The 121,896-nt window shown below is 50.8% G+C and overlaps 5 protein-coding genes across 9 annotated transcripts; 2 read left to right on the plus strand and 3 right to left on the minus strand.

Moving 5' to 3' along the window:
* Positions 1-29,095: 29,095 nt before the first annotated feature.
* SH2D6 (SH2 domain containing 6) lies at positions 29,096-35,111 on the minus strand (the record flags this gene model as incomplete). Its single annotated transcript, XM_079940117.1, is given in 12 exon segments — positions 29,096-29,625; positions 29,628-29,646; positions 30,278-30,436; positions 30,585-30,743; positions 31,542-31,572; positions 31,722-31,800; positions 32,026-32,257; positions 32,358-32,445; positions 33,186-33,241; positions 33,865-33,986; positions 34,589-34,721; positions 35,103-35,111. Coding segments are annotated over 12 exon segments (1,182 nt in total). The 3' UTR covers positions 29,096-29,530.
* A 17,526-nt stretch (positions 35,112-52,637) lies between these two features.
* On the plus strand, positions 52,638-67,646 carry CAPG (capping actin protein, gelsolin like). 3 transcript variants are annotated; one of them, XM_079941356.1, is made up of 11 exons: positions 52,638-52,696; positions 53,531-53,582; positions 60,610-60,645; positions 60,808-60,980; positions 61,088-61,242; positions 61,433-61,600; positions 63,598-63,747; positions 64,094-64,186; positions 64,638-64,770; positions 66,797-66,885; positions 67,471-67,646. In XM_079941356.1, the coding sequence occupies exons 3-11, from the start codon at positions 60,623-60,625 to the stop codon at positions 67,534-67,536; spliced, it is 1,050 nt and encodes a 349-aa protein (XP_079797482.1). In that variant the 5' UTR covers positions 52,638-52,696; positions 53,531-53,582; positions 60,610-60,622; the 3' UTR covers positions 67,537-67,646. The 3 variants fall into 3 exon arrangements, with proteins under 3 accessions (XP_079797482.1, XP_079797483.1, XP_079797484.1); XM_079941357.1 differs by lacking the exon at positions 53,531-53,582 and having other exon boundaries at positions 52,648-52,692; XM_079941358.1 differs by lacking the exons at positions 52,638-52,696; positions 53,531-53,582 and adding an exon at positions 54,017-54,158.
* A 2,147-nt stretch (positions 67,647-69,793) lies between these two features.
* ELMOD3 (ELMO domain containing 3) lies at positions 69,794-98,365 on the minus strand. Of its 2 annotated transcripts, none has more exons than XM_079941247.1 (13): positions 98,158-98,365; positions 96,995-97,162; positions 95,397-95,670; positions 91,480-91,557; positions 90,906-90,978; positions 87,193-87,261; positions 86,168-86,259; positions 84,676-84,799; positions 84,319-84,441; positions 81,517-81,647; positions 71,602-71,678; positions 71,205-71,332; positions 69,794-70,740 (listed from the first exon to the last, which is right to left on the minus strand). In XM_079941247.1, the coding sequence occupies exons 3-13, from the start codon at positions 95,448-95,450 to the stop codon at positions 70,538-70,540; spliced, it is 1,152 nt and encodes a 383-aa protein (XP_079797373.1). In that variant the 5' UTR covers positions 95,451-95,670; positions 96,995-97,162; positions 98,158-98,365; the 3' UTR covers positions 69,794-70,537. The 2 variants fall into 2 exon arrangements, with proteins under 2 accessions (XP_079797373.1, XP_079797374.1); XM_079941248.1 differs by having other exon boundaries at positions 96,983-97,162.
* Positions 98,366-98,444: 79 nt separating this feature from the next.
* Positions 98,445-113,373, plus strand: RETSAT (retinol saturase). Of its 2 annotated transcripts, XM_079940055.1 has the most exons (11): positions 98,445-98,790; positions 100,836-101,018; positions 101,345-101,586; positions 102,488-102,689; positions 103,275-103,472; positions 105,234-105,353; positions 108,933-109,071; positions 109,307-109,416; positions 109,492-109,658; positions 109,854-110,013; positions 110,278-113,373. In XM_079940055.1, exons 1-11 carry the CDS (start codon positions 98,619-98,621, stop codon positions 110,415-110,417), a joined length of 1,833 nt encoding a protein of 610 aa, XP_079796181.1. In that variant the 5' UTR covers positions 98,445-98,618; the 3' UTR covers positions 110,418-113,373. The 2 variants fall into 2 exon arrangements, with proteins under 2 accessions (XP_079796181.1, XP_079796180.1); XM_079940054.1 differs by having other exon boundaries at positions 109,854-113,373.
* Positions 113,374-113,436: 63 nt separating this feature from the next.
* On the minus strand, positions 113,437-120,896 carry TGOLN2 (trans-golgi network protein 2). The gene is made up of 4 exons (XM_079940219.1): positions 120,818-120,896; positions 119,895-120,562; positions 118,074-118,157; positions 113,437-116,818 (listed from the first exon to the last, which is right to left on the minus strand). The coding sequence occupies exons 1-4, from the start codon at positions 120,861-120,863 to the stop codon at positions 116,813-116,815; spliced, it is 804 nt and encodes a 267-aa protein (XP_079796345.1). The 5' UTR covers positions 120,864-120,896; the 3' UTR covers positions 113,437-116,812.
* Between the last annotated feature and the right edge of the window lie 1,000 nt (positions 120,897-121,896).

Raw genomic sequence — 121,896 nt, forward strand, 5'->3', positions numbered from 1 at the left:
TCATCTTTACTTCTACCTGGAAATGTGGTAGCTGTAGCTTGAACGGCCGTATTGAACAATAAGGGATCTTGGGCCCTTGATGACCAGAAAGGCGCCAGACTAACCCTGGTTTCCCAACTTCAGACTTCCTTTACCCTCAAAAAAAAAAAAAATACTGTTATTAGCTTTTTTTCTGTTATATGCAGCCAAATGTAATCCAGAATGATCAGTAGTGAATAAATATTTTTCGAATATGGAGTAACTCCAAAATTATGTGATTTCTATTTTGTCCCAACAAACTTGGAACAAAATTTAGCACTTCATTCCATCAATTTATCATCACAGGTCCTTTGTATTTCTGATGTATCTGTGCGGAGGAAGGTGATCTCCGCGTCTTACTCTTCCGCCATCTTGAAGCTCCTCCCATCATCACCGGTCCTTTGAAACAGTCATTTCTCTGACCTTTTTACTTGAGTTTTGGTCTGTAGTTTTTAATTGTCTTTGCCTATATTTTATTAATTTTGTAAATTTGATTCCAATTTGTCTAAGATGTAGGTGAGATAAAACTTATAAATAAATCAACTTGCAATTTGAAGTGTGGACAATTCAAGCTGAAAGTCCAAGATGGGGGAGCAGGGGAATTCCCTGGCGGTCCAGTGGTTAGGACTCCTCGCTTTCACTGCCGTGGCCTGGGTTCAATCCCTGGTCGGGGAACTAAGATCCCGCTAGGCATGTGGAACCACCAAAACAAAACAAACAAACAAAAAACAAGATCAGGGAGCAGTAGAATCACACCTAAATACAAGAAACTCCAAGTTCCTTTCTCCCCCAGCCCCTCCCCCAGGAATTTCCTGGCAGGTTCCCTCCATTCATTGTTTCCCAACATCTTTCACTGTGATACAATATAGACTAGGGCACTCACCCCCAAAGGAAATTTAGTTTTGGTAAATGGGTGTGACAGATACTGGTAGGAAGGCTGAGCAGGGGAGAGAGGACGTGAAGGAAGTTGACTGTTTGTTTGTTTTTAATATTTATTCATTTATTTAGGTTGCTCCGAGTCCTAGTTGTGGCACGCAGGATCTTTGTTGTGGCACACGAGACCTTTTAGTTGCGGCATGCGGGCTTCTTGGTTGTGGCATGCATGCAGGATCTGGTTCCCTGACCAGGGATCGAGCCCGGGCCCCTTGCATTGGGAGCTCAGAGTCTTACCCACTGGACCACCAGGGAAGTCCCTAAAGTTGACTGTTAAAAAGTGTACAAATCCAAGAAGAGGAGCTTGTTATAGGAATGGGGAGCTTGAGACCCAATGATGGGAAGTGACTAGCCAGAGGTCACATGGCTAACAGTTTAGCTATGATTTTTTCAGTTTCAAGCAATAGAAGAGAACTCTGACGACCTTAAGCAAAAGCAGAGAATTCAATAGAATCGATTGGTGTTGCTCTTGGAACCCATGAAAGAGTTCTAGGCACTGTGTATTGACTTCTCACTACGGAGGGTGAGAACTGACTGCCACCCTTCCCCCCTTCACCCTACCCTCTCAATAATCCCAACAGAATAGGTTCCCTTTACTGCACAATTCTATTATCCCCAGAGTTACTAAATGCCTTGTTTTTCATTTGCTTGGTTTTCAGTGTAGTTATTGCTAATTCAATCCCAAACTCCCGACTCCTACCAGCGTGGTATAAATCTCCCAGTGTGTCCATATGTAATGCGTGTTCCATCAGTTTCATCCTCTTGAAGAAATTTCTCCTAGTGCCTTTGACTTGATCCAGTCTGTATGGGCTGGCTGCTCTTTCAGCCTGCTGTATAGGATGGTCTTGGGGCCTCACTCGGCCATCATCCTGGGGATGTCTTGATTGCACACATATTTAAGAGTGGGGCACAGAGAAGCTAACTGGAAGCCTCATGTGCGTAATAGCGGGGACAGGTCAACTGGTGACTTCACTGTAGAGTGATCTGGTGAGGCCGATTCATTGGGAAACCTCTCACAGTACCCATAGGTCTTTCTTGACTTGCTCAGATTTCCCAGAAAAGTTTCTCCCAGTCTCTTGCCCAGAGGGAATAAGTCTGACTGCCAGCTCTCGTTGCAAAATTGGGGAGAGGGGCTTCTCTGGCGGTCCAGTGGTTAAGACTCTGCGCTTCCACTGCAGGGGACGTGGGTTCTATCCTGGTCAGGGAACTAAGATCCCACATGCTGCATGGCCAGGCCAAAAGAAAAAAGAAAAATGGTGGAAGAGAGATGGTCTCCTCATTTAGTATGTAGAATGTCCCTCCTTAAACCTCCTGTCTCCCATGTGACACCTATGTCCTCAACAGTGACTGAGGTCTCCCAGTCCAGAAAACCTGTTTTACCCTTTCCTAGTGGAAGTCTTAGTATCTTCTGCTGGGGTAGGAGGAGGGACGGGAACTCACTAAGGACTGTTGGGGGGGGGGAGTTGGTGGTCTGATTGCTTCTTCAATAGACATTTAATCAGCTCTCCCGTTTTTAAGACCACCTTACTTTGAGTGAGTGGTACCTGGCGCCTCCAATCTCAGGCTTTTTGGGGATTGTCTCTTGGCTTTTCCCACAGCCAGTTTGGGACTCAGCTTTCTCAGGTCTTCTGATTCAGTTATCATTCAACCATCTGCTCTCCAGCTTCCAAAATTCTGTTGCTATGTCTCCTTTCATGTTCCCTGTGTCCTTGTTCCTTCATACCATTTTACAAATTCCTCCACTGCCGTTTTAGTGGATTTCAGGAGGGAAATATTAATTGATTTCTGCAGACTTTTGGTTGTTTTAAATTTATGTAAAGAAATACATTTGATTCTCTCAAACCTTATCTCAAAAACCCTGGGGAACTAAGCATCAGTCAGGTGCCCCTTCTAGACCAACTAATTTTGCCAAGGAGAGCAGAGCACCACGATTGGCCTGGGAGTAGACCCTTGTCCCAACCAGGACCAATAATGTGGCAGGAGGCAGAGTCATGTTTTAGTAACATGGCAACTCCCACAGTTATGGAGATGGGCAAGGAGAGTCCCTAAGAAAGGGGCTCGAGACACATAGTTCTTTAGGCTCTACTTACAGATAGAAAATAATAGGTTGAAATCTGGGGATCTTTCTATTTCCCCCATCTTGTTGGTCAGTCATGAAGGCAGAAGTCAGAGGGAGAGGACAGGAGAGAAAAAGCCCCTCACATCTCCTGAGGTAGGAGCTGAGTGTCCACAGGAAACTTGTGATTCTCTGCTGCTGCTGGATTCGATGAGGGAGAAGTTAGTTTATGCACACAAGCTGCAGCAGGCAGAGGGACACTGGGGAGGTCTCTGAGAGGGCCCTGAAAAGGAAGGCCAAGGGAGAAACACTGACTTGAGTAAGAAGGCCAAGATGCATTATTTGTCCCCCACCCCTTGTGCCCGAACTTGGTTCTCTCTTACACACTAGCTGTGCAACACCAGTCCCTGCAAAGTGGTCATCAAGACTTTCCGGAAGTCTTTCCGGGTGGCTCACAAAGACTTGGGAATCCACGGGCTCCTCTCTGGCATGAGGACTGTCCTGAGTCCCCCACCAGGTATCTTCTGGGACCACTAGGCTCTGGGAGATGCTGGCGCTTTGTGATGCTAACACAGCAGAATGTTCTATTGCAGGATGAGGAAAAACCTAGTTCATCCCTACTGTGTGATGTTCACTGGAGGGCCCTAAAGCTACTTATGGCCACACAAATTTGAAAAATAAAAAGTTTTTTCTATTTTTGTATTTCTAGTCTGAGACACACTGTGCCCCTCTCCTCCCTTGACCAGAGTTTTTTTTTAGTGGGCCAAGATGGTCATGAGTTAGTAACTTAGTGGTATTTTGGGATGAGAGTTTTCCCAGAAGTCTGCTCAATCACTCAGGCAAATGAGCTGCCAGAGACACTCATGCATATCCCAGTCCCAGTTTATGCTCCAAATTATGTTATCCCGGTCTCAACATGTTCAATGTGTTTTTGGTGTGTGTTGATTAACGTTAGGGAAAACCAACTAAGGGGGAAACCAGCTCCGCATCTCTGACTCCTCTGTGATTAAAAGTGGACGAGGCTCACTACATGTGTGTTTAAGGACAGTCCTTTAAAAACTAGGGCTAGGGGGCTTCCCTGGTGGTGCAGTGGTTAAGAATCCGACAGCCAATGCAGGGGACACGGGGTCAAGCCCTGGTCTGGGAAGATCCCCCATGCCGAGGAGCAACTAAGCCCGTGCACCACAACTACTGAGCCTGCACTCTAGAACCCTTGAGCCGCAGCTACCGGAGCCCATGCTCCACAATAAGAGAAGCCACCGCAATGAGAAGCCCACACACCGCAAAGAAGAGTAGCCCCCGCTCGCCGCAACTAGAGAAAGCCCGTGGGCAGCAATGAAAACCCAACACAGCCAAAAATAAATTAAAAAAAAAAAACTAGGACTAGGACTGCTTTTAGTTGCAGTAACAGAATACCCAACTAGTGGGGCTTAACCCAGGGGTGAGCAAACTATGGTCTGCAGGCCAAATCTAGACTTCACCTATTTTTGTAGAGTGCAAGAGCTAAGAATGGTTTTTAAATTTTTAAATTATTGAGCAAAAGTCAAAAGAAGAGTAAGACTTTGTGACATGTTAAGATTTTATGAAATCCAAATTTCAGTGTCCCTAATAAAGTCTTATTGGAACACATCCATGCTCATTCCTTTACATGTTGTCTATCACCGTGTTCATGCTATAACAGTCAAGTTGAGTTGTTGTGAGAGACAATGTATGGGCTGCAAAGCTTAAAATACTTATTATCTGGCCCTCAAAGAGGATGCTTATTCCTGGCTTAACCAGAAAAAATATCTGTTATTTATACAAGAAATCTGAACATGGACATTTCCAAGATTTACTTCAGTAGTTCCACAAAGTCCAGGGGCTGAGTTGGTATCTCTAAAATTGTCATGGTCTTCTCCTCATAGTCACAACGGGGCTCCATTAGCTCCAAGCATCACATAAGATATCATATCCAAAGGCAGGAAACAAGGGAACAAAGGGGAGGCAGAGAAGGGCCTCATTAGCATGCTTCTTAAATTTATCAGAGAATTTTTCCCAAATTCCCCTAAAAAGGCTTCCTCTCAATCTCATTGGCCAGCACTAAGTCATTAGGTCACATGAACTCCCAGCTGCAATGAAAGTGGGTAAGGCCACTGTATAGCTATGAGTGACTCCCATGTACTCGAGCTATGGCTATGGCCAGGTGGTGGAGTAGTGGCAGTGGTGTGACAGCCAGTTGTGCATATCTCTTTCCTACTCTGCATTTTGAAGTTGGTTGAAATTGACCATGGTGGGAGTATTTATACCACAGAAATTGGCAAACACTGTAAATCAAGCAGTTTTATCAGCACATCACTGACTAGGGATGTTTTTTATTTTGCTTATGCTTTTCTAAGTTTTCTACAATGAACATGAAGTTTATAATCAGGAAAAAAAAGTTTGCTTTTAAAACAAAAGAGCCTTACCTTATATGATATTAAAAAAATTAACTGAAAATGGATGAAAGACCTAAATGTAAAAGCTGAAACTATAAGACTCTTAGAAGAAAACATAGGGTAAAAGCTTCATGGTGTTGGATTTGATAATGATTGCTTAGATGTAACAGCAAATACACAGACAACAAAAGTAAAGTATATATAAATTAGACTACACCAACATTTAAAATTTCTGTTTATTAAAGACACAGTCAACAGAATGAAAAAGCAACCCATGGAATGGGAGAAAATATTTGCAAATCAGATATCTGATAATGGGTTGATATCCAGTATATAAAGAACTACAGAGAAGCAAGAAGAACGATAATCTTGCGGTCTGTGGAACAAAAACCACATTCACAGAAAGACAGACAAGATGAAAAGGCAGAGGGCTATGTACCACATGAAGGAACAAGATAAAACCCCAGAAAAACAACTAAATGAAGTGGAGATAGGCAACCTTCCAGAAAAAGAATTCAGAATAATGATAGTGAAGATGATCCAGGACCTCGGAAAAAGAATGGAGGCAAAGATTGAGAAGATGCAAGAAATGTTTAACAAAGACCTAGAAAAATTAAAGAACAAACAAACAGAGATGAACAATACAATAACTGAAATGAAAACTACACTAGAAGGAATCAATAGCAGAATAACTGAGGCAGAATAACGGATAAATGACCTGGAAGGAATTCACTGCGGTGGAACAGAAAAAGAAAAAAGAATGAAAAGAATGAAGACAGGGCTTCCCTGGTGGCGCAGTGGTTGAGAGTTCGCCTGCCGATTCAGGGTACATGGGTTCGTGCCCCGGTCTGGGAGGATCCCACATGCTGCGGAGTGGTTGGACCCACGAGCCATGGCCGCTGGACCTGCGCATCCGGAGCCTGTGCTCTGCAGCGGGAGAGGCCACAGCAGTGAGAGGTCTGTGTACTGCAAAAAAAAAAGAATGAAGACAGTCTAAGAGACATCTGGGACAACATTAAACGCAACAACATTTGCATTATAGGGGTCCCAGAAGGAGAAGAGAGAGAGAAAGGACCTGAGAAAATATTTGAAGAGATTATAGTTGAAAACTTCCCTAACATGGGAAGAAAATAGCCATCCAAGTCCAGGAAGCACAGAGAGTCGCATACAGGATAAACCCAAGGAGAACCACGCCAAGACATGTTGTAATCAAATTGGCAAAAATTAAAGACAAAGAAAAATTATGAAAAGCAGCAAGGGAAAAACAACAAAGAGCATACAAGGGAACTCCCATAAGGTTAACAGCTGATTTCTCAGCAGAAACTCTACAAGCCAGAATGGAATGGCATGATATACTGAAAGTGATGAAAGGGAAGAATCTGCAACCAAGATTACTCTACCCAGCAAGGATCTCATTCAGATTCGATGGAGAAATCAAAAGCTTTACAGACAAGCAAAAGCTAAGAGAATTCAGCACCACCAAACCAGCTCTACAACAAATGCTAAAGGGACTTCTCTAAGTGGGAAACACAAGAGAAGAAAAGGACCTACGAAAACAAACCCCAAACAATTAAGAAAATGATCATAGGAACATACATACCAATAATTACCCTAAACGTGAATGGATTAAATGCTCCAACCAAAAGACACAGGCTTGCTGAATGGATACAAAAACAAGACCCATATATATGCTGTCTACAAGAGACCCACTTCAGACCTAGGGACACATTCAGACTGAAAGTGAGGGAATGGCAAAAGATATTCCATGCAAATGGAAATCAAAAGAAAGGTGGAGTTGCAATACTCATAGCAGATAAAATAGACTTTAAAACAAAGACTATTACAAGAGACAAAGAAGGACACTAATAATGATCAAGGAATCAATCCAAGAAGATACAACTGTAAATATTTATGCACCCAACATAGGAGCACCTCAATATATAAGGCAAATGCTAACAGCCATAAAAGGGGAAATGACAGTAACACAAACATAGTAGGGGACCTTAATACCCCACTTTCACCAATGGATAGATCATCCAAAATGAAAATAAATAAGAAAACACAAACTTTAAATGATACATAAAACAAGATGGACTTAATTGATATTTATAGGACATTCCATCCAAAAACAAAAGAATACACTTCCTTCTCAAGTGCTCATGGAACACTCTCCAGGACAGATCATATCTTGGATCACAAATCAAGCCTTGGTAACTTCAAGAAAATTAAAATCGTATCAAGTATCTTTTCCGACCACAATGCTATGAGACTAGATATCAATTACAGGAAAAAAATCTGTAAAAAATACAAACACATGGAGGCTAAACAATGCACTACTTAATAACCAAGAGATCACTGAGGAAATCAAAGAGGAAATTTAAAAATACCTAGATGTAAATGACAATGAACACACGATGACCCAAAACCTATGAGATGCAGCAAAAGCAGTTGTAAGAGGGAGGTTTACAGCAATACAATCCTACCTTAAGAAACAAGAAACATCTCAAATAAACAACCTAACCTTACACCTAAAGCAATCAGAGAAAGAAGAACAAAATAACCCCAAAGTTAGCAGAAGGAAAGAAATCATAAAGATCAGATCAGAAATAAATCAAAAAAAATAAAGGAAACGATAGCAAAGATGAATAAAACTAAAAGCTGTTTCTATGAGAAGATAAACAAAATTGATAAACCATTAGCCAGACTCATCAAGAAAAAGAGGGAGAGGACACAAATCGATAAAATTAGAAATGAAAAAGAAGTTACAACAGACACTGCAGAAATACAAAGCATCCTAAGAGACTACTACAACCAACTCTATGCCAATAAAATGGACAGCCTGGAAGAAATGGACAAATTCTTACAAAGGTATAACCTTCCAAGTCTGAACCAGGAAGAAATAGAAAATATGAACAGACCAATCACAGGTAATGAAATTGAAACTGTGATTAAAAATCTTCCAACAAGGGCTTCCCTGGTGGCGCAGTGGTTGAGAGTCCGCCTGCCAATGCAGGGGACACGGGTTCGTGCCCCAGTCTGGGAAGATCCCATGTGCCGCGGAGCGGCTGGGCCCGTGAGCCATGGCTGCTGAGCCTGTGCATCCGGAGCCTGTGCTCTGCAACGGGAGAGGCCACAACAGTGAGGGGCCTGCGTACTGCAAAAAAAAAAAAAAAAAACAACTTCCAACAAACAAAAGTCCAGGACCAGATGTCTTCACAGGTGAATTCTATCAAACATTTAGATAAGAGCTAACACCTATCCTTCTCAAACTCTTCCAAAAAATTGTGGAGGAAGGAACACTTCCAAACTCATTCTATGAGGCCACCATAACCCTGATACCAAAGCCAAAGACACTACAAAAAAAGAAAATTACAGACCAATACCACTGTTGAATATAGATGCAAAAATCCTCAACAAAATACCAGCAAACAGAGTCCAACAACACATTAAAAGGATCATACACCATGATCAGGTGGGATTTATCCCAGGGATGCAAGGATTCTTCAATATACACAAATCAATCCATGTGATACACCATATTAACAAATTGAAGAAAAACCATATGATCATCTCAATAGATGCAGAAAAAGCTTTTGACAAAATTCAACACCGATTTATGATAAAAACTCTCCGGAAAGTGGGCATAGAGGGAACCTACCTCAACATAATGAAGGTTTGTCATATATGACAAACCCACAGCAAACATCATTCTCAATGGTGAAAAACTGAAAGCATTTCCTCTAAGATCAGGAACAAGACAAGGATGTCCACTCTCGCCACTATTATTCAACATAGTTTTGGAAGTCCTAGCCACGGCAATCAGAGAAGAAAAAGAAATAAAAGGAATACAAATTGGAAAAGAAGAAGTAAAACTGTCATTGTTTGCAGATGACATGATACTATACATAGAGAATCCTAAAGATGCCACCAGAAAACTACTAGAGCTAGTCAATGAATTCGCTAAAGTTGCAGGATACAAAATGAATGCACAGAAATCTCTTGCATTCCTGTACACTAATGATGAGAAATCTGAAAGAGAAATTAAGGAAACACTCCCATTTACCATTGCAACAAAAAGAATAAAATACCTGGGAATAAACCTACCTAGGGAGACAAAAAGACCTGTATGCAGAAAACTATAAGACACTGATGAAAGAAATTATAGATAATACCAACAGATGGGGAGATATACCATGTTCTAGGATTGGAAGAATCGCTATTGTGAAAATGACTATGCTACCCAAAGCAATGTACAGATTCAGTGCAATCTCTATCAAATTACCAATGGCATTTTTTATGGAACTAGAACAAAAAAATCTTAAAATTTGTATGGAGACACAAAAGACCCCAAATAGCCAAAGCAGTCTTGAGGGAGAAAAACAGAGCTGGGGGAATCAGGCTCCCTGACTTCAGGCTATACTATAAAGCTACAGTAATCAAGACAATATGGTACTGGCACAAACACAGAAACATAAATCAATGGAACAAGATAGAAAGCCCAGAAATAAGCCCACGCACATATGGTCAAGTAATCTATGACAAAGGAGGCAAGGATATACAATGGAGAAAAGACAGTCTCTTCAATAAGTGGTGCTGGGAAAACTGGACAGCTACATGTAAAAGAATGAAATTAGAACACTCCCTAACACCATACACAAAAATAAACTGAAAATGGATTAGAGACCTAAATGTAAGACTGGACACTATAAAACTCTTAGAGGAAAACATAGGAAGAACACTCTCTGACATAAATCACAGCAAGATCTTTTTTGATCCACCTCCTAGAGTAATGGAAATAAAAACAAAAATAAACAAATGGGGCCTAATGAAACTTCAAAGCTTTTGCACAGCAAAGGAAACCATAAACAAGACGAAAAGACAACCCTCAGAATGGGAGAAAACATTTGCAAATGAATCAATGAACAAAGGATTAATCTCCAAAATATATAAACAGCTCATGCAGCTCAATATTAAAAAAACAAACAACCCAATCCAAAAATGGGCAGAAGACCCAAATAGATATTTCTCCAAAGAAGACATACAGATGGCCAAGAAGCACATGAAAAGCTGCTCAACATCACTATTAGAGAAATGCAAATCAAAACTACAATGAGATATCACCTCACACCAGTTAGAAAGGGCATCATCAGAAAATCTACACACAACAAATGCTGGAGAGGGTGTGGAGAAAAGGGAACCCTCTTTCACTATTGGTGGGAATGTAAATTGATACAACCACTATGGAGAACAGTATGGAGGTTCCTTAAAAAACTAAAAATAGAATTACCATATGATCCAGCAATCCCACTACTGGGCATATACCCAGAGAAAACCATAATTCAAAAAGACACATGCACCCCAATGTTCATTGCAGCACTATTTACAATAGCCGGGTCATGGAAGTAACCTAAGTGCCCATCGACAGACGAATGGATAAAGAAGTTGTGGTACATATGTACAATGGAATAGTAGTCATAAAAAGGAACAAAATTGGGTCGTTTGTAGAGACGTGGATGGATCTGGAGACTGTCATACAGAGTGAAGTAAGTCAGAAATAGAAAAACAAATACCGTTTATTAACGCATATATGTGGAACCTAGAAAAAGGGTACAGATGAACCAGTTTGCAGGGCTGAAAATGAGACACAGATGTAGAGAACAAACGTATGGACACCAAGCGGGGAAAGCAGCGGGGGGTGGGGTGGTGGTGTGATGAATTGGGAGATTGGGATTGACATGTATACTCTGATGTGTATAAAATTGATGACTAATAAGAACCTGCTGTATAAAAAAATAAAATTCAATTCAAAAATTAAAAAAAAAAACCTACAATTTGAGAAAAAAATAGAACCAACAACTCCATTAAAAAATGGACCTAGGGGGCTTCCCTGGTGGCGCAGTGGTTGAGAGTCCGCCTGCCGATGCAGCGGACGCGGGTTCGTGCCCCGGTCCGGGAAGATCCCACATGCCGCGGAGCGGCTGGGCCCGTGAGCCATGGCCGCTGAGCCTGCGCGTCCGGAGCCTGTGCTCCGCAACGGGAGAGGCCACAACAGTGAGAGGCCCGCATACCTCAAAAATAAATAAATAAATAAATAAAAATTTAAAAATGGACCTAAGACTTGAATAAACCATTTCTTCAAAGGCGATATACAAATGACCAATAAACACATGAAAAGATGCTCAATATCACTGGGGATGTGATTAGGGAAATGCAGACCAAAACCACAGTGAGATACCACTTCATAGCCATTAGGATGGCTACTATTAAAACAAAACAAAACAGGAATTCCCTGGTGGTCCAGTGGTTAGGGCTCCGCACTTTCACTGCCAAGATCTCTGGTCAGGGAACTAAGATCCCACATGCCTCGCAGTATGGCCAAAAATAAATAAATATTAAAATGAAATAAAACAAAACAAAGTAAGTGTCGTTGAGGGTGTGGAGAAATTGGAATCCCTGTACGCTGTTGATGGGAATATAAAATAGTGCATCCACTATAAAAAGCAGTATGTGGTTCCTCAAATTATTTAAAATAGAATTAGCATATGATACAGCAATTCCACTTCTGGGTATATATCCAAAAGAATTGAAAGCAGAGTCTTGAAAAGATATCTGTGCATCCATGTTCATAGCAGCATTGTTCACAAGAGTCAAAAGATGGAAGCAACCCAAGTGTCCGCTGATGGATAAACAAAATATGATGTGTTCATGCCTGCAATGGAATATTACTCAACCTTACAATGGAGGGAAATTCTGACACATGCTACAACATGGATGAATCCTGAAGACATTATGCTAAGTGATATAAGCCCGTTACACAAATGTATGATTCCATGTATATGAGGTTCCTGGAGTAGTCAAATTCATAGAGACAGAGAAGAATGGTGGTTGCCAGGGACTGGGGGGAGGGGAGAAAGGGGAGCTGTTGTTCAATGGGTACTGAATTTCAGTTTTGCAAGATGAAAAGAGTTCTGGAAATTAGTTGCATAACAATGTGAATGCACTTAACACTACGGAAGTGTACACTTTAAAAACGGCTAAGATGGTAAATTTTATGTTACATGTATTTCACCACAATTAAAAATAAATTTTTTTTTCTGGAGACAGTGTCTAGAGGCATTTAGAAGGATCTGGCATTTGACATATAGGCTATCCTACAAAACTATTACTCCTGGTAATAGAATTGTTTACCTTTATACCAAAAAGGTTAGGAAAGCACCAAATCTGCCAGTGACATGTGCCCAGGCTGACTTCGAGAAGTTCATGCTCTGAGACCTAAACTTCTTTTGAGGTTGCCTAAAATGAAAAAGTGTGTCAGCAGGGCTTACAGTGGTTTCAAGTCTGACAGTTTCAAGCGTGCTTTCCTTACCGAGGAGCAGAAAATTGGGGAAGTGTTGAAGGACAGAGCACAAGCACAGTTAGTAAGCTAAATTTTAAAAAGTAAAGCTCTTTTGAATATTTTTTTTTTAATTTAAGGGTAATTTAAGGTTGAGGTGGGAGGTGGAGTTAAAGGAAAAATATTCTGAGTCCGGGTGAATCCGGACTCTAAGACAGATTGACTTGAGAAGCAGCTGAAGACATCAGCTGGTAACTCAGGCTGGACAGTAAAGCCCCTGCAGGCCAGGAGCTGGATTTCTGGCTCTTCGGGTTAGAAACAGCAGCAAAGACAGTCCTGCCTGCTTCGAATTAGGGAGATCCTTTATCACACAATAAAGCATGCCAGGTTAGAGTGACCAAATTATGGTGCATTTTAAATGTTCACCTGTAACTAGTACTTTAACATAAGAGATACAATCAAATATAATTGTATGGTTCACAGAATTTTAATGAAATATGAATCCGTTGTGCAGCAAGTCCAGTCAGTAAGCCACACATTTAAATCTGATAAATGTCTTTTTTTTCATTTCTCTCAGCGCTTCTCTGTGACTGTATATATAATCCTATTTGGAAATAACATCAAGAGTCTAAATTTGAGACCCATTATGAAAGTGAGGCCCAGACTAGCTGCCCTCCTGGCCGGGCGCCCTACACCCCACCCCATGATAGGCCAGCAGGGAAGCCACTGGGGATCTGAGGATCTGGCTAGAGTGATTCCTTCTCCTGGAAATTATTATTTGGCCATGCCACGAGGCTTGTGGGATCTCAGTTCCCTGACCAGGGAGCGAATCCATGCCCGCTATACTGGGAGCATGGAATCCTAACCACTGGACCGCCAGGGAATTCCCTCCTGAGAATTATTTTTGCTTCATGGGTGGACAGAGATGTTTCCAGATGTCTAATCCTCAGTCTTCTGCTCTTTTCTCTCTACACAGATTCAGCCATTACATCCATGTGGTTGGCTCCAAAGCCCCCCGCCCCGCCTGACCTTTCTGGTGACTCTAGACCCACACATCCACCTGCTTGAGGGAAAGTTCCACGTTGCTGTCAGACCAATGCTGGCCCCAGAGTTCAACGCTCCAAACTGACCTCATCGTTCTTCCAGGCTTGAAACCTAGGATCTATTTTCCACTCCTGCCTCTCCCTTGGCACAGTTAATCCCCACAGCGGAGTCACCCGCTGCTGCTAGTGGCTTTCACACTCGTCACATTGTAAATAGCTGTGAGACGCAGTGGGTATGTGACCTGTCACACAGACCAGGCAGAATGGGTCCCCACCTGGAAGAGGCTGGCGTCGGTATAGAAGTCCATTACAAACATCAAAAGTGGTGTGTGGGGCTTCCCTGGTGGCACAGTGGTTGAGAGTCCGCCTGCCGATGCAGGGGACACGGGTTCGTGCCCCGGTCTGGGAGGATCCCACGTGCCTCGGAGCGGCTAGGCCCGTGGGCCATGGCTGCTGGGCCTGCGCGTCTGGAGCCTGTGCTCCGCGATGGGAGAGGCCGCAACAGTGAGAGGTCCGCGTACCGCTAAAAAAAAAAAAAAATGGTGTGTGGTGCTTCCCTGGTGGCGCAGTGGTTAAGAACCTGCCTGCCAATGCAGGGGACACGGGTTCGATCCCTGGTCCGGGAAGATCCCACATGCTGCGGAGCAACTAAGCCCATGCACCACAACTACTGAGCCTGCGCTCTAGAGCCCACGAGCCACAACTGCTGGAGCCCGTGCGCCTAGAACCTGCGCTCTGCACCAAGAGAAGCCACCGCAATGAGAAGTCCATGCACCACAACGAAGAGTAGCTCCCGCTCGCCACAACTAGAGAAAGCCTGTGCGCAGCAACGAAGACCCAACACAGCCAAAAAATAATAATAAATAAATAAAAGTGGTGTGTGACGGGGCGGGGGACAAGGGGGTGAGGGCAGGGGAGATGGGAGGAGGCAGAGATATGGTCAAGGTCTATGTAAGATCACCAGGGTAAGAGGGGTCAACAAGCAGGGCAAGCATAAGAATTGATGTCGTGAGCCAGGAGCAGACCTGGGGCTCATAGGACAGAGCATGGGAGCTCTCACTGGTTTATAGGGATGGAGTTTGCTTTGGGGGGTCAGAGGTGGGTTCCCCTTGGAGAGGCCCAGGCCTGCATTTTCTCAGCTGTGTTGTAGCCCTGGGCTCGTGGAACCATGTACACCTATCAATTCCCTCCTTTCCATCCTCCTGACCACACCCCAGCCCAGAGGGATTCCTTACTTGCCTGAAAGTTGGGAACGATCTGGTCTCTCTGCCTGGCATCAGACCATTATGCAATGCAGCCTCTGGAGAAGGAGCAACCAACATCCACTGCACACCCGCTGAGGCCTTTTGTGTGTTTTATCACATTCATCCCGGCAGCAAGACATGATGGTGACATCTGACATTTGTTCCCTACCTCTGGTTTGTGTTTTATTTTCACAAACACGAACTCATTTGACCCTGTGGCAACCCAGTGAAGTGGTCAGAGCCCTATTTGGTGGATGAGAAAACTGGAGCCAGAGGGATTAAACTGACCACCCAAAGGCACCCAGGTCCTTGTTACTCAAAGTATAGTCCATCAGTATCACCTGGGGGCTTGTTAGAAACACAGGATCTTGGGCCCACCCAGGCCACAAAACCAGAATCAGCATTTTAACAGGAGCCACCCCCCGCCCGACCCGCCAGGGATTCGCTGGCCTGAGCAGTTGCTGGAGGAGAAACCAGCCTTACACAGCTAAGTCCACTCCAGTCCACAATGTTTGACACAAATACCCGAAGGTTACATGCAACTCTCTGGGTCAAACTTGGCCACCAGCTGGGAGTGAAATTGACCAAGTCAGGGATTGGATGGTGGGAGAAGAGGGGAAGAGGGAAGTCAAGCTGAGGGGCGTTTGTGGAGGTTCTGCTGGGTTCCTGTGGCTATGGTTCCAGGCACACATGGCAAGGAGGCCCCGGAGCTGAGTGCAGCTGGGGAGCGAGACACAGGAGCCCATCAGAGAAGATTGCAACCCAGCACACAGGGGTGAGCTAAGTGGTGCGGCCGCATGGTTAGTGCTGGAGAAAGTGCCGGTCCATCGGGAGTGGAGGGTCTTCCTGAGCAGAGGCAGAAGGAAGGCAGGAGGAGGCAAGTAGGCCTGGAGTGTGGTGGGCCCTTCAGACCAGGTGAGGGAGTGCAAGTTCGGTCTGGTGGGCAGTGTCTTTGGAGGGTCTTGGCCTGAGAGTGTCTTACTCACTTCTGTACCTTCTGTTACCCTTGCCAGTCTCCCCTTCTCAGGGAAACTTCTGTGTTTACCATCCCTCTTAGGACCTTGCAGCTGGTAGAACTGCTCCCTGCCAATTCTCAGCATCCGAATTTACATCCACCAGGTCCCCTTCCCTCTTTCTGAGTCTCGAGAAGACCACCACTTGTTACCCAGTCACTCAGCCACTCACCTTGGGAGTGATCCCTGACTCCTCCCTTTCTTATGACGTCCACATTCAGTTTGATTGCCTCTGCTCTGAATTATCTCTGATAAGAACCCTTTATCCAAGAAGATGTGACACATATATACAATGGAATATTACGCAGCCATAAAAAGAAACAAAATTGAGTTATTTGTAGTGAGGTGGATGGACCTAGAGTCTGTCATACAGAGTGAAGTAAATCAGAAAGAGAAAAACAAATACCGTACGCTAATGCATATATATGGAATCTAAAAAAAAAAAAAAGGTTCTGATGAACCTAGGGACAGGACAGGAATAAAGACGCAGACATAGGGAAAGAACTTGAGGACACGGGGAGGGGGAAGGGTAAGATGGGATAAGTGAGAGAGTGGCATGGACCTATATACACTACCAAATGTAAAATAGATAGCTAGTGGGAAACAGCCGCATAGCACAGGAGATCAGCTCGGTGCTTTGTGTCCACCTCGAGGGGTGGGATAGGGAGGGTGGGAGGGAGACGCAAGAGGGAGGGATATAGGGATATATGTATACGTATAGCTGATTCACTTTGTTATATAGCAGCAACTAACACACCATTGTAAAGCAATTATACTCCAATAAAGGTGTTTAAAAAAAAAAAAAAGAACCCTTTATCCATAAAGGGTTTCCTTACCTCCAGTATCCTCACTCCACACACAGGAGTCTTGGAGGTTTCCTTTGATGAGCCCAAATTCTGCAGCCTCAGCTATTGTTCATAGCTCTCCACACCTTCCTCCCACCTGACTCTACCTCTCACTTTCCCCAGGGTTCCTGTTGAGACAGCCACCGGCCTGGGGAGACCTCCTGTCTTTGTGTCTTCTATCCAAAGCCTGCCTCTCTTTCTATGCCTATTACATGCCTTCACTTCTTTTATGTTGGGCTTAGAACCAGGGATTTGTGGTGAGTGGCCTCAATGTTCATGATGATTTCTGTTATGCACAAATGTCCTAGAAAAGACTGGAATGAAGTAGCAACATGGCAACCACATGGTCTCTGGATTCTGGACAATTGGTACCTTTTTTTTTCTACTTTTAAAAAATATTTTCTAGGCTGGGCATGTATTATGCCATAAATATACAAAGAACATAAACTTTATTACGTTTTCGAAAGAATGGATTGCAGCTAGGGAAAGGCTGAAGGGCAGGATACGGTTCAGGAAGGTGGTGGTTGGACGAATCCGGGTGATTGGCTTTGGTAGAAAGTTCAGTAGTTACATTTGTGGTTAATTCAGACTTGGACTCCAGACCCAGCCTTGCCCCAACCCCTACTCTGTGACCTTGGGCAAATGATTTAACCCTCTGAGTCTGTACATTTGCTAGTTGACCTTGGGCAACTAATTTACCCTCTCTAAGCCTGACTCATTCAACAGCTTTAATAACTGTGGAACTCTTGTGCCAGGCGCTGTTCTAGATGCTGGAGTCACAGTACACAGTGCAAATTCTCCTCCTTCATGGAGTTTTATATTCTAGAGGAGAGAGGCGGGTAATAAACAACCAAGAAATACGTAATATTTTATTTTTATATGTGTACACACACACACACACACACACACACGATATGCCAGGTGGTGATAAGTGCTATAAAAAAAAAAATACAGGGGCTTCCCTGGTGGCACAGTGGTTGAGAATCTGCCTGCTAATGCAGGGGACACGGGTTCGAGCCCTGGTCTGGGAAAATCCCACATGCCGCGGAACAGCTAGGCCCGTGTACCACAACTACTGAGCCTGCGCGTCTGGAGCCTGTGCTCCGCAACAAGAGAGGCCGCGACAGTGAGAGGCCCGCACATCGTGATGAAGAGTGGCCCCCGCTTGCCACAACTAGAGAAAGCCCTCGCACAGAAATGAAGACCCAACACAGCAAAAATAAATTAATTAATTTTAAAAAATATACAAAAAGGAGGGATCTAAAATGTGGACTGTGGGAGAGTTGGCCATCTTAATTCAGGTGGTCTGGGAGGGCTCACTGAGGAGGTGACATCTGAGCGGAGACCAGAAGGAAATGAGAGAGCCAGCTCCGTGAGTGCTGCGGCGAGAGAATTCCAGGCCAAAAGGACAGCAGTGCACAGGCCTCAGGGCAGGAGCAGGCTGGGGTGTCTGAGGAGCAGCAAGAAGGCCAGCGTGGCACCAGCAGAGAGGGGGAGGGGCAGGAGGCAAAAGCAGGGAGGTGGCAGTGAGCCAGATGACATGGAGCCTGGTAGGCCGTGGTCAAGACATCAGTGGGTAGGAATGTGGCAGCAGGGGCAAGTGGATGTATTGTGGAGGTACAGCCAGGGGGATTTACTGATATATTGACTGTGGAGTGTGAGTAAAAGAAACACATCAAGGGGGCTTCCCTGGTGGCGCAGTGGTTAAGAATCTGCCTGCCAACGCAGGGGACACTGGTTCAAGCCCTGGTCTGGGAAGATCCCACATGCCGCGGAGCAGCTAAGCCCGTGAGCCACAACTACTGAGCCTGCGCATCTGGAGCCTGTGCTCCGCAACAGGAGAGGCCGCGACAGTGAGAGGCCCGCGCACCGTAATCAAGAGGGGCCCCCACTCGCCGCAACTGGAGAAAGCCCTCGCACAGAGACGAAGACCCAACACAGCCAAAAAATAAATAAATAAATTTATTTTTTTAAAAAAAGAAACACATCAAGTCTTAAACTGGTTTTGGTCTGAGCACAAGAAGAATGAAGGTGCCACGTAGCCGTTTTCTGAGCTAGAGAAGGCTGCGGCAGGAGCAGGTTCGGTGGGGAATAGAAGTTTGTTTTTGGAGATTATATTGGCCACGTCTGTCATGGTCATGGCTATGACATCCAGGTCAAGGTCTTGAGTAGGCCGTTGGGTGTTCAAGCCTAGAGTTCAAGGGACAGGCCAGGGCTAAAGATATAAATTTAGGAGCTGTCAGCATAGAGGGATGAACCTTAAATCTCTGGATGAGGTCATCTGGGTGTGAATAAGGACAGAGATGGGTAGAAGAACTGAGTACTGGGCCCTCCAATGTTTAGATGTCAGGAAGATGAACAGGAACCAGAAAAATATACAGAGAAGGAGGGGCCAGTGATACAGATGGGAAACCATGAAAGAGTGAAGGCCCAGAGGCCAAGTGAGAGCATGTTCACTAGCTGTGAACCCTTGTGATGTAGTTGCTCATATATATATATATATTTTTTGCAGTGCGCAGGCCTCTCACTGCCGTGGCCTCTCCCGTTGCGGAGCACAGGCTCTGGACGCGCAGGCTCAGCGGCCATGGCTCACGGGCCCAGCCGCTCCGCGGCATGTGGGATCTTCCTGGACCAGGGCACGAACCCGTGTCCCCTGCATCGGCAGGCGGACTCGCAACCACTGCGCCACCAGGGAAGCCCAGATGAGTCCTTTTGTGAGTACATTGATTTTTAGGTGGAGCCTCCAGATTCCTTCTCTGTGACCCCTGACCTGCCATACCTTGGATTCACCATTTCCTCGCCCATGATTAGGAATCCCCTCTCTGATTCCAGCCCCCTTACCTCCACCTGTCTATCTACCTCCAGCAGCATGGCCTTCCAATCCTTTTAAGTCAGCAGCCCCTCTGGTCCATGGGCCTCTCTGCCACCCCGCCTCCCAGGAGTCCCTCACTCCGCTGGCGTCCTCACATCCACCCTAGAGCTGAGCCTGAGTTCACAGAATAGCCGTGGCAGATACTGTCTGTTCTCTGAAATAAATAAAGTCTCCCCTTGTTCCTGCTGCATCACTAAACAGGCACAGCTCATACCTTCTGAAGCCACTGTCCCTTCTTTTACCCCTCTTTCTGAGCACTGAATCCCTCTGGGCACTCTGTGACCTTCAGAGAGAGACCTGCTTTTCCAAAGTGAGCCTTTACATGAAAGACAGACGGGAGGATGGACCAGGGCTCATCCCAGAGAAAGCCCAAGGATCACAGGGGTGGCGTGAGGAGGAATCGGGAGAGATGATCACAAAGGAAGTCACCTGTCTCCGGCAGGAGAAATGTACGCTGCATTTCACAGAGGGACAGTCTCTTTTTGTCCTCCAGTTGTAATCTGTAACACTCTGTACAGTTCATGGGCAGGGGACAGAACATTTTGTCTCAGGATGATTCCACCCCTGGGGAGCCAGCCCACGGCCTTGGCCTTGTGAGCAGGGGCATTAACTGAGCCAACTGTGTAAGAGAAAAGTCAGGAGGCCCGGGGCCTGTGGGGCAGGGAGAGTGGCGGGCAGGGATGTGTGTGTGTCCAGGTACAGACGTCATGGCCTTGGGGGGCCCCTGCAGGAACACCACACCCTCTGCCTCTCTCACTTGATTCAGGTAACATTGTTGGCAGTTGCTGAGAGCACGCAGGGCCCAGCTCGGAGTCCAGCTTGGAGGGCAGAAGAAGAGTCTTCGCCCCTGCCCTTGGGACGTCCATGGTCTAGTTGTGACAATGAGATATTCAGGCACTCAGGGTTGCTTGCAAGACAAAGGGAAGATGTTAGGGAGGTGGGGTGATGGTAGAGGAAAACTGGGGTGCCCCGGATTTGCTGCATGACCTTGAGTCTCCTGAACATCTGGGCCCTTCAGCTTCCCTCTCTAAGAAACAAGCCCGTCTGCCCTTCTTCACCTCTGCCTTGGGCATCCACGAGGTACGGGTGGAGGGTGGAGAAGGGGAGACAGCTGGAACGTGAGTCCCTGTGGAAGTTTCTCTCTGGTCACCTCCTGTCTTGTTCTCAAGGACTGTTCAAAGCAGAGGAGTTGACATACTCTGTAATGACCTATCTGGGAACAGAAGCTAAAAAACAGTGGAGGGGAATTCCCTGGTGGTCCAGTGGTTAGGACTCGATGCTTTCACTGCCATGGCCCAGGTTCAATTCCTGGTCAGGGAACTAAGATCCCACAAGCCAAAAATATAAATAAAATAAAAATAAAAAGGAGTAGATATATGTATAACTGATTCACTTTGCCGTACAGCAGAAACTAACACAACATTGTATACAACAACTATACTCCAATAAAAATTAATTAAAAAAAAAAAAGCCGGGAAATTGATCCTTCCTCATCCTAAGTAGAAAAGTTCAGCAAGATGTGACCTTGCAGGGTGAGCTCCGATAATCAAATATCCAATGGGTAATCTAGCCTATCTCCAGAAAGATACATAAAGAACTGGTAACACTGCTTTTTCTTCTGGGGAGAACAAGGCAGCTGAGTAAAAGGGGTGGGAGGACCTTGTTTTTCTCTGGATTATACCCCTCTATGCTGTTTTCATGTAATACCAAGTGATTGTAATATCTAATAAAAGATAAATATACTTCAGACTTGAAAGTGATTGTCGCGGTTCCAGGAATTGGTTCGAGGTTGGGGCAGAACCAGGAGCTGGCTTTGCGTGTGGTTTTCTCCTTTAGCTCCCCCTTCTCTGCCCACGAGGGGTGGGTGAAGGGATGGGACAGCAGACAAATGGAGAGCCCTGCAGGCCAGGTCTCAGGTGGCCCCCGGAACCGGGTGTCTCATCGCTGAAGCCTTCCACCAAGAAGGGCACACATCCTCCCTCTTCCCCTCCGGCTTCATCACAGATCTGAGTCCGGGAGAGACAGGTGCGGTTGGCACAGGCTGTCCTCCAGCACAGGACACTCTGTGCTCACCGCCCGCCAACTGCGCAGCCTGAGTGCACCGGCCTCAGAAGTTCTGTCAGCAGCAAGGGCTACCAGGAGTGTGGGGAGGGTCATGAAGCTGTGTGTGTGTGTGGCCACCCAGGGAGGTCAGGCATGGCTGAGGGGAGAGCGCAGGCCAAGGTAGGAGGGGGCAGATGACAAAGACAGCTTCATTCAACCCTGGCATCAACAGGGAAGCTGGAGATGGCCACTGCCACTGCTCCTGGGCCAAACCTGGAGGGCCTGGTCCAGCATCCCCAGCCCAGCAGGTGCCCGAGGCCAGCGTGGCCGGTGAGCCTCGGTCTGAGTGAGCCGCTGAGGCACAGGAACTGCAACTCCCATGTTGCCCTCCCCGCAGAGGGAGGTCTCCAGGCCCTTCCCAGGCAAGCCTGGCCCCAGCGTGCCTCTACCCCAGACCCACAAGCCCTGTTCTCCCAGCCTCCCCATCTGCTCTTCCTTTACCTGAAAATAGTCCCTCTGTCTAAACTGGGTCTCCAGTGACAAGCAAGCCTGCTTCCTGATCGGGGGCACGCCCGGGTGACAGGACCAAGGCAGCACGAGGATGTGGGGAGACCCTGTGGGCGTGGCTCCTGGCTCTGCCACATAACTCTCTAGGCCTCAGCTTCTTCAGTTCAGGCCTTCCTACGTCACAGCATCGTCACCAGGATCCCTTGAGGCACTAATTCATCCTGAAAGCACTTTGTAAAACGAGGCCTGCATGTCATCCGTTATTACACGCTAGGTTATCACACATCAGGTGATTGTCACCACGCTCGTAGCAAATGGGTGCTCATCCTAAATGGACGCTGAATGAAGCCTCATCCTGAGCTGATGATGCCTCGAGGGTCCCTGAGACGGTGGCAGGGCCCCGGCGTTCCTCCCGTGGGCCTGGGCACTGAAAGTGAGAGATGACAGCAGGAAGGGGAAAGTCCACCCTTCTAAAGGGATAAGGGACTTCCCTGGCGGTCCACTGGTTAAGACTCCACGCTTCCACTACAGGTGACAGGGGTTCGATCCCTGGTAGGGGAAGTTCCGCATGCCACGTGGTGCGGCCACAAAGAAAACCAAAAAAACCCCAAAACCCATAAAGGGATCAGGAGATCTGGAGACAAAGTGGGCTGGCATGGACAGAACCTGAGGACCAAGGGGTGCCCAGGCCCTCTCTTCCCACTGGGCAGCTCCATGGGAGGCGGGGCTCCGGGTCCCAGCGCTGTTCACAGGTCGCCCGTGCAGGGGAGCAGGGCTGACTCAGAAATGCTTAGCGCTACCCTAGCCCCGGGCAGGGCCTGCTCCCAGATCCTTAGGTGGCCCTGCTCTGCTGGCAGAAGAAGGGAGCTGGAGACCTAGGAGGGCTAGACCAGGGGGAAACGAACGGGTGTGTTTTCTAGGGAGGGGTGGGGCACAGGAAGCTCCACGTGCCAGGAACAGGCTGAGCTCACTCACCCCTGGCCTTGCATCAGCTGCAGAGCTGGCAGCCAGGCCCTGGGAATTAGGCAGGAGGCTCCCAGGAGCCTCCTGGCCTTGCCTTTTGCTCTCAGGGAGAGGGTGACAAGGAGGAACAGGCAGCCTGGGTCTCCTCAGGCCCTCCGCTTCCAGGTCACCCAGCTGCCCCAGCTCCCAGCTTCCCGGGCCAAGAACGGCCCATGTGATCAAGGGCGGGCACAGTTCAGGGCCCTAGGGGCTCTCCCTGCCTGCCCAAGGTCTCCTTGCTGGAAGGCTTCCTAGAGTTGGTGGCATCTCCCAAGTAGATCTGGGGACTTTGGGGCTGGTTCCTCTCTGGCCTCTGACATCACCACGTTAAAAATGACCCTCTACCAACAGCACCAGGTGCTACAGACAAGGTCAGGATATGTGTATTTCAGTGTGGCCTTCCACCTCGCGCTTGATCTGTTAATGATTCATCTCAGGTTGAATGAGACAGGAATTTCACAGAGGGACTCCTGGTTCTGTTGTTCTCCCCAGGCCCAGCCACAGTGTTTGGGATTTAAAACATCCCTGACAGCTGCTGACACCTCTTCTGTCCCTGGATTCTCTTGGGGTGCAAAAGTGTACTGGGGGATGGGGGGGTGGAGTCTGGTTTTTTTAAATTTTTTTGGCCACACCACCTGGCTTGTGGGATCTTAGTTCCCCCGACCAGGGATTGAACCTGTACTCCCTGCAGTGAAAGCACAGAGTCCTACCCACTGGACCGCCAGGGAAGTCCCAGGAGTCTGTTCTAAATGTAAGTGCAATGACAGCTCCACTTCATCTCCCCGATTCCCAGAGCTTCTCAATAAGCGCCTGTGGAGTTTAGGGGTCCTCCTGAGGGTCCTCATCAGCTCTCCAGCTCTCCTACTAGCCTCCTGCTCCTAGCCCATCTGGGGCTGATGTCTGGGGTGTCCAGAGAGCTGAGCTGAGGGCTGTGGACAAAGGAAAGGTGACTTATGAAGGGGGCCAGAGCAGAGTGACAGACCAGAGCAGGAACATAAGGGCTTGTGGGGGACCTGGATCAGCCCTAACTTAGCGCTTCTGGCCTCCTGTGGACTTGGTTTCTAAGTCTCTCTCCCTCAGTGCCTTTCCATCTCCAGGCCTTATCCCCAGCTGAGGTGGTGCTAGAGAAAAAAATGTACATGCCTGCCCCTGCCACCCCCCGTCCCCCCAATCACAGACCCCTCTCCCCTCCCTGGGCCTTAATCTCATCTACAGCATGAGGACACAGGACAAGATGGCTCCCCAGCTCAGGGGTCCTAGGAGTCTATGACATCAGCCTTCAGCCAGAACTTGGTCTGCTTTCGTGTTTTCCCCCTGCTCAGCCCCTGCATCGGTGCTTGTTCTTGAGTTTTTGCGCCTCAGCAATGACCTTCTGTCCTTCTAGCTTCCAGGTCTGCTTGGAGGCTGGGCTTGATCCCCTCATTATCTCGGGACAAACGTTTGGCTCTTCGAGACCCACGTTTGCCTTTTATAAATTGTATCTCCTGGGTTATCATTTAGTCGAGTGCACTGCAGCCTGGGCACTTCTCCCCAAGGGGCACAAGGAGAGCTCAGCGGGACGGCGAACCTTGTAGGGCTGAGCAGGGAGGGGCTGGCGGGGAGCTGCGCGGGGGGGAGATAGAGAGGAGTGGGGAGGCAGCCCAGGTGGTGACAGAGACACGATCCCAGGCAGTGTGTACATGGCCCTGGGCCCTGGAGAGCTCGGGTGACTGGACAAGCCCTGGGAGGTTACCTAGGCCAACCACCCTGTTTCTCCCACCCCATTTTATTTATTTTATTTATTTTTGCAGTACGCGAGCCTCTCACTGTTGCGGCCTCCCCCGTTGCAGAGCACAGGCTCTGGACGCGCAGGCTCAGCAGCCATGGCTCACGGACCTAGCCGCTCCGCGGCATGCGGGATCCTCCCAGACCGGGGCACGAACCCGCATACCTTGCATCAGCAGGCGGACTCTCAACCACTGCATCACCAGGGAAGCCCTCCCACCCCATTTTAAAGATGAGGCCCAGCAAAATCTAGTGAACTGAAAGAAAATATAATTTAATCCCCCAAAGAAGGAGGAACTTGGTTTCTCTTTAAAGGATGGCCCATTAAATGGAATCATTTTGCTTCAGGAAGAGCTCACTTCTCAGGTGGTGTTTTTCTCCTTTTGTGTCACCGACGGGTGACATCCGCATTGTGGTCCATGGCTGTCTGAAGACCAGACTCTACGTCCCTGAAATCCTTCTGCTCCCAACGCCCCTCTCTCCCCTTAACTAGATTTGCACAGTAAGGAAACATCTGGGACAACTGAGATTAAAAGCACTTCAAGGGCCTCCCTGGTGGCTCACCCTCATAATGGAGGCCTCCTGGTGTCATCCGGACCCAGCGCCCCTCCACCAACTTCTCCAGCCTTCTCTCTTACCGCTGTCCCTCACACTCAGGAAGGCAAGAGACAACAACAGTACAGCCGTGCCTGTATGTGGCTATTTGAATTTAAATTAATTGAAAATTGATGACATTATTGTTAAAAATTCAGTTCCTTGGTCACACTAGTCACATTTCAAGTGCCCTTGGGGCTAATGGCTACTGTACTGAACGATGCAGATACAGAACGTTCCTATCATCACAGAACGTTCTATTGGGAAGCACTGGGTTTGATTTTTCTCTTACAAAGGAAGCCCTGATCAAGGAACGTTATGAGTTTTAGAGGGACCCAGGGTAGACTTGACCTATTCAGTGACTCTTCCAAGAAATATTGGCACCTACTCTATTCCAGGCCCTGGATACACAATAGTGGGCAGTTGTAGCAGTTGGTCCTTTGGAGTGAAAAAGCAACTGCTCTCAGATGTGTTAAGTGCCTGAGCCCAGGCTGGGGCAGTCGGGAAGGTTTCCTGGAGAAGGGGACATGTAAGCACAGACCTGCAGTCTGAGGAGGCACTAGTGAGGCTGAGTTGCTCTCCAGACCATGTTCTTTTTGGCCCTCTGGGTCCCTTATCACAGACTGTCCCCACTGCCTGGACTACTCCTCTCTTTTTTCACCAGGGAGGGAAGGCATGAGACTAGTCCCCTTAAAGTCAGTCCCCCAGCTGGGACTAAGCAGAGTCCCTGTTGAGCCACTAACTCCCGAGCTCTGCGCTGTGGCCTCTACTTCACCTCCCACAGGCCACGTGGCTTCAGCGCTACATAAATTCAGTACTCGGTAAAAACAGGCTCTAGGGTGGAGGGCTTCTCCAGAGAAGTCGAACCTCGACGTCTGGTGGGGGATGCAGGAGTCTGACTGTCTGCATTACCAAACTCAGGTTCTGCGGCTCACCGCTCAAAAGCCAATAATTTGAGAGGCAGGCGTCAGTAGAAAGGAAAGTTACTTTAATTAGAAAAGCCGGCAATCTGGGGAGAAGGTGGATTCATGTCCAGAGACCAACTCTAAAGATTCTGCTCAGCCATGACATTTTTTAACGGGAAAAATGAGGGGGAAGAATCTCAGTGAATCATCGAGGCAGGAGGTTGGGTTCTGCATCATTCTCCGTTGAGTGCAGACTGGCTGACTCTTCAGGTGTCATCTTGCCTGTGTGATCTGCCTGCAGGATTGCTAAGGGGGCAATTGTGGATAGACAGTCATTTTCTAACTGCTTAATTCTCTATTCTTACTTCTTTTAATTTAGAAAAAGAATCAACAAGTTAGACAAGGCATGGTGTGCATTCAGGAGAGATCAGAAGTTCGTTTCAACTGCTTAGTGATCTCATTCCTATAATTAGGTTGTTTTAAGGTTAGAGGGGAACAGAAATGGGCAAACAGGAAAGGGACGAAAGAGCTACTTTCAATTCCCCACTGTCAAATATCATTCCATTTCTACAGGACTACGGGCGACGGTCTATCTTCTGTAACTTCTTCACGCTGACAGAGGGCACAGTATTCTCAAAATGGAAGATGTCAGCCTGGGTCTGAAGCATCTCTTTGCTGACAGTTTTACTTGCCCGCTTACATATACGGGCAGAGCAAGCTACAATCATTTTGACGCCCACAAAGATATAGAACATTATGAGCAATAATGTTAATCCTGTTCTCTTGAGGCCAGTTCTTGGAATTGTACTAGCCATAGATTCAGTACTGCTCAAGACGGAGCAGCTTATGTCATGGCTACAGTATGGTCATCATACAGTTAGCATTCTTCCCCTGGTGGCAGTTACAGTATCTGTAAAACAACTCAGGAATGTGCATCCAACACTGAGTCTATGACACTATTGTCCTAATCATTAACTGCTTGGTTTAGTACTGGGTTGCAGGGAGAACTGCAGGGTTCTAATCAATTCCATATGTACCCTGAGGCCCTCCCCAAGGTGGCCCCCCCACATTCTCCAGCCCTGAGTTCCTACCTGAGTCAGCCTGGGGAAAGTGTAGAGTGGCCACTCTCATCCACCGCCTAGAGGGAGCCAGGGCTGGCTAACTGAGCAGAGGGAGGCTGTCTTGGGGCCCCATCCCCACATACGGTGAACAGCAGTGCCCACCCTGCTCTTCCTCCTGGTGCCCTGCTGTGTGAACACTGAAAGCAGCAGTTCGTTGACTGGAATTCACATGCATGTTCATTTGGGAAAGAAGGACCAGAGTGCAGCCCATTAGGCCCTGCACTGTCTTCCCCTTCCACATGGACGGCTTCACTCAAGCTTCCCAACCATAGGATAACTCATAGGGACAATTATCTTCACCTCTGTTACAGGAATTAAGGTCGGGAGAGGGTAATTTGCCAGAGCCGGCAGTGGTGAAGGCAACCATCAACGCTCTCACCCCAGCCTGGACCCCATAGCGTCCACCCAGCCTCGTGTTTGCATTGTGTCACCGCTTGTCCGCGGGGCCACCCTCCCTCACCACCTCCCCGGGGCTCCCTTGCTCCCACCCCGGCGCCCAGGGCCTCAGGGGGATCGGGAGCCTCCCCGCCCGGCCTGGGCGCGCAGGATCTGTCGGGGCAGAGCCGGGACCCCGGCCAGGGGCAGGAGTCCGAACCCTCCGTGCCAGCCCGAGCGCCGGCAGCCGCTGAGCCGCCCTTTGTTTCGCGACTTCTGCGGAGTCACGGTCACATGCGCTTCCGGCACGGGGTGTTCCGGGCGCCGCGCCAGGGCCCGGGGACGCCCCCGCCCCTCGGCCCAGCCCGCGCGGGGCCGCCCTCCTCCGCTCTCCCGCCTGCCCCGCCCGCCCCGCCCGCCCGCGGGCCAGCGGCCTATCTCCGAGCCCCCAGCCCTGGAGCCTCCCTCCCCGGCCGCGCCGGTCGCGCAGCTGTGCTCCGATGGCCTCTCGTCTTCTCTGAACTCCGCGTGGAGCCTTCCATAGCGGCCTGGCGCGTTCAATACCCAGATATTAACGGGGGTCCGCCCGTCTTCCCTACTCCAGACACCAAGGGCGCAAAATCAGGCGCCTCTCTCCCCGATGGATCGCTGTGCGGTAAATGGGTGGTGGTCAAGTACCGAACTCCATTCTTGTCGTTTCATGGGGTGGCCGTGCAACACCAAGCCTCTCTCCTCCCCCACCCCGATTCCCACAAACAGAAGGAAACAAAACTGAGCCACCCGGGGCGGCCACAACAGACCATCTAGGGGCCAAGGCCCCAGTCAGGGGCAGAAATGGGGCTGGCTCCTCTGTCCTGGCCTGGCCACCACTGCTCCGGCGCTCCCGGGCCCAGGCTGTGCCCTGGGGCACTTGCGAACCTTGGCGCCTCATGGAGGCCATCTCTGCTTCACTCAACGGAATTCAAGAATTCATTCAACAGATACTTATTGAAAGCAAACTTATGTTCAGGGCGACCAAGTTCCTTCCAGATGCCAGCCCCGTGTTAAGCCTCCTCCAGAATGTGAGAGGATTCCCTCTGTGTAGCAGCAGTGCCCTTACTATCCCCCTGAGGCTCAGCTTCCCAGAGGAGGCCTTTGTTCAGAGCAGCTCGGGAGGCCATGCCTGGGGGCCGGGAATGGAGGCCCTGCCTGTCCCGTGCTTCCCAGTCTTGGAGGTGCAGCAGGGAGTGGCAGTGCCAGGCTCTGGGTGAGCATGGGGTGGGATCTAAGGGACCCTTTCTGTCTCTGGGCGACCCTTCCCAATGCCTCTCAGGGAGGCCTGCAGGGAGGGACTGGGGCACGGGATGGGGGGGCGGGGGCTGGCGGGGTGGAGACCTGGGAGAGGAGAGGGAGACAGCCCGAGGAGCAAACTGTGGAACCGGAGGCCGGGGTGCACGTGCGCTGTGGCGTCAGGGCTTGGTGGGGAAGAGCAGGCAGGTGAGCTGCCGGCTGCCGCTGTGTCTGTCCACGAGTGGTAGGGGGTGCTGCAGGTAGTGCTGGACAAGGCGGCCACGGAGGAGAAGAGCTGCACGGGGAAGCAGGGCATCCATGAGCCTCATGCAGGGAGAAACTTCCTGAGGGAGCTGGGGGGCTCTGGCGAGGGAGCTTGTTGACATTTTTCTAAATATTTTCCTTCCTGTTTGCCCCATGAAGCCCCACTGCATTTTGTTGCCCAATTCCAGGCCTTTCCTGGGATGGCGCCCGTGCGCATGTTGTTGGCCGGACTCCTATTTCCCAGGCCAGATGAAATAACTTTGAGGCCTCTGCCCGGGGCCTTCCGTGTGGGGAGCTGAGTGGTGACTGTCTCTAGTTTGCAGCCTAGCAAGTGCTGGGTGCAAAGTTGAGTCCTTGGTACAGACACGAATCTGGACTACCTGGGCCCTGCCCTCCTCCCAGCTGGGTTCATACAAATGCCCCCACCTGGGCCCCATGCAGGCCGGGCTCTTCAGGAGGGGGTGTCTCCCCCAGAGCATACTGGGCCTCTTCTCAAAGTGCCGGCTTCTGGGAAGGAGTTCTGGGCGCTGGCCACTGAGATTTCCACCCACTCCAGAAAAAGGCAAAAAAGGGGGGTCTTCCCCAGGGCAGTGTTCCCGGCTGGGCCCAGGGGCTGCTCTGCTGTGTCTTGCCCTTCAGCCCCTACCTCTTGCAGTACCCACCTCCTCGTGGTTCCTGCCTTCCTGGCCCAGGGCGTAGTGGCGCCCGCCATCCAGCCGGCGGATGGGAATGTTGAAGACCCGGCCGTGGAGAAGTACTGCCAGGGTGAAGGGCTGAGAACCACGAGGGCCTGAGCTGGGGCGCACGGTGTAGGCCCCGTTCTGGGGAGGAGAGCCCATCGTCAACCTCACCTTCCAGCTATAGCCCTGACTCCGACCCCTGCCCAGCTGCTCCTGCCGGCTCAGCCAGCCTCAGTCCCTGGGCAGAAACGGTTTCCCAAGAAGGCGCAGGGGGCCTGAGGTGCCCCACCTTTTGGCGTCGCAGCAGGGCACTCTCAACAGCATGGCGGCCACAGTTCCCTGAGTACCAAGGCTGGCCCAGCAGATCGCCTTCCTGTACATACACACGCAGCGGCTCAGCGATGTGCCAGGGCACCGGATCGGGGGTGGGAAGCAGAGAACCCCCGGGCTGCAGTTATTCGTGCTCACGGCCACTCGAGCAGAACAAAGATGTGTCCGCGCCTGGAGCTGCACACACGTGTTCAGTGGTGGACACCCACCCGAGAGGGCTTCTGGGTAGGGACTTGGGCTCTGCTCCCATGGGCCTCCCCCACCAGCCCTCTCCCAGCCCCTCCTCACCTCAGCAGCTGAGGCATTCTGGGTGGTAGCTACAGAGCAAAGAGAGGCTATCCTTCCTGCCGGAAGAAGCAGATTATAGCCCTGGGGCTGAGAGGGGATTAGGCCAAGGAGGCTTGGGGCCCAGCTGCGAAGGTTGGGGAGGTCACAGAGGGCGTGCAAAGGCCTGAAGCCCAAAGCGGGACACCCAGTGCTTCACTCCCCCGCCCCAGGGCTCTGGTAGGACCCACCGGCTAGGCCACGCGTGACCTCCAAGTGAGGAGTGATTTTAAGGTACAGGTTGGGAGCTTCCTGATTTGGTGCAGATCCTGCAGAATGCCCAGGGGGTCCTCTGAGACCTGCTCTCCGCTGGAGTCAGAGCTGCAGGGACCCCCTCAGTGAAGCGGGATGTGGGGGGCTGGGAGGCAGTCTGAGGCCCGCAGGGGAGGCCCTGCCAGAGGGCTTGGGTTCATGCTGACAATGGCGGTACTCACCTTTAGAGGTGGCATTCGACGCTCCCTGGCACACAGGATGCTGGGTCAGAAGAGCTTGGCCCTGCAGGCCTGCTCCTTTGGGCTGGAAGTCCTACCCTGAGCCTCCCTCTCTCCCTCCCCGCTCAGCCCACCACCAGCCCAAACCCCCAGCCTCTTACATTCCGAGCTTCCTGGGGGGCTGTGGGGGGCCTGTGGGGAGCGAATTGGGGAACAGAGCTCAGGGGCTTTACCTCCTTCAAAAGAAAAAGTCCAGTGACCCGATCCTGGAGATCCCAGGGTCAGGGCTGGGAAGCCTGGGTAGGCCCTTCAGGCCCCCAGCACACACCTGCGGCACTCACCTGGGCCCCACTGATGTCCTTGGTAGAGGGACTGGGGGCCTCAGGACTTGGGAGCTCAGAGTCTGAGGCAAGGCCGGGACTAAAACAGAGAGGGCAGGCTGAGCTGAGCACCAAGCGGGGAAATCCGGGTGACCGGGGCGGGGCAGGGGACAGCTTCTCTGCAGCCTGACTTTTGGGGAGCCCTTCCAACCAGGCAGAGCACTGTCCTGGCTGCAACAGCTGGGAAGCGCCCCCCACTCCCCAACCAAGCCCTTGCTCTAAGGGGGTCCCCTCCTTGTCAGGCACTGTGTGGGGCAGCCCGGACCAGAGGCGTCCATGTGGGTGTCTGAAGGCAGATGTGTGATGGTAGGGGTGCTGAGAGAGGACAAGGGCAGAAGATGGAGCCAGGAGACTGCATCGTGCTGCCTCTGGGCAGCAGAGGGCCTCAGGGCAGGACGGGGCGGGGCGGGGTGGACGGAGGGAGGGAGGGGTTCACCTGGACTGGGCTCACAATCTAGGTAAATGTCCTCCTCGGGCTTCTTTGCTGGGCCCGGCACCTAGGGTAGGAAGGGGCGTATGAGACCCAGGGTTTGACCAGTGAGTGGGAGGGAGGACGAAGCCATCACTTGGGGGAGCTACTGGCACCTCACCCCCCACCCCCACGGCGCCGCCCACAAGGTGGACCTGGAATGATTGAAAATGCTCCTTTGCCCGGAAGGGGGCGCCCATGAGCACCTCCCCCGTCCTGTGCTCAGAGAGAGTGAGCACCCAAGGGGAGCTCTGAGCGAGGCCCTCCCCAGAAGGACACTAGCGGACGCCCTGCCAGGGCCTGTGGCAGAGGGGGAGAGGCTCGGCTTCGGGCCTTTTCCCTGGATTTAGGGATATTTCCTGGCCCTCCCAGCTCACCCATCACCACCACCACCACCAACAACTTCTTAGCCAGAATCCTAGAGTGAGGGGCCACTCACTGCCCGGTCTGGTGCACCCAGCTCTGGGAGGAAAAGGAGAGACCCACCAGCCAGCAGCAGCAGGGAGAAAGAAATTCAGTGAAACTTAGGCTGGAAGAGTGGTGTATCCTTGGGACTTCTCTGAGGGGATCCTCAGAGCCAGCTGTGAAGTCCCAGGAGAAAGCCATCCTCACCCCCGATCGCCTTACTTCACACCCCCGGGGTGCCCCCCGCCTGACCCAGAGACCTCAGCAGGTGCAGCAGGGGCCCCGGAGTCAGGGACTCTGTGACCTCAGGCAAAGCATTACGTGTCTCGGGGCCTCAGTCTCCTCCCCAACTGCCTGCCTGGCGGGGAGGGGATTGGCAGGTAAAAATGAGGAACAGCTGTGGCGGATGCAGCGACCGGACAAAGCATGAGATCAATGTAAGGCCAGCTCAACTTTCCCCCGGCCCCGACCTCATGGAGGTCAGGATTCCCCTTCTCGGGGTGGGGAGTAGGTGGGCCTCGGAAGGAGAGAGGACATCCCCATTACCTCGCCTCCCAAAGGGCCAGCTCTGCTTTGTGGCCTCCGGCGGGCTCCATGCTGCCTTGGGCTGTGGGCACAATGCGGTGGCGTGAGGGAAAATCAGGTGGGGGGCTATGGAGGGGAGCTGCGGCATTGGGAGGGCAAGGCTGGCCGGGGTGGGAGGCAAAGGGACTACGTATATCTGTGCAGCTTGAAAAACACTACAACACAAGCGTTAATGTGCAAAGGAGGCGACTCTCCTCTTTGCCTCTATTCTGTGGCTCTTTCTTTGGTGTGAATCTCTCCCAGTTTTACTTTTTATTCCAATAAAATATACGATGAAAGTGGTAGCTCTCAAAGCCCACAAACGGGATCCTGGCGGGGGTGAGAGCTGGCAGCGGCTGGCAGCCGAGTGAGGGATTTCTCCCCTCTGTAGGCAGCGAGGGCTGCACAGGCTTTAGGGTCCGGGAGGGGCAGCGGAGCTTCAACCCCCCCTCACCCCCACCCCACCCCCGCTCCCCTCTCCCGGCTCAGGCGAGAAGGGTGAGTCTTTGGTGATGCTGATGGGGAGGGTGCAAGGACCAGGCCAGGCAGGTGGGAGGAGCGACTGTTAACGGGGCTCTGGCTTCTGACGCAGCTAATTTTTCAGGGGCCTCCTGAATGCAGACGTGGGGGAATCTTGCAAATGAGATGCCTCTTAGATTTACTCACTGGGAAATGGTAGCCTGGGGTGGGGCAGGTGGGGAGGTTGTTCATCATCTCGGGCTGGGGCTGCGGTGGCGGTGGTGGCGGTGGTGGTGGTGACATGGGAGGGCCCAGGGGGCCAGAGTGATCTGGAAAAGACCCCTGAGCATTGTGACCCGGTGGGCTCCTCCCACGTAGGTTCCAAATTTCCTCCTGCCCCCCACCCAGCCTCTGTTCCCTCCTCCCTCCCTCACTCCCCTCTGTGCTCTCTGGCTTCCCGACAGCCCCGTCTCCATGGCAACTGGAGGCGGCCAGCTTCCCTGCCCCCACCTGGCCGAGCCTGGGAGCTGTCGGGGTGGGATGCCAGCAGCAGCCGGGGCTCTCCTGGCATCCCTACCCTTGCTCCGAGTTGTGCTAGGATCTCAGAGGGGGAACGCCAGGCCCCAGGGACCCTGTCAGGCCTCCTGCTTTCCCATTGTTGCCTTGGTTACACTGCCCCTCCAGGCTCCTCTCCCCTTCCCACTCATCCTCCTTCCCTTCTCCCCTCCCTCCCTCCCTCCCTCCCTCCCTTCCTCCATCCCTCTCTCTCTGCCCAGCCAAGAGGCCTCAGTGACTGCCAGCTGAGGCCTCCCCTCGCTGCCCCAGGCCAGACAGAGGGAGACGAGGCAAGGCCTGGGCCCTCTTCCCTTGTGGGGACCCTCCCATCCTGCCTGACCACCTGACCTCCCTGCCTCAACTTCCCAGCCCTCACCCAAGTACAAAGAGTCCTCCTGAGTGCCAGGAAGGTGGGCGGGGGCTGGGTGGCGGAGCACAGCCTCACAGGGGAGCAGCTCATATTTATCCTCCTCTTCTTCCTCCTCCTCCTGGGCTTCTGGGAAGGGATGCTGAGCACAGGGAGGACGGAAGAGATGCAGGAGCCGTGGTGGCCGCTGCCTCCCCCCACCCCCACCCCAGCTCCGCAGCTGAACTTACCCTGCGTCTCCTGGTCCCTGAGGCAGACAGAGGAGATGGGCAGGGGTCATCTTTTCTCCAAGCAGGGGAGTCTGGATGGGAGACTGGTGAGACTGTCCTCATATCCTCATGGCCCAGTCCCTCTCTAGCACAATGACTTACTCTCTCTCCAAAATATAATAAACCATCTGCACTCTTACAGTGGCCTCAAAGGAACCATTCACGGTGGGCCTTTCCAACACTGCAGCAAGACCAGTGAGGCGTTTTGGAGATAGGGGGGTCTCACAGCCTGTTCCACCTATGCCAGTCCCCACCCCATGCATCCCTAATTCTGACCGAGACAGGTGGGAGAGCTAGGGCCCAGTGACTTAGCAGCACCGGACTATAATGGGCAGGAGGTGCCCAGAGTCCTCAGGGGAGACTCGACTTGCAGGGGCTCCTACGCATCTGGGGGTTGGTCACTTACCTGCACATCTTGGGGGTGGAAGGTGTGGCCCCAACCTGCAATCAGACTCCAGTCAGCTCTGCCCAAGGGGCCCTGCGTTTGTGTCAGCCAGACCATGCACAACCCTGGGACGTTCACATCCATGACGGTGTGAATGGCGTCCCCTGGAGTTGTGTGACGGCAGCCTGGGACCAGGGCAGCAGGAGGAAGCGTCTGGGGGCAGAGCTAGTGCCTGTGGGAAGCTGGCAGTGGGGGGCCCTAGTGTTTCCAGGGGGTGGAGGTGCATGAATAGTCTCACTGGGCATGGAGGGCCCAGGCAGAACCAGCACCGCTCTAAGGATGCTGGTGCCCAGGAAAGGGACAGCGAGGTGGAAACAAGAGAGGAGGGCAGAGGAAAGAGAGGAGCCCAAGGACTCACCTGGCCTTGCTCCTGCTGAGCTTGTCCTGGAAAGAGTCAGGGAGGAAAATAAGGGGGTGGTCAGTTCAGGTGGGATGTCTCTCCCTGCCCGGAGTCCTGGGCCCCAGGGGTGGGCAGGTCTGTGCACCTGGGGCTGCCCCCAGAACCAAGTCTCACCATGGCCAAGGTAAAGGAGCTATGCCTCCCCAGGGTCCAGGTTCTGCCACAAATGGCCTGGGGACAGGGGCCCTATTGTTCCCATCATTTGCATCGTGCAAGCACCAGGAAGGTGGGCCTGCTGTGGCCTCCAGCCCCAGACCAACTTCGTCCATGCCACTCCCAGGGCCCAGCCCTAGCTCCCCCACCACTGCATCCCACAGCTGCAGCTCCTGCCCCCTGCCCCACGGGAGGAAGAGCTCCCTCCTCAATGCCCAGGCCCGCAAGGCTGGACCAAAGGCCCCAAAGCTGCCTGGTCAATGTCGCCTCCTCCCAGAGACTCAGACTCTACTCAGGATGAGCCAGACCAAGCCCTTTCCCAGTTCACAGAAGACAGGGTATTAATGGCAGATCCAATTAAAAACAGGAGACCATCCCTGCAGACACTTTTCTTAAATCCTTTGTGCCTGCTGTCATTTGCTGGTGAGTGATGATCAATGATCAAGGAGATGGAGGTTAGTGAAAAGCTCAGAAATACACACTTATATTGAGTCTGACAGCTTCCTTTCTTGGTGGATGTAGTTCAGTAGGTAGTTATTGAACATCCACTATACACCAGGCACTGTTCCAGGTGCCGAAGGTGCTGTAGGAAAGTTAAACAGGCAGTCATTACACATGAATTTCCTCACTGGATTCTCACAATAGCTTCATGATGCAGGTCCTAATTTTATCCCTGCTTTGCAGACGAGGAGAATGAATGTATTAGTCAGCTCAGGCTGCCATCACAGAGTACCACAGGCTGGGTGGCTTAAACAACAGAAATTTATTTTCTCACTGCTCTGGAGGCCAGAAGTCCAAAATCAAGGTGCTGTCAGGGCTGGTTTCTGGCGAGAGCTCTCTTGCTGGCCTGCAGATGGTCAGCTCCTTGCTGTGTCCTCATATGGCCTTTCTTCTGTGCATGCAGGGAGAGAGAGAATTCTGGAGAGAGAGAGATTTCTGATCTCTTCTAATAAGGACACCAGTCCTATTGAATCAGGGCCCCACCCTCATGACTTCATTTAACCTTAATTACCTTCTTAAAGGCCCCATCTCCAAATATAGTCACACTGGGGGCTAGGGCTTCAACATACGAATTTGGAGGGAGACACAATTCAGTCCAGAGCACTGAGACTCTGAGAAATGGAGTGACTTTCCCAAGGTCATACAATTAGTAAGTGTTGGAGGTGGAATTCAATCCAAGGTTTGCACAAACCCACAGCCTGTGCACTAACCACTGAGCTTCCTGTACCTCATCTAGGATTGGGTCCTGACCCTCCTTTCCTGTGATGGAATTAGAAACATCAGTAATCACTGGTTTCCTTAGGGAGCCCATAACTTCCCGGTGCTCTGTTACCCGGGTGAATTTTGGAACTCTGACTTCTGAGAAGTGTTGAGGCAAAAAGAAAGGGCAGGGCCTGGTGTCTGACTCTGTTTAGACCAGGGAATGAGGGAACACAGAAGAGGATCATGAATATAAGATCCTTCCAGGACACTGTAACTTTCCTGTGGTTATCATTTTGGTGATGTCCTGGCTGTTGGCACAAAGGAAGAATGAAGGCCATGAACTTGCATCTTTGGAGGCCATGGGGCTGGGGGAACTGGGGACAGGGTCCAGGGTTGGAGCTGGCCACAGTCTTCAAAGGCCACATGATTCCTGAGACCTGCAGGCAAACGGACACTTAAGAAGCTATGAACTCAGCCATAAAAAAAAAAAAGAAAGAATGTCATTTACAGCAATGAGGATGGACCTAGAGATTATCATATTAAGTGAAGTAAGTCAGACAGAGAAAGACAAATATCATATAATGTCATTTATATGTGGAATCTAAAAAATAGTACAAATTGGGAGTTCCCTGGCGGCCTAGTGGTTAGGATTCCGGGCTTTCACTGCTGTGGCCTGGGTTCAATCGTGGCATGGCCAAAAACAGAAACAGAAAAAAATCTTTAAATAAATAAATAAAACTTAAAAATAGTATAAATGGGGCTTCCCTGGTGGCGCAGTGGTTGGGAATCCGCCTGCCAATGCAGGGGACGCGGGTTTGTGCCCTGGTCCGGGAAGATCCCACATGCTGTGGAGCAGCTGGGCCCGTGAGCCATGGCCACTGAGCCTGCGCGTCCGGAGCCTGTGCTCTGCAACGGGAGAGGCTACAACAGTGAGAGTACAAGTGAACTTATTTACAAAACAGAAACAGAGTCATAGACATAGAAAACAAACTTATGATTACCAAAAGGGAAAGAGGGGAGAGGGATAAATTGGGAGTATGGGATTAACATATACACACTACCATATATAAGAGAAACAACAAGAATTTACTGTATAGCACAAGGAACTATATTCGATATCTTGTAATAAACGATAATGGAAAAGAATCCCCTAAAAACTATATATACATACATGCACACACATATATATGGCCAAATCACTTTGCTGTACACCTGAAACTAACACAATATTGTAAATCAACTATATTTCAATAAAAAAGAAGCTATGGGGACTTCTCTGGTGGCAAAGTGGATAAGAATCCACCTGCCAATGCAGGGAACACAGGTTCGAGCCCTGGTCCGGGAAGATCCCACATGCCACGGAGCAACTAAACCCGTGCGCCACAGCTACTGAGCCCACGTGTCACAACTACTGAAGCCCGCGCGCCTAGAGCCCATGCTCCGCAACAAGAGAAGCCACTGCAATGAGAAGCCTGCGCACCGCAACGAAGAGTAGCCCCCACTCACAGCAACTAGAGAAAGACCGCGCACAGCAACAAAGACCCAAAACAGCCAAAAATAAATAAATAAATTTATTAAAAAAAAAAAAGAAGCTATGAAAAGTCATTGGGGTGGCTTAAGGGGGGCCCATTTGGTGTCATGGGAAAAACTGTGCAAAGAAAAACAAAGAATCCAGGCTTGGCGTCAGGGACAAGAATCTCCTCCCGACCTCCACTCCCCAGCTGACCTTTGTTCCACATTTGGGCCATAAGGCAGTGGGCAACTTCCCTCACCAAGGGGACCTGCTGTCAAAGTCAGCAAGATGCTCTAGACACCACCCCGCTGCAAACTCCAAACTGAGTGGGTTTCCCAGTCCAGACTGCCCTTGCCACAGCCACCTCCTCCTTCTGTTCAGGGCTTTGCATAGGTAAATGCCAGGGCCTGGGTGAGGGAAAGAGCCCCAGGCAGAGGGTGGAATCCATGCCTTCTGGGTGGGGGCACTGACCTGGGCAGATCGGGGAGAAGGGGATGGAAGGAGGCTTCCTCACAGCTTTGTGTCACCGCAGCCAGCCCTGTAGCACCGTGCTTCCTGCTGATGGCACAGGCAGATTTGGACAACCTCTTTCTCCATCTTTGGCACAGGACTGTTTTCTGTACAATCATAGCTATTCCCTCGGGATGAATTCCTAGAAATGGAATTACTGGAAACTCACATTTCAAAGGTTCCATTGCCCCATTGTCTGGCAGCACCTGAGTGCCAGTTTTATGGTCCTTCCATAGCACAGTGATTCTCCACATTTTCCAGAGCTCAGCTGCTGATCTCCAGTAAGAACAGGCCATCGTTTTCAGGCCCAACATAGTCTAAACCCACCCTAAGAAAACAAACAGCTCTCTAGAGCAGTGTTCCCCCACTTGCATGATCACAAGAATCAACTGGAGGGCTTGTTAAAAGTCTTAGATTCCCAGACCCTCCCTGAGAGCTTAAGAATGGGATGTTCCAGGAGGGAAGTGGGAATCTATATTACTTTAAACAAGCATCCTAGATCAATCTTATGATCAGTCAAGTTTGAGAAACGCTGCTCTAAGGGAAACGTTCTGAGAAGATGCGACTCCTAGGACATCTTTAGAATCCCACTCAGCCTTTAGCTCATGGGGAACATGGGGGTGGCCAGCAGAGAAGAAACATGACACAGACCCTACGCTCCAGGGGACCCTCCGAGTGATGGAGAGGCCCCAGGAGACATTCAATCTCTCTGTGCTGCAGTCTCCCCCTGTGTAAGTGGGGGTGGGAACAAGGCACTCCTTGCGGTGGAGGCGCTTCTGTTGAATGAGATGAAACACGTGAAACACACAGCACATGTGCGGTAAATATCAGCTCTTCCTGAGTAGGTGGTACCACGGTCCATGGAGTTGCTGCCGGCAGACAGGGAAGGTGGCCAAGGCTGGCGGGGGTCCCCGGTGTGAGCGACGTGGGAAGCATTGTGAACAGGAGGGGGTGATTTCTGAGGACCTGATGGAGGACAGGTAAGCAGGCTGTGGCCAGAGGTCTCAGAGGTGAGAGAGTGCAGGCTGCGGAGCAGGGGATGCTGAGGTGTGGTGGCTGGACCCCTAGAGGCTGAAGGTCTGCCATTCCCACTGGCTGTGGATCACTTCCTGTGTTTGGGGCCACTTCCACCGTATGAATCCTTGCCTCCATTCACAGAAGCCAGATGAGGCCTTCCCAGCCTCTCTTACGGCTGGGGTGCAGGCATTCTGCCAGTCAGATGCCCCCATACTGGGCTTTGTATCCAAAGCAGGCACCAAGAGGCATCCATCCGGGACTTCCCTCGTGGCGCAGTGGTTAAGAATCCGCCTACCAATGCAGGGAACACGGTTCGATCCCTGGTCCGGGAAGATCCCACATGCCGCAGAGCAAATAAGCCCGTGCGCCACAACTACTGAGCCTGCATGCCACAACTACTGAAGCCCACGTGCCTAGAGCCCGTGCTCCGCAACAAGGGAAGCCACCGCAATGAGAAGCCCATGCACAGCAACAAAGAGTGGCCCCCACTCGCCGCAACTAGAGAAAGCCCGTGCGTAGCAACGAAGAACCAAAGCAGCCAAAAATTAAATAAATAAAATAAAATAAATACATTTATTTTTAAAAAAAGATGAAGAGACTCTGTCTCTTATTAAAAAAAAAAAAAAAAGAGGCATCCACTCTAGGGAGGAGGTGACAGCTATATCCTGTTTCCAGAGGCCAGGGAGGCTGAGATCCCAAGTGGTACCACCCAGGGCCAGGATCAATAGTGTTGGCCCAGAGGTGCCTCCACTAGGCCAGCTTGGCTGTGGCCTTTGAGACATTGTTCCTGGCTGGTTCTCTGGTTCTCCTGGAGATGTGGCGAGCTACAGAATATTTTTAATAAATTATTTTCCAGCCTAAACTAGCTAAGGTTGGTTTCTCTTACTTTCAGTGAAGAAATCTAACTTAGGGACACAGCATCAGTGGGATCATCACATGGATACCAAGAAGGCCAAACTGCGAGGCCAGGTACAGGTGTCTCATGGGAAAGTGGGACCAGGTAGAAATGAGTATCATAGCTTTACATTTCTATACTCTTGGGCCTTTTATATGACGAGCATTAATTAATTTTATAATTTAAAAATATCAGTCAGTACAGATTAAAAGGTAAAAAGAAGAAGGGGGCTTCCCTGGTGGCGCAGTGGTTGAGAGTCCGCCTGCCGATGCAGGGGACACAGGTTCATGCCCCGGTCCAGGAAGATCCCACATGCCGCGGAGCAGCTGGGCCCGTGAGCAATGGCCGCTGAGCCTGCGCTCCGCAACGGAAGAGGCCACAACAGTGAGAGGCCCGCATACGGCAAAAAAAAAAAAAAAAAAGAAGAAGGAAAGAAGAGAAAGAAGGAGGGATGACCTGGATTTCAACCACGAGGAAGCGCCAAGAGAAGGACAGCCTGGGAGAAGGTAGGGCCCTGGGAGTGGGGGTCAGGGCCAGGGGGAGTTCCGGGGTGTGGGCTGGGGCCACCACAGGACAGCCAGGTCCCCTAAGCCAGGGAAGTAGGGGGAAGAGTGGGGGGAAAAAAAAGAAGCATGCTGTTAAGACAAGGCTTCTTCTCCGGGGAGAATGGGAATCCATCGGGGCAAGTGGCAGGGGTGGGGTCGAAAGAGGGAAGGAGAACTTTCTGACCATGAGTTCAGGCCTCAGAGGATGGGGAGGGGAGAGCAGGTCCTGTGAGGGGTGAGGGAGAATGAATGAGTCCTCAGGCTATTTTGACCTGAGCAAGTAGTCAAGTTAGAGGCCCAAGAAGCTCCTCGGGAGGGGCCTGAGGCCAACCGAACTGTCTGTGACTGGCTTAAATTTAAAGTCGGGGACCATCTTGAAGGAAGGTGGTTGAGAGGAGGGAGAGAAGGGGTCCCCCAGTGCTGAGAAGCGGAGGGCAATGTTGGGGCTGCTTTAGCGCAAGCTGGCAGAGGTCCCTCCTCCTCCCCGCCGCCGCTGCCCTCGCAGGCCTGCTGACTCAGCTTACTCTGGTGGCAGCTGTGACACGCGACGGAGGGCTGAAGCATGGACGACACAGACCAGCCTCCTAAGAGGGGTCTCTGGCCCCTGTCCCCCCTGGTGCACGATCATGGATTGCTGCAGCTTCAGAGGTTTGTGACAGGCTCTCCTTCCATCTCTCTGAAAGCAGATACAAAACTTGGTGTGTGGTTTGTGTTTTTCTGGGGGGCAGTGCACGAGATTTCTACAGATTCGCCAAGGGTTAGGGTCGAGGCTGAGGCTGGTTTTCCCTGGCCTCTAGGGTACAGTGCACAAGCCGGCACTGCCCTGGTCCCCTCTGCCCCTGCTGGGGTGCTCCGTCTCTGTCCCACACAGCCTGCCCTTCCCTGTTCGGGAACTTGCTCACAACAGGTTTGTTCAAGATGTAGCTCTGCCTGGAATCCTTGCGTGGCCCTCCCCACCATGGCTCCTTGAATGGAGACAAAGGCTTCTTGTTGCCTGGTAAGATCAGCCCTACGTACCTCTCCAGCCCCAGCCCTTCCATTTTCTCCCCACAGACTCACTCACACTCACCTTCTCTCTATGGTTCCACCATGACTAGGCCCAGTTGGCCCATTCTGCACTTGTTGACTTAAGGAAATTTCAGGTGGAAGGAATTTAGATATTTATTGTCCTTACAGAATATGACAGAGAGAAAGCACTCTTAAGTATAGCAAAACACAGAAATTCCCTGGTGGTCCAGTGGTTAGGACTCTGCACTCTCACTGCTGAGGGCCTGGGTTCAATCCCTGGTCGGGGAAATAAAATCCTACAAGCCACGTGGTACAGCCAAAAAAAAGAGAAAAGTATAGCAAAACACAGTAAAAAAAAAAAAAAAAAAAAGAGAGAGAAGAAAAGAAAGAAAAAAGGACTCTCTCATAGGTATGTTATACTTTAAGATTTTTTTTTTTTTTTTGGCGGTACGCGGGCCTCTCACTGCTGTGGCCTCTCCCGTTGCGGAGCACAGGCTCCTGACGCGCAGGCTCAGTGGCCATGGCTCACGGGCCCAGCTGCTCCACAGCATGTGGGATCCTCCCGGACCGGGGCACAAACCCGTGTTCCCTGCATCGGCAGGCGGACTCTCAACCACTGCGCCACCAGGGAAGCCCTACTTTAAGAATTTTAACCAACCCCCACAAAGTCCACTCTCATCGACTCTGCAACAGGCAATCTTCACAGATGGTGCAAGCACCTTGTCCCCCCCCAGACCCCAGCCCTCTCCCTCCACCTCAACTCCTTATCTTGCAGATCACCAGAGCTCCTTTAGGTGTCTTTAAACGTGATGCATCAGCCCACTGCTGAGATTCTGCCCTTGGGAGAGCCCAACAGATGTCCCAGTAGCAGGAAGCCTGGGTAAGATGGGGGCAGGATGGCTGCAAACACTTATGATAGTTCCTGGCTCTGTTCATCTCTTTCTAGTCTCAAACAGTCTCCTTACCTGGGGGCTGTGCACTTGCCTTTCTTCTGCAGGAACACTCCCGCCCCTTGCCTCCCTCTTCCTTCAGGCCACAGCTGAAGTCACCCTCAGCAGGGGTCCCAGACCACGGCAGTCTGTCCCCACACACTCTCTGGGCTCCCACCGTAGTTAAATCTATGGGTACATTTCAGGGCTAGACTGTGGACTCCCACTCAGCTGTAAGAGCTCTCAGTGGGTAGCAACTGTGTCTGTCCAGTTCACTGCCAAATCCCAAGTGCCCGGCCCACAGCTTGGCACAGAACAGGCTCTCGAAAAATATTTGCTGTAGCTGCACATTCAAACCTTACTCATTCTTCACCGCCTGCTCAAAGACCCCACCTCCCGCCGAACAGCCTCCTCTCTCTCCTCTGAAAGGCCCATGGCTTGCTCCTAACCCCCGCGCCTAGGCTGAGCAGTGTCCTGAGGCCCTTTCCCTGTTTATCTGCTTCTCTAAATGCAAATGGTTATCAAGGACTCTCCTCTGGGTACCTTTGACCCTGCCCTCACTCTACTGGATCCTTTCCTCTATTTACCTTAATGAGTGGAGTGGGGGGCATCTATTCTTCCCCCCCACTCTCCCTGCACTCCACCCCACCCCACCGCGCCCCCGCCTTGGCCAGATGTAGTATGGCCCTGCTTAGGCTTCTTCCTTCTTCAGCTCATATCCGGAGAGCCAGGCATCCCCTGTTGCCATTGCTTCCTTGTTCCTTTCTCTCAGGACTGATGAGCAGAAAGAGTATGGACAACTGGCCTGCCTTCTACCCTCCCCCTAGGAGAGACCTGGCGCTGCCACTCACGGATGTGTCTTCATCTGCACATCCTTCCTTGATAGGTGTGGAGAGCCCTGAGATCACCCTCCCCACCTTTACCAACGGAAAAGCTGAGACCAGAGTGGAGGTGGATGCTGGGCCTTGGGCCGGAGCCATCTAATTATGTACACAAGACCAAAGCCCTCAGTGCGTCCCACCCCGTCGTCCCGGCGGCTCTACGGACCTGAGCGGTTGTTCCATCGCAAAGGGCGGCCCCTGGTGGTGAGAAGAAGCGTGGTGGCCTGTCCCTCACCCCCTAGACTGGCTGCCAGAGGAAAGGGTGTGGCCTGCAGGACCACCGGCAAGGGCTTCATCCAGTTGTCGGTGCAAGAAAAAATCAGCAGAAATCTGTGAAGTCCTACGCAAATGAAAGATTAGAAAAATATGTACAAACAGTATTCAAAACCTTAAAGATAACTTCAACTATAATTCCACTATAGGTGGAAGGGGTTACTAAAACAATGAATTTGTTTATGGTTTTTAAATGCCAGTTTAAACAAACTTTTATTGAAAGCATTCGTGCGCTAAGGCTCTCTCTCCCCAAATGGGAATCTTGCTGTTGCCTCAGGATGTGTAACCAGTATAGGTGCAGGTACTTTCAAGTATAGAATATGTATGTTCCTGAGTTGCTCCCAAGGCCCTGAGGGGGAAAGAACCCAACTTTTGGGGCACCTTACCCTTAGACACATTTTCCGTCATGACTTCATAACACTGCCCTGTTACTTTAACTGCACCCTGCTGGCTGGATCTTCAGGAAGCAGGGATAGGCATTAAATGGCTTTGGCATATCCTTGGGCAAGTCACACAGGCTCTTACTGATTCAAGAGTCTGGTGCTAAGTCCTGGAATGCAGGAGAGAATGGGCTCTTATAAAGACTGCACTGATGGGGCAAGGGCTGTCTCCAAGTTTCTATGGTAACTATCTCTCGTCTCTAGGGGCAGAGGGGCTACTTAACAAAAAGCTGGTTGTCTAGTTACTGAACCCAGGTTTGGCTGCTCCATATTCAGAAGCCAATAATTTGAGAGGCAAGTGTCAGTAGAAAGGAAAGGTGCTTTAACCAGAAGAGTGGGCAATCTGGGGAGAAAGTAGACTCGTGTCCAGAGACCAACTCCAAAGATTCTGCTCAGTCATGACAGTTTTTAAAGGGAAAAATGAGGGGGAAGAATCTCAGTGAATCATCGAGGCAGGAGGTTGGGTTCTGCATCATTCTCCATTGAGTGCAGACTGGCTGACTCTTCAGGTGTGATCTTGCCTGTGTGATCTGCCTGCAGGATTGCTAAGGGGGCAATTGTGGAGAGAGAGCTAGTCATTTTTTAACTGCTTAATTTTTTATTCTTCTTTTTATCTAGGAAAAGACTCAACAGGTTAGAGCATAAGTCAGGAGTTAGTTTCAATTGCCTAGTGAACTCACTCCTGTAATTAGGTTCTTTTAAGGAACAGAAATGGGCAAACAGGAAAGGGGCAAAAATGCTTTCAGTCTTTTTTTTTTTTAAATTTTAATTTAATATTGGAGTATAGTTGATTAACAATGTTGTATTAATTTCAGGTACAGCAAAGTGATTCAGTTATACATATACATGTATCTGTTCCTTTTCAAATTCTTTTCCTATTTAGATTATTACAGACTATAGAGCAGAGTTCCCTGTGCTCTACAGTAGGTCCTTGTTGGTTATCTATTTTATATAGACCAGTGTGTACAGGTCAATCCCAGTCTCCCAATCTGTCCCCCCAACCACCCTTCCCCACTGTTTTCAGTCTTAACAGAAATACTTGGAAAACCAAGCCTATGAGAACTTCCCAGGCAGCAATGGACATGCTTAGAGACCACCTAACCAGTACATATGACCCCTACTCCAGTTACCAAAGGGAAATCTGGGCGTTCTACTTTGAATATCCTTTCTAGAGTTGTTTCTAATTTTTCCAAGATTAAATTTAGGAATATGTCTAGGAAGCAGCTGGTCTCCACCCAACTACAGAAGAATAAACTCTCACTGACATTACAGGGTCGTGGCTATACCGTCATAAACTAAGTATTTTCCTATCTACCTTGATGATCAGGGTCACAGCAGTATATGGCCAGATCAGAAAGTGTAAACTCTGAAAATGGGGTTGGAGACGGAAAGGCCAATGTGTTGCTGGCCACTGTGGTGTCACTGCTCCTGATACAGGTGTAACCTGAATCCTCACTTGGGAGCCAGAAATCAGCTGAGAAGAGGCTTCAGGAGAGAGACTGCCCTGGCCCCGGAAGGTGGGTGAAGTGGGGCCTCAGCACTGCTCATCCCACCAGACAGGCTGGACCCTTGAGCTCCTGACTGGCACTGAAGGGCTTGGGTAAGTCCCTGCTGTAGTGTCTCAGTGGATACTTACGCGACCCGGGAAGTTAGGACAAGAGTCCTGGCGCTCGACGCTGAGGTGTGAGCACTTTGAGAGCCAGCATACTGAATGAGAGTGCCCTGGTTATTACTTCCGGTCGGCGCCTCACTGTTACCTGCCTCTGCCATATAAAGCTGATGCCTGGGCGCAGGGCGCTGAGAGCGGTCACACAGCGTGGACCGAACATCCTGACCTATACCCCAGAACTCGAAGGACCCTGGCCTTCCCTGGGCTTCTCCAGGAGACCTGCAGGCCACACAGAGACCCCAACAGTCTTAGTCCTGCCTCAAGGTCCGGGCTGCTCCTCGCTCCAGGAAAAGGGAGTTCGCTCCAGGCGATGGAGGAGAGGGTCAAGGAGGCAGACTCTGCGTCCCTCCAAGGCAGCTGGCCCAAGCGTCCACCGGCCATCCCCTTCCCCGGCAGTCCCAGCCTGGTAGGGAGGGCGGGGCTCTGGATCGCTGAGAAGTGCTCGGGCCGGCGCCCCCACGGTGGAGCAGTGTGTGCGGGGGCGGGGAGCCAGGCTGCGGGGAGAGAAGGGCCCTCTTCCCCACAGCAGGGGAGCCCACATCCCGCACCGGTAAGCCCACCTCGCCAGACGCTGACTTCCGGTCGTGAGCGCCACCCTCCCCGAAGCCCCGCCCCGCACCCACTGCCTGCTGGGATCTGTAGTTCGTGGGGGAGGGACCAACGCGGCCGGTGCGCGCGTTTGTGTCTGTGTGTTTGTGTGTCTGTGAGTGTGTTTCGAGGTCCGCTGTGGCGTCTCTGTCCTCCTGATCTCTCCCCCGAGGACCCACTGGTCCCGGGCTTGGCGCAGGGATCGCAGGCCACCGCTCCCGAGGTCCCGCCCCGCGGCCCACTCTTGCTGGGATTTGTAGTTTGGGCCTGGGTGGGGCCGCAGGTCGGGGGTCCCACCTGGGCCCGGCGTGGTACCATCCTTATTCCTGCTTTTTCCCGCGTGCCCTGGATCTGGACAGTAGACATGGCGCGGTGTCGCAACTCCAGCCGAGCTCCCCCTGGCCCTTCCCCCGGTCCGCCGCCCCCGCGATGTACATGCCGGCGCCTGGAGGACAAGACGCTAGATGCTAAACTGAGGCACGAAGATGGGCGCGCTCTGGCCGGGTAGGAAGGTAGGGAAAGCCAGAGTGAGGACTTGGCCTGGGAGGCCCAGCCCAGGCCTGCTGGGCAAGACTGGACTAGGCGACAGTCCAGGGCCCTTTCAGTTCTTAAGAGTCTGCGATCAATGGTGTCTCAAAATGATGACCAGACCCGCCCAGGACCGGCTGGACACATTAGAGATGATTACCCTACAGAGCTGACAGATAACATTTTTGTCAAATTTAGCAACCCTACAGAAAGAGGCCAGGGAGGGAAAATGACTCTTTTGACCACGAAAACCAAGAAATGGAGCGACACTGGCCCACGGGTTTGCTTTGAGGATCAAGTTGGGGGGTAGGGGCTGTGTGTGGAGGGGGTGTTTTGTAAACTGTAAAGCCCCGGGCATGGGTGAGGTGTTATCTGAACTCTGAAGCACTGGAGAAAAGGTGCTGGGCCTTCAGGAGCCACACTTTAAAGGAGAAGTTACACTTACTGTAGTTAAGTAAGATGTCCCATTAGGAGAAGCTGGGTCGTAGGTACGTGGAACCTTTCTATACAATTTTTTTAAGTGGGGTGCAAATGGGTCGAGCCAGGACGTAACCATTTATAGGTTACAGAGCCCTTTCATTTGTTGACAGCCTTATTGAATGTGCAATTCAGTGTTTTTAAATATATTCTCAGTTGTGCAATTGTCACCACAAACTAATTTGAGAACATTTTCATCACCCCCAAAAGAAACCTGTACTGATTAGCAGTCACCCCTAAAGTCCTCATCCCCTCGGACCCTAGGCAACCACTAATCTACATCCTGTTTCTACAGATTTGCCTATTCTGGACATTTCACATAAATGAAATCATATATGTGGTCTTTTGTGTCTGGCTTCTTTCACTTAGCATGGTATTTAAAAAATTCAGGTTGTAGCATGTATCAGTACTCTGTACTACTTTTTTTTTTTTTTTTTTTTGCGGTACACGGGCCTCTCACCTCTGTGGCCTCTCCCATTGTGGAGCACAGGCTCCGGACGCGCAGCCCCAGCGGCCATGGCCCATGGGCCCAGCCGCTCCGCGGCATGTGGGATCTTCCCGGACCAGGGCACGAACCCGTGTCCCCTGCATCGGCAGGCAGACTCTCAACCACTGTGCCACCAGGGAAGCCCTGTACTATTTTTATAAATAAAACTTTTTTTTAAATTTTAAATCCCAGTATCTAGAGGATGAGCAGGGGTAGCCCCTTATGTGTGAAGGACTCAGAGCTGGCACTAGCATTCAACGCCGAGAGCAGGATGGGCCTTGGGAGAGGAGGCGGGAGAGCAGTGATGTACAGTGATAGTTGGGAGGGGAGGCCGGGGGTCCTACCACCTCGCTCTGCATTTACTAAGGGAGTCCCGGAGCACGTTATTTTGACCCCACTTGGCCTCCATTTTCTCATCTGTAAAATGAGGATAATAAGAGGGCAAATGGGAGGATTAAATGAGAAAATCATATGAAGGACAGTGCTTGGCATACAGTGCCAACACTCAAGAGTGTTAGCTCTTATCATGAACTTACAATGCCGTGAGGACCCAATGTGACCCTGGCCTTGAGGGGGTAAACCTGTCCTCTCGTGTCCTCCCTGGGGACCAGTCCCTCCTGCCCCAGTCACTCGGTACCCTCCCCGCCACCACAATGCTACACCAGAGCTTCTCCTGGCCCGCTCATTCATGCTGTACTGGACAGTCCTATTTTCCCAACAGGTCACCAAGGAATTCTGGGGTGTCACCATCCAGGACGCCTCTGAGCACCCAGCAGTGATTGAAAAGAAACTTTCTAATCATGAGCTTTATTCAGAAAATATGGCCATCCAGACCCCCAACTCTTCCTCAGAGAAGCTGAAATGATTTAGAAAAATTCACTGCAGATCAAATTTAAAGCCTAGCAGTGGGCTCTCCTGGTGGAGCAGTGGTTAAGAATCGGCCTGCTAATGCAGGGGACATGGGTTCAAGCCGTGGTCTGGGAAGATCCCACATGCTGCAGAGCAACTAAGCCCGTGCGCCACAACTACTAAGCCTGCGCTCGAGAGCCCGCGAGCCACGACTACTGAAGCCCGCACACCTAGAGCCCGTGCTCCACAACAAGAGAAGCCACCGCAATGAGAAGCCCTTGCGCTGCAACAAAGAGCAGCCCCTGCTCGCCACAACTAGAGAAAGCCTGCGCACAGCTACGAAGACCCAATGGAGCCAAGAATAAATGAAATAAAATAAAATAAATTCATTAAAAAAAAAAAAAGACTCGCAGCATCCTGAGTTAGTGCCTTCAAAGGAATATTCTGGGGGAGCTGTGATATTGGAATTTTCAGGTATTGCAACAGATCCCTGCCATCCCGCCACTGCCCCGCCCCGCCCAGGCTGAGGAAATGCAACAGGTCAGCCTGATCTGCCCCTCTGGACTGGAGTCAGAGGAGCCAGAAGGGACTCCTCGTCTAGTGCTGCATTTTACAGATGGGAAGCAGGCTCAGAGAGGGCCATATGGCAGGGTAGTTAGAGAAGCCAGGTTGGGAACTCACTTAGGGAGAATCCTTTGCAATTTCAGGAAATGCTTAGCCCCGGAAATCAGTCCATAGCCTGGGTCTATGGGCACAGAATCAGAAAGCTGGCCATCTTGGGCGGCTGCAGACCTTGGCCAGAGCCCAAGTAGCCAAAGCCTGGAAGTCAGTCTCCGATGCCTTCCTCTCCTGGTTTATTTTAGCCAGATGTTTGTTTTAGAAGTAGGAGTTTATTAATCATAATGGCAGCCTGCACGTGTCTAGGCCTTTATTCTTTTCAAAGAGGCTCCCATAGGTCATCTCATTGGATCCCCACAAGCCCTCAAGGTAGGAGGGCTGGGGTAATTGTCCTTGCTTCACACGTGAGGAACCTGTGGTTCAGAAGGTTTAAGTGACTTTCCCAAGGTGACAGAGGTTAGGGCACTGTTAGAATTTGAGGAGTTTGCTCTCTGTTAATTCAGTAAAAAAAAAAAAGAAAAATTTTTTTTTGGAGTGTCTCTTACCTGCTGAATGCTCTGCTGGGTGCTGGGGTCACAAGGATGACCTGATATGGTCCCTGGGCTGGAGGAGCTAACAGTGTGATGGGGAAGGCACACATGGCAGATGAGAGAAAGGGGTGGTGAGGGGACTTTCTGGTGTGGTAGAAGTGTTTTATATCTCGGTAGGGATGTGGGTTGCATGGGTGTTTGCATATGTGAAGACTCATTCAAATGCACACTTACGAGTTGTGATTTTCACTGTAAATTTTACCTTAAAAATGCAGAAAGTGGAAGTGCTCTGCCTAGCATAGCAGAGCAGAGCATACACTATGCCTAGTAGGGTCCTGGTGGGGCTCAGCTGTCCAGAAGCGGGCCAGGGGTTGACTAGGTGGCCCATGGATATAATTCCATCTTTGCTCCCAGGGTATGGCTGAAAATTTTTCCCACGGAGTCTGAAGACTCAGATGGCCCAGTGGCCTGATGCCCAGAGCACCCAGGGAGGACTAAGGAGGAGGTCAGGGATTACTGCACATTTCGAGGAGGGATATTTAGGCTGAGTCTGTAGGTGACCAGTTGGTCAGAGGAGGGTGGACACGTGGGGCGGTTTCTAAGCATTACTCAGGAATGGAGTGTAGTCGCTCAGGGTTGTCCAGGTGGAAAGGAGTAGAACCAGGCTTTGAATTGCTTCCCTTACCCCAGGCCCCATCAGTGGGCCTTGGAGAAAGTCATGCTGGTTGGAATTTTCCAAGCTGCTTCCCAAGAAAGGAAAAGTCCTCTTACCACTGCATCAAGGGGCCACGTCCTAATCCTGATGCCTCTTGTCAGCTGACATTTGCCGGGGTTTGCCTCCTGTGCAGGGCTCTCTCCATTCAGAAGCAAAAATGGAAGTGTGGACCACTTGCTGTCCTCACTTCCGGAAGGCCTAGCCTCTGGGCGGAGACACTGGCTGGCCTGTTTTCCTCTGAATAAAGACAAGAAGGGTGGGACTTCCTTGGTGGTGCAGTGGTTAAGAATCCACCTGCCAATGCAGGGGACATAGGTTTGATCCCTGGTCTGGGAAGATCCCACATGCCGCGGAGCAACTAAGCCTGTGCGCCACAACTACTGAAGCCCGCACGCCTGGAGCCTGTACTCCGCAACAAGAGAAGCCACTGCAGTGAGAAGCATGTGCACCGCAAGGAAGAGTAGCCCCTGCTCGCCACAGCTACTGCTCACCACAACTAGAGAAAGCCGGTGTGCAGCAACGAAGACCCAATGCAGCCAAAAAAAATTAAAAATAAAGAATAATAATAAAAAAAACCGAGAAGGGTGAGGAGTTCCAGTTCTAGCACCGGCTTTGAGGCCAGACCAGCCTAGATTAGAATCCTGGTTCTGCTACTGAACTAGCAGTGTGACCCTGGACAAGTTACCTACCCTCTCTGAGCCTCCGGGAGACTTCATCTATTAAGCGGCATAATGACAAATAGTTGTGAAGACTGAACGAAGTCACGTTTACAGCACTGAGTACATAGTAAGCACTTAAGGAAGAGTAGCTGTTACAGCTTAATCCAGGCCAAAAATCTTAACAGTTGAGTGGGTTGTGAATGCTGCCTTGCTCTCGCCAAGTTTTCTGCAGAGTACTGTTGTTAGTTTCCCGAATACCCGCCCCACTTCTAGGTTCGTTTCAGAGCCGAGTCTCCCCCATGGCTGGGGTGGTGGGGGGAGGGGGAGACGACTATTGCGAGGGGCGGGCTCAGCAGCGGCCCCAGCCAGCTCGGGCCCCTCCCTCTGATTCACTCCGGGCGGCTTTTAGCCGCTCACGTCGGGGGCGGGAGCGGGGAGGGGAGGCAGGGCAGGGCAGGGCAGGGCAGGGCGGCAGAGACAGTGGCCGGAGCAAGTCAGCAGGGCGCAGGCAGGCAAGTAGCGCTTGGGGTCTGACCACTCGGCGCCTGGGCTCCCCCTGTAGGGGTCGGAGGGGCTCAGCTGGTCGCGGGCCCCCTCGTCTGCGCGCCCGGCTCCCCCTTCTTCTCTTAGGGGCGCAGCCGCGTGTCTAGTCAGGTCTCCTCGTTTCCCGTAAGGAAGGGCGGGAGGGGGTGAGTCAGTGCTAAAGAGATGCTTTATCTTCCTCCATTTGGGACAAATTGGGCGTACCTGCTGGGGAGACCGGAGAGGGAGGAAAAATGAGCCTGTTAAAAAACAACTTTTAGAGTCTGGTTACCAGATAATGTGATTAATAACGTTAGTTATTGTTAGAGTTCCAAGGCGCTAGAGAGTCCTAGACTCTTTTAACTGACCTGCTCTTCTGTTTCGCTGTTAGTTTGCAAACGTCTCCCCCGCCCCCCCGTACCCACCCCGTGGTGATGGGGACACCTTTTTAGCCAGGTGAGGCTCCAGTGTGGTGAGAGCAGTGACTCCCATTCATGCTTGTGCCCTGCGGAGTCCAGAGCCCTAGAGCCACCCGGGTTTTGCCCCAGTGCAGACCAGAGTCGACGAACCTCGCTGGGGCGGGGTGGGGCAGGGCGAGGGCGGGGCGCGGAGAGATGATCTGGGGTTTAACTTTCCATCCCTTCCCTCTGCTAAACCGTGAAGGGAGAGGGAATTCAGGCATTGCTTCGGGAGGTGCTGGGGTCCCATGGTAAATTCAGTGTTGGCAAGAGAAATCCATCTAGGTTTATTGAGCGTCTGTAATTTGCTCATTAATTATACCATTTCATTTAATCTTTACTTTTGTCTTCATGCCCCTTTTACAGTTAGGGCACAGGGAGGCTCCAGGAAGTTAAGTCACTTGCAGGAGGAAGCAGAGCCAGTAAGTAGCCAAACTGTCCAACTCTTTCCATTCTGCCACGTTATCTGCCCAACCAATGGCTCTCGTGAGGACAAGACCCATGGAGACACTCAGGTGCCAGCTAGCGTTTGTGTTCTTTGAAGAAGACATTCAACTTATCTTGTTCTGGTCCAGAAGTTCTAACACATGCATTGATTCGGTTCCACTGCTGCCCCCTGGGTGGGGCCTGACCCTGAAGGCTGAGCCTTGTCTCTAACTAGCCTGTTGATCAACCCTGGGCCAGGCCTGGCCTGTGTCCAGAACAGGTGGGACAGATTTCTGGACTCCGCTGCATCCTCTTGCACGGATTCCACAGGGCGTGGAAGCTTCCCGGGCTCTGTCTCGTGCTCCCTGTGTAATCACAGGCAAGTCACTTGTGCTCTCAGGGCCTCCATATTCTCCTCTGGAAAGCGGACAAACGAGTTGGACCAGACTAGCTCCAGGGCCTTACGACGTGATGGAGGCAAGATGGCCCCTGGGTTGAGCCAGAACCAGGCTTATTTTTATTGCTGTCCCTCAGAGCACCCTGGGCCGAGACTGTGTGACAGTCAACATCTGGTGAGTGAGAAGCTGAGCAAGGGTAGATTTGAGAGGCATCCAGCATGCGGGACACAGCAAAGAGTGTTTTCCCGGCCTCAGCCACTCCCCGGGAACAGAACTTTAACAACGGCAACAAAAAAAATCAAATGTATGCATTCAGGCGAGGAGAAAGGCAAGTCGAGAAGGAGGAAAAAGTGGTTCAGAGCCAGTGACCCTACCCAGGAAATGTGACTAACCCAGCAGAGGCTGGGGCCAGGCAGACGTGCCTGCCTCAGGCCGGCGAGCGGGGAACGTAGGCAGTCTTGGCTTTCCTGTGGTTTCCCTCGCAGGTCCCAGACTCAGAGCTGCCAGCCCTGGCTTGCAGCCGGTGGAGGCCACTGTGATGGGCCTCCAAGCTGGCGTCGCCTCCACCTCCCTATGGGGGTGTCTGAGGAGCCAGCCTGGCCGCACTCCCTGCTAGTCCCCTATGTCGATCTCCTCCGTCAGGGACTGCCTGCCCGCCCAGCACAGTCTACCCTTTCCTGCCCTCGGCACCAGCTGGGGAAGGAGCCCAGGGGTGGGGTCGATGGGTGGGAATAGCAGGAGATAGCAGAGGGAAGGGAGAGGCTGTGGTGTGTGTGTGGGGGGGGGCTGGCTGGAAGGAAGCAGAGCCTGAAAAGCAGAAGTGGGAGGAAGAAGAGCTGCGCGCAGAGGTGAAAGTGGAGGGAGGCTCGGCGGGGGATGGGCTGGCCGGGACTCTCTTAGGTGGGCAGGCGAGGGCAGAAACAGAGGCTCACGTTTCTGGAAGCCGCTTTGTCCAGGACTGGTGTACCCCACCTGCTGTCCTTTCCAGTCACTGGAGCCTCAACTGCCCGGGCAACGGGTGGATTGGGCTCCGCATACGGACAAGGAACTCCTGGGCCGGGGCTTGTCCTGGCTTGTGGTGCCCAACCTCCTGACAGAGGCCACCGCACTGAGTGACCGGACACCTGAAGGTCCTCAGCCAGCCTGGAGGTGCATTCAGATTTGAGGATACTTGTTCCTAAGACAGGATGGTGGCGTGATGGTAGATAGGTGGGCTGGAATGGCTGGGGTGGGGGTGGGCAGGCCTCACATTTGAATTTAAACTGTGTGGCACGGTCCGTTTTTTTTTTTCTGACCAGGATTGAAGCCGTGCCCTGTGCAGTGGAAGCGTGAAGTCTTAACCACTGGTGGCACGGTCCATTATTTTGCAAATTCAAGAAGACCCCAGCCCACGGTCCAGCCAGCTGCCTGGGGTAGGGTAGGGGTGGGTGCGGGAGCGAAGGTGGAGCCAGGAAAGGGTAGGAGTCCTGCTTGGTGTCAAGGGAGAGAACACTGGCCGAAGAGCTTCCAGGCAAGGCCTCTGGACCCAGCAGCTCCTGCAGATGTCCAGGTTCCAGGCTGGGAGGAGCTGGTGTCATTTCAAGTGCTGACACTCACCCCTTCCTCTTTCTAGGGGAGAAGGGTAGGGGTTGTTGCATTTCACACCTAAGGGCAAACCGGGACTGTGCGGTGAAGGGACCTGTTGGGAATCAGTGGACTCGAGATCTGAGGAAGGCACAGATAGCGGGGAGGACCTGTCATTCTGACAGCTGGCAAGCACTGCCGCAAAGGTCTGCATAACTGACCCCCCCACTTCACAGTGTGTCCTCAAAGCCCGGCTCCTTCCTGAGTCAGGACCTTGGGACAGCCAGCAGGGCAAACATCCTGCCCCTACCCCTAGCCTCTGCTTTCTGCCTCCAGGGCTGCTCCTGCCTGTTGATTTTCCTGTGCTATCTCTCTTTTTTTTTTAATTTATTTATTTATATTTATTATTTTCTTGGCTGCATTGGGTCCTCGTTGCAGCACACAGGCTTTCTCTAGTTGCGGTGAGCAGGGCTACGCTTCGTTGCGGTGGGCAGGCTTCTCATTGCGGTGGCTTCTCTTGTTGCGGAGCACGGGCTCTAGGCGCGCAGGCTTCAGAAGTTGTGGCATGTGGGCTCAGTAGTTGTGGCTCGCAGGCTCTAGAGCTCAGGCTCAGTAGTTGTGGTGCACTGGCTTAGCGGCTCCACGGCGTGTGGGATCTTCCTGGGCCAGGGCTCGAACCCGTGTCCCCTGTGCTGGCAGGTGGATTCTTAACCACTGCACCACCAGGGAAGCCCTCCTGTGCTACCTCTTAGCCTCCATCTGGTCTAATAACTGGAGAAAGTCCAGTTAATCAAATACATTCTCTGAGCGCCTGCAGGGTTCCAGGCACAGTGTAAGGTTCCAGCTCGATCCAAAAGGGCAAAATATGCCTCCTCCTCAAAAGGCCTTTGTAGTCTAGTTGGGGAGATGGCCAGGCCCATAACCCAGCACACTGTGGCAGAGTGGGAAAACGTAAAGGCTTTAACGTAAGAGGGACAGAAGCAGCTGCCTTTTGAGGTGGTGAGTTCCCCATCACTGGAAGTGGTGGAGAAGAGGATGGTGAGGGATGGAGGGGTTGGGAGGCAGATGTGGAAGAGGATTAACTAGGTACTAAGCCTCCTTCTAATGCCAGCATCTGTGATTCTGTGACATTCCCCACGTAGGGTAGGTTGGCTGCGGTCCCTTGCATGTGATGGCTTCCTGCTTCTCCACCCCCATCAGCTAGACCTTGAGACTCGCATGGGCTGTTCTTTATTTCTGTGCCCTTCCGCCCTCATTTTGCCCAGTGCCAAGCTCCCAATATAGACCCTGAATGGAATTGAATAGACCCTGTTGTGGGCTGCTTAAGGAATGCAGGAGTACCGGGCATGTCCCCTGCTCTGGTTGAGCGGTCAGGTCATGCTCCAAGACAGCCAGTAAGCAGGAAATGAAGGGTGTGCTCCTAGGTGAGAGGGCTGGGAGAACTCCCAGAGAAGGCCGAGGCCACCCAGTGTCCTAGAAGCCTCCTCAGATGGCTGCGGCTTGCAATGGGCCCAGAGGGGTGGTGGGGCTTGGATGGATGTGAGGTGGAGCTTCACACTGAGGAAGCTGAGGAGCTGTGGGCTTGGGCAGAGGAGCTGGAGGGAGAGGAGTGACAGGCCGATGGCAGTGGGCGCTTGCGGGGCAGAGCTGTGAGCAGAAGGCTGGTGGGCATCTTTACAGTCATCTGGAACTTCTCCAACACTGACATCCGGGCTCCACCCTGGAGGGTCTGGTTTTTATTTTTAAAGAATCAATTTTATTATTTATTTTTGGCTGCGTTGGGTCTTCGTTGCTGCGCGCGGGCTTTTCTCTAGTTGCGGCGAGCGGGGGCCGCTCTTTGTTGCGGTGCACGGGCTTCTCACTGCGGTGGCTTCTCTTGTTGCGGAGCACGGGCTCTAGGTACGCGGGCTTCAGTAGTTGAGGCACGCGGTCTCAGTAGTTGTGGCGCACAGGCTTAGTTGCTCCACGGCCTGTGGGATCTTCCCGGACCAGGACTCGAACCCGTGTCCCCTGCATTGGCAGGCGGATTCTTAACCACTGCGCCACCAGGGAAGCCCCGAGAGTCTGGTTTTAACTGGCCTTGGCGTTGGGATTTTTTTAAAGCCCCCAGATGACTCTGATATGCAGGCAGGTGTGAGATGCTGGTCTGGACAGTTAACTGGCAGCATAAGAACCACCTAGAACATAGTTCAAAATGCAGATGCCCATCCTCACTCCAGACCCGTGGAATCAAAATCTTCAGGCTTGGGCCTCGATGTTTTTATAAGATCCCAAGGTAATTCTAACCAGCGGCCGGGCTGGAGAGCCAAAGTGATGAGGGCCAGGCCGCCAACCCCTCTCACCTAAACACTGCACTGGTTCTTGGAGGCCTGTAGCCCCGCAAGTGGGCTGCCTGCTTTTGAGTTATGGCCTGAGCTCTCAGGTCGGGACACAGAACAAAAAAATATGGGAATCCTCTGGCAGTCCAGTGGTTAGGACGCCACGCTTCCACTGCAGGGGCGCGGTTCGATCGGTGGATGGGGAACTAAGATCCTGCATGCCGTGTGACACGGCAAAAAAAAAAAAAAACGGTAGACAGCTGACAGTTGGCCCACTTGTTCACGCCATCTCTGTCCACGAGCTCTCCTCACTGGCTTGGTCTTGGGGGTGGCCACGTCACCACTTCAGGCCTGAGTCGCAGGCTGAGCTGTCCGTTACAGGGGATGTGGGCACAGCATGTGACCCTATGTGGGATGGAGAACCATTAAAGTTTCCCTCCTCCAAGCCTCCGCCTCGCTGCCTCCCCTCTACCTTGGGGAAGTGTGGTTCCAAAAAATGCCTTCAGCTATGTTTTAAGTTAGGAAGGAAAAGGAAAGTCAGTTTCACCTGGTATTTTACACCCATGGCCACTGCTCCTGTTTCCCCCTCTGTTTCCTACTCAGACTCAACATCCTCTGCTCTCCCGTCCATCCCCCAAAGATCGCCCTTTGCCCTTCCTGCTTCCCCAACCCCCAAGAGTCTCCTAATGGTGCCTTTTAACCCTGAAGTTCCCCAGGTCCTTCCCTTGCACCACTGGGGCTCCCTGTTAGCGGCACAGCATGAACTGAGTGGCAGTGCTTGCTGGTGTGGGCTCTGCATTTGCAGCCAAAGAAAGAAACCCTCTAGTCATGGGAACGTAGGAAAGAGAGTGAGTGAAGCTATGGCTACTACACCTGTGAAATTTTTTAAAAGATAGTATTTTTTTAAAATGCTTGCCTTTAGCACTTTGTTTTTTCCCTGAATAACTTCTGTCTAAAAAAGGTTGCTCTTACTGACCTACAGAATAAAGATGATATTCATCATCCTGGCATTTGAGGGGAGCTGGGCATACAGAAGTGATACCTGAGACACAGACGTAGAGAACAAACGTAGGGACACCGAGGGGGAAGGGGGGGTGAGATGAATTGGGAGATGGACTTATATACACTATTGATACTATGTATAAAATAACTAATGAGAACCTACTGTAGAGCACAGGGAACCCTGCTCAATGCTCTGTGGTAACGTAAATGGGAAGGAAATCCAAGAAAGAGGGGATATGTGTATTCGAATAGCTGATTTCACTTTGCTGTACAGTAGTTACTAACACAACATTGTAAAGCAACTATATGCCAGTACGAATTAATCAAAAAAAAAAAAAAAGAAGTGATAGCTGATGCCTGGGAACGGGGGGCGGGGGTGGAAATTCCCTAGGGAGGGAGTTTAGTATTAGAGAAGGCACTAAGTCTAATGATAGCTGTAGCTTTTTTGGTTTTTCTGAGATATTTTTGTTTGCTTTTGGTAGATGCCTTTTATCAGGTTAAGGAAGTTCCCTTCTATTCCTAGTTTGCTAAAAGCTTTTTTTTTTTTAATCAAAAATGGATATAGAATTTTTCTAAATAATTTTTCTGTATCTACTGAGATGATTTTATGTTTGTTCATATGGCTTGATAATAGGGTGGATTACATTGATTTTCAGATGTTAAACCAACTTTGCATTCCTGGAGTAAACCCTGTTTAGTCATGATGTTTTATCTTTTTATATATTTCTGAACTCCATATGCTAAAATTTTGTTAATATTTTTTTCCTGTGTTCATGAGGGATCTTGGTCTAATTTTCTTTTCTATAATATATTTATCTGGTTTTGTTATATCAGGAAAATGGTGGCAGCATGGGATGAGTTGGGAAGTGCTCTCTTGTTTTCTAGAAGAGTTTGTGTAGAATTGGTATTATGCCTTCCTTAAGTTTTTGGTAGAATTTATCTGGACTTGGAATTGTTTGGAGGCGGGGGAGTTTTTAAGTACAATTTCAATTTCTTTAATAGATATTAGATGGTCATCTCTTTTGTTTCTGTATTGGAAATTTGCATCTTTTCTTAATCAGTTTGTCTAAAGGGTCATCAATTTTATTGATTTGTCCAAAAACCAGCTTCACTGATTTTCTCTGTTGTTTTGGTTTTTGGTTTATTGATTTTAAGTCATTGACTTTAGACTTTTCAAATATAAGCAGTTATTGCTTAGAGAGATGTATCCCAGCCTCATGCAATGCCCAGAGTTAGGAGTCTGGAAGCAGGAGAGGTCACAGCAAGGGGAAGACACTGGCCCAGGGCCAGAGACTCCTAGTGCTTTTTACTAGTCACTGCGTGATTTGGGACTTAGACTCTCTGAGCCTGAGTTTCTTTGCCCGCATAATGGAGCCAGGGATAATCTCCTCTTGAGCTGTTGGAGACGAATTAGTTGAGTATGAAAGCACTTGGCCACCCGGAAGGACCTCCCCAGACCAGTGTGAAGGCTGGTTGTCATGGGGCTTCCCTGGTGGCGCAGTGGTTGAGAGTCCGCCTGCCGATGCAGGGGACACGGGTTCGTGCCCCGGTCCGGGAAGATCCCACATGCTGCAGAGCAGCTGGGCCCGTGAGCCATGGCCGCTGAGCCTGCGCATCCGGAACCTGTGCTCTGCCAACGGGAGAGGCCACAACAGTGAGAGGCCCGTGTACCGCAAAAAAAAAAAAAGAAAGGCTGGTTGTCTTGACATTTGTAATAATAATGGCTTCTTCTGTCTTTCCAGATCCGGAGACAGCATGTACTCACCCATCCCCCAGAGGTAGGCTATGCACCCCGTTCCCTTCACCCCTCCCCTCTTCTCTTCCGAGGGCTGCCCCTCCTCACCCCCACACCGCAGTCCCCAGGCCTGCCCAGGTCTCTCTGCTCGTCTCCTCCACCACTTGTGGGCCTCGGCCACCACCAACCCTCCCCCCTCCCGCAGTGGCTCTCCGTTCCCAGCCTCGGTGCAGGATCCCGGCCTGCACGTATGGCGGGTGGAGAAGCTGAAGCCGGTTCCCGTGGCCCCTGAGAACCAGGGCATCTTCTTCTCGGGAGACTCCTACCTAGTGCTGCACAATGGCCCGGAAGAGCTCTCCCACCTGCACCTGTGGATAGGTAAGTAAGAGAGGGCTGGGGGGACTGGTGGGGGGACTGGCCCGGGCAGGGGTTGGGACTGGCAAGGGTCTCACGGGCTGTGCCCTGCCACCTCCCACTCGCCCCAGGCCAGCAGTCGTCCCGGGATGAGCAGGGGGCCTGCGCCGTGCTGGCCGTGCACCTCAACACCCTGCTTGGGGAGCGGCCTGTGCAGCACCGAGAGGTACAGGGCAATGAGTCCGACCTCTTCATGAGCTACTTCCCACGTGGCCTTAAGTACCAGGTTAGAGCCCACCTCCCGTACCCCAACCTGCGGCTGCTCTCAGAGTCGGGACCCCTTCCAGCTGGCCCTTACCCTGCAAAAGTCCCAGACCCACACGGGGCTGGGTCCTCCCCACCTTTCTGCCTGCCTCCCAGTGGGATGGGGTGTGGAGTGCTCGGGCCTCCATTCAGGCTGGCCATCTGGGCTGCAGGAAGGCGGCGTAGAGTCAGCATTTCACAAGACGTCACCAGGGGCCACCCCAGCTGCCATCAGGAAACTCTACCAGGTGAAGGGCAAGAAGAACATCCGTGCCACTGAGCGGGCACTGAGCTGGGACAGCTTCAACACAGGGGACTGCTTCATCCTGGACCTGGGCCAGGTGGGTAGGCAGGGTTGACTGAGCACCCACCTGTGTTGGCAGTGTGTGTGTATGTGTGTGTGTGTGTGTGTGTGCGCGTGTGTGTGTTTTGGCCGTGTCTTGAGGCTTCTGGGATCTTAGTTCCCCAACCAGGATTGAACCTGGGGCCACAGCAGTGAAAGCGCTGAGTCTTAACCACTGGACCCCCAGGGAACTCCCTGGCATTGTGGGGTTTTTTTTTTTTAGGCAGAGGTCTTCTTAGAAGCCCATATGATTTAAATTTATTTATTTATTTATTTATGGCTGTGTTGGGTCTTCGTTTCTGTGCGAGGGCTTTCTCTAGTTGCGGCGAGTGAGGGCCATTCTTCATCGCCGTGCACGGGCCTCTCACTGTCATGGCCTCTCTTGTTGTGGAGCACAGGCTCCAGACATGCAGGCTCAGTAGTTGTGGCTCACGGGCCTAGCTGCTGCACTGCATGTGGGATCCTCCCAGACCAGGGCTTGAACCCGTGTTCCCTGTATTGGCAGGCAGATTCTCAACCACTGTGCCACCAGGGAAGCCCCAGCATTGTGTTTTAAAAGGTCAGGGACCAGGAGGCCAGGGCAAAGGGAGAGGGGCTGAGAAGCTATAAGCCCATTCCAAGTGGGGTCACTGCAGCCATTACAAGACATCCCTGTATTTCTTAGGACAGAAACCTCCCTCTGCTGTCTGGCCATCGCCTCTAACACTGGAGCCTACTCTCTCCTACTCCTGGAGCCTTTGTAGCTCCGAGTTAAGCCGCCTCCCAGCCCATGCGTTAATCACTTCGCTCATCCCTTCCCTCCGTGAATCTATGTGTCTGCTCTGAGCCAGCACGGGGACCACAAATTGCTCACCCAGGGCAGGCAGCCAAGACGGGCCTGTCACTGGCTGTAACCCATGGCAGGAGATGATGAGGGCCCTCTTAGGGGCAGTGGCCTGTGCTGGGGGAGCTGGGGGCAGGGAGAGGCCTTCTAGCCCAAGCCGTTGTCCCAGGGAGGCGCCATTTGACTGGACCCTCACGGAGGGGAAATGCCCTTCCAGGCGAAGATGATGGGTAAGCCGAGGCACTGAGACAGATAAGGGTGCAGACATGCATGTGGACAGCAGGGAAGGATGTAGCCTGACCGGGACCCAGGGTGGGAACAGGAGCGGCGGGAGTGGAAATTGCTAAGGAGCTGAGATCCAGGGCGGGAGGAGATTGATTCTCTGAGGGTCTGGACCGCATCTGTCGTGCTAAAGATTTGGGACAGGAAGAGCAACCCAGATGCTCTTTGGAAGGAGGACTGGAAGCAGTGAGATATAGAGGCAGGGGACCCGCTCAGGAGGGGTGATGAGGGCCGTGCCTGGCGGGGGTGCAGAGGTGTGTGAGATACTGGGCCCAGGGATGTCATTCACCCATTCATTCATTCAATAAGTGTTTATTGTAGGCCTAAAGATGTGCCCATTTCTGTTTTGGCACTGGGCATACAGCAGTGGGCCAAGCCAAACAAAACAAAACACTCATGCCCTAAGGAGGCTTACTTTCTAGTCAGGGAAGATAGATTATAAACAAGATAAAGATGTTTCAACATATGACCCAAGTAATGTGGAGAAAGATGCGGGGCAGAGAATCGCTCTTGCCAAAGACTGTCATTCCCGTGCCCAGAGAGGCCTTGGTTCCCCTCTGCCTTCCTTTTTTTTTTTTTTTGTGGTACGTGGATCTCTCACCGTTGTGGCCTCTCCCGTTGCGGAGCACAGGCTCCGGACGCGCAGGCCCAGCGGCCATGGCTCACGGGCCCAGCCGCTCCGCGGCATGTGGGATCTTCCCGGACCGGGGCACGAACCCGTGTCCCCCGCATCGGCAGGCGGACTCTCAACCACTGCGCCACCAGGGAAGCCCCCGCTCTGCCTTCTTGATTGTCTTCGATCGTCTTGCCTCAGAGGGCAGTTCTGCGGACCCTGTGAAGGGCAGGATGCAGGCAGTTGGCTCTAACCCGCGCCTCCCACTTCCCTCCAGAACATCTTCACCTGGTGTGGTGCAAAGTCCAACATCCTGGAGCGTAACAAGGCGCGGGACCTGGCGCTGGCCATTCGGGACAGCGAGCGGCAGGGCAAGGCCCAGGTGGAGATTGTCACCGATGGAGAGGAGCCTGTCGACATGATCCAGGTTGAGAGATGTGGGGAGGGTAGCTCTGCTTGGAAGCCGCCGAGAGGGGCAATGATCAGCTGGGGGCACGAGGGTGATGGGTGGAGGGCTGTGAGGGCATCTGCGGTGCTGCTCAGGCCTTAGCTAACTCATCAGGTGCCTTGGTGGGATTCAGAGTCAAGTACCCCTCGGGACGGAGGGACTGGTGGCCGGGCAGGAGGACCTAGCCCTCCCCACCTCTGCCCGGCGCCCTTGTGCAGAAAGAGTTTGTCCCACTGGGGCGGTGGCCCTGGCTGTGATGGGTTGGGAAGGTCCAGGCTGAGTGCCCAGGAATCCCTGGAAACGTGGCCTGCCCTGACCCCTGCAGGTCCTGGGCCCCAAGCCCGCTCTGAAGGAGGGCAACCCTGAGGAAGACCTCACAGCTGACCAGACAAACGCCCAGGCTGCGGCTCTGTATAAGGTGGGCGCCCCGGGCCTGCCCTAGGACCAGGCGGGGTACGAGCCTGGCGCTTGTGGGGCTGAAAGGAGGGGAGAAAGCAGTGGGAGGCTGGGCCAGGCACCAGGGTGGTTTGCCCAGGGCTTGGAGCGAGGGTAGGATGGGAAGTGAACGGATGCTGGAGGAGATGAATGCCACTTCGCTTCCGGCCCGTTCTTGGAGAAGGAGGTTTGAAACAAGCCCACGCTGAGCTTTACTTTGTGGGATTCTTTACCTTCGCTCGTAATTGGGAGTCTACTTAATTTCCATGAATTCTGGGGCACTGTGAGGCGATGGTTGCGCCTGAAGTAGGGCTGGGGGTCGCCCAGGATTTGCCTGTCGTGTTTCCTCCACCTCCGGTCTGCTGCGTGGCCTGGGGCGGTGGGTGGAGCCGCAGCGGGGAGGAGGTGACACGGCACTGCCCATCCTCCCCCAGGTCTCTGATGCCACTGGACAGATGAGCCTGACCAAGGTGGCCGACTCCAGCCCCTTTGCCCTCGAGATGCTGATACCCGACGACTGCTTTGTGCTGGACAACGGGCTCTGCAGCAAGATCTACATCTGGAAGGGTACGTGTGGCTTCTGCACCCCAGCCTGAGACCCCTGCAGCCGCTGACCGGGCAAGGCTTCCCGCGGGAGGGCTCAGCCGACCCAGAGACGGCTGACTCAGGGAGCCTCCACGGCTGTGGGTTTTCTCAGGGTTTCCTGCGCCCAGCCCAGGCAAGCGTTCTGCACTTTTAGCCTGCCTCCGAATCACCCGAGGGCCTGTTAACACCCATAGCTGGAAGCCACCCCTGAGATTCTGATGCACGAGGTCTGTACCAGAGCCTGAGAATTCGCACATCTAACCAGCTCCCAGGCCTTGCTGCTGGTCCAGGGACTGCGTGTTGAGGGCCACTGTCACAGAGTTCTCCTAGGCCTTTGGCTGCTAGGACCTCTGATTCTGCCATTCTGCCTTGGGGTGTGAGAGATCGATTTTAGATATGAAATCCCACCTTTTGCAGTGGGTAGAGAACTGGTAGAACTTGTTTTTCCAAGAGATTGGGTTGGCTGGGAATGAAATACTGTCGTGTGGAAGCCTGTTTGCTAGATCCAACTCTGAAAATGTAACAAACCTCTGAGTCTCTGAGCGGTACCGGGAGCCTCCTCACTTCTCTGTGCTTGTCTTTTTTCTTGAACGTGTCTCACCTCCCTGCCCACATTATAAAGCTCTTGAAAGCAGGAACCATATGGTCTCGAGTGTCCTGACGAGATAGCATGTGCTCAAGAAATATTTGTGGGGTCAACCAAGGCCAAGAGAAGTTCCCAGCCAGGAGGATGGAGAAACGTTAGGTGTTCTAACTTCGCAGCTACAAGGCAGGAACACTCTTGCCTCAGGGAAGGGCCAGGAGTGGCAGGCAGTAGGGCAGCTTTCTAAGAAGTAAGGCGGTCGGGTGGGGGAGCATTGTGCTTCTGGGGCTGACTTTTCCTTCCTGCCTCTGGGTACCTTCCCACAGACCCAATGGGGTGGGCGTGGTGCTCCCAGATGCCCACGGAAGTGTACTTAACCCCAAGCAAAGAACCAAGACACCGGGACTTCCCTGGTGGTCCGGTGGCTAAGGCTCCGCGCTCCCAATGCAGGGGACCCAGGTTCGCTCCTTGGGCAGGGAACTAGATCCTGCACGCGCAACTACAGAGCCCGCACGCAGCAACGAAGATATCCAGCCAAACAAATGCATATTTAAAAAAAAAAAAAAAGAACCAAGAAACCAGTGGAGAAACAGGAAACTTGGGAGCAAGGAAGAGAAGTATTTCGTAATCACAAAGGAAGGATACAGCACATTAATTTCAGACACGTTGTCGCTAACTAGATTTTCATAGCCTGGCTGGAGAGCCAGCCACAGTTCACAACATTGTCTCTTTGGAAAAGCACCTCCAGCTGGAGCGCAGTTTGGTTAAAGGGACTGCCTGCAGGCAGGAAGGGAGGACGCTGCTCTCCCTTTTTATCGGCTCTTAGTTGGCATAACTATTAGGCCGATGTTGGCATCTGGCTTTGTGGGAGTAAGATTACAGTCAATCACATCCTTTTTTTTGTCCAGTTGCATTTTGCAAAACAACAGTTGATAACAGTGCAGTTGACAGACTCAAAAGGCGAGGGGCCCTGGAGTGGGAGAGAGGGGCCTGAGAGTCTGATGCCCGGGAAACATTAGTTCTCCCTGAATATCCCTAGGGCCCTGGCCCTAGCAGAAGGCTTTGATGATTGGAGCGGGCAGAGGGCAGTTTTCATCTGGAGCTGCCAGGTTGGGAGGGGCTAACCTCCCCCCTCCAAAGAGCCCCCTGAATGTTCTTAGTGCCTCCTGGTCCATTTATTTTAAAAGGAGCCAGCTATTCTCTGAACCCCCTTAAGTCTCCTTGAGAGAAGTGGGGTGTGGGCTAGAGAGGGTACCTTCTCTTTTACAAAATCTCCTCCTGGGAATTCACTGGTGGTCCCGTGGTTAGGATTCTGGGCTTTCACTGCTGGGGGCCCTAGTTCGATCCCTGGCCGGGGAACTTAAGATCCTGCAAGCCTTGCGGAGCGGCCAAGAAATAAAAAAAGGTCTCCTCCCTACGATCCAGGGCGCAAAGCTAACGAGAAGGAACGGCAGGCGGCCCTGCAAGTGGCTGAGGACTTCATCGCCCGCATGCGGTATGCCCCAAACACTCAGGTGAGGAGCCTCCCTTCCCCCCAACGCCCTCCTCCTGCGGCTCTTCCCTGGCCTCCTGCCTCTCAGACTGGACAAGAAGGGCGGGAAAGCCTGGGGCACAGTCAGAAGCAGTCAGGCCTCCCTCCCAGACCCACCCAGTGGGAAAGCCCTTCTCAATCCTTCCAAGCTTTACATACATGATATTTTCTAAGAGGGTGTTTGGGCAATGCTCCCCTGGGAGCCCAGCAAGTCAGGTGCACCTCTGGGGCTTGTGCATCTCCTCTGGGCCGAGGTCCCTAGCTGGTTCTGCCCCTGCTCATCCCAGCACGGCGACACCACAGGTCAACCTGATGGGACCTGATAAGGCTCATGTATAATTGGTGCCTCTGTGAAACCGCACCTGAGTCCTCGAAGCAATCTGTTTTCTCAGCCCGCGTCCCTGTAATCTTTCTCGTCTCCTGGCTTATCTGGGGAAGCTTCCCTGGCCTGGATGGCATATGGACTTGGGCCTGGTGCCCATCACCCTCCTCCCTGGCTCCGGCCCTCCCCGGCAGAGGCAGAGGTGGCAACCTTGTGAGCCCGACTCCTCCCCTGCTGATCCCACAGGTGGAGATCCTGCCTCAGGGCCGCGAGAGTCCCATCTTCAAGCAATTCTTCAAGGACTGGAAATGAGGGCGGGCGTCTCCCTGCCCCCACCTGCTGCCCGCTTGCTTCTCCTCCAGCTTCCTGGTCAGTGCCGAGGTGCCCCCGCGGATGATCAATAAAGGAGACCAGTGCCCTCTGCCTGCACTGCCTGCCTTGGGCTAATTCTTCCCGCTCCACCTAGTCATGCTGGGCGGAGTAGGGCCCAGGGGACAATTCCACCACCCGTGAGAGGCCAGAGCTGGCTTTGCGTGACGAGGCAGAGGGGCCAGGAGTCCCAGTGGGCCTGGCAGGCACTGCTGTGAACCCAATAGGGAGGTGGCACAGGGCCAGGGCTCAGGATCACTTTCCGCCCGAGGTTCGGTTCAGTCTCACATTCCCGACGGGGAGAAGGTTGTGGCGGCGGCTATGGGATTCATCTCCATTCAAGCCAGTATTTCCTCGGGGGCCCCAATAATCCGCTGCAAGGCAGCTTCCAAAGGATGTGTGCTCACCAAGCAAGAGCCCAGCTCTGCACCTCTGTGCGGGAGGCTGGCTTGTCACGTCGTTGCGTCGGGCATTCGGCTGATGAGCTCAGGGCCACGTGGGGCCGTGGGAAAAGCACCCGACTAGTGTCCGAGGGTCACGGGGTCTGGTTCTCACCTGCCTCTGTTAGAGCCTGGGCAAGTTGCTTTTCCTCCTCTGGGTCCTAGTTCATTCTCCTGTGTAACGGGGTAGTGGCTGGAAAAGCAGAGAGGCTAGGTAGCTAAATAGGCAGAGAATGGAGTAGCCCCAAAGCAGTCCCACCCTGGGGGACATGACCTGGCCGGGGTGGGGGGCGTGGTATGAGCAAGGCGGGAGCTGCGTAAGCCCAGACCAGAAGGACCGGAGTCCACGAGGCCTGGCAGGGTTGCAGCCGTCCTGACCCACTCTCACCCCGGGCCCTCCAGGCTAAATGGCTTCTGAGCTCTGACATGCTGGATCTTCCGTCCCAAACAGAAATTCTGATCAAGTTCATCTCAGCGATTTTTGTGCTGAGAAGCATAGAGAAATCAGCTCCCCGTGCATCCCCCTGCTGTTTTCTCCACACAGAGATATCCCGGGAGTCCACTGGACAGCCTCTGCAAAGAGCGTGTTCCAGGGATGACTTTTAAAAGGGGAAAGAGTAAGGGTTGTACCAAATCCATGGTTCTGACCTTTTTAGGGCTGTGAAGCATTTTAAGTCTCTCATGAAAGGCCTTGGAAGGCCTTTCCCAAGAAAAATGCATAGATTAAGATTTTTGCATCTACTTTCGGAGCATTTAGACGTCCCCCCCAGCCAATCCATCAACTGAACTGCAACTTAATCCCTGGACTGTTATTGCGAATGTTCCCAGGTCCGAAGTTGTCCGGAGAGCATCCCACCAAGAGTGATGTGGGACAGGCTTCTGCAGAGGCCATTGGCCTCCCCTCCAGCTAGAGGCCCACGAATGCTGGTCCCGACTGTGCTGTGGGCTGAGCACTCACGGTCGAGGTCTGCTGAGCTGGCCTCAAGGTCTGAGCGAGGGAAAGGAATCTGCAGGAAAGGAACCGTTGAACTTGACATTCTGAAGTGGAGTCTGGGCTGCGTTCTAACCCCACCAGGCCCAGTAATCTTGCTGCCATCTCTGCTGGTCAGCTAAGCGCCTCGTCAGGACGAAGGAGGTAGAGGATTAGTTTAGGTCAAAGACGGCACAAGGCAAGCAGCAGGGTCCACTACCAGCCCCGCCCCTGAGGCCTCCTGCTGACAGGAGCCCCTTGCATACTTGGGTGGCCATCTGTCGTCTCCATCTCTGCGATGGGCCTCCCCCTGCGTGGGGCGGACTTGGAGAGGCCTGCGGGGCTGGACAGTTGTCTTCCGTGACTCCACTTGAGGGAGGTCAGAGGACGGGAGAGCAGCCCAGTGGGGCTCTCACCTGCCCCCTGTTCCCCAGCGCCAAAGCCCTGGAGGCCCTTTTGTGAGTGAAGCGACAACAGCTAGCTTCCCCAGAAGCAAATATAGGACAAACACCAGCCAACTTTAACAAGAGCCAGGGCCGCCTTGCCCACTGGTTAGAGCGTGCAGAGACTCCGGGTCTGTAAGTGCAGCAGGGTGAGGCTGGACAGTGTATGAACTTGGCGGGAGTGTGGCCAGGGCACAGCAGCCTCTCCTGGGCCCGTGACCAGCACCAGAGACAACCAGGACGTCACCCGGCCGAGTGCCTGGCTCTAAAGGGGACCCTGGGATAACAGGGCCACAGGAAGGCACAAAGCTTGTCTGGAAGGAAAACACTTGAGACTCTTAACCCAGAAGAATTCTTTTATTTAAAAACTGCTGGTATGTGAATTTCCTCCTTCCTTCGCCCAGGCCAGAGAACCATCCCTGATGGGACCTGCACAGCCTCCACGGGGGTAGCCCAGCTGGTGGGCGGTTAGGATGGGCGGCAGCAGACACCTAGCCCAGTGCCTGGCTCTGTGTCACAAGCAGTGGGGAGGAGGGATGGGGAGAGGTGAGGGTGGGATAAGTGCAAGGCCAGAGACCTCAGGGGATGGAGAGGAAGGCAGGCCCGTGTGCACTCTCTGGTTCATGCTGCCCCCTGTCAGCTGCTGCCACCGCTACCATCTCCCTTCACATTCTAACTACTCAGCCCACGTCTGGTCCCTGTCCCGTGGACCCGAGGCCTGAACGCCCCGCTGCCAGGAGTCAGAATTCCGGCACCTCTCCTCGGGAATACCTTTGATGTAGGGCTGTGTGGAACACCCAGACGGGGTCTCCCACCTCATGATCCATCACTGAAATGACCTGGAACCCAACTCTGGAAGCTGTAGCCCAACTAAGATTGTGGCAAAGTGTTCCTTGCTCTGGAGGCAGGTCTGCGGGGAGTGGGTCAAATTTAACAGCCCCTAATGTCTCATGCAGGTGAGGGTCCTTGGCTCCCCAAACAGGCTTCCTACATCCCTTCTGCTAGGACCGCAAGGGGCAGAACGGCGCCAGGGTACACCCTCCGAAAGCCCCTTCAAGGCTTTTGATCCGGTGGCCGCTCACTGGGGTTGGTCAGATCAGCCATGTGCCTTCAGAGGAGTGTGGTGGCAGGTCACACACTCCTGTGAAAGTGAGATCCTTGGAGGGAGGGGCTTGTGGCCCAGCACACTTCCGCGCCCCCAACAGGGAGGCCTGTCCCTTTGACACTCCAGCCAAGTAGATCTCCAGGGTCTTGAGCAGCCGTCTGGGGCTCTTCTTGGCCAACACCTCCAAGTCTGGAACAGAGAGGATTGGGGAGCAGAAGGCTTGTGGGGGCTGTGGAATGCACAACCCAGAGGCTCTGGAGAGGAGGGTGAAGGAGTCGTCTAAGATGGAGAGCTCACCAGAGAGGGAGACCCAGGAACCAGATTCGGCCACAGGGACCACACACTCTACCCTGTCCAGGACAGTCTCAACTTTGAATAGCCAGTCCAACTGTTGGGCCCAGCTTTTGATTCAGAAAATATAGTCACCGGATGTACAGGGCCAGGAAGGGAGAAGAGTGGCGGCAGAGGAAGGAGAGTGGCAGGCTCTTGAGGGTGGGATTGGAGGCCCGGGGCAGCTGGAACTTGAGAAGCTGTGAATGGGGGGCGGGGGGAAAGGAAGGCGCCCCAAACCAGTCCAGCAGCCACCCTGGGGTCCCTGAACCCGGGGACGCCAGGAGTGCAGGAGCTAGGCCTCCCCAGAAGAGCGAGCACACCTCTGAGGACAAAACCCGAGTCAGAGATGGTCTTGTGCTGCGTCCTCCAGACGTGCGCGAGGCGGAGGAAAGTGGCGGCGTAGAAGCTGTTCACCACCGGGACCACCTTCTGCTGCCGGTTACACTCCCTGCAGGACGAGGGAGGTCACCTGCTCAGCAGTGGACAGAGGCTGACACCTGGGGGCCCTCCCGCCCTGTCCCCAAGGAGCCTTCACAGCTGAGGTCAGGGTTGGGGAGGAGAGATGGGCTGCGAGGCTGGTGCACGGGGATCTCTCCAGGTACCCCAGAACCAGCAGGTGAGGGAGAGCTGGGAGGATGAGGCACGGGGGGGTGGGGGGTGGGAGGGAACCAGGCTCTGCTGGCCGGGGAGGGCAGGGTGCCCAGCGTGGGGACTCACCTGGAGAGACATCCCTCCCTTAAGGCCTGGATGGTGATGCGGGTGATGTTCACGGACATCAAACAGAAGGGGAATTGCTGGAATGGAGTGGGTACTGGGTCAGTGGCGATCTAGGCTCTCACCTTCTGTGCTTCCCGTCACCTACAACCCGACCTGGCCCGCAGGAGATAACAGTCACAGCCAGAGGCAAGCAGCTGGTATTACTGATGCTTACATTTAATGTTCACAATAATCTTCCCATTTTACAGAGGAGGAAACTGAGGGTCAGTGACCTTAAATAACTTTCCTAAGGTGTTGGAACCAAGACTCCTACTGAGGTCGATTCACTCCGAAGCTGGTGCACAAACCCCTGTGCTAGTTCTCCAGCCTCGCATCAGCTCTCCTTGGCCTTCACCAGGCCCGCCCCGTGTGCTGCCTGTGGACCACATCACCCCCTGGGGTTGGATGGACACAAGAGGAGTGAGGCTCAGTTATCTAACCAATTCTATAGGTTCTTAAAATCTCTTCTCCCCTTCTCTGGGCTTCTGGTTATTTGCTCATAAGCTCTTCACCCAAAAGCAGACAGAGAAGGTACAAGTAGGTAGAAAGTCAGCATTGACTTAGGGCGCACCCCATCTCGTAGTAACACAGAAGCCTGAGAATGGGCTGTGCAGGTCCCACTCCCGAGCGGGGCAGACTGGGTCCAGCAGGGCTGCTTTACCAGGAAGGGCCTCCAAATTCCCTATAGCATCCACCTGAATGCTTTCTTTTTGGAGGGGCCAGTTCCTTCCTATTCTTTAACAACAAAAACCCAAGCAAATGAAAAGAGGCTTTCCCCAGGGGATCTGCAAATACTGCATGTTAGTTTCCGCTCTTGAACCCACACAAGGACATCGGCTGAGAGGGACACATAGACCAGTGCGTTCCTTAGCTTAGAACAAGAGCCAAAGTCTATTTATCCATCTGCTTCCCTTGAGAAGAAAAATCCCTTACATTGTGATGGAGAACTGTGCTGTCCAGTACTATAGCAACTAGCCAGGTGTAGCTATTTAAATTTTAATTAATTGAAAATTAAGTAAAATTAGAAATTCAACTCCTTAGTCATACCAGCCGTATTTCCTGTGCTCTATAGCCACTCTTGCTTAAGAGCTGCTACACTGGACAGTGCAGATAGAGAACATTTCCTTCACTGCAAAAAGTTCTAGTGGCCAGCACTGAACTGTAGAAGGTCTTCTGGCTCCACAAGGATTTTTCTCAGGGCCTTCCATGACACCTGGATTCCAGGTCTTGGCCTGGCCACCTGCCAGCTGTGTATACTTAGGAAGGCCACCTGAACTCTGTGAGACTCGGCTCTCCCGTCTCTCAAGACCAAAAAGGAAATAAATTTTAAGTGCTGTGCAGAAAAGAGTGAACACATCTGAAGAACCTAGGGGCAGGACAGGAATGAAGACGCTGACATAGAGAATGGACTTGAGGACACGGGGAGGCGGAAGGGTAAGGTGGGACGAAGTGAGAGAGTGGCATGGACGTATGTACACTACCACATGTAAAATAGCTAGTGGGAAGCAGCCGCATAGCACAGGGAGATCACCTCGGTGCTTTGTGACCAGAGGGGTGGGATAGGGAGGGTGGGAGGGAGACGCAAGAGGGAGGAGATATGGGGATATATGTATATGTATAGCTGATTCACCTTGTTATAAAGCAGAAACTAACACACCATTGTGTTAATTGTGTTAATTGTGGAGTATAACACAATTATACTCCAATAAAGATGTTAAAAAAAAAAAGTGAACACAGGCCTGAGATTGCCATCCTTAGAAAGGCCTGCTTATAAGGCTGGCATCTGGGAACTTGGATTTTGAGAGGGTTCCCACCATCCCCTCAGGCTGACTATTGTACCCAAACTGTGCAAACCATACGGTTTATGCTGAACACCTGCCTTCGCTCTGATTCTGGAATTTTGGTACGTGCTAGACAGATGGTGCTGCGTGACCAGCCCCCAGTAAAAACCTCGGGTACTGAATCTCTGATGAGCCCCCTGGTTGGTAACATTCCACGTGTTACGCAATTCGATGCTGTTGGAATTAAGCGCGTCCCGTGTGACTCTACTGGGAGAGGACTCCTGGAAGCCCGCACCTGGTTTCCTATGGATGTTGTCCATGCACTTCCTCCCTTTGCTGATTTTGCTTTTGCTGCAGTAAATCACAGCTGAGAGTACAACTATACACCAAATCCTGGGAGTCCTCCCAGTGGTCCTGGGGACCCCCACACAAGGGCCATGCTCAGTGGAGTCAATTCGCTAATCCTTACAAAAACTCTCCAGGGTAGCTTTTATTTTATTTTTTTATTTTTTATTCTTTTTTTTGCGGTGCGCGGGCCTCTCGCTGTTGTGGCCTCTCCCGCTGCGGAGCACAGGCTCCGGACGCGCAGGCTCAGCGGCCATGGCTCACGGGCCCAGCCGCTCCGCGGCATGTGGGATCTTCCCGGACCGGGGCACAAACCCATGTCCCCTGTATCGGCAGGCGGACTCTCAACCACTGCGCCACCAGGGTAGCTTTTATTATCCACAGTCTACATTTTCTATTATCCCACAACCTACCTCACAGAGCTGCTCTAAGGAGTAATTTAGATCACATGTGCAAAATGCTAAGTGCGGCACTGGCCTGAGGAGGTGCTAACAAACGTTCATAATTATTATCTGCGCCTCAGTGGGTAGCTGAGGTCAGCAGCAATGCATCTCTACCTTGGGGTATTGCCTATTTAATTATAATATTTGTATAATATCATCCCTTCCCTTGCTTCCTTTCAGTCTAAAAATAAATATGGAAACAAGAACATGGTAGCAACATAATTAACAGAGGATCCGAACTTAGTGTTCATTCATTCTCAGGAATATTTTTATAAAAGCCTACTTACTAAAAAGCAGTGAAAACTGGAATTCAGATAGAAATATCTCCTTTCCTTCATCCCCCCAGGTGACTCTGAGGCGGGCTGCTGGCTGTAAGGAGCCCACGGCTGGGCGAGCTGTCAGGTGATGGGGGTCCTCGCCCCAGCTTCACCACTTAGTAGCTGCCCAGTTTTGTATATGCCCAGGAGTGAGATTGCTGGGTCATACGGTAATTCTATTTTTAGTTTTTTAAGGAACCTCCATACTGTTCTCCACAGTGGCTGTATCAATTTACATTCCCACCAACAGGGCAAGAGGGTTCCTTTTTCTCCACACCCTCTCCAGCATTCGTTGTTTGTAGATTTTCTCATGATGCCCATTCTAACTGGTGTGAGGTGATACCTTAGTGTAGTTTTGATTTGCATTTCTCTAATAACTGGTGATGCTGAGCAGCTCTTCGTGTGCCTCTTGGCCATCTGTATGTCTTCTTTGGAGACATGGCTATTTAGGTCTTCTGCCCATTTTTTGATTGGGTTTTTTTTTTAATATTGAGCTGCATGAGCTGTTTATATATTTTGGAGATTAATCCTTTGTTCATTGATTCGTTTGCAAATATTTTCTCCCATTCTGAAGGTTGTCTTTTCATTTTGTTTGTAGTTTCCTTTGCTTGGCAAAAGCTGTTAAGTTTCATTAGGTCCCATTTGTTTACTTTTGTTTTTATTTCCATTACTCTAGGAGGTGGATCGAAAAAGATCTTGCTGTGATTTATGTCAGAGAGTGTTCTTCCTATGTTTTCCTCTAAGAGTTTTATAGTGTCCAGTCTTACATTTAGGTCTCTAATCCATTTTGAGTTTCTTTTTGTGTATGGTGTTAGGGTGTGTTCTAATTTCATTCTTTTACATGTAGCTGTCCAGTTTTCCCAGCACCACTTATTGAAGAGACTGTCTATTCTCCATTGTATATCCTTGCCTCCTTTGTCATAGATTACTTGACCATACGTGCGTGCGTTTATCTCTGGGCTTTCTATCCTGTTCCACTGATCTATATTTCTGTTTTTGTGCCCATTCCATATTGTCTTGATTATTGTAGCTTTGTAGTATAGTCTGAAGTCAGGGAGTCTGATTCCTCCAGCTCTGTTTTTCTCCCTCAAGACTGCTTTGGCTATTCGGGGTCTTTTGTGTCTCCATACAAATTTTAAGATTTTTTTGTTCTAGTTCTGTAAAAAATGCCATTGGTAACTTGATAGGGATTGCACTGAATCTGTACATTGCTTTGGGTAGCATAGTCATTTTCACAATAGTGATTCTTCCAATCCAAGAACATGGTATATCTCTCCATCTGTTTGTATCATCTTTAATTTCTTTCATCAGTGTCTTATAGTTTTCTGCATACAGGTCTTTTTGTCTCCCTAGGTAGGTTTATTCCTAGGTATTTTATTCTTTTTGTTGCAATGGTAAATGGGAGTGTTTCCTTAATTTCTCTTTCAGATTTCTCATCATTAGTGTATAGGAATGCAAGAGATTTCTGTGCATTAATTTTGCATCCTGCAACTTTACCAAATTCATTGATTAGCTCTAGTAGTTTTCTGGGGCATCTTTAGGATTCTCTATGTATAGTATCATGTCATCTGCAAACAGTGACAGTTTTACTTCTTCTTTTCCAATTTGTATTCCTTTCCTTTCTTTTTCTTCTCTGATTGCCGTGGCTAGGACTTCCAAAACTATTTTGAATAATAGTGGTGAGAGTGGACATCCTTGTCTTGTTCCTGATCTTAGAGGAAATGCTTTCAGGTTTTCACCATTGAGAATGATGTTTGCTGTGGGTTTGTTGTATATGCCCTTTATTATGTTGAGGTAGGTCCCCTCTATGCCCACTTTCTGGAGAGCTTTTATCATAAATGGGTGTTGAATTTTGTCAAAAGCTTTTTCTGCATCTACTGAGATGATCATATGGTTTTTCTCCTTCAATTTGTTAATATGGTGTATCACACTGATTGATTTACATATATTGAAGAATCCTTGCATCCCTGGGGTAAATCCCACTTGATCATGGTGTATGATCCTTCTAGTGTGTTGTTGGATTCTGTTTGCTAGTGTTTTGTTGAGGATCTTTTCATCTATATTCATCAGCGATATTGGTCTGTAGTATCTTCATGTTCCTTCGCCAGGAAATGAAGATTTACAAGGATCATCTCTGCCCTACCTTTACGCAGGCTTGTCATGTTGATGGGATGAAATAACAGACGGAAATTGCAAGGAAAGCTATACAAATTGTTGTCTGTTTGTAACTACTGTTGTGAGGGGCTTCCCTTCCTGCCAGCAATCAGCCAGATGCGGCCTGCGTCTCGGCATCTGAACTGTAGCACTCCTCCTCCTCAGGACAGCGTGGGCCATGCACTTCCATGGAGTCCTGGGTTCCCCCAGCATCTGTACTTTCTGGCCAATTCCCCTTTAGTAGGATGTACCACAGGTACCTGAGACCTCAGCTCTCTCCTTAGAAAAGGGACAGGACTGGCTTCTGGCAGGTCTGAGTCCCCCAACTGTTACTCTGGTCTTCTACGTGCCTCCTGGAAAACTGTATTTTCAAGATCCATAAGGGCTTGAGGTGAAGTTTTCCTTTAAACTTTGGAGTTACTTAAGAGTTCAAGGAATCATAAAGCCGGAAGGGACCTTAGAATCTTTTAGGCCAAATCTCTTATTTCATAAAACAGCAAAGGGAGGCCCAGAGAGGCTAGGTGACTTGCCTCAAATCATAGCTAAGTAATGATACTGCAGATGGAACTAGGATCTAGCTTCCTGACACCTACACCAGCCCTCTTATTTTATTATTTTAAGCTGCTATTCCTTCTTATTGTCTGACATGCATGTTGTGGAGTAAGTATAAATCCACAATAAATTCCACAGAGGCCAGCAGGTGAAGGGATGAGAAACAGATTGGTCAAAGTGGCCAGGCTGGTCTGGACCCAGATCAAGTACCCAGGGCTTCCTCTCTCATCTTGCTCTTCCCTCTGCCTGGGACATTCCTCCCTCAGATATCCAATGACCTACCCCCTCACCTCAGTCAAGCCTGTCCTTGAAAACGAATGAGGGATGCTGAATTGGCACTAACCCTCTACCCTGGCTTCCATATTTCTGCAGGAAGATCTTACAAGAGAGCCTTCAAAAACCACAAGAAGGGAGGCACTGAGGTCAGAGATGATTTCTAGGAAATACTCATTAGCTGGGGGACCTTGGGCAAGCCATTTCCCCTCTCTGGGTCTTCACTGTCTCTACAACAAGGGGCTGGCCCAGTGACTGCTAAGATATGCCTCAACCTCTGGGCCTCCTATAACAAAGCAGCATCGCTACAAGAGACTGCACTGTTTCACAGGCTAACTGGTCCGGTTCTCAAACCTGACCCAGACATTACCTCCCCGCATCGTGAAGAGCACAGAATACGCCCACAGTCTCAACTCATGGGTCCTGATATACCTCAAGACCAGATCCTCACGAGGTCCCCTCTTGCCTCCTCCAGTGTCTCCTGGAAGAGATGGGCGTACGTGAAACCGTCAGGTTTAATGGGTACTTTTCCTCAAAAGATAACAGAGATATGCAGTGAACGAAATGCCCAGGTGGCATTTCTGCCCAGGTGGCAGGAACTGTGTGACTATTTGTTTTGTAGTCAAGAAGTTTTAGATTCAAAATGGATCTATCTTACCTTACAACGGCTGTGTGTATATGTGTGGATGTATGTGTTGTGTCTGTGTGTGCAGGCGCAAGGGCAGATATGATTTTGAAAACACCACATATATTTACGTATGCGTGTATTATCTATAAGATGTATATAAAATGTATTTTTGCTCACAGAAATCAAAAGTTACTTTGATAACTAACACTCCTTGAATGACTAATGTGCTTAGCACTTTACACGGTTTTTCTCCAACTCAGAATAAGTCTACGGAGTTGGGATTATTTTCTCATGTTACAAAGGAAGAAGCTGAGGTTCTGAGACTTAACTAATATGACCAACAACACAGTTACTGGAACAGTCTGTTTTTACAGTGCAGGCCGGCCTGACTCCAGCTTGAAGACAAAATGATCTGAAGAAAAGGCTGCAGGTCTGACCTTCAGCCACTCATTCTCAGCTCCTCTCCCTCAGGCAGCATCACACCCCCCTTCCTGTTCTCTGTGAAGTGCTGCTGGGGCCTGGGCAGGTCTGCTCACCACTGGAGACCACTCCTTTCAGAGTCAGGAGGGAATCAGTGACACATACATATTTTCCAAGCTCTGGACACTGAGAGGGCCTAGAAGCAGTGAGATCCTACTACCAGTGAGAACACCCAGCACTCAGATCTTGGTTTCCAAATAGCATTCTCCAACTAAAGAACAAGAGCTCTTTGGAGAAGTGGTTGATCTCAGGGCTGGGAATCATTCAGGGAAAATATAAGAGCCTAGAGCATCTTTAGGGTCCAGAAAGTAGAAAAGTGCTCAAAAAAGGACAGGGCATGGTGAAAGGGCACAGGTACCACCTGAAAAGAGCTTTTTTTTTTTTGAAAGAGCTCTTAAAATGGTCGACATGGGACCTAGAGGGGCGGGATAGGGAGGGTGAGAGGGAGGGAGACGCAAGAGGGAAGAGATATGGGAACATATGTATATGTATAACTGATTCACTTTGTTATAAAGCAGAAACTAACACACCATTGTAAAGCAATTATACTCCAATAAAGATGTAAAAAAAAAAAAAGGTCGACATGGGAACAATTTTAGCAACAAAATAAATAATAAAAGTGTTGGGTTATATCCCATAGAATAAAATAAAAATCTGAGTCCATGTGGATATAAAAAGTACCTGAATCAATAAATAGCAAAGACAATTCTTTCTTACAGAAGAATTCCAATTAATAAATTTAAAAATTAATAAATGTAGGAGGAATGAGGGAAAGAAAATCACTATTAGAACCAAGTTTGAGGAAAAACAGGATATTTGCATAGCTTCAAAGTATCTTCCTCCAAGACAGTGATTAATTACAAAGGGAAAAATAGTAACTTTACAGCGTAGAAACCTGGCTGATATCCCCTTAACCATGTGCCCAAGGTTAACTTCACCAGTAATAAGACATGTTGACATGGGTGCTCCTGACATGAGGTACATCACTTCCGTAGTTGTCAAAAACGCATAACCTGGGGCTTGCTTCCCTGGTGGCACAGTGGTTAAGAATCTGCCTGCCAATGCAGGGGACACGGGTTCAAGCCCTGGTCCAGGAAGATCCCACATGCTGCGGAGCAACTAAGCCCATGCACCACAGCTACTGAGCCTGTGCTCTAGAGCCCGTGCGCCACAACTGCTGAGCCTACGTGTCACAACTACTGAAGCCTGTGCGCCTAGAGCCCGTGTTCCGCAACAAATGAAGCCACTGCAGTGTGAAGCCCGCGCACCACAAGGAAGAGTAGCCCTCACTCGCTGCTACTAGCGAAAGCCTGCGTGCAGCAACGAAGACCTAACGCAGCCAAAAATAAATAAATAAATAAGTAAATTTATGAAACAAACAAACGCATAACCTCAGTCTAAAATTTATATGGCAGATGGAACCACCCCCACCCTTGCTCTTTCTTTTCCATTTCAGTTGGTGGCCACTCTGTCTTTCCAGCTGCTCAGGCTAAAAATCACCATTGATGCCTCTTTTTCTTACACCTGTACCCAATCCATTCGAAAAATATGCTGGCTCTATTCTCTACAGCCCATACGCTCAAGATTCTACATCCAGAATCGGATCACTTCACAACGCCTCCTCTGAAAATACCCTGGTCCAGATCACCATCATCTCTAACTTGATTACAAAAGCCCTCACCAGAGACTACTCTCAATCCAACGGCTGGTAGGATCCACTTAAGAATGTAAGTTGCATCGTGTCACTCCAGGCTGTTCAAAACCCTCATTTGACTCAGAGTAAAAGCAAACATCCTCATCATAGCCTACCGGGCCCGACACCGTCTGCTCCCCGTTACCCCATCACCTCCTTCCTACTGCCCTCCCTGCCCCTTCCGCTCCAGCTGGCCTCCCTGCCATTCCTGCACATGCCAGACATACACCTCCTTTGGGACGTTTGCTCTAGCTGCCCGCTCTGTGCGGAATGCTCTTCCTCCAAATACAAGCTTGGCTAACATCCTCACCTCCTTCAAGGCTTGGTTTAAGTCTCACCCTCTCGTGAGAGCTACCCTAATACCCCATAAAACTGTAATCCTCCCACATTCTCCTAACCTTGCCTACGTAGCACTTACCACCTTTAACATACTCTATAATTTATTTATGTATTAGGCTTACTGTCTTGTCCTCTCTGCTAGAAGGATCTTTGTCTGTTTTGCTCACTGATGTTTCCCAAACACCAAGAACAATAACTAGCACAGGGAATCCTAAATAAATACCTGTTTAGTACATGAAGGAATTCCAGGCCCCATGAATCTGGGATAGATGAGTGGCAGGAAACAGGTCAAGTATGTTTTCTAAATGGGGGGACCACCACCTTTTACTACAGGGGAAAACCATCAAACCAACCCTGGAGAGCAGGCCTGGACAGAACCTGAGGGCTACGGGAGCCACTTCTGGCCTTCCAGCAAGTCCATGTGTTACCTGACACTTCGAGGCAAACCTTCTTCCCTGGGCAAATAAAGGCTGACACCCCTCCTCCAGGGTCAGGAGAACCTGCCAATACTGGGAGGGCAGTGAGCTGAGACGCTGGTACCACAGTTGTGTCCAGCGCTTTTGTACATTACCTCATTTAATTTTCCCAACTATCCAGCTGACGTTTCCAAGATTTCCTCTTTATGGATGAGGAAACCAAGGCCCTGAAGAGTTGAGGCACTTGCTTGAGACACACACTAATGAGTGCTGGAGCTCAGATTCCAGCCAGGTCAGGGTGACAGCGATGCCCATGCCCAGTTTGCCTCAGCTGTCCTGAGGGCCCTCAGCAATTGGAGATCTACCTGCGAAGCTGTCACGGTTACTCAGGAGAGCCCTGTGCCCAGGTCCTAGCCCCTACAGCCCTCTCTGCTGGCTTCCCACCAAAGCCCCACCTGGATATGGTGACGAGACAGGCGGAAGATCTCCTGGGCCATCAGCAAGGTCTTTGAGTCCATCACCAGGTACAGGAGATGCAGGAGGGCAAGGAAGCCTGCTCCTCTCAAGTCTGTGGCTGGATTTGTTCCTAAAACAAAAACCAAGAGGAAATTCAGGGTGCTTAATGAAATCCCTGCTCTGTGAGATTCAATGACTTGGTTACCTTGATCACTGCCCAAGTGGACAGCCTAGACTTCCCCTGCCTGACTGTAACGAGGTGCCCCCCAGCTCTGCCAAGGCAGTCAAAGAAGCGGGGAGCTGGGACTTTTATCCTTCTCTAGTGCTAAGGAGCCCACCACACCCTTTGTGACATCAGTGGAGGCTACATGGGAACAGCAATGAGGCACCCCTGCCCCACCCAGCCAGTGGTATTAGTGGAGGTCAGGTGGGATACCTGGATTTCTATCCCCACCTGGCAGTAATGAGGTGACATCACCCTTCCCCCACCGCCCAGTGTCAGAGGAGGCCTGCTAAAATAGAAGATTTAAAGATGATCAACACTGTCATTACATAATACCCACAATATCTAGGACACAATAAAAAATCACTCATTACACCAAGAACTAGGAAAACCTCAATTTGAATGAGAAAAGACAATCAACAGATAGCAACACTGAGATCACACACATGTTGGAATTACCTGATAAGGAAGGAATTTATAGCAGCTGTCCTAGGCAGAATAACTGGCACCTCCAGAGATAGCCACGTCCTAATCCCCAGAACCTACAAGTACGTTCTGTTGCACAGCAAGGGGGAATCAAGGTTGCAGTTAGACCGGAGGTTGCTAATCAGGACAGGGAGATTATCCTGGATTATCTGGCTGGGCCCAATGTAGTCAGAAGAATCCTTAAAAGTGAGAGAGGGAGGTAGAAGCACAGAGTCAGAAAGAGAGACGTGAGGACAGAATCAGCTCAGAGAGATGCTGCGTTCCTGGCTCTGAAGGAGGAGGCACGTGGGTGGACTCTAGAAGGTGGAAAAGGCACAGAAATAGATTTCCTCCCAGAGCCTCCAAAAAGGAATGCAGCCCTGCTGCCACCTTGATCTTGCCCCAGTGAGATTGTGCCAGACTTCTGAACTACAGAACTAGAAGATAAAAAATCTGTGTTGATTGAAGCCACTAAATTTGTGGTAATTTTCTGCAGCAACAATGGGAAACTACTATAGCAGCTATCATAAAAATGCCTTTGATAAGCAATTACAAACATCTGAAAAAAATGAAAAAACAGAAAGTCTCAGGAAAGAAATATCAGATGTAAAGAACCAAACAGAAACTTCAGAAAAATATAATACCTAAAATTAAAAACTCACTGGATGGGCTCAACAGCAGAATAGAGACCAAAGAGGAAAGAACCAGTGAACTTGAAGATGGAACAATATAAACTGCCCAATCTGATCAATAGAGAGAAAAAACAAAACAAAATAAACAGAGCCTTGAAGACCTCTGAGCTATACAGAGATCCCCCTAAAATGAACAGAGCCTCTGGGACCTGTGGAACAGTAACAGAAGATCTAGCATCTGTGTCATCAGAGTTGTACAAGGGAGGAGAAAGAGCAGGGCTGAAAAAAGTACTCAAAAGTAATAACGGCTGAAATTTTACCAAATTTGCCAAAGACATAAACCTACAGATTCAAGAAGCTGAGCAAACCCTTAATAAGATAAGCCCAAAGAAATCCCCACTAAGACATATCAGAGTCAAACTCCTGCAAACAAAAGAAAAAAAATAAACAAAAGAGATCTTGAAAGCAGAGAGAGAAACAACTTCTTATCTAACAAGGAGGAATAATTCAAGTGACAGCAGATTTCTCATCAGAAACCATGGAGGCCAAAAGGAAGTAGCACATTTATTTTCAAGCGCTGAAAGAAAAGACCTGTCAACCTGGAATTCTACATTCAGAGAAATTATCCTTCAGGAGTGAAGGGGAAATCAAGACATTCTCAGATGAAGGAAAGCTAAAGAATCTATTGCCAGCAGACCTACTTTAGAAAATGGCTAAAGGAAGTTCCTGAAACAGAAAGGAAGTGATAAAAGAAGGAATCTTAGAATATCAGAAGAAAGAACAATGGAGAGAGTAAATATATGGGTAAATACAACAGACCTTGCTTCTCCTCTTGAGTTATTTTAATTAATGGTTGAAACAAAAATCATAACACTGATGTCATTTTCAATGTACACAGAGGGAATATTTAGGACAATTATATTATAGATGAAGGAAGGTAAAGGGACTTAAACACATTGTCAGTACCAACAGAGCACCAATTAATTATGAGTATATAAAGTTTCCTTTTTAAATTAAGATATTTTCCTATTCTATACAAATGTAATTTGATAGGATTTTGAAAAAATAGTACAGTCCCAAAACAGGTGAAATCATTTTGTTTCACTCAAAAAAATGAAATAATATAAAAAAAAATTGTCATCGACAGTAAAAGAAAAGAATAAAAAGAAAACACTGGATTCTAAATCCTATCACTCCCATGCTTGCTATCTCACTTAGAGTAAATATTTTACACTGGCCTGCAAGGCCCCGAGCGAACTATTCTCCTTGTCCACTTCAGCCACACTCCTTGCTATTTCTCAGAAAGAGGTACACACATTTCACCTCAGGGCCTTTGCATCTGCTGTACCCTCTTCCTGAAATGCTCTGCCCCAGATATCCTGTCTCATGGTGCTGACATGACAGAAAGAGGACTGCCTGGGTTCTCACGCTAGTCCTGGAATAAGGAGTCAGGGAGAAGACGAACCATTCCTCTCTCTTACCCTGAAAGCCCAGATCTTCCCAGTGGTCTCCGTGGAGGGCACAGTCAAACTTGGAGCCGGTCAGCTTCTTATAGATGGTCTGGAGGACTCGGCCATGCATTGGGTCTTGGCTATCCAGGCCACCTGCCCCAAAACACACCCATGCTCTGTTGGATTGGCCCTCACAGGAGGACTGAGTGCTTCCCAGAGAACGGTACAGCCCAGACAGAGCTGGCCGGTGCTCCAGACACTCTGCTCTCCCCCCAGCATGGTAAATGCAGGAGCCCTGGCTTAGTCTCAGCAACCAGGTAGGCAAACTGTGCTCTCTGCCTGACCACTCACGCGGCGCCTGCCTTGGGGCAGCCCCCGTGCACTCACACTGAGCGATGGTCAGGACCAAGTCCCTTTCTTCACGGAGGCCCTGGTGGAGCTTGGGAGGCCCGAAGAGGCAGTGCCGGAGGGCAGCAAGCCCGGTCCTTCGGATCGTTGGCTGGATTCTTTTCTGGGGAGGAAGGTGCAGGCAATAGGCAGAGTGCTGTGATCATTTGCTTTAATGAACTTACCATCAGGCTCAGTACAGGACCGGTCTTGCAGAAAGGAGTGGTTCTCCCACTAACTGGCTGGCCTCTGGGCCAGGGAAATGGGGCAGAAGCTGTGAAGCATCTGCGAATCTCTGGAGACAGGCTCTTCCAGCTCGTAGGCTCTTTGTAAGTAGAGAGAGATGTCCCCAAGCACAGGCATTATCATCCGGTTGTCTACATTTGGTCCTCTGGGCTTTTCCAGAAATAGCTATGTCACTGACTACCAAGGAAGCTAGAGGTGGCTGGCTATGGGGGCTGGCATCTCACAGATGCCAGGCCAAGTTTCCCAGCAGGGCTGCTTCTACCCTTTGTATGTCTGTCTCTGTCTCTCTCTGTAAAGGACATAAATATAAAGTCTAACAGCTCTCTCAGCTTCCAAGATAAGACAGTCAGTGGAGGGGGGGGACTTCTCTGGCAGTCCAGTGGTTAGGATTGCACGCTTGCAATGCAAGGGGCGCTCGTTCAATCCCTGGTCGGGGAACTAAGATCCCGCATGCCATGTGGCACGGCCAAACCAACAAACAAAAAGACAGTCAGTGGGCACTTTTTTGGAGCAGGATATCCCTGCGGGGAGCTGGCGCCTTCTGTCCACACCACAGCAGCAGTGCCTAAGCCAGCTCCTGCCGACCTCTCCTTGTTCACAGCCATTGCCGCAGGGCTTAGGATACTCTGATTTCGGCAGCCTCTGGATCTCTGGGTCCTACAAGTCAATCTGATTCCTATCTTTTTAGCCTCGCTCCTTGAGCCAGGCTTTAGGTTGAAGATCTGAGATCACAGTTCTCTAAACTTACTACTGGTCACCAAGATTCCCCAGAAGGCTTGTCAGCTTTTACTCTCCTTCATATTCTTTCTTTTTCCAACCCCACATATTTTTTAAATTCCCAAATAACTTCTTGTTCCTCTAGGGGATGGAAGATTTTCCTGCGGTGGCAGTGAATTACTCAGCTCTCTGGACAGGCTGCCCTGCTTCCCCAAGGAACTCCCTAGCATCTGATTGCAGACCTCCCCATCCCTAGGAGGAGAAAGCAGGGAGCAGCTCCACGGGCCCCTATAAGACAGGGCCACTAGAGTTCTGGGGGCACAGTCCCTGAAAGGCCGCCGGGGCCCACATGACATGTGGGTCCTTGGCCACTTGTGATCCTGCGCCCCGAGATTTCTTAGTCGAGACAGAGCCCTCGCCTGGAAAGTTCCATCTTGCTTGCCCAGTGCCCTATCCTGGTGGGGAAGAAACCTGGCTCCTGGGAAGAAAGTGCTTTGCTTGAGACCCCCAAACCTCCCTACTGTCATACCTTGAAGGAAGAGAGGTCCACGGTCTGGAAATGCTGGAGGGCCTCAATGAAAGAGATTAGCTGCCCAGGCTGGTCTGAGCTGGCCCGGCTCCCTGTGGCAAAAGGGAAGACACTCTGGCACTTGTAACAGTAGTCATTCTATCAGCAGACATTTACTGAGGGCCGCCGGTTGCCACCTCTAAGCCCAGCGCTGACTTTCAGCTGTAAACGTCAGACACCTACAGTTACAACCGAGCCTCCTCTGTCAAGGGGGTGGCGTTATCTGCTGGGCTGACTCCCTTTCGGACCCGGCTGTGCAGAGGCTGAAGTGAGTGGAGATAGATCTGCAGGGGCCCCTAATGTCCACTCATCTGTGAGCGGGGGCAAGTCACTGCCTGGAGGAGGTACCCACGCAGGAGCATGCTACAGGTTTGTTTAGGGGCCTTTCCTATCTTCTACTTTGCCCCTTCTCACGCCCTGGATACGAATGATCCCCTATCCAGCCTTCGCCACAGGGTACTGACTCATCAGTCCGCAATACAGGTGATGGCTGATACAGTCCACTCTAACATCTCTTCAGGAGCTCAAGTGGGGTTCAGGCTAGATTTGGGTCCCAGTTCTCCCCTCCCGCAGCTCCATCCAAACCTCCTGAAAGGCACGAGAGACAGAGGTTTCCAGCAGATGGCTTCAGCCCCCAGTTCCAGGGACTTGCTTGTATAGTGAACAGCCTGCTCGACCTGACACAGGGGTCCTGGCTGCCTGCCTCCATCCTCTGCCTGACCTCATCACCCTGCAGACGTTGACCCTGATGAAGGTCCTCCCTGTCTTCTCTCACGGCTGGCAGCCCTCTCCCCAAGGCATTCATCCCCATTCCCTCCAGAGGTCGATGGCATCACCTCTGAATTGGGAAAAGAGATTTTATCCTATGTCACGTATTGGAAATGAGAAGACCCAGGAATTCTGTATCCTAATCCCAGAGGCACAGAACATTAGCCGCACGGGTGGCTCGTGTGCTTAGCAGCAGCGGGCTGTGAGGAGGCAGTTACCTGTCTCTGGCTGGATACTGTCCACAGCTTCCCATTCTTCTTGGGCTCGGAGCACCTCTGTATTCATAACTGCAATAGTGAGAAAAGGAGACCGTCTGAGATCGAGGTGTGTCCGGATTGCTGTCGTAGCCCCTGGCCTTCCCTGCCTGCCTTGGGCCTTGTTGCTACCCTCTGACATGCCAGAGTGAGCTTTCAAAAAGGCAGATCTGACGGCAGCCTGCTGCTCAGAACCCTCCAGGGCGTCTCCATAATTCTCAAGATGAAACCCCAACTCTTCACAATCGGGAGACTCCTTACCTCTCTGGCTCTGTCCTGGGGCATCCAGAAGTACCTGAAGTCTCTCAACAGCCCCCTTGGGTGCCTCTGCACACCCCGCTCTCCCACCTTCAGTTCCAGCCCCTTCTAGCGCAGTTTCATCTCATCCTTCAGCCAATTCCGGCATCACCCTCACCTGGCGCCTTCTTTAGCCTCTGTAATCTGCGTTAGGAGCTGCTCCATGAGAGACCCCGACACCCCATGCTTACCACCATGTTGCAAACTGTCTTGCCCACTGCACTGGGCGCCACAGGAAGGTAGGGTTCTGAGCGCCTGACACATGACAGGTGCACAATGAATGTTTTTGTTGTTGTTTGTTTGTTTGTTTTGTTTCTGGCTGTACCTCGCAGCATGCAGGATCTTAGCTCCCCAACCAGGGATCAAACCCGTGCCCCCTGCAGTGGAAGTGCAGAGTCCTAATCACTAGACTGCCAGGGAAGTCCCCACAATGAATGTGTGATGAATGAATGAAAGCACAACAAAAGCGAGGGAAACAGAAGAAAAAAGCAGCAGGACAGGCGCTCTATAACCACCACACAGCCCTCTTCTCCACACCACAGCTGCCACTCTCTGGGCCAAACTGCTGGCAGCATGGCCCATCACTGGCTTTTCCCATTTGCTACGGAGGACACTGGCCGACAGTGGGCAGGATGGAGAGACCTCTGTTTGATACCCAAACTCGTGAGCCTTCTAGCTTGGGTGGTGAAAGCAGGTTAGGACAGCTCCCCTCTGCCTCGCAATCCGGGCTGAGGACGTTCACGTGACAGTGAACTGTTTTGTAAGTATACTTGCAAATTAAAGAAAAAGGTACCCCAAAATCAAAACACTAAAGGATAACGAGGACAAGGAGGCTGCTGGGGAGCCGGAGGGCTCAGCTGGCAAAGCACAGCGCAGAGCCAAACTGCTTGTCAACTTTCCATCTCTGTCCCTCACGAGCTGCGCTTCTTCAGGCAGGTCACTTAACCATTGGTAATCACTCTTCCAACTATTGTGAGGAGGACGTAACTCTTCAGATTCTAGGGGAGTGCGTGGCCCAAAGGCCACTCGCTCAATAAACATCAGCTAGTATCACTGACGCAGTTGTGGGCTCGGGTCTAGCAGGGATGTGGACGGTGGGAGCAGATGAGATGGGTCCGGGGTCCTGAATCCTGGACTTCTAGGACATTCAATCTTGCCAGCCCCAGCCCGGGGTAGCAGACTACACCAGGGCTTCCAAACTAGGTAACTTCAACAGAATACAGAACACTCAACCTGGGACAGTGAAGAAAACAAAACTTACTTCCAGCATGCTGAACCCTTGGGAGATGAAAAAGAGGGACAAAGTGGCTAAACAAGAAGAGCGGAGCAGCAGCCATGGATCTCATCACGACGCTGAGAAGCTCCCCACCCTTCACCCCTCATCCACATCCAGCTTCACTGACTTCATGACTTCAGATCATTATGAGCAACTCGATCCATCTTTCACCCCCCACACCTTCACCTGCAAACGGGTTGATCAAAGGTTGTGAGCCAGGAGCACAAACCTCACAGGCAAGGGTGTGGGAGCTTACTGTGACAGCAAGGTAGTCAAGAGAAAGTCCGAGGTCTCAAGCAGCAACGCAATCTGGTGCCCAAACTGGAGACAAACATCCAACCTGTGTAAGAGCATCTCTCTCCTTTCCTGGTTCCTTTAGGACTCCCACCTCTGAAGATGATCCTGACATAAATACTATTTTTCCCCTAAACTGACAGAAGAACGAGGAGCCACAGCACGAATCTCCAGGACAACAAACCCAGGTCCCGTTAGTACGGCTCTTTATCGTTTTTCCTTTTGTCAACTGCCTCCTTTATTTAGGCCCTCTTCTACTTATTCGCATAGTAAACGGCACAGCTGATCTAGTCGGCCTATTAGTTTAAATTTGCTGAGAGCAATCTGGGGGAAAAATTGTAGTTATTTAGTATGATTAAGAATATCTGGGGCTTCCCTGGTGGTGCAGTGGTTGAGAGTCCGCCTGCCGATGCAGGGGACACGGGTTCGTGCCCCGGTCCGGGAAGATCCCACATGCCGCAGAGCGGCTGGGCCCGTGAGCCGTGACTGCTGAGCCTGCGCTCCGCAATGGGAGAGGCCACAACAGTGAGAGGCCCGTGCACCACAAAAAAAAAAAGGAATATCTGGCACATAAATGCCAGTTGCACTGAAATAGAAAATACTTTAGCATTTAAGGCAACATCTCTAATAAATGTTAGGTTTGTCACCACATGGTAAAGACAAAATTCAATTAAAAGATACTTTACAGACCTCCATATAGTTTTTCTACATTGGAATATTTTTAACAGACCCCATATTCTTAGAGATTACATTTTCAGTTTACAGAATTTAAAGACAACAATGCACACCAATGAGCGTTCACTATGATTTACATTCTGTGTGCTAAGCTCTTTACACTACCTCATTTAATCCTTACACAACTCCTATCATACAGGTTCTGATATAATCCCTGTTTTATAGATGAGGAAAGTGAGAGTCAGAAAGATTAAGTTACTTGCTCAAGGTCATAGGGCTGATGGGTGAAAGAGGCAGGACTTAAGCCAGAGATATCTGGCTCCAGAACTGGTTCTTCTGAATTGGTGAGTGTGCTTTTCTGTGTAATAAATTAGCAAGTGGAATGAGCTTTAAATATAGTATGGGAAGAGCCATGTCAAGCAGATAAAACAGGATAACTTTTCAAAGGCTTTTCACCCACTCTGTCTCATTTCATTATCACAACATCCCTTTGAGGACAAAGGAGGTACTAATATTTCCACTGTAGACACAGAGATTATATGATTTGCCCAAAGGCGCACAGTAAGCTACCAGCAGGGCTTGTGGGGCCAAATTAGAACTCAGGTCTCTAACTTCCCTTGAAGGATGATAACTCTATGAAGTGCTACAGGAGGGGCGTCCCTGGTGGCACAGTGGTTAAGAATCTGCCCGCCAATGCAGGGGACACGAGTTCGAGTCCTGGTCCGGAAAGATCCCACATGCCGCGGAGCAGCTGAGCCTGTGTGCCACAACTACTGAGGCTGCACTCTAGAGCCCGCGAGCCACAACTACTGAGCCCGCATGCCACTACTGAAGCCCGCGCGCCTAGAGCCCGTGCTCTGCAACAAGAGAAGCCACTGCAATGAGAAGCCCGCGTACCGCAACGAAGAGTGGACCCCGCTCACTGCTACTAGAGAAAGCCCACGCGCAGCAATGATGACCCAACGCAGCCAAAAATAAATAAATAAATGTACATATATATATATATATATATATATATATATATATATATATATAAAATTCTACAGGAAAAGTAGTGAGAGAAATTCAAATGAGGAAAAGCAGACCCACAGGGAGCTCCGCCTTGAGTCCCACCCAGGCTCCGAGGGGGACTTACCAGCCGGCTCCCAGCCATTATTCGCTTCTGCCGTCAGGGCCCGGAGGATGCCGTGGTTCTTCAACTCTGAGATCTGTAGGGGCAGCTGACCCTTAGTGCGAGGGCAGAGTCCACGTCCCCCCACCCACACAAACAAGTCCCAACCGCTGTACTGAGTGTCCTCGAAACTGGAGGCCAGAAGAATCTAGTCTTCCCACATGGGTTGGTTAAAACCAATCTTAAAGAGAAGCACCCGGAAAATGCCAACTATGACGGAGCAGTTGAGTGACGTGAGGACAGGTATGAATATATGCTCTCCTTGGAGAGCAAACAGACAAAAATCCACTCAACTCAACTGAGACAGAGGTGTGCTTGCGGTATTCCCGCTGCACTCTATGTTCTGCCTCATTATAACAAGTATCTTATCAGATAGAGGTTGTCTTGCATGCCTGTGCCCTCCCCACACCCCCATCCAAAGTGTGAGCTACTGGAGGGCAGGGTCTGTGCCCTCCTGTGTCCCGGTGCCTGGCACCATATAGCAGCAAGTAACACAAGCTTCTGCCGACAGGAAGCACTGAGGTGTGGTGATACGTACAGGAATTCCCCTGAAAGCCAGAAGAGCACTGTTGTCCTTGTCACATGGTGGAGGGTACCCAGCAGACACACCTTCAACCTGCAAGACAAACCAAAGTCAGTCTCCTGGGCACGTAGTAGTCCCTCAAAGATGACAGCTTAAACGTCACACCTTTTTCCAATAACACACACACACAAAATGGATGAACTCCTGAGAAGTCAACTACAAGGAATACTGTAAGGGAAAACTCCTGTTTAATCAGTCTTAAGAAAAACCACGAAAAGCTTAATGTTAATATAATCTTTAAAAAAAATTTTTTTAAATATATTTAATTTATTTATTTTTGGCTGTGTTGGGTCTTCACTGCTGTGTGCGGGCTTTCTCTACTCGTGGCGAGTGGGGTCTACTCTTCGTTGTGGTGTGCGGGCTTCTCGTTGCGGTGGCTTCTCTTGTTGCGGAGCACGGGCTGTAGGTGTGCAGGTTTCAGCAGTTGTGGCACGTGGGCTCAGTAGTTGTGGCTCGCGGCTCTACAGTGCAGGCTCAGTAGTTGTGGCGCATGGGCTTAGTTGCTCCGCGGCATGTGGGGTCTTCCAGGACCAGGGATCGAACCCGTGTCCCCTGCATTGGCAGGCGGATTCTTAACCACTGCACCACCAGGGAAGCCCAATGTTAATATAACATTATACAGATTTCCTTGCTCCGTTCAAGGTCTCAAGGCTCTGAGTAAGTAAAGTTGAGTGTAGCACTTTCCTCACTTTTGGCCTTTCTGCTCAGCCAAACCTTCCCCCTACTGGAGCTTAAAAAACCATCTGACCAACTTTTTGCAACTCATATCACCAATACAGGGCTAATTTTCCTAATATGTTAAAAAAAAAAAAAAAAGATCCTACAAATCAGTAAGGAAAAGAAACAACCCAGTAGAAAAACTGGCATGGATATGATTTACATAAAAGGAAGCACGAATAGTTCTTAAACGTGAAGAAATGCTCAACCTTACTCATAACAAGAGAAATGTCAAATAAAACTACTCTGAGATAATGTTTTTCACTTATCCTATTATCCAAGATCAAGAAGTGTGTTAACACTGTGCTGGCTAGACGACCAAGAGTTATAAGACACTGGAGAGTGAATTGGTACCACCTCTCTGGCTTGACAATATCTGACGAAATCACATATGCTGTGCACATTTGGGGCCTGCAATTTCATTCTAGGAATTTATCTAACACATATAGTCATCCTTGTACAAATGACATGCTGACAGTGTCATTCATGGTAGTACTGTTTATAAAAACAAAAAGCTAGAAAAACCCTTGACTGTCCACTAATGGACTTTTAATTTTATTTTATTATACTTTATATTTTCCCCCCAGTTTTACTGAGATATAACTGACATACAGCACTGTATGAGTTTAAGGTGTACAGCATAACGATCTGACTTATATACATCATGAAATGATGACTACAATAGGTTTAGTGAACATCCATCATCTCCTATAGATACATCAACAAATAGAAAAAACACTTTTTTTCCTTGCGATGAGAACTCTTAGGATTTACTCTTAATAACTTTCATTTATAATATACAGCGGTGTTATCTTTATCATGTTGTACATTACATTCCTAGTACTTATTTTCTTATAACTGGAAGTTTGTACCTTCTGACCACCTTCATCCAATTCCACCCCCACCTCTAGTAGCCACAAATCTGATTTCTTTTTCTATGAGTTCCTTTGTTTGTTTTTGATTTTTTTATTTTTGGCTGCGTTGGTCTTTGTTGCTGCGCATGGTGTTTCTCTAGTTGTGGCGAGCGAGGGCTGCCCTTCGTTGCAGTGTGCGGGCTTCTCACTGTGGTGGCTCCTCGTTGCAGAGCACGGTCTCTAGGCACGCAGGCTTCAGTAGTTGTGGCTCGCTGGCTCTAGAGCACAGGCTCAGTAGTTGTGGTGCACGGGCTTAGTTGCTCCGCAGCATGTAGGATCTTCCCGGGCCAGGGATTGAACCCGTGTCCCCTGCATTGGCAGGCGGATTCTTAACCACTGTGCCACCAGAGAAGTCCCTATTTGTTTGTTTTTGAAGTATAATTGACCTACAACACATTGTTAGTTCCTGGTGCACAACACAGTGATTTGATATTTCTATACATTTCAAAATGATCGCCATGATAAATCTAGTTGTCACTAATGGACTAATTTTAAACAAATTAAAGCATATCCACTCAATGAGATCCTATACAGCCATAAAAAAGAGTAAGAAAGTACTTTATGGACAATTTGCAACAATCTTCATGATATATTAAGTGAAACACAAAGGGCAGAGTATATACACTATTTTGCCATTTGAATTTCTAAAAAACACATAAATATATTTGCGTGTCTTTACAGAGACTATTTCCAGAATTATATCCAAGGAAGTAGTAACTTTGCCTCCATCAGGAAAATTGGGTAGCTGGGGGACAGGGGTGGAAGGTAGTTTTTTCACTATATGTACATCCTCTGTACTTTTGGATTTTGAACCATCTGCAGAATTATTTTCTCTAAAATAAATAAAAGAAAAAATAATAATTAAAGGAATCATTGCTTATGTCAAGGACCGAGAATCTCAGATTGTCCTGTTACTCTAATCCCTTCCACATATTTTTGCCAACTAACACTCCTTAAACACAGCTTTGACTTTTTTGATTTCTTTTTGCCTGGGACACAAGAATGGACACTAAACACACCACAGCTGAGCTAACTCCTCCATAACTGGCCTCACGATGCCTAAGCACTATTGTCTCCCAATTTGATCCAATGAACATATGTGCTGCAGTTCCTCTCACCTTCAACCCCTGGGTCATGTGATTTTCCTCCAGAATCCGCCCCCACCTCCACCTTCTCAGTGTTTTCTGGTCCCTTCAAGATCAGTTCCACCTCCTCGGGGAAGCCGACCTTACCAACTGGGGCTACAATGGTCCCTCACGTCTCTAAGTCCTATAGCCCCTCTGTATGCGGCACAAGGACCTCTGCAAAAGACCCATCTCCCCAGTCAGACTGCCGCTTTGAGTGCAGGGACCTTCTCGTATACTGGTTTTATATTTCTTAGACCATTTGCACAGCACTAGGCTCGAGATACATTCTCAAAAATATCTGGTAATTCATCATGCTGAACAGCTCCCTGGAGAAGTCTGTGTGCTCAGGACTCATCGCATCCTTCCTTTCCCTCTCCGATTCAGTCCTCTCTAGTGTCCCAAGATGGATGTTCTCTGGAAGAACAGTTCATCTATCTTAGAACAGTGACAAAAACCTCCCTGGACTCCCAAAGCACAGGCTTTGTCCCCATTCTGGCCACTGAATCCCACAGGCTCCATTTAAGACTATTTCTGGGCAAGGTAGTGAAAAAGGTAAGGAATGCAGGGTAAGCCACCAGGCTCACACGAAGACATAGCACATTGGGGGACTTCCCTGGTGGTCTGGTGGGTAAGACTCTGTGCTCCCAATGCAGGGGGCCTGGCTTCGATCCCTGGTCAGGGAACTAGATCCTGCAGGCTGCAACTAAGATCCAGTGCAGCCGAAAAGAAAAAAAAAAAGACATAGCACATTGATTCAGGGGTCCTGACAATAATTAGGCCAAAACACGCACTGGAGACAGAAAGGGCCAGTAAGGTAAGCAACCCAAATTGATGAAATACACATTTCTTGGGGGATTCTGCCTGAAATTCTCTTCCCACCCAAGCAAATCCAGACCCAAATCCCATAGCCCACTTAGAAAATAAGCTGTCAGGAAAGGCAATGGACCCAGAAGTGACTAGAAGCTTCTTCTAGTAGAACAAAGAGAACTAGAGTGAGGATTCTTCCTACACATTTCTGAAGGTCCACGTCCTCTTGAGGTACGCTCTGTCTTATTACTATTAACAACGTAACCCAAACCAACGCCTTCTTTCCCAAACAGAAGTGCTTGCTTACCTGTCCCCCTCTTAATTCTTTCTCATCATGGAAAGAGCAAGAGTTTTCATTCATGACTCAAAATCATTTGTTCAAGTGAACTCTGTCCTTGGGCTCAGAAAGGAGTGTAATAAGGTCTGAGATTAGAAGCTCTGGGGAGAGCCCTAGATCCGACTGTTCTACCTCTGCCTTCCTTCTTGGCAACCACTTAGACTAAGAACAAGAAAACAGTCCCTGTGTGCCATCACCGGGGTGCAGGTTTCTGTGAGTCCCTGAGGTTTCCGGAGCATCAGCCCTGAAAAAAAAAAAAAAAAATTAAAGAATAAAACTGGTTTCTTCATTCAATTATGCCTCTGTTAAGAACTGACTTGAGGGCTTCCCTGGTGGCGCAGTGGTTGAGAGTCCGCCTGTCGATGCAGGGGACACGGGTTCGTGCCCCGGTCCGGGAAGATCCCACGTGCCGTGGAGCGGCTGGGCCCGTGAGCCATGGCCGCTGAGCCTGCGCGTCCGGAGCCTGTGCTCCGCAGCGGGAGAGGCCACAACAGTGAGAGGCCCGCGTACCGCAAAAACAAAAACAAACAAACAAAAAAAGAACTGACTTTAAAAATCTTCAAGCAGCTGTAAACATATTCTGAATAAACAGGCTTCTTTAGCCAAATGCCTGCCTCTTACTATCCATGTCACTGGATGGAAAGAAGGGGTCCCTGCAGGAGTCCGAGAGCTGGACCATCAGTACCCAGGAGGCAGCACCAGTGTAAGTGGTGGGGATCTGTTTCTGACGATGAAGTTACTGAGATCTGGGGCAGCATCTCAAAGGGGTGAGGCTGATTTAGAGTGACACGTCGGTGCATGGTCTTAGCTTAAGTGCTCAGGCTTTGCTTAGGTCTCAGACGCAGGTTGGGCCTAATACCAGATTCGGTTCCTACGACGGTAGAAACTCAAAATGCAACACTGTGCCTACCCTTCCTCAGTTAGCACCAACATTGTACATGTGGCAGCTGCCTAGCCAGTGTGGCTAGCTCTAAGCCCTTCCTCCCATGAGTCCACCCTAGGAAGAGGGCTGGACAGGCCCACACCTCATCATGGGGGAAGTGGACACCATGGATGTCTGTCACAACAAGAATGTGGATAAGTATGCAGATGACTGGCAGTCGTACCTCACAAACTTGGTTGACTTTTTTTTTTTGGCACGCTGCACGGCTTGCAGGATCTTAGTTCCCTGACCAGGGGTTGAACCCAGGCCCTTGGCAGTGAAAGCGTGAAGTCCTAACCACTGGACCACCAGGGATTTCCCCAGACTTGGCTGACTAAGGATGGAGGGTGGCACTGCCCTGAGGTCAGCCCTCCAGAGAATATGATCTGGGTTCCCTACAAACTGGCTGCCAGTAACAAGATGGACTCTTTGTCAGGGGGCAGGACGCACTGACTGATTCCTAACACCAAGAGCGGGAACACCTCCCGACTCTAGGGCTAGACATTTGGCTCACTGTAACTGAGGGGGAGGGCAGTGCTCCTCAGGAACTAGCTCTCTCTGGGGTCTCAGCATCTGCCTCCCTTTCCTTTCCCTCCTCCTTGACCTCCATGACAGCATATGACCAAACACTCACACACTGGCCAACCTTGCGAAGGTGACAGGCAAGTATGGTGACGGCAATCTCAGGAAGGCTCTTCTGTTACTGGGCTCGAAATGTATCAAGCAGCAGAGATGCATGACCAACTTTACATGCCTGCTGGCGCCTCAGTTCTGGCTGCCGCCCTGCTGGGGGCTTCAATAGGACAGTTACTATCTGTAAGAGAGAAAGAAAAGAGCAGAAACTGTCAAACAAGCAAGTACTGGAAATCACAAAGTCACTCCTACCAATATTAGGCAAGTTCCTCATGGCCTGAAGAAATGGCCATCCTATAAAGATGGATCCTTTCCAAATTCAGTATTTATGGTGCACCCACTTTACTTTTTTTTTTCTTCTTTTTTTGCTGTACGCGGCCCTCTCACTGTTGTGGCCTCTCCCGTTGTGGAGCACAGGCTCCGGACGGGCAGGCTCAGCGGCCATGGCTCACGGGCCCAGCCGCTCCACAGAATGTGGGATCTTCCCGGCCTGGGGCACGAACCCGTGTCCCCTGCATCGACAGGCGGACTCTCAACCATTGCACCACCAGCGAAGCCCACCCACTTTACTTTTTTAATTAAAAAAAAATTTTTTTAATTGAAGTAGAGTTGATTTTCAATGTCATGTTAGTTTCAGATGTACAGCACAGTGATTCAATTATATATATAATATATACCTGAATGCAGATATTCTTTTTCGAATAGCTTTCCATTATAGGTTATTACAAGATATTGAATATAGTTCCCTGTGCTATACAGTAGGTCCTTGTTATTTTTATGGTGCACCCACTTTAGGCAATGAGCTACATTAAGGGCAATGATTTTAAGTTTAAGCTGGCTGGAGCTTAAACTCTCTGAATAGGTATTTAATCTAGAAATTGGGTCCACACCTTAAATAAAAATGCGCACACAGGTGTGCCACTTCCTTCATCGGCCTTGTCGCTGGGGCCTCCCCGGCCCTTCCAGCCCCGACCAGGCCTCCGCCGCAGGCATCACCATCCCAGGGGGGCGCCGCAGCCAAAACTACTGGCCAATTTGGGGTCACAAATCCCGGTGCTCGCCGGCTGGGATACGCGTATGTTAACAGAGATCTCAGTCCATCGAGACACCCAGCCAGAGAGGGTGGGGACTCCGGACAGCAACTTTCTCGGTGGGGAAAACAAGAAAGCAACTTGCCTCAGGTCATCCAGCGAGACCAAAACCGATGTCTCCGGTCTGCCAGTAAGGAGTCTCTCTCTGTTCTGCAACTCTCAGCCTTGTCTCGCCCCAGAGCGACCATTTCCGCCCCACATTCCTTCTCCTTGGACCCCCGGGTCTCGCCAGCTGAGCCCCCGAGTTCCCAGAGCTTTCGCGATTGGGGTGCCTCAGCCCCTCCGGGCCTCCTCCGCGCCTCCTCCGCGCATGCGCACGGGCCTCCTCCGCGCATGCGCACGGCCCTCCGCGCCTCCAGGGACGTGAGTACGAAGAGCCGCAATGGTCAATCTCCGCCGGAGACTTGGCTTCTGGCCAAAAAGGGCCTGGCTGAGCAGTGGCCAAAGTTGGCAGTGCCTTCCGGGTGCGAGGATAAGTTAACTGGGCAGAGCCGCGGCCGCAGAGCCCGGGCGCAGTCGGAGCGGACAGGTTCCGACGCCAGCGCGATGTGGCTGTTGCTGCTGCCGCTGGCTGCGCTGCTGCTGCTGGCCGTCCTCGGCAAAGTTTGCAAGGGGTTGTTCTCCAGCAGCTCCCCGAACCCCTTCTCCGAGGATGTCAAGCGGCCACCCGCGCCCCTGGTGACCGCCAACGAGGCCAGGAAGAAGGTTCTCAAGCAAGGTGAGCGGGAGGGACCCCGGGGTCTGAGGCTGCGCCTGGACATCCTCGCGGGTTAGCGTTCCCCAGATGCAGAGTGATGGGAGGGCTTCTTTGCACGTGGAGGCACCCGCTTTAGAGTCCGCCACTGGCGAGAGCCTTGGTCCCCGCAGGCCCGGGGAATCGTGGCCACACGGGCGCGGGCATCGTCCTCGGCGAGCCAAGTTTTTGGCATAGCCACGCTCAGGCCCTGCCACTTAGTATAGCGGTGGCTAACCGGATAAACAAGAGACCCTTCCCCTACTTTGCTTTAAGACCTTAACGTTTTCACTTATCTTCCCCATGGGTTCAGGGACTTGGGAGAGCTGCACAGAAACCTTTATAGGAAATTGCATTTGGCCCATCAAGTGATTTGACTGGTTATGCCTGCTCCCATCTCTTGTTGAAACGAGACTCAACAGGGTGACTCAGGCTCAGAGCTGCTCTTCCATTGACCTGCACTGTCATCTTTAAAAAGTATTTGCGAATTTCCTCTAAGGTTTTAAAGAAAGAGTTCTACTGCTTAAAAAAGAAAAAAGAAAAAAAGAATAACCTGTAAAGAGAATAATCTGTTGATATCCGAGATCTCTCTCACCTGTTCACTTGTAAATTTTAGTATTCTGTGCAACAAGTCTTGCTACACAGTTGGAGACAGTATTGTTCTAAGTGGAAGGGCTATTAGTTTGAACTTCTGAGATCAGAGTTTTAATTGGACTCTGTCACTAATTTGCTGCGAAAACATTAGCAAGTCACTCCATTTATCTGGATTGGTCTAAAAATGAGATGACTAGTTTAACTGTTGCAACTAACATTTTAAATGACAGTAGAATGGAAAATATCAGAGTGCATAATACATGGTTCTGGTAAGTATTGTGAAACTTCTGTTCCAGGTATTTATATTATATACTAACATATGTTCTGGGATGTGAATATGAAATATATTTTTCACTATAGGTCTTTTAAAAAACATTTGAAAAGTTGAAAGTTTACTGAGTTCCCTAGCAGCTTGAAAAATTCCAAATCTCAGTTCTTCAGGAGTGATCTTTTTTTTAAAAAATATATTTATTTATTTATTTATGGCTATGTTAGGTCTTCGTTAGGTGCATGGGCTTCTCATTGTGGTGGCTTCTCTTGTGGAGCACAGCCTCTAGATGTGTGGGCTTCAGTAGTTGTGGCACGTGGGCTCAGTAGTTGTGGCACATGGGCTCAGTAGTTGTGGCACGTGGGCTCAGTAGTTGTGGCTTGTGGGCTCTAGAGCACAGGCTCAGTACTTGTGGTGCACAGGCTTGGTTGCTCCGCAGCGTGTGGGACCTTCCCGGACCAGGGCTTGAACCCGTGTCCCCTGAATTGGCAGGTGGATTCTTAACCCCTGCGCCACCAGTTAGGAGTGATCTTGAGAGAACAGATCTTGTGTAGGAAGTGCCCATACAGCACCACGGGCTGTCCAGTTTTGTCTTGTTTAGGTGCTTCCTCCTCAACCCCACCTCCACGATTTCTCAGAGCAGCTCTGTCCTGCCTCTGCATCAGGATGTTGAAGAACCATCATCCGACTGGGCTGCTCCACTGCTAACTGCAGACCCTGCATTTTCCAAAGATAACCTGCTTGTGAATGGACCAGTCCATGAGCCAGCAGCCTGCACTGGCCCCGTCCCCCTCCTTGTTTCCTTTCTTCCCTAGCTCGCTCTCTGTCTGCACTTAGGTTTCTCAGCCTGTATTGCAGCATTGTTTTGTTCCTATGATAGTTTGTGGATTTTTTACTTTCTTTGCAAGTAGGAAACATCCCCAGCTACATAGTGGCTTTCCTTAAATCAGTTCAGATCAAACCAAATCACTTTGTTTACCCCGCCTGGCTGGTCCTGAATATTTCCCAGGTAAAATGTTTGAGACATTTTAGTCAGGAGCTCCTTGCCAAACTGCTCTAGAGTTTTCTGGCGTTGTACAGGCTAGAGAATTCTGCCTTGGTTTCCACATCACTGCTCTTTCACTGCCCCCCAAGAAGCCCCCACCTCCATCTCCTCCATCTGCTGCAGCTTTCTCAGCCAGCCGAGTGCCAGAGAAGCTGGATGTGGTGGTCATAGGCAGTGGCTTTGGGGGCCTGGCGGCAGCGGCGATCCTGACCAAAGCTGGCAAGCGAGTTCTGGTGCTGGAACAACATACCAAGGCGGGAGGCTGTTGTCATACGTTTGGACAGAATGGCCTTGAATTTGACACGGGTAAGGCTTCTGTGGAAAAGGGCTGGGAGCTGGTGGTTTGGAGCAGCCATGGTGGGATGATCCTGGGCATTTCTGTGATTTTGGAGGCCCCGTCTTCTCCCTGGGCACCGCTTTCCTTGTCTGACAGCTGTACCCGCCGGCAGCCGAACTGGGCAGGGATTTGGTGGTTTCTGCTGCAACCCCCCTCTACAGAAAGGGTGGGTACCCCCTCTGGGCACAGACTCAGCCCTGCAGGACAACCTCTTTCACCTTGCTTCCTTGTTGGAGCTTTTCCAGGGCTCGATCCCCATATCCCTATGACACTTTGTTTTTCTGTCTCCCAACAGGAATCCATTATATCGGGCGCATGCAGGAGGGCAGCTTTGGCCGTTTTATCTTGGACCAGATCACTGAGGGGCAGTTGGACTGGGCTCCCACGGCCTCTCCCTTTGACATCATGGTACTAGAAGGGCCCAATGGCCGAAAGGAGTTTCCCATGTACAGTGGGGAGAAAGCCTACGTACAGGGCCTCAAGGAGAAGTTTCCCCAGGAGGAAGCTGCCATCGACAAGTATATAAGGCTGGTTAAGGTAACACGGACATGCTGAGGACCCCCTGCTTATTCCCAGCAAGGCTGACCTTCCTCATTAGCGGAGTGATGGGTAAGGGAGGCAGGAAGGAGGAACAGGCCTGTCTGTCTGGAGCTCAGCCTCCACTGGAGTTGGCCTCTGTGCCCCGGGGGCCCTCTGTCTCTGGAGCCTGGGCTTCGCAGCTGCCACTCTCACTCTGGCCTCTGGGGGGCGCTCAGCTCTCCTCCCTGACCACACTGGCCTGCCTGACCACACTGGCCTCCCTGTGGTCGTATCACCACTTTTTCACTTCATCTGATTGGGATTATTCACAAGGAATTTGGGCTGGAAACTGAGAAGCAAAAAAGGACTCACCTGAGGGTAGAATGGGAAAAATTCACAGAGTATGGAGTTTTTTGTTTTTTTGTTTATAAATTTATTTACTTTTTTATATTTGGCTGCTTTGGGTCTTCATTGCTGCGCGCGGGCTTTCTCTAGTTGCAGCGAGTTGGGGCTACTCATTGCGGTGCGCGGGCTTCTCATTGCAGTGGCTTCTCTCATTGCGGAGCACGGGCTCTACGCAAGTGGGCTTCAGTAGTTGTGGCATGCGGGCTCAGTAGCTGTGGCTCCCGGGCTTAGTTGCTCCGTGGCATGTGGGATCTTCCCGGACCAGGGATCGAACCCATGTTCCCTAAACTGGCAGGTGGATTCTTAGCCACTTTGCCACCAGGGAAGTCCCAAGTACAGAGTTTTTGTTTGTTTGTTTGTTTGTTTGTTTGTTTTCCCAAGTACAGAGTTTTAAAATGCAAATTCAGCCAAGTTCAGCCGGGGCTAAGTGTTGCTGGCCCTCGGGCTATGCAGGCTGTTGGAAAGGCGAGTCAGGAGATGAGATCTGTTCCTCCCTGCTCATTCCCTTCCCCAGGTGGTATCCAGAGGAGTCAGTCATGCCATCTTGTTGAAGATCCTCCCGCTGCTCATGGTTCAGGTCCTCAACAAGTATGGGCTGCTCACCCATTTCTCTTCGTTCCTCCATGCATCCACCCAGAGCCTGGCCGAGGTCCTGCGGGAGCTGCCAGCCTCCCCGGAGCTCCAGGCCGTGCTCAGCTACATCTTTCCCACTTATGGTGGGTACTGGCCTTGGGCCCCAGGCAGCTCCTGGCTCTCAGTCTTCCTTCCTGAGCCTGCTTGGCTGACTGAAATGGAAGAGCACACACCCCAGGCCCTCTGGAGCTCATGGAGGAGATGTCTGTCCACCTCCCTACTGGACACACTGATAAAAATTCCCTTCACCCACGCCCTGGATGACTTTCCTTTCCAACCAAAACTGTCCTCCCTGGCAGCATGACAGTTTGCAGGGAGGACATTCCCAGTGGCCCCAAGACCTGTAAGGTTCCCCGTTCCCCACATTTGGATGGAAACAGGCCCTCTGGCTGCCCTGAGCCCCGGGGATCACTTGGATCCTGGGATGCATAGCCTCAGACCGCGTGTTTTCCTTTTTTTTTTTGGCCATGCCTCACGGCTTGCGGGATCTTAGTTCCCCAACCAGGGATTGAACCCGGGCCCCTGGCAGTGAAAGCACCGAGTCCTAACCCACTGGACCGCCAGGGAATTCCCAAAGGCTGCGTGTTTTCTGATGGGAACCCGTATTCCTTTCTGAACGAAGGTACCGCTGCCCCTCCTGCCTCATCACCCCTTCCTTCCTTCTGTAGGCGTGACCGCCAGCCACACCACCTTTGCCATGCATGCTCTGCTGGTTGACCACTACATAAAAGGGGCCTTTTATCCCCGAGGGGGTTCCAGTGAAATCGCTTTCCACACCATCCCTGTGATTCAGCGGGCCGGGGGTGCTGTCTTGACGAGGGCCCCTGTGCAGAGCATCTTGCTGGACTCAGCTGGGAAAGCCTGCGGTAAGAGCCCTGCATTGTCTTCACAGTCCCTGGCCGGGGTGGGAGAGACCTGGGGTCTCTGGGTGCAGAGCAAAGAAAGCACTGAGGGCAGAAGGTGTAGAAGAACTGACCTCCAAGTCGGGGGTTAAAGCCTGGAATCTGTCCCAGTCTGGGGCTGCCCGGGGATAGCGATTGGCCTGGAAGCAAAAAGGACACGGGAAGGTTAAAGGGTGGCATGGTTCCCAGAGAACAGTATTTCATCATTTATTCAATGGATAAAAATAGTTATCTGGTAATCTAGGACCTCCTGAGTGTAGGGGCTGTGTCTTTTTAATCTTTATGTCTATAGACTTTAGCACATAATAGAGTCCAGTAACTGTTTGTTCAGTGACTGATGGAGTGAGTACGTAACCTGGGTGCTCGTAGGGTGGTGTGGAGGCCGGCAGGATGCCCTGCCTTCAATCTGTAAATGGCAGAGTGGGACCCAGACTCTACCCTGGCTCAGGTGTTTGCTGTCACCTGCACAGAGCGTCAAAATCCCACCGTGGATGAACTCTGTGAGGAGAGGCTCTATGCAAGGAAGGACTCTGGTAGACAGAACAGGCCATCCAGGCTGCGGGTGCTTCAGAAGCATCAGCTAAGGGGGCAGAGAGAGGCCTGGGGAAAACAGAGCTGGTGTGACAGTAAATTCACCAGAGGAATCTTTCAAGGAGGAGGTGGTGAGTGGGTAGCCCAGGGCATGCAAAAATCAAGGGAGAAAAGACCGTCAGCGGTCTCCAAGGGCATGTGTGTAGAGGAGACTGGGAAGTTCCCGGTGGTGAGAGGGGGGTGGCTGTCTGATGTGTGAGACTTTCTCTCATGTTCATGAGCAAGTTCTTCCAGCCGTCAGGGGGTCTGTGGACCAAGGTGGGTTTATCAGTTCAATTAAATTCAGTGGCGGATATATTTATTTGTGTTTTTCACGTGCTAGGTGATAAAAGATAAGTAAATCCTAATCTGTAACTCAAGAAGTTTCCAGTCTCACAGGGAAGATGACTGCGCTATAATTAAAGTGCCACATAGAGGCGGGCACCAAGGATGGAGGTGACACAGAGGGTGGTGGAACAGGGAAGGCCTCAGAGGGAGGTCATGAAGGGTGAGAGGAAGCTAGCCAGAGGGGAGGGGTGGTTATTCCAGGCAGGGGGAACAGAATGTGCAGAGGCACAGAGGTATGAAAGAGCTGAGTATTTTTAGGCATCTGAAAATGTTAGGTTGAATCATAAGAGACTGCCACATTTATAGGTTAAAAAAACGGTTGACTATCAGCTATTTCATACAGTCCTACCTAATAGTTTAGTGAGAATGGCCAGAGATGAGGCTGGACGCACGAAAGGGACCACATCAGGGAAGGCTGAGACAAGACCTTGGAGTTTAAGTAGAGGTTGAGGTGTCTTTGGAGGATTTTGAAAAGAGCAAGTTGGGACGGGAAGTCTGGCAGCTGTGAAGAAGGGTCTAGGATTCCAGTGAAGGCCTTCAGCCCATGGGCTCTTTCGGGGTTCGTGTGAAGGTTGGTGGGTTGCTCAAGAGAAGCGTGCCCACGCAGGGTGGGGAGAGAGGTAGGAAGCCAGGGCGGGGACCGTGAGCCAAGAGGGCAGCGCTTCAGGATGGTTCCCTCACTTTGCAGTTTGGCCTGGGGCCTGCCCGCTCGGGGTCAATGTGGGAGAGATCTGGGGGGTGGGGAATAGGGACATTTCTCATCCTCCTGGAGCTTACAGAACCTCAGCCAAGCTCTTGTGCCTGCAGGTGTCACTGTGAAGAAGGGTCAGGAGCTGGTGAGCATCTATTGCCCCGTCGTGATCTCCAATGCAGGATTATTCAACACCTATGAGTACCTGTTGCCAGAGAAGGCCCGCTGTCTGCCAGGTAAACGACTGGGCTGCATCACTGTCCTCCAGGTGCCCCAGGCCTGCCCTCTGCAACCAGCTGGCTCAGCCTGGCTGATGCTTCCCCCAGCATTAGCACTGCCCTTTGACCCTCCATAGGCAGAAAAGGTGAGCACACCGGTTTCTAACATCCGTTCCCAGAAGGCCTCTGTTTAGGGGGTGGCATCAACTTCCTTTGTATCACATCCTCCCCAAAGACCCTTTGGTCCTTATCTCTCATTTCATTCTTGGCATATTTCCTCCCTTTCCCCTTATCACCTCAACCATGTTTCCCTTTCCTCTTTCAAGTCTCCAGTCCTAGTTGCCCATTTCCAGTTTCCCTAGATCTTAGATCATCTCTCTGCTAGTCCATGATGGTGGGTTGAGTCCTAAAGGAACGTTTCTTGGACTTTCACTGAGTTTGCCCTATGAATCCTGCTTCCTTCCTTAGTTTCTCACTTAGTTTGAGTGGGGAAGCCTGATCTGACATTGTTGGTAAGGGGAGCCAAGGCTGGCGTGGAGAAGAAGGCCTTGATAATATTGTTGTGGGCCTGCCTCTTCAGGAAGCAGCTCTGTATTGGTGCCGAGGCTGCAGGAGTATCCTCCACTCCGTGAGCCCTGAACTCAAAATAAGCCTCAGTCTAGTCATCTCCACTGATACGCCGCGTCCAAAACTAAAAGCCTGTTTTTGTTCTTGCCTTGATCCTCGGCCACTGGGTAGAGGGCTCGTCATCCTAATGGTGATGGCTGGGGAAACAGAGGCACACAGGTGAATAACTGCCCAAGGCCACCCAGCTGGAGGTGGCCAAGCTGAGAGGAGAAGGCTGGTGTGTCTGACTCCTAAGCCTGGGCTGCTGGCCTGCTCTGGGCTGGGAAGCATGGGGCTTCCAGAGCGAAGGCCTCACTTGAAGGGGCAGGAGAGCAGGTCGGCCCACAAGGAACAGAGTGGCTGAGCCAAGGTTAGCTGAGACGTCACCATTTGGAAATGTAGCTGGCAGCTCCCCATGTGATTGAGGGGAGGAGGCCGCTGGCTGGGAGGGGACCGGCGATCCTGGAGGGTGAGGCAGAGGCATCTGCGTAAAGGCCTCTGGCTGGGGTGAGGAGTAGGGAGCCACTCACGATGAGTTTGGGGTGGAAACCCCGGACTTCACTGGTGCCCGGGGAGGAGCGCTGTGGAAAGAGCGCTCCGCCCCAGAGGGCGGGCCCAGGGATGTGGGTTCAGTAGAAAAGTGAGGCCTTGGATTTCCTGGTGGGGGAGAGGGTGGGTGGCCGTCATGATTGTCTCTGAGGTACAGGCCATGTGCTCCTGGGAACTGGCCTCCTCAGCCCTCTGCCTCACTTAGCTGGGCCTCGGCCGGCACCTGCTGCCAGCAGGGGCCTCCCCTCTCTCAGGCCGGGTGAGCTGAGTGGGGTGGGGCAGAGACCGCCCGGTGGCCTTTGGTACTTCGTGCCTCCCTCTCTCCCAGGACCTCTGAACCCTGACACTGTCCCCTGACGGGCCCAGTGTTCCCCCAGGCCCGCCTTCTCTCCAGGCAGCCATGCCACAGACTTAGCTGCCGAGCTTGCCTCCCTTCACTGGCGGAAGCAGCTTCCACTGCTCTTACGTATCCCAGCCCTGAAGACAGTCTCATGTGCCAGCCCCTACCTGCCTGAAGGACCAGCTGCCTCTCTCGAGCGGGAGCTGCATGAATCCCAGTTTGAGAGCATTTCAGACAGTGGCAGCAGTGATGCTTAACTCAGAGACCCCAGGTGCTGGGATTCCTACGTTTCCAGCTGTTTGGGGGTAGAGATTCTCACAGTTCTGTCTCCCTCTCAGAGATGGGAACGGGATATCTGGTGGCCTTGGGGACAGGCAGTGCTAGTTGGGGTCGAGGGTGGAGGTGGGGTGGTCAGGCAGGGGGAGCCTTTGTGAACAGGAGCGCCTTTCTTAAATTCCACGGCTGAGCTTTGAGGAGGGTAGTTTGGAGAGGAGGTGTTTTGAGTAGGGAAGACTAGTTTGACAAAATCAGTAGGGGAGCTAAGGCTGGTGTGGAGAAGCAGGGCTTGGTCTCATCGTCGTGTGCCTGATTTGAGACCCAAGGTTCTGTTTTTCTGCCAGGTGGGTGGCTCCTGGACCCCTTCCTTCTAGCTGGGGAAAGGGACAGGAGGGGCTGGGTGGAGGTGATGGCTGTGCTAAGGGGCTTCTGAAGACCTGGGGGTATCACTCCTGGGCCCCTGGTTCTCTCTGTGCCCACCCTGCCCCACCTGGAAAGGGGGTGCCCACAGCTGTGGTTCCCCAACGATGCTGGGACCCAGGGGAGAAGGTGCTCCTGACTTTCCAGGGCAATTACTACTACTCACCACATCCCCTGCCCCGCCTCGGCGCTCCCACAGCTGGGCGGCTCGGCGCTCCCACAGCTGGGTGTCATATGCCCGTTGTCCTACTGTAATTGTTACAACGCCCCCTTGACTCTCAGAAGTGGCCTGTTCTGGATGATAAGTTTTATGGTCACCCTCCCCGTAGCACTCAGGTCTTCGCAGCCTCTAATAGGAGAGCCAGCTTCTTCAGGAAAGTGGACAGTGGACAGGCATCACGTCCGATTCCTTGCAGTGTTCCCAAGGCCTCGCAGAGGATCCAGCGCATTTCAGGTCCTCAACAAATATTTGTTACATGAATTAAGCAGAGCAGCCAGTGGCGACTTATCCCTCAGGCAGAGGCTGGAAATGGTCCTGGGAATGGGAACAAAGGATAAGACTCCGGGGCTTCCCTGGTGGCGCAGTGGTTGAGAGTCCGCCTGCCGATGCAGGGGACACGGGTTCCTGCCCCAGTCCGGGAAGATCCCACGTGCCGTGGAGCGGCTGGGCCCGTGAGCCATGGCCGCTGAGCCTGCGCGTCCGGAGCCTGTGCTCCGCAACGGGAGAGGCCACAGCAGTGAGAGGCCCGCGTACCGCCAAAAAAAAAAAAAAAAAAAAAAAGGATAAGACTCTGTGGGAGCAACTTCCAGAAAACTGGTCTGGGCTCAGCTGTTGAGAGGTGGGAATGCCCAGTGGCTTCGGTCCAGGGGACCAGAGGCTCCCACGGTGCCTGGTGCCTTCCTCCTCAGTGCTGTTCTTCCCTCCTCCCCAGATGAACCCTGAAATGCCAAGCGCCAGTGATGCCATTTGCGTCTGTTCATCTGCATCACTTACCATTTTAAGGCCTTGTGCTGACTGTTCAGCACAGAAGGAATTATGCATATTCAGTCATTAGATGGTTTGTATTCAACTTAATACCGAAGCCAAGGCTTACAACCAAATACTGTTCCTAGCCGTGGTCTTTGTAGTGCAGAGCCCGTCATCCGCTCATAGCTGAGACATTAAGGGGACGATGGGAGGCAGTGAGCAGCTCAGAGAGCCAGGCGTCACTCACTGCTCCTCAAGGCGCTCAGAGCAGAAGTCTGAGGCCGTGGCCTCCACAGGCAGGAGACCAAAGAGCAGGCCCCTGCCAGGTCGAGTTGTCCAAACGTCTGAGGCTGCAGACGAGGTGAGTGGGCGTCCGCAGGCTCCCGGGGCAGGGGCAGCAGTTGGTGGCCTTGTTCACGCGGCCCTGCCGCCTCTGCAGGTGTGAAGCGGCAGCTGGGGATGGTGCGGCCCGGCTTGAGCATGTTCTCTGTCTTCATCTGCCTCCGAGGCACCAAGAAGGACCTGGGGCTGCCGTCTACCAACTACTACGTTTATTTTGATACAGACATGGACATGGCGTAAGGCATGGGTGTGCGTGTGTGGGGAGGGTGCCCTCCCCTGATGCTGGGGGAGAAGCAGCAGGATGCAGGATGGGAGGAAATGGGCAAGAATCTACTCCCAAAGGGCTTTTCCCTACCTAGGCTGTGCCTTGGCCTCATCCCTTCGGGGGTCCCTGGGGGTGACCTACCCTCGGGGTGGTGCTGTTGGCTGCGGGAAACAAGGCCGGGACCGACAGCCCCTCTCCTCCCCCAGGATGGAGCACTACCTCTCTCTGCCTGCGGACAAGGCTGTAGGGCACATGCCCGTTCTCTTCATTACTTTCCCGTCGGCCAAGGACCCGTTGTGGGAGGACCGGTTTTCAGGTGGGGCTTGAGGTTCTGGGGCGGGGGCTTGGGCGGGGCAGGGGCAGCAGTAGTGACCCCGCCCTGCATCCCCAGGCCGCTCCACAGGGGTCGTGCTGGTGCCCACCTCCTATGAGTGGTTCGAGGAGTGGCGGGACGAGCCCCAGGGAAAGCGGAGCAGCGGCTACGAGACCCTCAAGAGCTCCTTTGTTGAAGCCGCTCTGTCGGTCGTCCTGAAGCTCTTCCCACAGCTGGAGGGGAAGGTAGGAGGACAGACTTCTGTGGCTGGTGCATCTCTACCCTTTCTTTGGGGCAGGGGAACCAGGCCTGGGCTGACTGAGCTCCAGGAAAGGATAGGGAGCCCGTGCCGGCAGGCAGCTCGTGCAGGGGCAGGAAAGGAGGTGAGGGTCTCACAAGGTCCCACTCCCACTCTTCGGCTGCCCCTTTTGCCTCCTCAGGTGGACAGTGTGACTGGAGGGTCCCCGTTGACAAATCAGTTCTACCTGGCAGCTCCCCGGGGGGCCTGCTACGGGGCTGACCACGACCTGGGCCGCCTGCATCCTGGTGCGATGGCCTCCATGAGGGCCCAGAGCCCCATCCCCAACCTCTACCTGACAGGTACACTCACTGCTGCATTTTGCCAGGACCTGAGACCCTGGGCTTCCCTGTCACCCAGAGTCCTCCATTCTTGCCCTCAGATCCTGCTGCCCCCTGCAGCCTCCCACACCCTGAGCTGGGCTGCCTCGGCAGCTGTGGACCCTGGTCCTGGTCCTGGTCTGAAGCCATCTCTGGGCGGCCCTGGCCCAGGGGCTCTTGTCCATCCCTGTCCCCCATTTGGGGGGGGGGCAGCAGTGCACACGGGCCTCTGCTTTTGTCTCCTAGGCCAGGATGTCTTCACCTGTGGGTTGATGGGAGCCCTGCAAGGGGCCCTGCTGTGCAGCAGCGCCATCCTGAAGCGGAACCTGTACTCAGATCTTCAGAAGCTTGGCTCAAGGGTCCAGGCACAGAAGAAGAAGAACTAGTTTGGTCAGGGATGAGTCAGAGGAAATTTGGCCAGTGCTCCGGCACAGCCCCTGACTTACCCATGCCTTTCTGATCACGTAAAGTACTCGTTTTTAATTTCTGAATAAGAGTCCGACGCAGAAGTGTAGCATAGATGGTGCTTTTTTTTTTTTTGGCTGTGCTGCACAGCATGTGGGATCTTACCCCGACCAGGGATTGAAGTCCGTGCCCTCTGCAGTGGGAGTGCAGACTCTTAACCACTGGACTGTCAGGGAAGTCCCTAGATGGTTGTTCTTAAACTGAAGCTCTTCCAGCCAGGCAGGTGGTGATCCTTCATACCTTTTTTTTTTTTTTTTTGCGGTACACGGGCCTCTCACTGTTGTGGCCTCTCCCGTTGCGGAGCACAGGCTCGGGACGCGCAGGCTCAGCGGCCATGGCTCACGGGCCCAGCCGTTCCGCAGCATGTGGGATCTTCCCGGACCGGGGCAGGAACCCGTGTCCCCTGCATCGGCAGGCGGACTCTCAACCACTGAGCCACCAGGGAAGCCCCTTTCATACCTTTTATAACATGCTGTCTCTACAAAAGGCCCAGCGTGGGTTACTGACTTGGGTGACTTTAATGGTTCATCAGGCAGCGCTCTGCATCCCGCACCCACACCTCCTAACTCAGAGCCATCAAACCAAATATTCTTTGGTCAGGTGGCCAGAACCCTTGAGAGTGTGGGGCGGCTGAAGCAGGGTGGTCCCACTGGCCCGAGGCTTCTCTTCCCACTCCCCCTTAGTGCCTCTCCGCGGGAGTTCTACACAGCGGAGAGAGGGTGCCTGATGAGCACGGTTTGGGTTGTAGTTCCATAGGTTGAGGCTCCAGAGCCCATTTTTCTGGCTCCACTGGCTTTCCCCACAGCGCCTGTGATAGGGTCCATGTGGACGTGGGGGCAGGGGGCTGACAGGACGCATTAGTTAGCAAGGTGTATGTTACAGAAGAACATCCAATGCGCATGCAGCCAGGGCCTGGGCTCGTCTTCCTGATGATCGGGGTTAAATTGGGTTCTCACCATGCCAGCATCAAGGTACCCTCCCAGACCTCAGGGCCTGAGCCTCGAGACTTAGCTTCCTAAAATACACAGCGAGACGGGGGCGTTCGCCGTCAGGGCAGAGGCCTGGAAAGACAACTTCACTGGGGTTGATGCAGGTGGAGAGAGCTTTCAAGCCAAGGGTACAGCAAAGGACGAGCCCTAAGAGGTAACGAGTGTATTATGACAAGAAGCCCAGCTACTCCCAACCTAGGACAAGGGCTGCCTGGTGAGGAGGAGGAGGTTGGCAGGCAGTCAATCAGAACATGGAAAATTACAGACCACGTGCAAAGCTTGGGAATGCGTTTCCGGTGTATTGGTTCTTACGTGGGGATTGGGTGGGAAGGTGAGTGAAGGCTAAAGGTTTAAAAAAAAAATGACCTTCCACTTACGTTAGGCCTTATTTTAATCAATTTCAATACAGTACTAATAAATTTATTAAGGGGGATTAAGAGGTACAATATAATCAATAATACTGAAATAACTTTGTATGGTGACAGATGGTTACTAGACTTACTGTGTTCAATTTGCAATGTATACAGATATCGAATCACTATGTTGTACACCTGAAACTAATATAATGTATATCGACTGCTTTTTAAAAAATAAGGAGAAAAATTAAATTTAATGATTTTAGAGCTTTAACATTTGAAATTTATTTTGGTTTCTGTGCAGAGATACATAACTACGTGGTGACGGCATTCATAAAAGCTAGGTAAAACATTATATGTGGAAAAATACTTGTCATTAGACCAAATAGGCTTTTTTTTAAAAAAAATATTTATTTATTTATTTGGCTGTGTCAGGTCTTAGTTGCAACATGCAGGACCTTCACTGCCTCGTATGGGATCTTTGTTGCGGCATGCTGGATCTTTTTAGTTGTGGCACGTGGGAACTTCAGCTGCGGCATGCGAACTCTTAGTTGCGGCATGTGGGATCTAGTTCCCTAACCAGGGATCGAACCCAGGCCCCCTGCATTGGGAGCGTGGAGCCTTAGCCACTGGACCACCAGGGAAGTCCCCAAATAAGCTTTAAAGAAATAAAATTAAGTGATTATCATTAAGTTACAAGGTGGAAATACAAAACATTGCAAAACAGTAGTATCCTGCTAATTGGGTAAACAAAAAAAGAAGGGAAACAATTTCAACAATCAACCATTTATTGAACATGTTAGACTTCTGAATTAAAAGGATATCGACAAGTGTGAGGAAGCTGACTTTGTTGGCAGCTTGGAACACTATACAGCTCAGACCCAATGCCTTTACAGAGGAGTTTCTAGATCGGGATATTTAGGAAATTCACACGTGACTTAAGAAACTGAGGTGAGATTCAGCCTTGGTTCTGGACGTATGGTCCAATTAAACTTGAGAATCTCTTCTCAGGATTCTTTCTTAAGCAAGACAATGCCAAACGCAACTGTCCCAGCGAGAGTTTTTACAAAACAGCTGGCAGAAGTACAGGGTCTGGTGTATGGCATACTCGTCTTCCCTGTTCAAATGATTCAGAACATGTGCAAAGCGTGCTAGCTTTCATCACACCTGCAGCACTACATAGCAAGTTACCCTGCAAAAACGGGGGGCAGGCTCTTGAATTAAATGACGTGAAATGGGGGAAGAAAATGAGAATCATTATCGGGAATTTTAGAGGTTTAGAGTTCGTCACCAAAAGTTTCATTGAAAGCCATTATGTGAAAAGAAATGTCAGTGTGTACATAGCTAGTTGTCAGGTCTTTCTGAGTTGTCTTAGCCTTTCTAGGTAGACTAGCCTTCCACTCCCACAGAGTCCAGAGGTAGACTCTTCAAATAATTCTGAAGCACAGATTCCTCCAAATGGAAACCACCCTGCCACCAAAAACTGGGGCCAGGAAAGGAAGCACAGAGCCATCTGGATAGGGCACCTCTCATGCCCGCCTCCCCGCCCCCCCCCCCCACAGCTGGAGAGATCCTCCCCTCCCCCACCAGGCCACCCTCATCTGCACAATCTCTAGGAAAACATGCTTCAAAGAGTCTATCTTCAAAAAGACAACTACCCAGAAAACAACTTTTCCTTTGTTGTGGGAGATTTCTTTCAGTGCAATTTCTAAAGTGAAACTTAAATTCTTTTGTACTCTTTCACACAAGAAACCTACTTCTCAGAGGCTCAAGAAGTGAAGCTTTGCAGACGCTACAACAATACTTAGGCGTCCACTTGGTGCCAACCGACTTGGGGCCTGAAACCAACCTTGCTTTCTGCTCTCCTCCTTACTATCAATGTCCATCAGTGAGGGACAGCAACCAGTAGCCAGAAAGAGCCGTGCGAGACCTAAGTCACAGCCAGATGTCCTGAACAAAGAACATGTCTCCTTTGCAAGAAGAAACTGAACTCAAGTCCCCGGGGACTGTCCCGTGTTAGGCAGATACGCAGATGGCGCCCTGGGTGCTCCTGAAGGAGCTTCATTTTCTTGGGGAGACCAGACAGAGACGGCAGATGCCGGCTGCCCTGTTTTGCTCAAGTTCCAAAATATGTGAGTGGCATTACCAGGAGCTATTACAGTAAAATGGAAAGAGCCAATCACGCGGGGCAGGGGAGTCAGGAAGGTGCATGGGCAAACGTGAGCTGGGCCCTGAGGAAACAGGTTTCGGGGAGGCAAGGGAAAGAAGAGAAGGTGGGGGGACGCGCCCTAACTGGAAAACAGCCACCGGAAGCCAGGGACTGGAGGACGCAGCAAGGACGAAAAGGCACAGAGGCCTGGACGGGCCCGACAAGAGGGACCTTTGGCCCAGCGAGGATGCAGGGAAAGACAGGCAGGACAGTGCCGGCCTGCGGAGCCCTGAACACCAGAGTCCACGAACTTGATTCTCGAAGCCACGAGACACGCTTCAGGTCGCGGCAAGTACTCTGGAAAGATCACTCTGCTCTCTTCACATACACAAAAAATGGACAGAAGACCAATTAAGGTGGCTCTTGGGAAAAAAAAAAAATCTAGGAGAGAAGTGGAATGGGTGGCAGTGTGGGTGGGGCAGGGAAACAAGGAAAATGGAGACTGTAGCTGGAGATGGTTCTCTAAAAATGGATAGGACTTTCGTGACAAGACATAAAAACGGCACAAGTCTGCAGTTTGGAGTTGAGGTGATTAAAGAGATTGGGCAGTTGAGAGGGGCAGCTTAATGGGCAGAAGAGAGAAATTCCATTTCAGTGACAATAGGATGACCAAGCTGAAATATTCAGCACACGGCAGGACTGGGTTCTTTGGGAACTAGGCCAAGGATAAAAACTTGGGAGTCACTCACTCAGAGGATAAAGAATGGATGAGTTTCTAGGGAGACAAAGGAAAAGACAAAGACCTGTCTTGGAGGGCCTTCTCCTACACCAGCACAGGGTAAGACAAAGGAGTTCTCAGAAGCCAGGACAGAGAGACCAGAAGAGGGGAAGTTTGATTTGATGGTCTAAGTGTCCAATTCTATCAGGGACAAGACTGAGCTTTGAGAACAAGCCACTGGATCTGGGGATCTGAACCTCTGGGAAACCATTATTAGCAGGAAGACAAGGACCAAAGTGACTCTGTAAAGGTTATGAGGAAGATACATGGCAAGGGAATGGAAGCTGGACCACAAACAGGATGAATGGGATCGGGGAATCTGGGCATGCACGAAGACGGAAGGAAAGGGGTGAGTGGAGACAGGAAGAAAGAGAAAACATTAGAGGGGAGGAAGAAAGGCAGGGAAAGGGGAGACAGAAAAGGGAATAAATAACCATGGTCTTAGGGGATGATGCCAAGAAGAGTCCTCATTCCTTACCTCTACAGATGTTACCTGCAGAGAATGAAAGTCTCAACTGTTTTACGGGCTGTTTTAAGCGAGGTGGAAGATACCATGACAAACAGGACGGCCCCTTCTTCCGCCAGACTTCTTCGATGGCCTACAATTCATCCTGTTCCTCTCACTTCCCACATTCTTTGCATTTCCCTGAGATCAGCTATTCTCTTTCAGTTTTTCCCCCCCCCCCCCAGAAACAACTCTCTTTAGGCTCTTGATAATAGGGTAGCACAACTAGAACAGATTTAAATAAAACAATAAGCTGATCCAAAACACTACCCTCCGTTATGTCAGGGGAACTCTCTGAGTTTCTTTTTTTTTTTTTTTTTTTTAATATTTATTCATTTATTTGGCTGCACTGGGTCTTAGTTGCAGAATGTGGGATCTAGTTCCCCAACCAGGGATCGAACCCGGGCCCCCTGCATTGGGAGCAAGGAGTCTTAACCACTGGACCACCAGGGAAGTCCCCTGAGTTTCTTAAATTTTAATAATCCCTGACATGGGACAGAAGGAGAATTTTTACTAATTAGCCTTGGCGTTTTTTATCAGATAAGAGGACCATTAACTAGATTCAGGTAAAGGAGGGAGTATAGTCAGTTTGTAAATGTAAGTCTATTTTAGGCAACAAAGGTAAAATAGAGTTTGTGGGAAACGTGTTTCATAAAAGCCCTTCGAAATTTTTAGACCCAAACCAAACAGTCCTTGCTTTCTTCCCCAAGGCATGAACTCACCCTCCTTCAAAAAGTTTCTGTAATGATGGTGAGTAGGGATGAACACAATGTTTCAATAATCGTAACTGTGATTTTTAAAACATCTGTGATGGGCGTAGTGGCTTTACAGCTTTCCTCCCAGAACCCCCAAGTTCAGTTTTCTGCTCAGTACAACTAAATGGAAGTGGCTTCACTTCGTCTTAAATAATATGAAAATGTCAGAAGAACGTGAAGAGCTTGCACTAGGCAGGCTGGACTCGCAGGCAGTAAAGCATGTTTTTTAGCTGCAGTTTTGGTTTGCTGCTGAAGCCTTTGAAGAGAATCGTGTTCAAAGGAGCCCTTTGCCCATCAGCATTCACTACATTCTACATCTTTTGTAGGGCACATCCCCGCAAAGGGAGAGGCCTTGGTAGAAACAGACTACAGCCTGTAGTTTTCTCCTAGGTCTGCGAAGGTAAGTAGTGGCGAGTGCAATGCTGTTTTCAAGGGCTAACTTTACGACAGGGCCAAGACCCGAGGGAGGGCAGTCAGCAGCAGTCACCTGCCCAGGGCTGAGGTCTCCCTTTGGTCACAGCTGGGCACGCCCACATGCTTCCCTACTCACACTCAGGGGGACAGGCTGGAAGACACCAGCATAAATAACGGGAACACAGGAGGACAAGTTCGCCAAAGTGCAGGTGCAAAACCCAAAGCAATCCCCCCTGCCTCTGCCAGCCCCGACTTGCCACCAAACCCTAGAGGAGGGGGTGTGTCTCTTAGGTCACAGTAGTTTTCTCTTCATTTTTCTTGATTTAGAAACAAATCAGCAGGGAGGACAAGGTTCTCAAGAACAGAAAAATCAAATCTGAAACAAGAGCAATACAATCTATTGGTAACATTCATCTTTTTCCAAAGGAATATACCTCACTGCTATGATCTTGGGGTGGGAGGTGGCGGGGGGAAGATCTTATAGGAGTTGAAGTTCAGGAGAAAAATTCAAAATTAAGACAAACTGACCCTCCACCATACAAACAGCAACTGATAAAATAATAGCACATAAAATTATTTTAAAAGTCAGTTTGAAATAAAACAAACACTAGAAAGAGACATACTTGGTGGAGGGCGTATGGGAATCTTGGGCGTCTACTGTGCACCATCCTATATTGTTTTGAATTGTTTACATGCACTTTTTTTTTAATCAGAAAAAAATTATAACAAAGGGGAAAAGAAATCCTTGAAGTCAATTATCTGAGAAGGTTCTAGGCCAGAGTTGTATTGTGCAGCTGACCTACTGGGCTAGCAAACAAAGAGATTCTGAGCTGCGCGGCTTATTTTGTAACTGGTATGCGGACTGTGTTCCCTGTGGGAAGTCGGGCACCAACCACTCTTTACCAGTGTCCTGGCTGTGGCTGCACAGAGGGAGGGAGGGCGCATGCCGGCAGCAAGGCAGTGTGTCCCCACGCAGGCAGGCTGCCTCTGGGGTGGAAGGAGGGCTTTGCTTTCTGGCAGAGGCCTGGGCTGGCCGCACTCAGGAAGTCTATTTGCAGGGCTGATCTAGAGAGCTGGAAGCTCCCAGATCCTACATTTCTGGATTTGTTTGCTTCCAGGGCGTGTGGCCTAGTGCTTTACGACCCGGAGTGTGGATCCAGCAGCCTGTGGTGTCACCTGGAAACTCCCTAGAAATGAAGAAGCATAGGCTCACCCCATACAGAGTTTGCTTTTTTTTTTAATCACAATTCCTAGGGTGAGTCACATGCCTATGAAAATTTGCGAAGTGCTGATGGAGTGTGAAAAGTACAGGCTGGGAGCCAAGGGAGTTGCCCTCAGGTCTTCCCTCATTTCTCACAGGAACTTGTAGTGGGAACTTAGGGGAAAAAATCATAATGTTTCTGGGCCTGAGCTTCCTCATCTGTTGAAGGAAGAAGCTGTTGCAGAGGCCTTGAGAATCTCTTCTAGCTCAAACATCACAGACATGTTCACATGAATGTCTATATGTTGTGGTCTGAAAAGGGCGGGGCAGTGGCAACAGCACCCCAGAATCAGCTGCTGCTGCCGCCATGCCAAACACAAGCCCACTGCTGGGCCCATGTGAGACTGCATATCCCTCCTTCCTTCCTTACCTTTTGGTCCAAACGCTGGTAGTCACTGGCCTTTGGCCGCCGTGTAACTTTGGACCTTTTTCCTTCCAGGACGAAAGCAATAATCTGGGGAAAGGAACAAGTCAGAGATTAACAAGTGACTCTCTAATGACATATTTCAGTCTCTGAAATCAGAGGTAATCACGTGGTGGCCCTAATGACCCTGACAGTAAAAAGAGCAGGACATCCACAGAAAGGCCCTATTAACAATTATAAGGAGGACAGGGCCTAGTTACATCAGAATCCTTTATACTGCTAAACAGGAAATGAGAGATGCAGGAGGGCTCTTCTGGGCTCTAGCTTGTGGTGGTCTGTATGATTTACTCAAGAGCACTTGGTGAAAAGAACCGCCAGCTCCTCCCCAACTTAGCCTCCTCCAGGCTGACCCATCCACCCTCCTTTTATTTTAATATTAAGCAATAATTAATGTGCAGATAAGATAATTATCTTATCTGCAAATGTACTCTTTCACCCCACACTTTGCTTCATCTTAACCTTACCACTCTCATTTCATACCTAAGGTTACTCTCCATGAGGAGGACTTGGATGTAGAATAAGGAACGTACCACTTTTTTGTGTGTGTGTGTGGCCGTGTTGTGAGGCATGCAGGATCTTAGTTCCCTGACCAGGGATCAAACCCATGCCCCCTGCAGTGAAAGTGCAGCGCCTTAAGCACTGGACTTCCAGGGAATTCCCAGGAATTACCACTTTTACTAAATGTCTTCCCTCATTTCTCACAGCCCTAGGCCTTATGGCTATCATGAATTGGATCCTTCAATTTTAACCAGCTTACAGAAACTACTAAATTCTTAGGGCTGAATAAGAAATGAAATCATTTTGGGAAAAGAATCTGAAAATGAATATATATACATATAACTGAATCACTGTGCTGTACACCTGAAACTAGCACGACATTGTAAATCAACTACACTTCAATTAAAAAAAAAAAAGGAATGCAATCATTTTGTCCTTAGAGTGGTTACTAAGCAACACAACAAACCCTGCTGAAGTAAATGATGAGTGTATCCATGCAATTTCTGGCCTTTCGTCTAATCAGAAACTCAACTGACTGCAGAAAATATAGTCCCTGGGCTCTCTGCTGTTGGTGTTGAAGACTATGTAACCATTCTTTCTGCCACTGCACATGGAAAACAAAAGCTTGGGAAAGGAAGCTAGAAATAATAAGACAGGAAGCACTGTCTTTTTGAGAGAGGAAACAGGAAGATAAGGGCTCTAACTACTTACAGACTGTCAGGTACTCAGGTCCTCTCAGGCTGTGACAGATTGTAAGTTCCAAGATAACGGGAGGAGACCCTAATTTGGGTCAGAGCATAATAACGTCCTAAACTTGGCACCTGACGCAACAACAGAGGCACTCAGAGGAAACAGACATGAAAATATATGATTTCTGAAAGAAGAATAAAGAACCCTAGCAGGGTCTCAGAAAAAACTGAAGTTTGTTTTTAAATTCCTAGTGCTTACAGGCAGATGAGTGATGGATACCCACACTCCAAGCTTTCAGGATGGAGGAAATCCCATCCCTCCTCTTTTTTTTCTTTCTTTTTTTTTTTTTTTTTTGCAGTACGCGGGCCTCTCACTGTTGTGGCCTCTCCCGCTGCGGAGCACAGGCTCCGGACGCGCAGGCTCAGCGGCCATGGCTCACGGGCCCTGCCGCTCCACAGCACGTGGGATCTTCCCGGACCGGGGCACGAACCCGTGTCCCCTGCATCGGCAGGCGGACTCTCAACCACTGCGCCACCAGGGAAGCCCCCATTCCTCCTCTTAAAGCAACTCTTGACTTACCTTCCGCTTATTGTGGTAGGCAATATAGAGGACAGCAACGAGAATGGCTGCTGTCACCAGATATGCAAAGAAGTGGCTGCTCTCTGCACTGGAACTTCCAAGATTATCCTTATAACGGTCACCCTTCTCCCTACTCCGGGAATTCAAAACTGTGCTTCCACGGTTCTCACTGGAGGCAGGGCCAGGCATTTCTTTCTCGTCTTTGGGCGGTGCACCCTCTTCAGGCTCTGTATCCCCTTCCTCAGTCTCCTTGGGCTCCTCATCTTCAGGTGGTTCTAAAGACTTACCTCCTCCCTCCTGCTGGGTAGAAGAGCGGTCAGAGTCTAGCAATACTTTTCCCCCAGATTCAGTTCTGGAAGGCTGCAGAGCTTTGTCAGTTACTGTGTTTAAATCGGACTTGGTGGGCTCCTTGTTATCAGAAGAGGGGCTGGAGACCGACTTGGTGGACTGGTCTCTGGAGGAATTGCCAAGGCGGTCATTCTTGTGCTGCAGCTCGGGTTCCGAACTGCCAAGGACGGCTTTCGTGGTATTCTGATTCAGAGGGAGTCTGTCACTGTGTCCTTGCTCAGGCTGCAGGCTCAACGTGAGCTTGGAGTCTCTTGTAGAAGCCGGACTTGTCCTCGGAGCGACTGTTGAGGAGACTGACAAAGAAGTGGACTGCGTGGAGCCTGAAACAGAGAAACCGTCTGGCTGAAGAGAGGCAGGCGGAGAGGAAGGAATCCTCAGAACGTTGCAACGGGCAAACAGAGGAAGGGGCTGATGGCGAGCGGAGGGGTGGCGAGGGTCGGGCAGGGAAGAAGTGAGGTCAGGTGGCGACCGGCCACGGTGAGTATTGGTGGGCCTGGCGGCGAGACTGGGATTAGTGGAGGTGGGTCGAGGAGTTGTTGTGGGAGGCGGGGGGGGGGGGGGGGGGGGGGCCTTACCCGCCGCTGCGAAGCTCAGCAAGACGAACACAACCCGTAAACTCATCCTGCACAGACCGCGCTTCCGCCCTCTACTGCTCTCGCGAGATCAGCGCGCGGGCTCAGCGTTCATGCCCCACCCCTTCCTGCGTGCGTCTCCCGCAGCCATACCCGGTCGAGGGGCGGGGCTTGGGAAAAGGCCTGGCTGTGTGTGGTTAAGCTGTTTTCTCCGGGATGTTACTTCTTTTTTTGGTGTTGGCGCCGTGTTGTCCCCTGTGGAAGGCGTATCCACCTTTTTCTGGTTTCTTTGCTACATAGCAGCCGCTACAGACCGTTACTCCCCCTTTTCTTCTTTGCCCTTATACTTATGAGACAATATAGGCAGAGCAGGAGCTCCCTGGCCCGCGGACGATCCCACGGGAGTGACATCGGTGTGGCCCAGCGCCTCTTCGCCCCATCTTCTGCCTACATTTCTACCTTCTCCCTCTCTCGTGGTTCTTTCCCTGCCGTGCACAAATGCGTGGAAATCTGGAAACGGAAACCCACCCCATCACCTTTGTAGCGGGAGCCTTTGCAACCCTGCTCCCCTCTGTCCTGACCCCACGGAAACTGCCCTCCGAGGTAGCCAAAGATCTTTTCTAAAAAGTCCATTCTTTATACGTATTTGTATGGCAGATTCACTTTACTGTACACCTGAAACTGGCACAATATTGTAAATCAATTTCAATTACACCCAATAAAAATTTAAAGAAATGAATCTTCCTTGGTGGTACAGTGGTTAAGAATCCACCTGCCAATGCAGGGGACGCGGGTTCGGGCCCTGGGCAAGGATGATCTCACATGCCGCGGAGCAACTAAGCCTGTGCGCCACAACTACTGAGTCTGCGCTCTAGAGCCCGTGAGCCACAACTACTGAGCCCACGTTCCGCAACTACTAAAGCCTGCTCACCTAGAGGCCATGCTCCACAATAAGAGAAGCCACCGCAGTGAGAAGCCAGTGCCCCGCAACGAAGAGTAGCCCCCACCCGCCGCAACTCGAGAAAGACCGTGCGCAGCAACGAAGACCCAACACAGCCAAAAATAAATAAATAGTAAATTAA

Source organism: Stenella coeruleoalba (genome assembly GCF_951394435.1).
Source record: "Stenella coeruleoalba genome assembly, chromosome: 13".
Lineage (NCBI taxonomy): Eukaryota > Metazoa > Chordata > Mammalia > Artiodactyla > Delphinidae > Stenella > Stenella coeruleoalba.

What these genes read in the sequence shown, in the direction of transcription:
- CAPG (XM_079941356.1), top strand. Translation starts at nt 60,623, where the DNA reads ATGTACTCACCCATCCCCCAGAG. An exon ending in AGCCTGTCGACATGATCCAG is followed by an intron (nt 63,748 to 64,093) that starts GTTGAGAGATGT and finishes TGACCCCTGCAG; the next exon opens with GTCCTGGGCCCCAAGCCCGC. An exon ending in GGTATGCCCCAAACACTCAG is followed by an intron (nt 66,886 to 67,470) that starts GTGAGGAGCCTC and finishes CTGATCCCACAG; the next exon opens with GTGGAGATCCTGCCTCAGGG.
- ELMOD3 (XM_079941247.1), bottom strand. Translation starts at nt 95,450, where the DNA reads ATGAATGAAAACTCTTGCTCTTTCCATGATGAGAAAGAATTAAGAGGG. An exon ending in TGGCTTTCAGGGGAATTCCT is followed by an intron (nt 90,979 to 91,479) that starts GTACGTATCACC and finishes CTGCCCCTACAG; the next exon opens with ATCTCAGAGTTGAAGAACCA. An exon ending in AGGGAGGGATGTCTCTCCAG is followed by an intron (nt 71,333 to 71,601) that starts GTGAGTCCCCAC and finishes CTCGTCCTGCAG; the next exon opens with GGAGTGTAACCGGCAGCAGA.
- RETSAT (XM_079940054.1), top strand. Translation starts at nt 98,619, where the DNA reads ATGTGGCTGTTGCTGCTGCCGCTGGCTGCGCTGCTGCTGCTGGCCGTC. An exon ending in GAAGAAGGTTCTCAAGCAAG is followed by an intron (nt 98,791 to 100,835) that starts GTGAGCGGGAGG and finishes CATCTGCTGCAG; the next exon opens with CTTTCTCAGCCAGCCGAGTG. An exon ending in AGTATATAAGGCTGGTTAAG is followed by an intron (nt 101,587 to 102,487) that starts GTAACACGGACA and finishes TCCCTTCCCCAG; the next exon opens with GTGGTATCCAGAGGAGTCAG.
- TGOLN2 (XM_079940219.1), bottom strand. Translation starts at nt 120,863, where the DNA reads ATGAGTTTACGGGTTGTGTTCGTCTTGCTGAGCTTCGCAGCGGCGG. An exon ending in GCTGAGCTTCGCAGCGGCGG is followed by an intron (nt 120,563 to 120,817) that starts GTAAGGCCCCCC and finishes TCTCTGTTTCAG; the next exon opens with GCTCCACGCAGTCCACTTCT. An exon ending in CCTACCACAATAAGCGGAAG is followed by an intron (nt 118,158 to 119,894) that starts GTAAGTCAAGAG and finishes TCCTTTCCCCAG; the next exon opens with ATTATTGCTTTCGTCCTGGA.